This window comes from Pristiophorus japonicus, chromosome 22, assembly GCF_044704955.1.
Source record: "Pristiophorus japonicus isolate sPriJap1 chromosome 22, sPriJap1.hap1, whole genome shotgun sequence".
Classification (NCBI taxonomy): Eukaryota; Metazoa; Chordata; class Chondrichthyes; family Pristiophoridae; genus Pristiophorus; species Pristiophorus japonicus.
In genome coordinates this window covers 69,887,480-70,031,658 of record NC_091998.1, presented here as the reverse complement: position 1 = coordinate 70,031,658, position 144,179 = coordinate 69,887,480, and the positions used below count along the sequence as shown (strand labels likewise).

General features: G+C 52.5%; 1 protein-coding gene and 1 long non-coding RNA gene across 3 annotated transcripts; both read right to left on the bottom strand.

Moving 5' to 3' along the window:
- Window positions 1-73,339: 73,339 nt before the first annotated feature.
- Window positions 73,340-114,795, bottom strand: LOC139235142 (uncharacterized). The gene is made up of 3 exons (XR_011588423.1): window positions 114,632-114,795; window positions 106,352-106,417; window positions 73,340-73,565 (listed from the first exon to the last, which is right to left on the bottom strand). It is a non-coding gene; the product is annotated as an uncharacterized lncRNA (long non-coding RNA).
- Window positions 114,796-130,761: 15,966 nt separating this feature from the next.
- LOC139235140 (serine/threonine-protein phosphatase 2B catalytic subunit gamma isoform-like) lies at window positions 130,762-142,590 on the bottom strand. Of its 2 annotated transcripts, XM_070866358.1 has the most exons (7): window positions 142,501-142,590; window positions 142,194-142,319; window positions 141,855-141,920; window positions 138,042-138,123; window positions 135,782-135,879; window positions 132,995-133,024; window positions 130,762-132,227 (listed from the first exon to the last, which is right to left on the bottom strand). In XM_070866358.1, exons 1-7 carry the CDS (start codon window positions 142,586-142,588, stop codon window positions 131,764-131,766), a joined length of 954 nt encoding a protein of 317 aa, XP_070722459.1. In that variant the 5' UTR covers window positions 142,589-142,590; the 3' UTR covers window positions 130,762-131,763. The 2 variants fall into 2 exon arrangements, with proteins under 2 accessions (XP_070722459.1, XP_070722460.1); XM_070866359.1 differs by lacking the exon at window positions 132,995-133,024.
- Window positions 142,591-144,179: the final 1,589 nt, after the last annotated feature.

Below are 144,179 nucleotides of genomic sequence, written 5' to 3'. Positions count from 1 at the left end.
GTGACAGACCTGTACCCACCAGTACTGTATCCCAGTGTTATGCAGTGACAGACCTGTACCCACCAGTACTGTACCCCAGTGTTATACACTGACAGACCTATACCCACCAGTACTGTACCACAGTGTTATACAGTGACAGACCTGTACCCACCAGGACTGTGCCGTAATGCTATAGTGACTGACCTGTACCCACCAGTACTGTACCCCAGTGTTGCACAGTGACAGACCTGTACCCACCAGTACTGTGCCCCAGTGTTACACAGCGACAGACCTGTACCCACCAGTACTGTACCCCGGTGTTATACAATGACAGACCTGTACCCACCAGTACTGTACCCCAGTGTCATACAGTGACAGACCTGTACCCACCAGTACTGTGCCCTTATGCTATACAGTGACTGACCTGTACCCACCAGTACTGTACCCCAGTGTTATACAGTGACTGACCTGTACCCACCAGTACTGTACCCCAGTGTTGCACAGTGACAGACCTGTACCCACCAGGACTGTGCCGTAATGCTATAGTGACTGACCTGTACCCACCAGTACTGTACCCCAGTGTTGCACAGTGATAGAACTGTGCCCCAGTGTTACACAGCGACAGACCTGTACCCACCAGTACTGTACCCCAGTGTTATACAATGACAGACCTGTACACACCAGTACTGTACCCCAGTGTTATACAGTGACAGACCTGTACCCACCAGAACTGTACCCAGTGTTATACTGTGACAGACCTGTACCCACCAGTACTGTACCCCAGTGTTATACAGTGACAGACCTGTACCCACCAGTACTGTGCCCTTATGCTATACAGTGACTGACCTGTACACACCAGTACTGTACCCCAGTGTTATACAGTGACTGACCTGTACCCACCAGTACTGTACCCCAATGTTGCACAGTGACAGACCTGTACCCACCAGGACTGTACCCCAGTGTTACACAGCGACAGACCTGTACCCCCAGTACTGTACCCCAGTGTTATACAGTAACAGACCTGCACCCACCAGTACTGTACCCCAGTTTTATACAGTGACAGACCTGCACCCACCAGTACTGTACCCCAAGGTTATACAGTGACAGACCTGTCCCCACCAGTACTGCACCCGAGTGTTACACAGTGAAAGCTCTGCACCCACCAGTACTGTACCCCAGTGTTGTACAGTGACAGATCTGTACCCAGCAGTACTGTACCCCAGTGTTATACAGTGACAGACCTCTACCCACCAGTACTGTACCCCATTGTTATACAGTGACAGACCTGTACCCACCAGTACTGTACCCCAGTGTTATATAGTGACAGACCTATACCCACCAGTACTGTACCCCATTGTAATACAATGACAGACGTGTACCCACCAGTACTGTACCCCATTGTTATACAATGACAGACCTGTACCCAGCAGTGCTGTACCCAGTGTTATACAGTGACAGACCTGCACACATCAGTAGTGTATCCCAGTGTTATACAGTGACAGCTCTGCACCCACCAGTACTGTACCCCATTGTTATACAGTGACAGACCTGTACCCACGAGTACTGTACCCCAGTGTTATATAGTGACAGACCTGTACCCACCAGTACTGTACCCCATTGTTATACAATGACAGACCTGTACCCACCAGCACTGTGCCCCAGTGTTATACAGTGACAGCCCTGTACCCACCAGTACTGTCCCCCAGTGTTATACAGCGACAGACCTGGACGCACCAGCACTGTGCCCCAGTGTTATACAGTGACAGACCTGTACCCAGCAGTACTGTACCCCAGTTTTATACAGTGACAGACCTGTACCCACCAGTACTGTACCCGTGTTATACAGTGACAGACCTGTACCCATCAGAACTGTACCCCAGTGTTATACAGTGACATACCTGTACTCACCAGTGCTGCACCCAGTGTTATGCAGTGACAGACCTGCACCCATCAGTAGTGTATCCCAGTGTTGTACAGTGACAGACCTGTACCCACCAGTAGTGTACCCCAGTGTTATACAGTGACAGACCTGTACCCATCAGAACTGTACCCCAGTGTTATACAGTGACAGACCTGTATCCACCAGTACTGTACCCCAGTGTTATACAGGGACAGACCTGTACCCACCAGTACTGTACCCCAGTGTTATACAGTGACAGACCTGTACCCACCAGTACTGTATCCCAGTGTTATACATTGACAGACCTGTACCCACCAGTACTGTACCCCAGTGTTATACAGGGACAGACCTGTACCCACCTGTAGTGTACCCCAGTGTTATACAGTGGCAGACCTGTACCCACCAGTACTGTACCCCGGTGTTATACAGTAACAGACCTGTACCCACCAGTACTGTACCCAAGTGTTATACAGTGACAGACCTGTACCCACCAGTAGTGCACCCGAGTGTTACACAGTGACAGCTCTGCACCCACCAGTACTGTACCCCAGTGTTATACAGTGACAGACCTCTACCCACCAGTACTGTACCCCAGTGTTATACAGTGACAGACCTGCACCCACCAGTACTGTACCCCAGTGTTATACAGTGACAGACCTGTACCCACCAGTACTGCACCCGAGTGTTACACAGTGACAGCTCTGCACCCACCAGTACTGTACCCCAGTGTTATACAGTGACAGATCTGTACCCACCAGTACTGTACCCCACTGTTATACAGTGACAGAGCTGTACCCACCAGGACTGTACCCCAGTGTTATACAGCGACAGACCTGTACCCACCAGTACTGTACCCCAGTGTTATACAGAGTCAGACCTGTACCCACCAGTACTGTACCCCAGTGTTATATAGTGACAGACCTGTACCCACCAGCCCTGTACATCAGTCTTATACAGTGACAGACCTGTACCCACCAGTACTGTATCCCAGTGTTATGCAGTGACAGACCTGTACCCACCAGTACTGTACCCCAGTGTTATACAGTGACAGACCTGTACCCACCAGTACTGTGCTCTTGTGCAAAACAGTGACTGACCTGTACCCACCAGTACTGTGCACTAATGCTATACAGTGACTGACCTGTACCCACCAGTACTGTACCCCAGTGTTATACAGTGACAGACCTGTACCCACCAGTACTGTGCCCTTATGCTATACAGTGACTGACCTGTACCCACCAGTACTGTACCCCAGTGTTATACAGTGACTGACCTGTACCCACCAGTACTGTACCCCAGTGTTGCACAGTGACAGACCTGTACCCACCAGTACTGTACCCCAGTGTTACACAGCGACAGACCTGTACCCACCAGTACTGTACCCCAGTGTTATACAGTGACAGACCTGTACCCACCAATACTGTACCCAGTGGTATACAGTGACAGACCTGTACCCACTAGTACTGTACCCCAGTCTTATACAGTGACAGACCTGTACCCACCAGTACTGTACCCCAGTGTTATACAGCGACAGACCTGTACCCACCAGTACTGTACCCCAGTGTTAGACAGGGACAGACCTGTACCCACCTGTAGTGTACCCCAGTGTTATACAGTGGCAGACCTGTACCCACCAGTACTGTACCCCGGTGTTATACAGTAACAGATCTGTACCCACCAGTACTGTACCCCAGTGTTATACAGTGACAGACCTGCACCCACCAGTACTGTACCCCAGTGTTATACAGTGACAGACCTGTACCCACCAGTACTGCACCCGAGTGTTACACAGTGACAGCTCTGCACCCACCTGTACTGTACCCCAGTGTTATACAGTGACAGATCTGTACCCACCAGTACTGTACCCCAATGTTATACAGTGACATACCTGTACCCACAAGTACTGTGCCCTTATGCTATACAGTGACAGACCTGTACCCACCAGTACTGTACCCAGTGTTATACAGTGACAGACTTGTACCCACCAGCACTGTACATCAGTCTTATACAGTGACAGACCTGTACCCACCAGTACTGTATCCCAGTGTTATGCAGTGACAGACCTGTACCCACCAGTACTGTACCCGAGTGTTATACAGTGACAGACCTCTACCGACCAGTACTGTACCCCAGTGTTATACAGTGACAGACCTGTACACACCAGTACTGTGCCCTAATGTATACAATGACAGACCTGTACCCACCAGTACTGTGCTCTTATGCAAAACAGTGACAGACCTGTACCCACCAGGACTGTGCCCTAATGCTATAGTGACTGACCTGTACCCACCAGTACTGTACCCCAGTGTTGCACAGTGACAGACCTGTACCCACCAGTACTGTGCCCCAGTGTTACACAGCGACAGACCTGCACCCACCAGTACTGTACCCCAGTGTTATACAGTGACAGACCTGTACCCACCAGAACTGTACCCAGTGTTATACAGTGACAGACCTGTACCCACCAGTACTGGACCCCAGTGTTATACAGTGACTGACCTGTACCCACCAGTACTGTGCCCTTATGCTATACAGTGACTGACCTGTACCCACCAGTACTGTACCCCAGTGTTATACAGTGACAGACCTGTACCCACCAGTACTGTGCCCTAATGTATACAGTGACTGACCTGTACCCACCAGTACTGTACCCCAGTGTTGCACAGTGACAGACCTGTACCCACCAATACTGTGCCCAAGTGTTACACAGCGACAGACCTGTACCCACCAGTACTGTACCCCAGTGTTATACAATGACAGACCTGTACCCACCAGTACTGTACCCCAGTGTTATACAGTGACAGACCTGTACCCATCAGAACTGTACCCAGTGTTGTACAGTGACAGACCTGTACCCACCAGTACTGTACCCCAGTGTTATTCAGTGACAGACCTGTACCCAACAGTACTGTGCCCTTATGCTATACAGTGACTGACCTGTACCCACCAGTACTGTACCCCAGTGTTATACAGTGACAGACCTGTACCCACCAGTACTGTGCCCTTATGCTATACAGTGACTGACCTGTACCCACCAGTACTGTACCCCAGTGTTATAAAGTGACAGACCTGTACCCACCAGTACTGTGTCCCAGTGTTATGCAGTGACAGACCTGTACCCACCAGTACTGTACCCCAGTGTTATACAGTGACAGATCTATACCCACCAGTACTGTACCCCAGTGTTATACAGTGACAGACCTGTACCCACCAGTACTGTGCTCTTATGCAAAACAGTGACTGACCTGTACCCACCAGTACTGTACCCCAGTGTTATACAGTGACAGACCTGCACCCACCAGGACTGTGCCCTAATGCTATAGTGACAGACCTGTACCCACCAGTACTGTACCCCAGTGTTGCACAGTGACAGACCTGTACCCACCAGTACTGTGCCCCAGTGTTACACAGCGACAGACCTGCACCCACCAGTACTGTACCCCAGTGTTATACAATGACAGACCTGTACACACCAGTACTGTACCCCAGTGTTATACAGTGACAGACCTGTACCCACCAGAACTGTACCCAGTGTTATACAGTGACAGACCTGTACCCACCAGTACTGTACCCCAGTGTCATACAGTGACTGACCTGTACCCACCAGTACTGTGCCCTTATGCTATACAGTGACTGACCTGTACCCACCAGTACTGTACCCCAGTGTTATACAGTGACTGACCTGTACCCACCAGTACTGTACCCCAGTGTTGCACAGTGACAGACATGTACCCACCAGTACAGTACCCCAGTGTTACACAGCGACAGACCTGTACCCACCAGTACTGTACCCCAGTGTTATACAGTGACAGACCTGTACCCACCAGTACTGTACCCAGTGGTATACAGTGACAGACCTGTACCCACTAGTACTGTACCCGTCTTTTACAGTGACAGACCTGTACCCACCAGTACTGTACCCCAGTGTTATACAGCGACAGACCTGTACCCACCAGTACTGTACCCCAGTGTTAGACAGTGACAGACCTGTACGCACCAGGACTGTACCCCAGTGTTATACAGTGACAGACCTGCACCCATCAGTACTGTACCCCAGTGTTATACAGTGACAGACCTGTACCCACCTGTAGTGTACCCCAGTGTTATACAGTGGCAGACCTGTACCCACCAGTACTGTACCCCGGTGTTATACAGTAACAGACCTGTTCCCACCAGTACTGTACCCCAGTGTTATACAGTGATAGACCTGCACCCACCAGTACTGTACCCCAGTGTTATACAGTGACAGACCTGTACCCACCAGTACTGCACCCGAGTGTTACACAGTGACAGCTCTGCACCCACCAGTACTGTACCCCAGTGTTGTACAGTGACAGATCTGTACCCAGCAGTACTGTACCCCAGTGTTATACAGTGACAGACCTCTACCCACCAGTACTGTACCCCATTGTTATGCAGTGACAGACCTGTACCCACCAGTACTGTACCCCAGTGTTATACAGTGACAGACCTGTACCCACCAGTACTGTACCCCATTGTTATACAATGACAGACGTGTACCCACCAGTACTGTACCCCATTGTTATACAGTGACAGACCTGTACCCACCAGTACTGTACCCCAGTGTTATACAGTGACAGACCTGTACCCACCAGTACTGTACCCCATTGTTATACAATGACAGACGTGTACCCACCAGTACTGTACCCCATTGTTATACAGTGACAGACCTGTACCCACGGGTACTGTACCCCAGTGTTATATAGTGCCACACCTGTACCCACCAGTACTGTACCCCATTGTGATACAATGACAGACCTGTACCCACCAGCACTGTGCCCCAGTGTTATACAGTGACAGCCCTGTACCCACCAGTACTGTACCCCAGTGTTATACAGCGACAGACCTGGACGCACCAGTACTGTACCCCAGTGTTATACAGTGACAGCCCTGTACCCAGCAGTACTGTACCCCAGCTTTATACAGTGACAGACCTGTACCCACCAGTACTGTACCCCTGTGTTATACAGTGACCGACCTGTACCCATCAGAACTGTACCCCAGTGTTATACAGTGACATACCTGTACTCACCAGTGCTGCACCCAGTGTTATACAGTGACAGACCTGCACCCATCAGTAGTGTTTCCAGTGTTATACAGTGAAAGACCTGTACCCACCAGTAGTGAACCCCAGTGTTATATAGTGACAGACCTGTACGCACCAGTACTGTACCCTTGTGTTATACAGTGACAGACCTGTACTCACCAGTGCTGTACCCCAGTGTTATACAGGGACAGACCTGTACCCACCTGTAGTGTACCCCAGTGTTATACAGTGGCAGACCTGTACCCACCAGTACTGTACCCCGGTGTTATACAGTAACAGACCTGTACCCACCAGCACTGTACCCCAGTGTTATACAGTGACAGACCTGCACCCACCAGTACTGTACCCCAGTGTTATGCAGTGACAGACCTGCACCCACCAGTACTGTACCCCAGGTTTATACAGTGACATACCTGTACCCACCAGTACTGTGCCCTTATGCTATACATGACAGACCTGTACCCACCAGTACTGTACCCAGTGTTATACAGTTACAGACTTGTACCCACCAGTACTCTACCCACTGTTATACAGCGACAGAGCTGTACCCACCAGGACTGTACCCCAGTGTTATACAGCGACAGACCTGTACCCACCAGTACAGCTCCCAATGTTATATAGTGACAGACCTGTACCCACCAGTACTGTACACCGGTGTTATACAGTGGCAGACCTGTACCCACCAGCACTGTACATCAGTCTTATACAGTGACAGACCTGTACCCACCAGTACTGTATCCCAGTGTGTTATGCAGTGACAGACCTGTACCCACCAGTACTGTACCCCAGTGTTATACAGTGACAGACCTGTACCCACCAGTACTGTACCCCGGTGTTATACAGTAACAGACCTGTACCCACCAGTACTGTACCCAAGTGTTATACAGTGACAGACCTGTACCCACCAGTAGTGCACCCGAGTGTTACACAGTGACAGCTCTGCACCCACCAGTACTGTACCCCAGTGTTATACAGTGACAGACCTCTACCCACCAGTACTGTACCCCAGTGTTATACAGTGACAGACCTGCACCCACCAGTACTGTACCCCAGTGTTATACAGTGACAGACCTGTACCCACCAGTACTGCACCCGAGTGTTACACAGTGACAGCTCTGCACCCACCAGTACTGTACCCCAGTGTTATACAGTGACAGATCTGTACCCACCAGTACTGTACCCCACTGTTATACAGTGACAGAGCTGTACCCACCAGGACTGTACCCCAGTGTTATACAGCGACAGACCTGTACCCACCAGTACTGTACCCCAGTGTTATACAGAGTCAGACCTGTACCCACCAGTACTGTACCCCAGTGTTATATAGTGACAGACCTGTACCCACCAGCCCTGTACATCAGTCTTATACAGTGACAGACCTGTACCCACCAGTACTGTATCCCAGTGTTATGCAGTGACAGACCTGTACCCACCAGTACTGTACCCCAGTGTTATACAGTGACAGACCTGTACCCACCAGTACTGTGCTCTTGTGCAAAACAGTGACTGACCTGTACCCACCAGTACTGTGCACTAATGCTATACAGTGACTGACCTGTACCCACCAGTACTGTACCCCAGTGTTATACAGTGACAGACCTGTACCCACCAGTACTGTGCCCTTATGCTATACAGTGACTGACCTGTACCCACCAGTACTGTACCCCAGTGTTATACAGTGACTGACCTGTACCCACCAGTACTGTACCCCAGTGTTGCACAGTGACAGACCTGTACCCACCAGTACTGTACCCCAGTGTTACACAGCGACAGACCTGTACCCACCAGTACTGTACCCCAGTGTTATACAGTGACAGACCTGTACCCACCAATACTGTACCCAGTGGTATACAGTGACAGACCTGTACCCACTAGTACTGTACCCCAGTCTTATACAGTGACAGACCTGTACCCACCAGTACTGTACCCCAGTGTTATACAGCGACAGACCTGTACCCACCAGTACTGTACCCCAGTGTTAGACAGGGACAGACCTGTACCCACCTGTAGTGTACCCCAGTGTTATACAGTGGCAGACCTGTACCCACCAGTACTGTACCCCGGTGTTATACAGTAACAGATCTGTACCCACCAGTACTGTACCCCAGTGTTATACAGTGACAGACCTGCACCCACCAGTACTGTACCCCAGTGTTATACAGTGACAGACCTGTACCCACCAGTACTGCACCCGAGTGTTACACAGTGACAGCTCTGCACCCACCTGTACTGTACCCCAGTGTTATACAGTGACAGATCTGTACCCACCAGTACTGTACCCCAATGTTATACAGTGACATACCTGTACCCACAAGTACTGTGCCCTTATGCTATACAGTGACAGACCTGTACCCACCAGTACTGTACCCAGTGTTATACAGTGACAGACTTGTACCCACCAGCACTGTACATCAGTCTTATACAGTGACAGACCTGTACCCACCAGTACTGTATCCCAGTGTTATGCAGTGACAGACCTGTACCCACCAGTACTGTACCCGAGTGTTATACAGTGACAGACCTCTACCGACCAGTACTGTACCCCAGTGTTATACAGTGACAGACCTGTACACACCAGTACTGTGCCCTAATGTATACAATGACAGACCTGTACCCACCAGTACTGTGCTCTTATGCAAAACAGTGACAGACCTGTACCCACCAGGACTGTGCCCTAATGCTATAGTGACTGACCTGTACCCACCAGTACTGTACCCCAGTGTTGCACAGTGACAGACCTGTACCCACCAGTACTGTGCCCCAGTGTTACACAGCGACAGACCTGCACCCACCAGTACTGTACCCCAGTGTTATACAGTGACAGACCTGTACCCACCAGAACTGTACCCAGTGTTATACAGTGACAGACCTGTACCCACCAGTACTGGACCCCAGTGTTATACAGTGACTGACCTGTACCCACCAGTACTGTGCCCTTATGCTATACAGTGACTGACCTGTACCCACCAGTACTGTACCCCAGTGTTATACAGTGACAGACCTGTACCCACCAGTACTGTGCCCTAATGTATACAGTGACTGACCTGTACCCACCAGTACTGTACCCCAGTGTTGCACAGTGACAGACCTGTACCCACCAATACTGTGCCCAAGTGTTACACAGCGACAGACCTGTACCCACCAGTACTGTACCCCAGTGTTATACAATGACAGACCTGTACCCACCAGTACTGTACCCCAGTGTTATACAGTGACAGACCTGTACCCATCAGAACTGTACCCAGTGTTGTACAGTGACAGACCTGTACCCACCAGTACTGTACCCCAGTGTTATTCAGTGACAGACCTGTACCCAACAGTACTGTGCCCTTATGCTATACAGTGACTGACCTGTACCCACCAGTACTGTACCCCAGTGTTATACAGTGACAGACCTGTACCCACCAGTACTGTGCCCTTATGCTATACAGTGACTGACCTGTACCCACCAGTACTGTACCCCAGTGTTATAAAGTGACAGACCTGTACCCACCAGTACTGTGTCCCAGTGTTATGCAGTGACAGACCTGTACCCACCAGTACTGTACCCCAGTGTTATACAGTGACAGATCTATACCCACCAGTACTGTACCCCAGTGTTATACAGTGACAGACCTGTACCCACCAGTACTGTGCTCTTATGCAAAACAGTGACTGACCTGTACCCACCAGTACTGTACCCCAGTGTTATACAGTGACAGACCTGCACCCACCAGGACTGTGCCCTAATGCTATAGTGACAGACCTGTACCCACCAGTACTGTACCCCAGTGTTGCACAGTGACAGACCTGTACCCACCAGTACTGTGCCCCAGTGTTACACAGCGACAGACCTGCACCCACCAGAACTGTACCCAGTGTTATACAGTGACAGACCTGTACCCACCAGTACTGTACCCCAGTGTCATACAGTGACTGACCTGTACCCACCAGTACTGTGCCCTTATGCTATACAGTGACTGACCTGTACCCACCAGTACTGTACCCCAGTGTTATACAGTGACTGACCTGTACCCACCAGTACTGTACCCCAGTGTTGCACAGTGACAGACATGTACCCACCAGTACAGTACCCCAGTGTTACACAGCGACAGACCTGTACCCACCAGTACTGTACCCCAGTGTTATACAGTGACAGACCTGTACCCACCAGTACTGTACCCAGTGGTATACAGTGACAGACCTGTACCCACTAGTACTGTACCCCAGTCTTTTACAGTGACAGACCTGTACCCACCAGTACTGTACCCCAGTGTTATACAGCGACAGACCTGTACCCACCAGTACTGTACCCCAGTGTTAGACAGTGACAGACCTGTACGCACCAGGACTGTACCCCAGTGTTATACAGTGACAGACCTGCACCCATCAGTACTGTACCCCAGTGTTATACAGTGACAGACCTGTACCCACCTGTAGTGTACCCCAGTGTTATACAGTGGCAGACCTGTACCCACCAGTACTGTACCCCGGTGTTATACAGTAACAGACCTGTTCCCACCAGTACTGTACCCCAGTGTTATACAGTGATAGACCTGCACCCACCAGTACTGTACCCCAGTGTTATACAGTGACAGACCTGTACCCACCAGTACTGCACCCGAGTGTTACACAGTGACAGCTCTGCACCCACCAGTACTGTACCCCAGTGTTGTACAGTGACAGATCTGTACCCAGCAGTACTGTACCCCAGTGTTATACAGTGACAGACCTCTACCCACCAGTACTGTACCCCATTGTTATGCAGTGACAGACCTGTACCCACCAGTACTGTACCCCAGTGTTATACAGTGACAGACCTGTACCCACCAGTACTGTACCCCATTGTTATACAATGACAGACGTGTACCCACCAGTACTGTACCCCATTGTTATACAGTGACAGACCTGTACCCACCAGTACTGTACCCCAGTGTTATACAGTGACAGACCTGTACCCACCAGTACTGTACCCCATTGTTATACAATGACAGACGTGTACCCACCAGTACTGTACCCCATTGTTATACAGTGACAGACCTGTACCCACGGGTACTGTACCCCAGTGTTATATAGTGCCACACCTGTACCCACCAGTACTGTACCCCATTGTGATACAATGACAGACCTGTACCCACCAGCACTGTGCCCCAGTGTTATACAGTGACAGCCCTGTACCCACCAGTACTGTACCCCAGTGTTATACAGCGACAGACCTGGACGCACCAGTACTGTACCCCAGTGTTATACAGTGACAGCCCTGTACCCAGCAGTACTGTACCCCAGTTTTATACAGTGACAGACCTGTACCCACCAGTACTGTACCCCTGTGTTATACAGTGACCGACCTGTACCCATCAGAACTGTACCCCAGTGTTATACAGTGACATACCTGTACTCACCAGTGCTGCACCCAGTGTTATACAGTGACAGACCTGCACCCATCAGTAGTGTTTCCAGTGTTATACAGTGAAAGACCTGTACCCACCAGTAGTGAACCCCAGTGTTATATAGTGACAGACCTGTACGCACCAGTACTGTACCCTTGTGTTATACAGTGACAGACCTGTACTCACCAGTGCTGTACCCCAGTGTTATACAGGGACAGACCTGTACCCACCTGTAGTGTACCCCAGTGTTATACAGTGGCAGACCTGTACCCACCAGTACTGTACCCCGGTGTTATACAGTAACAGACCTGTACCCACCAGCACTGTACCCCAGTGTTATACAGTGACAGACCTGCACCCACCAGTACTGTACCCCAGTGTTATGCAGTGACAGACCTGCACCCACCAGTACTGTACCCCAGGTTTATACAGTGACATACCTGTACCCACCAGTACTGTGCCCTTATGCTATACATGACAGACCTGTACCCACCAGTACTGTACCCAGTGTTATACAGTTACAGACTTGTACCCACCAGTACTCTACCCACTGTTATACAGCGACAGAGCTGTACCCACCAGGACTGTACCCCAGTGTTATACAGCGACAGACCTGTACCCACCAGTACAGCTCCCAATGTTATATAGTGACAGACCTGTACCCACCAGTACTGTACACCGGTGTTATACAGTGGCAGACCTGTACCCACCAGCACTGTACATCAGTCTTATACAGTGACAGACCTGTACCCACCAGTACTGTATCCCAGTGTGTTATGCAGTGACAGACCTGTACCCACCAGTACTGTACCCCAGTGTTATACAGTGACAGACCTATACCCACCAGTACTGTACCCCAGTGTTATACAGTGACAGACCTGTACCCACCAGTACTGTGCTCTTGTGCAAAACAGTGACTGACCTGTACCCACCAGTACTGTACCCCAGTGTTATACAGTGACAGACCTGTACCCACCAGTACTGTGCCCTAATGCTATACAGTGACTGACCTGTACCCACCAGTACTGTACCCCAGTGTTGCACAGTGTCAGACCTGTACCCACCAATACTGTGCCCCAGTGTTACACAGCGACAGACCTGTACCCACCAGTACTGTACCCCAGTGTTATACAATGACAGACCTATACCCACCAGTACTGTACCCCAGTGTTATACAGTGACAGACCTGTACCCATCAGAACTGTACCCAGTGTTGTACAGTGACAGACCTGTACCCACCAGTACTGTACCCCAGTGTTATACAGTAACAGACCTGTACCCAACAGTACTGCGCCCTTATGCTATACAGTGACTGACCTGTACCCACCAGTACTGTACCCCAGTGTTATACAGTGACAGACCTGTACCCACCAGTACTGTGCCCTTATGCTATACCGTGACTGACCTGTACCCACCAGTACTGTACCCCAGTGTTATACAGTGACTGACCTGTACCCACCAGTACTGTACCCCAGTGTTGCACAGTGGCAGACCTGGACCAACCAGTACTGTATCCCAGTGTTACACAGCGACAGACCTGTACCCACCAGTACTGTGCCCTTATGATATACAGTGACAGACCTGTACCCACCAGGACTGTACCCCAGTGTTACACAGCGACAGACCTGTACCCCCAGTACTGTACCCCAGTGTTATACAGTAACAGACCTGCACCCACCAGTACTGTACCCCAGTTTTATACAGTGACAGACCTGCACCCACCAGTACTGTACCCCAAGGTTATACAGTGACAGACCTGTCCCCACCAGTACTGCACCCGAGTGTTACACAGTGAAAGCTCTGCACCCACCAGTACTGTACCCCAGTGTTGTACAGTGACAGATCTGTACCCAGCAGTACTGTACCCCAGTGTTATACAGTGACAGACCTCTACCCACCAGTACTGTACCCCATTGTTATACAGTGACAGACCTGTACCCACCAGTACTGTACCCCAGTGTTATATAGTGACAGACCTATACCCACCAGTACTGTACCCCATTGTAATACAATGACAGACGTGTACCCACCAGTACTGTACCCCATTGTTATACAATGACAGACCTGTACCCAGCAGTGCTGTACCCAGTGTTATACAGTGACAGACCTGCACACATCAGTAGTGTATCCCAGTGTTATACAGTGACAGCTCTGCACCCACCAGTACTGTACCCCATTGTTATACAGTGACAGACCTGTACCCACGAGTACTGTACCCCAGTGTTATATAGTGACAGACCTGTACCCACCAGTACTGTACCCCATTGTTATACAATGACAGACCTGTACCCACCAGCACTGTGCCCCAGTGTTATACAGTGACAGCCCTGTACCCACCAGTACTGTCCCCCAGTGTTATACAGCGACAGACCTGGACGCACCAGCACTGTGCCCCAGTGTTATACAGTGACAGACCTGTACCCAGCAGTACTGTACCCCAGTTTTATACAGTGACAGACCTGTACCCACCAGTACTGTACCCGTGTTATACAGTGACAGACCTGTACCCATCAGAACTGTACCCCAGTGTTATACAGTGACATACCTGTACTCACCAGTGCTGCACCCAGTGTTATGCAGTGACAGACCTGCACCCATCAGTAGTGTATCCCAGTGTTGTACAGTGACAGACCTGTACCCACCAGTAGTGTACCCCAGTGTTATACAGTGACAGACCTGTACCCATCAGAACTGTACCCCAGTGTTATACAGTGACAGACCTGTATCCACCAGTACTGTACCCCAGTGTTATACAGGGACAGACCTGTACCCACCAGTACTGTACCCCAGTGTTATACAGTGACAGACCTGTACCCACCAGTACTGTATCCCAGTGTTATACATTGACAGACCTGTACCCACCAGTACTGTACCCCAGTGTTATACAGGGACAGACCTGTACCCACCTGTAGTGTACCCCAGTGTTATACAGTGGCAGACCTGTACCCACCAGTACTGTACCCCGGTGTTATACAGTAACAGACCTGTACCCACCAGTACTGTACCCAAGTGTTATACAGTGACAGACCTGTACCCACCAGTAGTGCACCCGAGTGTTACACAGTGACAGCTCTGCACCCACCAGTACTGTACCCCAGTGTTATACAGTGACAGACCTCTACCCACCAGTACTGTACCCCAGTGTTATACAGTGACAGACCTGCACCCACCAGTACTGTACCCCAGTGTTATACAGTGACAGACCTGTACCCACCAGTACTGCACCCGAGTGTTACACAGTGACAGCTCTGCACCCACCAGTACTGTACCCCAGTGTTATACAGTGACAGATCTGTACCCACCAGTACTGTACCCCACTGTTATACAGTGACAGAGCTGTACCCACCAGGACTGTACCCCAGTGTTATACAGCGACAGACCTGTACCCACCAGTACTGTACCCCAGTGTTATACAGAGTCAGACCTGTACCCACCAGTACTGTACCCCAGTGTTATATAGTGACAGACCTGTACCCACCAGCCCTGTACATCAGTCTTATACAGTGACAGACCTGTACCCACCAGTACTGTATCCCAGTGTTATGCAGTGACAGACCTGTACCCACCAGTACTGTACCCCAGTGTTATACAGTGACAGACCTGTACCCACCAGTACTGTGCTCTTGTGCAAAACAGTGACTGACCTGTACCCACCAGTACTGTGCACTAATGCTATACAGTGACTGACCTGTACCCACCAGTACTGTACCCCAGTGTTATACAGTGACAGACCTGTACCCACCAGTACTGTGCCCTTATGCTATACAGTGACTGACCTGTACCCACCAGTACTGTACCCCAGTGTTATACAGTGACTGACCTGTACCCACCAGTACTGTACCCCAGTGTTGCACAGTGACAGACCTGTACCCACCAGTACTGTACCCCAGTGTTACACAGCGACAGACCTGTACCCACCAGTACTGTACCCCAGTGTTATACAGTGACAGACCTGTACCCACCAATACTGTACCCAGTGGTATACAGTGACAGACCTGTACCCACTAGTACTGTACCCCAGTCTTATACAGTGACAGACCTGTACCCACCAGTACTGTACCCCAGTGTTATACAGCGACAGACCTGTACCCACCAGTACTGTACCCCAGTGTTAGACAGGGACAGACCTGTACCCACCTGTAGTGTACCCCAGTGTTATACAGTGGCAGACCTGTACCCACCAGTACTGTACCCCGGTGTTATACAGTAACAGATCTGTACCCACCAGTACTGTACCCCAGTGTTATACAGTGACAGACCTGCACCCACCAGTACTGTACCCCAGTGTTATACAGTGACAGACCTGTACCCACCAGTACTGCACCCGAGTGTTACACAGTGACAGCTCTGCACCCACCTGTACTGTACCCCAGTGTTATACAGTGACAGATCTGTACCCACCAGTACTGTACCCCAATGTTATACAGTGACATACCTGTACCCACAAGTACTGTGCCCTTATGCTATACAGTGACAGACCTGTACCCACCAGTACTGTACCCAGTGTTATACAGTGACAGACTTGTACCCACCAGCACTGTACATCAGTCTTATACAGTGACAGACCTGTACCCACCAGTACTGTATCCCAGTGTTATGCAGTGACAGACCTGTACCCACCAGTACTGTACCCGAGTGTTATACAGTGACAGACCTCTACCGACCAGTACTGTACCCCAGTGTTATACAGTGACAGACCTGTACACACCAGTACTGTGCCCTAATGTATACAATGACAGACCTGTACCCACCAGTACTGTGCTCTTATGCAAAACAGTGACAGACCTGTACCCACCAGGACTGTGCCCTAATGCTATAGTGACTGACCTGTACCCACCAGTACTGTACCCCAGTGTTGCACAGTGACAGACCTGTACCCACCAGTACTGTGCCCCAGTGTTACACAGCGACAGACCTGCACCCACCAGTACTGTACCCCAGTGTTATACAGTGACAGACCTGTACCCACCAGAACTGTACCCAGTGTTATACAGTGACAGACCTGTACCCACCAGTACTGGACCCCAGTGTTATACAGTGACTGACCTGTACCCACCAGTACTGTGCCCTTATGCTATACAGTGACTGACCTGTACCCACCAGTACTGTACCCCAGTGTTATACAGTGACAGACCTGTACCCACCAGTACTGTGCCCTAATGTATACAGTGACTGACCTGTACCCACCAGTACTGTACCCCAGTGTTGCACAGTGACAGACCTGTACCCACCAATACTGTGCCCAAGTGTTACACAGCGACAGACCTGTACCCACCAGTACTGTACCCCAGTGTTATACAATGACAGACCTGTACCCACCAGTACTGTACCCCAGTGTTATACAGTGACAGACCTGTACCCATCAGAACTGTACCCAGTGTTGTACAGTGACAGACCTGTACCCACCAGTACTGTACCCCAGTGTTATTCAGTGACAGACCTGTACCCAACAGTACTGTGCCCTTATGCTATACAGTGACTGACCTGTACCCACCAGTACTGTACCCCAGTGTTATACAGTGACAGACCTGTACCCACCAGTACTGTGCCCTTATGCTATACAGTGACTGACCTGTACCCACCAGTACTGTACCCCAGTGTTATAAAGTGACAGACCTGTACCCACCAGTACTGTGTCCCAGTGTTATGCAGTGACAGACCTGTACCCACCAGTACTGTACCCCAGTGTTATACAGTGACAGATCTATACCCACCAGTACTGTACCCCAGTGTTATACAGTGACAGACCTGTACCCACCAGTACTGTGCTCTTATGCAAAACAGTGACTGACCTGTACCCACCAGTACTGTACCCCAGTGTTATACAGTGACAGACCTGCACCCACCAGGACTGTGCCCTAATGCTATAGTGACAGACCTGTACCCACCAGTACTGTACCCCAGTGTTGCACAGTGACAGACCTGTACCCACCAGTACTGTGCCCCAGTGTTACACAGCGACAGACCTGCACCCACCAGTACTGTACCCCAGTGTTATACAATGACAGACCTGTACACACCAGTACTGTACCCCAGTGTTATACAGTGACAGACCTGTACCCACCAGAACTGTACCCAGTGTTATACAGTGACAGACCTGTACCCACCAGTACTGTACCCCAGTGTCATACAGTGACTGACCTGTACCCACCAGTACTGTGCCCTTATGCTATACAGTGACTGACCTGTACCCACCAGTACTGTACCCCAGTGTTATACAGTGACTGACCTGTACCCACCAGTACTGTACCCCAGTGTTGCACAGTGACAGACATGTACCCACCAGTACAGTACCCCAGTGTTACACAGCGACAGACCTGTACCCACCAGTACTGTACCCCAGTGTTATACAGTGACAGACCTGTACCCACCAGTACTGTACCCAGTGGTATACAGTGACAGACCTGTACCCACTAGTACTGTACCCGTCTTTTACAGTGACAGACCTGTACCCACCAGTACTGTACCCCAGTGTTATACAGCGACAGACCTGTACCCACCAGTACTGTACCCCAGTGTTAGACAGTGACAGACCTGTACGCACCAGGACTGTACCCCAGTGTTATACAGTGACAGACCTGCACCCATCAGTACTGTACCCCAGTGTTATACAGTGACAGACCTGTACCCACCTGTAGTGTACCCCAGTGTTATACAGTGGCAGACCTGTACCCACCAGTACTGTACCCCGGTGTTATACAGTAACAGACCTGTTCCCACCAGTACTGTACCCCAGTGTTATACAGTGATAGACCTGCACCCACCAGTACTGTACCCCAGTGTTATACAGTGACAGACCTGTACCCACCAGTACTGCACCCGAGTGTTACACAGTGACAGCTCTGCACCCACCAGTACTGTACCCCAGTGTTGTACAGTGACAGATCTGTACCCAGCAGTACTGTACCCCAGTGTTATACAGTGACAGACCTCTACCCACCAGTACTGTACCCCATTGTTATGCAGTGACAGACCTGTACCCACCAGTACTGTACCCCAGTGTTATACAGTGACAGACCTGTACCCACCAGTACTGTACCCCATTGTTATACAATGACAGACGTGTACCCACCAGTACTGTACCCCATTGTTATACAGTGACAGACCTGTACCCACCAGTACTGTACCCCAGTGTTATACAGTGACAGACCTGTACCCACCAGTACTGTACCCCATTGTTATACAATGACAGACGTGTACCCACCAGTACTGTACCCCATTGTTATACAGTGACAGACCTGTACCCACGGGTACTGTACCCCAGTGTTATATAGTGCCACACCTGTACCCACCAGTACTGTACCCCATTGTGATACAATGACAGACCTGTACCCACCAGCACTGTGCCCCAGTGTTATACAGTGACAGCCCTGTACCCACCAGTACTGTACCCCAGTGTTATACAGCGACAGACCTGGACGCACCAGTACTGTACCCCAGTGTTATACAGTGACAGCCCTGTACCCAGCAGTACTGTACCCCAGCTTTATACAGTGACAGACCTGTACCCACCAGTACTGTACCCCTGTGTTATACAGTGACCGACCTGTACCCATCAGAACTGTACCCCAGTGTTATACAGTGACATACCTGTACTCACCAGTGCTGCACCCAGTGTTATACAGTGACAGACCTGCACCCATCAGTAGTGTTTCCAGTGTTATACAGTGAAAGACCTGTACCCACCAGTAGTGAACCCCAGTGTTATATAGTGACAGACCTGTACGCACCAGTACTGTACCCTTGTGTTATACAGTGACAGACCTGTACTCACCAGTGCTGTACCCCAGTGTTATACAGGGACAGACCTGTACCCACCTGTAGTGTACCCCAGTGTTATACAGTGGCAGACCTGTACCCACCAGTACTGTACCCCGGTGTTATACAGTAACAGACCTGTACCCACCAGCACTGTACCCCAGTGTTATACAGTGACAGACCTGCACCCACCAGTACTGTACCCCAGTGTTATGCAGTGACAGACCTGCACCCACCAGTACTGTACCCCAGGTTTATACAGTGACATACCTGTACCCACCAGTACTGTGCCCTTATGCTATACATGACAGACCTGTACCCACCAGTACTGTACCCAGTGTTATACAGTTACAGACTTGTACCCACCAGTACTCTACCCACTGTTATACAGCGACAGAGCTGTACCCACCAGGACTGTACCCCAGTGTTATACAGCGACAGACCTGTACCCACCAGTACAGCTCCCAATGTTATATAGTGACAGACCTGTACCCACCAGTACTGTACACCGGTGTTATACAGTGGCAGACCTGTACCCACCAGCACTGTACATCAGTCTTATACAGTGACAGACCTGTACCCACCAGTACTGTATCCCAGTGTGTTATGCAGTGACAGACCTGTACCCACCAGTACTGTACCCCAGTGTTATACAGTGACAGACCTGTACCCACCAGTACTGTACCCCGGTGTTATACAGTAACAGACCTGTACCCACCAGTACTGTACCCAAGTGTTATACAGTGACAGACCTGTACCCACCAGTAGTGCACCCGAGTGTTACACAGTGACAGCTCTGCACCCACCAGTACTGTACCCCAGTGTTATACAGTGACAGACCTCTACCCACCAGTACTGTACCCCAGTGTTATACAGTGACAGACCTGCACCCACCAGTACTGTACCCCAGTGTTATACAGTGACAGACCTGTACCCACCAGTACTGCACCCGAGTGTTACACAGTGACAGCTCTGCACCCACCAGTACTGTACCCCAGTGTTATACAGTGACAGATCTGTACCCACCAGTACTGTACCCCACTGTTATACAGTGACAGAGCTGTACCCACCAGGACTGTACCCCAGTGTTATACAGCGACAGACCTGTACCCACCAGTACTGTACCCCAGTGTTATACAGAGTCAGACCTGTACCCACCAGTACTGTACCCCAGTGTTATATAGTGACAGACCTGTACCCACCAGCCCTGTACATCAGTCTTATACAGTGACAGACCTGTACCCACCAGTACTGTATCCCAGTGTTATGCAGTGACAGACCTGTACCCACCAGTACTGTACCCCAGTGTTATACAGTGACAGACCTGTACCCACCAGTACTGTGCTCTTGTGCAAAACAGTGACTGACCTGTACCCACCAGTACTGTGCACTAATGCTATACAGTGACTGACCTGTACCCACCAGTACTGTACCCCAGTGTTATACAGTGACAGACCTGTACCCACCAGTACTGTGCCCTTATGCTATACAGTGACTGACCTGTACCCACCAGTACTGTACCCCAGTGTTATACAGTGACTGACCTGTACCCACCAGTACTGTACCCCAGTGTTGCACAGTGACAGACCTGTACCCACCAGTACTGTACCCCAGTGTTACACAGCGACAGACCTGTACCCACCAGTACTGTACCCCAGTGTTATACAGTGACAGACCTGTACCCACCAATACTGTACCCAGTGGTATACAGTGACAGACCTGTACCCACTAGTACTGTACCCCAGTCTTATACAGTGACAGACCTGTACCCACCAGTACTGTACCCCAGTGTTATACAGCGACAGACCTGTACCCACCAGTACTGTACCCCAGTGTTAGACAGGGACAGACCTGTACCCACCTGTAGTGTACCCCAGTGTTATACAGTGGCAGACCTGTACCCACCAGTACTGTACCCCGGTGTTATACAGTAACAGATCTGTACCCACCAGTACTGTACCCCAGTGTTATACAGTGACAGACCTGCACCCACCAGTACTGTACCCCAGTGTTATACAGTGACAGACCTGTACCCACCAGTACTGCACCCGAGTGTTACACAGTGACAGCTCTGCACCCACCTGTACTGTACCCCAGTGTTATACAGTGACAGATCTGTACCCACCAGTACTGTACCCCAATGTTATACAGTGACATACCTGTACCCACAAGTACTGTGCCCTTATGCTATACAGTGACAGACCTGTACCCACCAGTACTGTACCCAGTGTTATACAGTGACAGACTTGTACCCACCAGCACTGTACATCAGTCTTATACAGTGACAGACCTGTACCCACCAGTACTGTATCCCAGTGTTATGCAGTGACAGACCTGTACCCACCAGTACTGTACCCGAGTGTTATACAGTGACAGACCTCTACCGACCAGTACTGTACCCCAGTGTTATACAGTGACAGACCTGTACACACCAGTACTGTGCCCTAATGTATACAATGACAGACCTGTACCCACCAGTACTGTGCTCTTATGCAAAACAGTGACAGACCTGTACCCACCAGGACTGTGCCCTAATGCTATAGTGACTGACCTGTACCCACCAGTACTGTACCCCAGTGTTGCACAGTGACAGACCTGTACCCACCAGTACTGTGCCCCAGTGTTACACAGCGACAGACCTGCACCCACCAGTACTGTACCCCAGTGTTATACAGTGACAGACCTGTACCCACCAGAACTGTACCCAGTGTTATACAGTGACAGACCTGTACCCACCAGTACTGGACCCCAGTGTTATACAGTGACTGACCTGTACCCACCAGTACTGTGCCCTTATGCTATACAGTGACTGACCTGTACCCACCAGTACTGTACCCCAGTGTTATACAGTGACAGACCTGTACCCACCAGTACTGTGCCCTAATGTATACAGTGACTGACCTGTACCCACCAGTACTGTACCCCAGTGTTGCACAGTGACAGACCTGTACCCACCAATACTGTGCCCAAGTGTTACACAGCGACAGACCTGTACCCACCAGTACTGTACCCCAGTGTTATACAATGACAGACCTGTACCCACCAGTACTGTACCCCAGTGTTATACAGTGACAGACCTGTACCCATCAGAACTGTACCCAGTGTTGTACAGTGACAGACCTGTACCCACCAGTACTGTACCCCAGTGTTATTCAGTGACAGACCTGTACCCAACAGTACTGTGCCCTTATGCTATACAGTGACTGACCTGTACCCACCAGTACTGTACCCCAGTGTTATACAGTGACAGACCTGTACCCACCAGTACTGTGCCCTTATGCTATACAGTGACTGACCTGTACCCACCAGTACTGTACCCCAGTGTTATAAAGTGACAGACCTGTACCCACCAGTACTGTGTCCCAGTGTTATGCAGTGACAGACCTGTACCCACCAGTACTGTACCCCAGTGTTATACAGTGACAGATCTATACCCACCAGTACTGTACCCCAGTGTTATACAGTGACAGACCTGTACCCACCAGTACTGTGCTCTTATGCAAAACAGTGACTGACCTGTACCCACCAGTACTGTACCCCAGTGTTATACAGTGACAGACCTGCACCCACCAGGACTGTGCCCTAATGCTATAGTGACAGACCTGTACCCACCAGTACTGTACCCCAGTGTTGCACAGTGACAGACCTGTACCCACCAGTACTGTGCCCCAGTGTTACACAGCGACAGACCTGCACCCACCAGAACTGTACCCAGTGTTATACAGTGACAGACCTGTACCCACCAGTACTGTACCCCAGTGTCATACAGTGACTGACCTGTACCCACCAGTACTGTGCCCTTATGCTATACAGTGACTGACCTGTACCCACCAGTACTGTACCCCAGTGTTATACAGTGACTGACCTGTACCCACCAGTACTGTACCCCAGTGTTGCACAGTGACAGACATGTACCCACCAGTACAGTACCCCAGTGTTACACAGCGACAGACCTGTACCCACCAGTACTGTACCCCAGTGTTATACAGTGACAGACCTGTACCCACCAGTACTGTACCCAGTGGTATACAGTGACAGACCTGTACCCACTAGTACTGTACCCCAGTCTTTTACAGTGACAGACCTGTACCCACCAGTACTGTACCCCAGTGTTATACAGCGACAGACCTGTACCCACCAGTACTGTACCCCAGTGTTAGACAGTGACAGACCTGTACGCACCAGGACTGTACCCCAGTGTTATACAGTGACAGACCTGCACCCATCAGTACTGTACCCCAGTGTTATACAGTGACAGACCTGTACCCACCTGTAGTGTACCCCAGTGTTATACAGTGGCAGACCTGTACCCACCAGTACTGTACCCCGGTGTTATACAGTAACAGACCTGTTCCCACCAGTACTGTACCCCAGTGTTATACAGTGATAGACCTGCACCCACCAGTACTGTACCCCAGTGTTATACAGTGACAGACCTGTACCCACCAGTACTGCACCCGAGTGTTACACAGTGACAGCTCTGCACCCACCAGTACTGTACCCCAGTGTTGTACAGTGACAGATCTGTACCCAGCAGTACTGTACCCCAGTGTTATACAGTGACAGACCTCTACCCACCAGTACTGTACCCCATTGTTATGCAGTGACAGACCTGTACCCACCAGTACTGTACCCCAGTGTTATACAGTGACAGACCTGTACCCACCAGTACTGTACCCCATTGTTATACAATGACAGACGTGTACCCACCAGTACTGTACCCCATTGTTATACAGTGACAGACCTGTACCCACCAGTACTGTACCCCAGTGTTATACAGTGACAGACCTGTACCCACCAGTACTGTACCCCATTGTTATACAATGACAGACGTGTACCCACCAGTACTGTACCCCATTGTTATACAGTGACAGACCTGTACCCACGGGTACTGTACCCCAGTGTTATATAGTGCCACACCTGTACCCACCAGTACTGTACCCCATTGTGATACAATGACAGACCTGTACCCACCAGCACTGTGCCCCAGTGTTATACAGTGACAGCCCTGTACCCACCAGTACTGTACCCCAGTGTTATACAGCGACAGACCTGGACGCACCAGTACTGTACCCCAGTGTTATACAGTGACAGCCCTGTACCCAGCAGTACTGTACCCCAGTTTTATACAGTGACAGACCTGTACCCACCAGTACTGTACCCCTGTGTTATACAGTGACCGACCTGTACCCATCAGAACTGTACCCCAGTGTTATACAGTGACATACCTGTACTCACCAGTGCTGCACCCAGTGTTATACAGTGACAGACCTGCACCCATCAGTAGTGTTTCCAGTGTTATACAGTGAAAGACCTGTACCCACCAGTAGTGAACCCCAGTGTTATATAGTGACAGACCTGTACGCACCAGTACTGTACCCTTGTGTTATACAGTGACAGACCTGTACTCACCAGTGCTGTACCCCAGTGTTATACAGGGACAGACCTGTACCCACCTGTAGTGTACCCCAGTGTTATACAGTGGCAGACCTGTACCCACCAGTACTGTACCCCGGTGTTATACAGTAACAGACCTGTACCCACCAGCACTGTACCCCAGTGTTATACAGTGACAGACCTGCACCCACCAGTACTGTACCCCAGTGTTATGCAGTGACAGACCTGCACCCACCAGTACTGTACCCCAGGTTTATACAGTGACATACCTGTACCCACCAGTACTGTGCCCTTATGCTATACATGACAGACCTGTACCCACCAGTACTGTACCCAGTGTTATACAGTTACAGACTTGTACCCACCAGTACTCTACCCACTGTTATACAGCGACAGAGCTGTACCCACCAGGACTGTACCCCAGTGTTATACAGCGACAGACCTGTACCCACCAGTACAGCTCCCAATGTTATATAGTGACAGACCTGTACCCACCAGTACTGTACACCGGTGTTATACAGTGGCAGACCTGTACCCACCAGCACTGTACATCAGTCTTATACAGTGACAGACCTGTACCCACCAGTACTGTATCCCAGTGTGTTATGCAGTGACAGACCTGTACCCACCAGTACTGTACCCCAGTGTTATACAGTGACAGACCTATACCCACCAGTACTGTACCCCAGTGTTATACAGTGACAGACCTGTACCCACCAGTACTGTGCTCTTGTGCAAAACAGTGACTGACCTGTACCCACCAGTACTGTACCCCAGTGTTATACAGTGACAGACCTGTACCCACCAGTACTGTGCCCTAATGCTATACAGTGACTGACCTGTACCCACCAGTACTGTACCCCAGTGTTGCACAGTGTCAGACCTGTACCCACCAATACTGTGCCCCAGTGTTACACAGCGACAGACCTGTACCCACCAGTACTGTACCCCAGTGTTATACAATGACAGACCTATACCCACCAGTACTGTACCCCAGTGTTATACAGTGACAGACCTGTACCCATCAGAACTGTACCCAGTGTTGTACAGTGACAGACCTGTACCCACCAGTACTGTACCCCAGTGTTATACAGTAACAGACCTGTACCCAACAGTACTGCGCCCTTATGCTATACAGTGACTGACCTGTACCCACCAGTACTGTACCCCAGTGTTATACAGTGACAGACCTGTACCCACCAGTACTGTGCCCTTATGCTATACCGTGACTGACCTGTACCCACCAGTACTGTACCCCAGTGTTATACAGTGACTGACCTGTACCCACCAGTACTGTACCCCAGTGTTGCACAGTGGCAGACCTGGACCAACCAGTACTGTATCCCAGTGTTACACAGCGACAGACCTGTACCCACCAGTACTGTGCCCTTATGATATACAGTGACAGACCTGTACCCACCAGTACTGTACCCAGTGTTATACAGTGACAGACTTGTACCCACCAGTACTGTACCCCACTGTTATACAGCGACAGAGCTGTACCCACCAGTACTGCACCCCAGTGTTATACAGCGACAGACCTGTACCCACCAGTACTGTACCCCAGTGTTATACAGCGACAGACCTGTACCCACCAGTACTACACCCCAGTGTTATATAGTGACAGACCTGTACCCACCAGTACTGTACCCCAGTGTTATACAGTGACAGACCTGCACCCACCAGTACTGTACCCCAGTGTTGTACAGTGACAGACCTGTACCCACCAGTACTGCACCCGAGTGTTACACAGTGACAGCTCTGCACCCACCAGTACTGTACCCCAGTGTTGCACAGTGTCAGACCTGTACCCACCAATACTGTGCCCCAGTGTTACACAGCGACAGACCTGTACCCACCAGTACTGTACCCCAGTGTTATACAATGACAGACCTGTACCCACCAGTACTGTACCCCAGTGTTACACAGTGACAGACCTGTACCCATCAGAACTGTACCCAGTGTTGTACAGTGACAGACCTGTACCCACCAGTACTGTACCCCAGTGTTATACAGTAACAGACCTGTACCCAACAGTACTGCGCCCTTATGCTATACAGTGACTGACCTGTACCCACCAGTACTGTACCCCAGTGTTATAGTGACAGACCTGTACCCACCAGTACTGTGCCCTTATGCTATACCGTGAATGACCTGTACCCACCAGTACTGTACCCCAGTGTTATACAGTGACTGACCTGTACCCACCAGTACTGTACCCCAGTGTTGTACAGTGACAGATCTGAACCCAGCAGTACTGTACCCCAGTGTTATACAGTGACAGACCTCTACCCACCAGTACTGTACCCCATTGTTATACAGTGACAGACCTGTACCCACGAGTACTGTACCCCAGTGTTATATAGTGACAGACCTGTACCCACCAGTACTGTACCCCATTGTTATACAATGACAGACCTGTACCCACCAGCACTGTGCCCCAGTGTTATACAGTGACAGCCCTGTACCCACCAGTACTGTCCCCCAGTGTTATACAGCGACAGACCTGGACGCACCAGCACTGTGCCCCAGTGTTATACAGTGACAGACCTGTACCCAGCAGTACTGTACCCCAGTTTTATACAGTGACAGACCTGTACCCACCAGTACTGTACCCAGTGGTATACAGTGACAGACCTGTACCCACTAGTACTGTACCCCAGTCTTTTACAGTGACAGATCTATACCCACCAGTACTGTACCCCAGTGTTATACAGTGACAGGCCTGTACCCACCAGTACTGTGCTCTTATGCAAAACAGTGACAGACCTGTACCCACCAGTACTGTACCCCAGTGTCATACAGTGACTGACCTGTACCCACCAGTACTGTACCCCAGTGTTATACAGTGACTGACCTGTACCCACCAGTACTGTACCCCAGTGTTATAAAGTGACAGACCTGTACCCACTAGTACTGTGTCCCAGTGTTATGCAGTGACAGACCTGTACCCACCAGTACTGTACCCCAGTGTTATACAGTGACAGATCTATACCCACCAGTACTGTACCCCAGTGTTATACAGTGACAGACCTGTACCCACCAGTACTGTGCTCTTATGCAAAACAGTGACTGACCTGTACCCACCAGTACTGTACCCCAGTGTTATACAGTGACAGACCTGTACCCACCAGGACTGTGCCCTAATGCTATAGTGACAGACCTGTACCCACCAGTACTGTACCCCAGTGTTGCACAGTGACAGACCTGTACCCACCAGTACTGTGCCCCAGTGTTACACAGCGACAGACCTGCACCCACCAGTACTGTACCCCAGTGTTATACAATGACAGACCTGTACACACCAGTACTGTACCCCAGTGTTATACAGTGACAGATCTGTACCCACCAGAACTGTACCCAGTGTTATACAGTGACAGACCTGTACCCACCAGTACTGTACCCCAGTGTCATACAGTGACTGACCTGTACCCACCAGTACTGTGCCCTTATGCTATACAGTGACTGACCTGTACCCACCAGTACTGTACCCCAGTGTTATACAGTGACTGACCTGTACCCACCAGTACTGTACCCCAGTGTTGCACAGTGACAGACATGTACCCACCAGTACAGTACCCCAGTGTTACACAGCGAGAGACCTGTACCCACCAGTACTGTACCCCAGTGTTATACAGTGACAGACCTGTACCCACCAGTACTGTACCCAGTGGTATACAGTGACAGACCTGTACCCACTAGTACTGTACCCCAGTCTTTTACAGTGACAGACCTGTACCCACCAGTACTGTACCCCAGTGTTATACAGCGACAGACCTGTACCCACCAGTACTGTACCCCAGTGTTAGACAGTGACAGACCTGTACGCACCAGGACTGTACCTCAGTGTTATACAGTGACAGACCTGCACCCATCAGTACTGTACCCCAGTGTTATACAGTGACAGACCTGTACCCACCTGTAGTGTACCCCAGTGTTATACAGTGGCAGACCTGTACCCACCAGTACTGTACCCCGGTGTTATACAGTAACAGACCTGTTCCCACCAGTACTGTACCCCAGTGTTATACAGTGATAGACCTGCACCCACCAGTACTGTACCCCAGTGTTATACAGTGACAGACCTGTACCCACCAGTACTGCACCCGAGTGTTACACAGTGACAGCTCTGCACCCACCAGTACTGTACCCCAGTGTTGTAGTGACAGATCTGTACCCAGCAGTACTGTACCCCAGTGTTATACAGTGACAGACCTCTACCCACCAGTACTGTACCCCATTGTTATACAGTGACAGACCTGTACCCACCAGTACTGTACCCCAGTGTTATACAGTGACAGACCTGTACCCACCAGTACTGTACCTCATTGTTATACAATGACAGACGTGTACCCACCAGTACTGTACCCCATTGTTATACAGTGACAGACCTGTACCCACCAGTACTGTACCCCAGTGTTATACAGTGACAGACCTGTACCCACCAGTACTGTACCCCATTGTTATACAATGACAGACGTGTACCCACCAGTACTGTACCCCATTGTTATACAGTGACAGACCTGTACCCACGGGTACTGTACCCCAGTGTTATATAGTGCCACACCTGTACCCACCAGTACTGTACCCCATTGTGATACAATGACAGACCTGTACCCACCAGCACTGTGCCCCAGTGTTATACAGTGACAGCCCTGTACCCACCAGTACTGTACCCCAGTGTTATACAGCGACAGACCTGGACGCACCAGTACTGTACCCCAGTGTTATACAGTGACAGCCCTGTACCCAGCAGTACTGTACCCCAGTTTTATACAGTGACATACCTGTACCCACCAGTACTGTACCCCTGTGTTATACAGTGACCGACCTGTACCCATCAGAACTGTACCCCAGTGTTATACAGTGACATACCTGTACTCACCAGTGCTGCACCCAGTGTTATACAGTGACAGACCTGCACCCATCAGTAGTGTTTCCAGTGTTATACAGTGAAAGACCTGTACCCACCAGTAGTGAACCCCAGTGTTATATAGTGACAGACCTGTACGCACCAGTACTGTACCCTTGTGTTATACAGTGACAGACCTGTACTCACCAGTGCTGTACCCCAGTGTTATACAGGGACAGACCTGTACCCACCTGTAGTGTACCCCAGTGTTATACAGTGGCAGACCTGTACCCACCAGTACTGTACCCCGGTGTTATACAGTAACAGACCTGTACCCACCAGCACTGTACCCCAGTGTTATACAGTGACAGACCTGCACCCACCAGTACTGTACCCCAGTGTTATACAGTGACAGACCTGTACCCACCAGTACTGTACCCCAGGTTTATACAGTGACATACCTGTACCCACCAGAACTGTGCCCTTATGCTATACATGACAGACTTGTACCCACCAGTACTGTACCCAGTGTTATACAGTGACAGACTTGTACCCACCAGTACTGTACCCACTGTTATACAGCGACAGAGCTGTACCCACCAGGACTGTACCCCAGTGTTATACAGCGACAGACCTGTACCCACCAGTACTGTACCCCATTATTATACAGCGACAGACCTGTACCCACCAGTACAGCTCCCAATGTTATATAGTGACAGACCTGTACCCACCAGTACTGTACACCGGTGTTATACAGTGGCAGACCTGTACCCACCAGCACTGTACATCAGTCTTATACAGTGACAGACCTGTACCCACCAGTACTGTATCCCAGTGTGTTATGCAGTGACAGACCTGTACCCACCAGTACTGTACCCCAGTGTTATACAGTGACAGACCTATACCCACCAGTACTGTACCCCAGTGTTATACAGTGACAGACCTGTACCCACCAGTACTGTGCTCTTGTGCAAAACAGTGACTGACCTGTACCCACCAGTACTGTACCCCAGTGTTATACAGTGACAGACCTGTACCCACCAGTACTGTGCCCTAATGCTATACAGTGACTGACCTGTACCCACCAGTACTGTACCCCAGTGTTGCACAGTGTCAGACCTGTACCCACCAATACTGTGCCCCAGTGTTACACAGCGACAGACCTGTACCCACCAGTACTGTACCCCAGTGTTATACAATGACAGACCTGTACCCACCAGTACTGTACCCCAGTGTTATACAGTGACAGACCTGTACCCATCAGAACTGTACCCAGTGTTGTACAGTGACAGACCTGTACCCACCAGTACTGTAATCCCAGTGTTATACAGTAACAGACCTGTACCCAACAGTACTGCGCCCTTATGCTATACAGTGACTGACCTGTACCCACCAGTACTGTACCCCAGTGTTATACAGTGACAGACCTGTACCCACCAGTACTGTGCCCTTATGCTATACCGTGACTGACCTGTACCCACCAGTACTGTACCCCAGTGTTATACAGTGACTGACCTGTACCCACCAGTACTGTACCCCAGTGTTGCACAGTGGCAGACCTGGACCAACCAGTACTGTACCCCAGTGTTACACAGCGACAGACCTGTACCCACCAGTACTGTGCCCTTATGATATACAGTGACAGACCTGTACCCACCAGTACTGTACCCAGTGTTATACAGTGACAGACTTGTACCCACCAGTACTGTACCCCACTGTTATACAGCGACAGAGCTGTACCCACCAGTACTGCACCGCAGTGTTATACAGCGACAGAACTGTACCCACCAGTACTGTACCCCAGTGTTATACAGCGACAGACCTGTACCCACCAGTACTGCACCCCAGTGTTATATAGTGACAGACCTGTACCCACCAGTACTGTACCCCAGTGTTATACAGTGACAGATCTGCACCCACCAGTACTGTACCCCAGTGTTGTACAGTGACAGACCTGTACCCACCAGTACTGCACCCGAGTGTTACACAGTGACAGCTCTGCACCCACCAGTACTGTACCCCAGTGTTATACAGTGACAGATCTGTACCCACCAGTACTGTACCCCAGTGTTATACAGTGACAGACCTCTACCCACCAGTACTGTACCCCAGTGTTATACAGTGACAGACCTGCACCCACCAGTACTGTACCCCAGTGTTATACAGTGACAGACCTGTACCCACCAGTACTGCACCCGAGTGTTACACAGTGACAGCTCTGCACCCACCAGTACTGGATCCCAGTGTTATACAGTGACAGATCTGTACCCACCAGTACTGTACCCCACTGTTATACAGTGACAGACCTCTACCCACCAGTACTGTACCCCAGTGTTATACAGTGACAGACCTGTACCCACCAGTACTGCACCCGAGTGTTACACAGTGACAGCTCTGCACCCACCAGTACTGGACCCCAGTGTTATACAGTGACTGACCTGTACCCACCAGTACTGTGCCCTTATGCTATACCGTGACTGACCTGTACCCACCAGTACTGTACCCCAGTGTTATACAGTGACAGACCTGTACCCACCAGTACTGTGCCCTAATGTATACAGTGACTGACCTGTACCCACCAGTACTGTACCCCAGTGTTGCACAGTGACAGACCTGTACCCACCAATACTGTGCCCAAGTGTTACACAGCGACAGACCTGTACCCACCAGTACTGTACCCCAGTCTTATACAATGACAGACCTGTACCCACCAGTACCGTACCCCAGTGTTATACAGTGACAGACCTGTACCCATCAGAACTGTACCCAGTGTTGTACAGTGACAGACCTGTACCCACCAGTACTGTACCCCAGTGTTATTCAGTGACAGACCTGTACCCAACAGTACTGTGCCCTTATGCTATACAGTGACTGACCTGTACCCACCAGTACTGTACCCCAGTGTTATACAGTGACAGACCTGTACCCACCAGTACTGTGCCCTTATGCTATACAGTGACTGACCTGTACCCACCAGTACTGTACCCCAGTGTTATAAAGTGACAGACCTGTACCCACCAGTACTGTGTCCCAGTGTTATGCAGTGACAGACCTGTACCCACCAGTACTGTACCCCAGTGTTATACAGTGACAGATCTATACCCACCAGTACTGTATCCCAGTGTTATACAGTGACAGACCTGTACCCACCAGTACTGTGCTCTTATGCAAAACAGTGACTGACCTGTACCCACCAGTACTGTACCCCAGTGTTATACAGTGACAGACTTGTACCCACCAGGACTGTGCCCTAATGCTATAGTGACAGACCTGTACCCACCAGTACTGTACCCCAGTGTTGCACAGTGACAGACCTGTACCCACCAGTACTGTGCCCCAGTGTTACACAGCGACAGACCTGCACCCACCAGTACTGTACCCCAGTGTTATACAATGACAGACCTGTACACACCAGTACTGTACCCCAGTGTTATACAGTGACAGACCTGTACCCACCAGAACTGTACCCAGTGTTATACAGTGACAGACCTGTACCCACCAGTACTGTACCCCAGTCTTATACAATGACAGACCTGTACCCACCAGTACCGTACCCCAGTGTTATACAGTGACAGACCTGTACCCATCAGAACTGTACCCAGTGTTGTACAGTGACAGACCTGTACCCACCAGTACTGTACCCCAGTGTTATTCAGTGACAGACCTGTACCCAACAGTACTGTGCCCTTATGCTATACAGTGACTGACCTGTACCCACCAGTACTGTACCCCAGTGTTATACAGTGACAGACCTGTACCCACCAGTACTGTGCCCTTATGCTATACAGTGACTGACCTGTACCCACCAGTACTGTACCCCAGTGTTATAAAGTGACAGACCTGTACCCACCAGTACTGTGTCCCAGTGTTATGCAGTGACAGACCTGTACCCACCAGTACTGTACCCCAGTGTTATACAGTGACAGATCTATACCCACCAGTACTGTATCCCAGTGTTATACAGTGACAGACCTGTACCCACCAGTACTGTGCTCTTATGCAAAACAGTGACTGACCTGTACCCACCAGTACTGTACCCCAGTGTTATACAGTGACAGACTTGTACCCACCAGGACTGTGCCCTAATGCTATAGTGACAGACCTGTACCCACCAGTACTGTACCCCAGTGTTGCACAGTGACAGACCTGTACCCACCAGTACTGTGCCCCAGTGTTACACAGCGACAGACCTGCACCCACCAGTACTGTACCCCAGTGTTATACAATGACAGACCTGTACACACCAGTACTGTACCCCAGTGTTATACAGTGACAGACCTGTACCCACCAGAACTGTACCCAGTGTTATACAGTGACAGACCTGTACCCACCAGTACTGTACCCCAGTGTTATACAGTGACTGACCTGTACCCACCAGTACTGTGCCCTTATGCTATACAGTGACTGACCTGTACCCACCAGTACTGTACCCCTGTGTTATACAGTGACTGACCTGTACCCACCAGTACTGTACCCCAGTGTTGCACAGTGACAGACATGTACCCACCAGTACAGTACCCCAGTGTTACACAGCGACAGACCTGTACCCACCAGTACTGTACCCCAGTGTTATACAGTGACAGACCTGGACCCACAGTACTGTACCCCAGTGTTATACAGTGACAGACCTGTACCCAGCAGTACTGCACCCCAGTTTTATACAGTGACAGACCTGTACCCACCAGTACTGTACCCCAGTGTTATATAGTGACACACCTGTACCCACCAGTACTGTACCCCATTGTTATACAATGACAGACCTGTACCCACCAGCACTGTGCCCCAGTGTTATACAGTGACAGCCCTGTACCCACCAGTACTGTACCCCAGTGTTATACAGCGACAGACCTGGACGCACCAGTACTGTACCCCAGTGTTATACAGTGACAGACCTGTACCCAGCAGTACTGTACCCCAGTTTTATACAGTGACAGACCTGTACCCACCAGTACTGTACCCCTGTGTTATACAGTGACAGACCTGTACCCATCAGAACTGTACCCCAGTGTTATACAGTGACATACCTGTACTCACCAGTGCTGCACCCAGTGTTATACAGTGACAGACCTGCACCCATCAGTAGTGTTTCCAGTGTTATACAGTGAAAGTCCTGTACCCACCAGTAGTGAACCCCAGTGTTATATAGTGACAGACCTGTACGCACCAGTACTGTACCCTTGTGTTATACAGTGACAGACCTGTACTCACCAGTGCTGTACCCCAGTGTTATACAGTGACAGACCTGTACCCACCAGTACTGTACCCCATTGTTATACAATGACAGACGTGTACCCACCAGTACTGTACCCCATTGTTATACAATGACAGACCTGCACCCAGCAGTGCTGTACCCAGTGTTATACAGTGACAGACCTGCACACATCTGTAGTGTATCCCAGTGTTATACAGTGACAGCTCTGCACCCACCAGTACTGTATCCCATTGTTATACAGTGACAGACCTGTACCCACGAGTACTGTACCCCAGTGTTATATAGTGACAGACCTGTACCCACCAGTACTGTACCCCATTGTTATACAATGACAGACCTGTACCCACCAGCACTGTGCCCCAGTGTTATACAGTGACAGCCCTGTACCCACCAGTACTGTACCCCAGTGTTATACAGCGACAGACCTGGACGCACCAGTACTGTACCCCAGTGTTATACAGTGACAGACCTGTACCCAGCAGTACTGTACCCCAGTTTTATACAGTGACAGACCTGTACCCACCAGTACTGTACCCCTGTGTTATACAGTGACAGACCTGTACCCATCAGAACTGTACCCCAGTGTTATACAGTGACATACCTGTACTCACCAGTGCTGCACCCAGTGTTATACAGTGACAGACCTGCACCCATCAGTAGTGTTTCCAGTGTTATACAGTGAAAGACCTGTACCCACCAGTAGTGAACCCCAGTGTTATATAGTGACAGACCTGTACGCACCAGTACTGTACCCTTGTGTTATACAGTGACAGACCTGTACTCACCAGTGCTGTACCCCAGTGTTATACAGGGACAGACCTGTACCCACCTGTAGTGAACCCCAGTGTTATACAGTGACAGACCTGTACTCACCAGTGTTGTACCCCAGTGTTATACAGGGACAGACCTGTACCCACCTGTAGTGTACCCCAGTGTTATACAGTGGCAGACCTGTACCCACCAGTACTGTACCCCGGTGTTATACAGTAACAGACCTGTACCCACCAGCACTGTACCCCAGTGTTATACAGTGACAGACCTGCACCCACCAGTACTGTACCCCAGTGTTATACAGTGACAGACCTGTACCCACCAGTACTGTACCCCAGGTTTATACAGTGACATACCTGCACCCACCAGTACTGTGCCCTTATGCTATACATGACAGACCTGTACCCACCAGTACTGTACCCACTGTTATACAGCGACAGAGCTGTACCCACCAGGACTGTACCCCAGTGTTATACAGCGACAGACCTGTACCCACCAGTACTGTACCCCATTATTATACAGCGACAGACCTGTACCCACCAGTACAGCTCCCAATGTTATATAGTGACAGACCTGTACCTACCAGTACTGTACACCGGTGTTATACAGTGGCAGACCTGTACCCACCAGCACTGTACATCAGTCTTATACAGTGACAGACCTGTACCCACCAGTACTGTATCCCAGTGTGTTATGCAGTGACAGACCTGTACCCACCAGTACTGTACCCCAGTGTTATACAGTGACAGACCTATACCCACCAGTACTGTACCCCAGTGTTATACAGTGACAGACCTGTACCCACCAGTACTGTGCCCTAATGCTATACAGTGACTGACCTGTACCCACCATTACTGTACCCCAGTGTTGCACAGTGACAGACCTGTACCCACCAATACTGTGCCCCAGTGTTACACAGCGACAGACCTGTACCCACCAGTACTGTACCCCAGTGTTATACAATGACAGACCTGTACCCACCAGTACTGTACCCCAGTGTTATACAGTGACAGACCTGTACCCATCAGAACTGTACCCAGTGTTGTACAGTGACAGACCTGTACCCACCAGTACTGTACCCCAGTGTTATACAGTAACAGACCTGTACCCAACAGTACTGCGCCCTTATGCTATACAGTGACTGACCTGTACCCACCAGTACTGTACCCCAGTGTTATACAGTGACAGACCTGTACCCACCAGTACTGTGCCCTTATGCTATACAGTGACTGACCTGTACCCACCAGTATTGTACCCCAGTGTTATACAGTGACTGACCTGTACCCACCAGTACTGTACCCCAGTGTTGCACAGTGGCAGACCTGGACCAACCAGTACTGTACCCCAGTGTTACACAGCGACAGACCTGTACCCACCAGTACTGTGCCCTTATGCTATACAGTGACAGACCTGTACCCACCAGTACTGTACCCAGTGTTATACAGTGACAGACTTGTACCCACCAGTACTGTACCCCACTGTTATACAGCGACAGAGCTGTACCCACCAGTACTGCACCCCAGTGTTATACAGCGACAGACCTGTACCCACCAGTACTGTACCCCAGTGTTATACAGCGACAAACCTGTACCCACCAGTACTGCACCCCAGTGTTATATAGTGACAGACCTGTACCCACCAGTACTGTACCCCAGTGTTATACAGTGACAGACCTGCACCCACCAGTACTGTACCCCAGTGTTGTACAGTGACAGACCTGTACCCACCAGTACTGCACCCGAGTGTTACACAGTGACAGCTCTGCACCCATAGTACTGTACCCCAGTGTTATACAGTGACAGATCTGTACCCACCAGTACTGTACCCCAGTGTTATACAGTGACAGACCTCTACCCACCAGTACTGTCCCCCAGTGTTATACAGTGACAGACCTGCACCCACCAGTACTGTACCCCTGTGTTATACAGTGACAGACCTGTACCCACCAGTACTGCACCCGAGTGTTACACAGTGACAGCTCTGCACCCACCAGTACTGGACCCCAGTGTTATACAGTGACAGATCTGTACCCACCAGTACTGTACCCCACTGTTATACAGTGACAGACCTCTACCCACCAGTACTGTACCCCAGTGTTATACAGTGACAGACCTGTACCCACCAGTACTGTGCTCTTATGCAAAACAGTGACTGACCTGTACCCACCAGTACTGTACCCCACTGTTATACAGTGACAGACCTGTACTCACCAGTACTGTGCCCTAATGCTATACAGTGACAGACCTGTACCCACCAGTACTGTACCCCAGTGTTGCACAGTGACAGACCTGTACCCACCAATACTGTGCCCCAGTGTTACACAGCGACAGACCTGTACCCACCAGTACTGTACCCCAGTGTTATACAATGACAGACCTGTACCCACCAGTAGTGTACCCCAGTGTTATACAGCGACAGACCTGGACCCACAGTACTGTACCCCAGTGTTATACAGTGACAGACCTGTACCCAGCAGTACTGCACCCCAGTTTTATACAGTGACAGACCTGTACCCACCAGTACTGTACCCATGTTATACAGTGACAGACCTGTACCCATCAGAACTGTACCCCAGTGTTATACAGTGACAGACCTGTACCCACCTGTAGTGTACCCCAGTGTTATACAGTGGCAGACCTGTACCCACCAGTACTGTACCCCGGTGTTATACAGTAACAGACCTGTACCCACCAGCACTGTACCCCAGTGTTATACAGTGACAGACCTGCACCCACCAGTACTGTACCCCAGTGTTACACAGTGACAGATCTGTACCCACCAGTACTGTACCCCAGTGTTATACAGTGACATACCTGTACCCACCAGTACTGTGCCCTTATGCTATACATGACAGACCTGTACCCACCAGTACTGTACCCAGTGTTATACAGTGACAGACCTGTACCCACCAGTACTGTACCCACTGTTATACAGCGACAGAGCTGTACCCACCAGGACTGTACCCCAGTGTTATACAGCGACAGACCTGTACCCACCAGTACTGTACCCCAGTGTTATACAGCGACAGACCTGCACACACCAGTACAGCTCCCAATGTTATAGAGTGACAGACCTGTACCCACCAGTACTGTACACCGGTGTTATACAGTGGCAGATGTACCCACCAGCACTGTACATCAGTCTTATACAGTAACAGACCTGTACCCACCAGTACTGTATCCCAGTGTTATGCAGTGACAGACCTGTACCCACCAGTACTGTACCCCAGTGTTATACAGTGACTGACCTGTACCCACCAGTACTGTACCCCAGTGTTGCACAGTGACAGACATGTACCCACCAGTACAGTACCCCAGTGTTACACAGCGACAGACCTGTACCCACCAGTACTGTACCCCAGTGTTATACAGTGACAGACCTGTACCCACCAGTACTGTACCCAGTGGTATACAGTGACAGACCTGTACCCACTAGTACTGTACCCCAGTCTTTTACAGTGACAGACCTGTACCCACCAGTACTGTACCCCAGTGTTATACAGCGACAGACCTGTACCCACCAGTACTGTACCCCAGTGTTAGACAGTGACAGACCTGTACCCACCAGGACTGTACCTCAGTGTTATACAGTGACAGACCTGCACCCATCAGTACTGTACCCCAGTGTTATACAGTGACAGACCTGTACCCACCTGTAGTGTACCCCAGTGTTATACAGTGGCAGACCTGTACCCACCAGTACTGTACCCCGGTGTTATACAGTAACAGACCTGTACCCACCAGTACTGTACCCCAGTGTTATACAGTGATAGACCTGCACCCACCAGTACTGTACCCCAGTGTTATACAGTGACAGACCTGTACCCACCAGTACTGTACCCCATTGTTATACAATGACAGACGTGTACCCACCAGTACTGTACCCCATTGTTATACAATGACAGACCTGCACCCAGCAGTGCTGTACCCAGTGTTATACAGTGACAGACCTGCACACATCTGTAGTGTATCCCAGTGTTATACAGTGACAGCTCAGCACCCACCAGTACTGTATCCCATTGTTATACAGTGACAGACCTGTACCCACGAGTACTGTACCCCAGTGTTATATAGTGACACACCTGTACCCACCAGTACTGTACCCCATTGTTATACAATGACAGACCTGTACCCACCAGCACTGTGCCCCAGTGTTATACAGTGACAGCCCTGTACCCACCAGTACTGTACCCCAGTGTTATACAGCGACAGACCTGGACGCACCAGTACTGTACCCCAGTGTTATACAGTGACAGACCTGTACCCAGCAGTACTGTACCCCAGTTTTATACAGTGACAGACCTGTACCCACCAGTACTGTACCCCTGTGTTATACAGTGACAGACCTGTACCCATCAGAACTGTACCCCAGTGTTATACAGTGACATACCTGTACTCACCAGTGCTGCACCCAGTGTTATACAGTGACAGACCTGCACCCATCAGTAGTGTTTCCAGTGTTATACAGTGAAAGACCTGTACCCACCAGTAGTGAACCCCAGTGTTATATAGTGACAGACCTGTACGCACCAGTACTGTACCCTTGTGTTATACAGTGACAGACCTGTACTCACCAGTGCTGTACCCCAGTGTTATACAGGGACAGACCTGTACCCACCTGTAGTGAACCCCAGTGTTATACAGTGACAGACCTGTACTCACCAGTGTTGTACCCCAGTGTTATACAGGGACAGACCTGTACCCACCTGTAGTGTACCCCAGTGTTATACAGTGGCAGACCTGTACCCACCAGTACTGTACCCCGGTGTTATACAGTAACAGACCTGTACCCACCAGCACTGTACCCCAGTGTTATACAGTGACAGACCTGCACCCACCAGTACTGTACCCCAGTGTTATACAGTGACAGACCTGTACCCACCAGTACTGTACCCCAGGTTTATACAGTGACATACCTGCACCCACCAGTACTGTGCCCTTATGCTATACATGACAGACCTGTACCCACCAGTACTGTACCCAGTGTTATACAGTGACAGACTTGTACCCACCAGTACTGTACCCACTGTTATACAGCGACAGAGCTGTACCCACCAGGACTGTACCCCAGTGTTATACAGCGACAGACCTGTACTCACCAGTACTGTACCCCATTATTATACAGCGACAGACCTGTACCCACCAGTACAGCTCCCAATGTTATATAGTGACAGACCTGTACCCACCAATACTGTGCCCCAGTGTTGCACAGCGACAGACCTGTACCCAACAGTACTGCGCCCTTATGCTATACAGTGACTGACCTGTACCCACCAGTACTGTACCCCAGTGTTATACAGTGACAGACCTGTACCCACCAGTACTGTGCCCTTATGCTATACAGTGACTGACCTGTACCCACCAGTATTGTACCCCAGTGTTATACAGTGACTGACCTGTACCCACCAGTACTGTACCCCAGTGTTGCACAGTGGCAGACCTGGACCAACCAGTACTGTACCCCAGTGTTACACAGCGACAGACCTGTGCCCACCAGTACTGTGCCCTTATGCTATACAGTGACAGACCTGTACCCACCAGTACTGTACCCAGTGTTATACAGTGACAGACTTGTACCCACCAGTACTGTACCCCACTGTTATACAGCGACAGAGCTGTACCCACCAGTACTGCACCCCAGTGTTATACAGCGACAGACCTGTACCCACCAGTACTGTACCCCAGTGTTATACAGCGACAAACCTGTACCCACCAGTACTGCACCCCAGTGTTATATAGTGACAGACCTGTACCCACCAGTTCTGTACCCCAGTGTTATACAGTGACAGACCTGCACTCACCAGTACTGTACCCCAGTGTTGTACAGTGACAGACCTGTACCCACCAGTACTGCACCCGAGTGTTACACAGTGACAGCTCTGCACCCATAGTACTGTACCCCAGTGTTATACAGTGACAGATCTGTACCCACCAGTACTGTACCCCAGTGTTATACAGTGACAGACCTCTACCCACCAGTACTGTCCCCCAGTGTTATACAGTGACAGACCTGCACCCACCAGTACTGTACCCCAGTGTTATACAGTGACAGACCTGTACCCACCAGTACTGCACCCGAGTGTTACACAGTGACAGCTCTGCACCCACCAGTACTGGACCCCAGTGTTATACAGTGACAGATCTGTACCCACCAGTACTGTACCCCACTGTTATACAGTGACAGACCTCTACCCACCAGTACTGTACCCCAGTGTTATACAGTGACAGACCTGTACCCACCAGTACTGTGCTCTTATGCAAAACAGTGACTGACCTGTACCCACCAGTACTGTACCCCACTGTTATACAGTGACAGACCTGTACTCACCAGTACTGTGCCCTAATGCTATACAGTGACAGACCTGTACCCACCAGTACTGTACCCCAGTGTTGCACAGTGACAGACCTGTACCCACCAATACTGTGCCCCAGTGTTACACAGCGACAGACCTGTACCCACCAGTACTGTACCCCAGTGTTATACAATGACAGACCTGTACCCACCAGTAGTGTACCCCAGTGTTATACAGCGACAGACCTGGACCCACAGTACTGTACCCCAGTGTTATACAGTGACAGACCTGTACCCACCAGTACTGTACCCAGTGGTATACAGTGACAGACCTGTACCCACTAGTACTGTACCCCAGTCTTTTACAGTGACAGACCTGTACCCACCAGTACTGTACCCCAGTGTTATACAGCGACAGACCTGTACCCACCAGTACTGTACCCCAGTGTTAGACAGTGACAGACCTGTACCCACCAGGACTGTACCCCAGTGTTATACAGTGACAGACCTGCACCCATCAGTACTGTACCCCAGTGTTATACAGTGACAGACCTGTACCCACCTGTAGTGTACCCCAGTGTTATACAGTGGCAGACCTGTACCCACCAGTACTGTACCCCGGTGTTATACAGTAACAGACCTGTACCCACCAGTACTGTACCCCAGTGTTATACAGTGATAGACCTGCACCCACCAGTACTGTACCCCAGTGTTATACAGTGACAGACCTGTACCCACCAGTACTGTACCCCATTGTTATACAATGACAGACGTGTACCCACCAGTACTGTACCCCATTGTTATACAATGACAGACCTGCACCCAGCAGTGCTGTACCCAGTGTTATACAGTGACAGACCTGCACACATCTGTAGTGTATCCCAGTGTTATACAGTGACAGCTCTGCACCCACCAGTACTGTATCCCATTGTTATACAGTGACAGACCTGTACCCACGAGTACTGTACCCCAGTGTTATACAGCGACAGACCTGGACGCACCAGTACTGTACCCCAGTGTTATACAGTGACAGACCTGTACCCAGCAGTACTGTACCCCAGTTTTATACAGTGAAAGACCTGTACCCACCAGTACTGTACCCCTGTGTTATACAGTGACAGACCTGTACCCATCAGAACTGTACCCCAGTGTTATACAGTGACATACCTGTACTCACCAGTGCTGCACCCAGTGTTATACAGTGACAGACCTGCACCCATCAGTAGTGTTTCCAGTGTTATACAGTGAAAGACCTGTACCCACCAGTAGTGAACCCCAGTGTTATATAGTGACAGACCTGTACGCACCAGTACTGTACCCTTGTGTTATACAGTGACAGACCTGTACTCACCAGTGCTGTACCCCAGTGTTATACAGGGACAGACCTGTACCCACCTGTAGTGAACCCCAGTGTTATACAGTGACAGACCTGTACTCACCAGTGTTGTACCCCAGTGTTATACAGGGACAGACCTGTACCCACCTGTAGTGTACCCCAGTGTTATACAGTGGCAGACCTGTACCCACCAGTACTGTACCCCGGTGTTATACAGTAACAGACCTGTACCCACCAGCACTGTACCCCAGTGTTATACAGTGACAGACCTGCACCCACCAGTACTGTACCCCAGTGTTATACAGTGACAGACCTGTACCCACCAGTACTGTACCCCAGGTTTATACAGTGACATACCTGCACCCACCAGTACTGTGCCCTTATGCTATACATGACAGACCTGTACCCACCAGTACTGTACCCAGTGTTATACAGTGACAGACTTGTACCCACCAGTACTGTACCCACTGTTATACAGCGACAGAGCTGTACCCACCAGGACTGTACCCCAGTGTTATACAGCGACAGACCTGTACCCACCAGTACTGTACCCCATTATTATACAGCGACAGACCTGTACCCACCAGTACAGCTCCCAATGTTATATAGTGACAGACCTGTACCCACCAGTACTGTACACCGGTGTTATACAGTGGCAGACCTGTACCCACCAGCACTGTACATCAGTCTTATACAGTGACAGACCTGTACCCACCAGTACTGTATCCCAGTGTGTTATGCAGTGACAGACCTGTACCCACCAGTACTGTACCCCAGTGTTATACAGTGACAGACCTATACCCACCAGTACTGTACCCCAGTGTTATACAGTGACAGACCTGTACCCACCAGTACTGTGCCCTAATGCTATACAGTGACTGACCTGTACCCACCAGTACTGTACCCCAGTGTTGCACAGTGACAGACCTGTACCCACCAATACTGTGCCCCAGTGTTACACAGCGACAGACCTGTACCCACCATTACTGTACCCCAGTGTTATACAATGACAGACCTGTACCCACCAGTACTGTACCCCAGTGTTATACAGTGACAGACCTGTACCCATCAGAACTGTACCCAGTGTTGTACAGTGACAGACCTGTACCCACCAGTACTGTACCCCAGTGTTATACAGTAACAGACCTGTACCCAACAGTACTGCGCCCTTATGCTATACAGTGACTGACCTGTACCCACCAGTACTGTACCCCAGTGTTATACAGTGACAGACCTGTACCCACCAGTACTGTGCCCTTATGCTATACAGTGACTGACCTGTACCCACCAGTATTGTACCCCAGTGTTATACAGTGACTGACCTGTACCCACCAGTACTGTACCCCAGTGTTGCACAGTGGCAGACCTGGACCAACCAGTACTGTACCCCAGTGTTACACAGCGACAGACCTGTACCCACCAGTACTGTGCCCTTATGCTATACAGTGACAGACCTGTACCCACCAGTACTGTACCCAGTGTTATACAGTGACAGACTTGTACCCACCAGTACTGTACCCCACTGTTATACAGCGACAGAGCTGTACCCACCAGTACTGCACCCCAGTGTTATACAGCGACAGACCTGTACCCACCAGTACTGTACCCCAGTGTTATACAGCGACAAACCTGTACCCACCAGTACTGCACCCCAGTGTTATATAGTGACAGACCTGTACCCACCAGTACTGTACCCCAGTGTTGTACAGTGACAGACCTGTACCCACCAGTACTGCACCCGAGTGTTACACAGTGACAGCTCTGCACCCATAGTACTGTACCCCAGTGTTATACAGTGACAGATCTGTACCCACCAGTACTGTACCCCAGTGTTATACAGTGACAGACCTCTACCCACCAGTACTGTCCCCCAGTGTTATACAGTGACAGACCTGCACCCACCAGTACTGTACCCCAGTGTTATACAGTGACAGACCTGTACCCACCAGTACTGCACCCGAGTGTTACACAGTGACAGCTCTGCACCCACCAGTACTGGACCCCAGTGTTATACAGTGACAGATCTGTACCCACCAGTACTGTACCCCACTGTTATACAGTGACAGACCTCTACCCACCAGTACTGTACCCCAGTGTTATACAGTGACAGACCTGTACCCACCAGTACTGTGCTCTTATGCAAAACAGTGACTGACCTGTACCCACCAGTACTGTACCCCACTGTTATACAGTGACAGACCTGTACTCACCAGTACTGTGCCCTAATGCTATACAGTGACAGACCTGTACCCACCAGTACTGTACCCCAGTGTTGCACAGTGACAGACCTGTACCCACCAATACTGTGCCCCAGTGTTATACAGCGACAGACCTGGACCCACAGTACTGTACCCCAGTGTTATACAGTGACAGACCTGTACCCACCAGTACTGCACCCGAGTGTTACACAGTGACAGCTTTGCACCCACCAGTACTGGACCCCAGTGTTATACAGTGACAGATCTGTACCCACCAGTACTGTACCCCACTGTTATACAGTGACAGACCTCTACCCACCAGTACTGTACCCCAGTGTTATACAGTGACAGACCTGTACCCACCAGTACTGTGCTCTTATGCAAAACAGTGACTGACCTGTACCCACCAGTACTGTACCCCACTGTTATACAGTGACAGACCTGTACTCACCAGTACTGTGCCCTAATGCTATACAGTGACAGACCTGTACCCACCAGTACTGTACCCCAGTGTTGCACAGTGACAGACCTGTACCCACCAATACTGTGCCCCAGTGTTACACAGCGACAGACCTGTACCCACCAGTACTGTACCCCAGTGTTATACAATGACAGACCTGTACCCACCAGTAGTGTACCCCAGTGTTATACAGCGACAGACCTGGACCCACAGTACTGTACCCCAGTGTTATACAGTGACAGACCTGTAACCACCAGTACTGTACCCAGTGGTATACAGTGACAGACCTGTACCCACTAGTACTGTACCCCAGTCTTTTACAGTGACAGACCTGTACCCACCAGTACTGTACCCCAGTGTTATACAGCGACAGACCTGTACCCACCAGTACTGTACCCCAGTGTTAGACAGTGACAGACCTGTACCCACCAGGACTGTACCCCAGTGTTATACAGTGACAGACCTGCACCCATCAGTACTGTACCCCAGTGTTATACAGTGACAGACCTGTACCCACCTGTAGTGTACCCCAGTGTTGCACAGTGGCAGACCTGGACCAACCAGTACTGTACCCCAGTGTTACACAGCGACAGACCTGTACCCACCAGTACTGTGCCCTTATGCTATACAGTGACAGACCTGTACCCACCAGTACTGTACCCAGTGTTATACAGTGACAGACTTGTACCCACCAGTACTGTACCCCACTGTTATACAGCGACAGAGCTGTACCCACCAGTACTGCACCCCAGTGTTATACAGCGACAGACCTGTACCCACCAGTACTGTACCCCAGTGTTATACAGCGACAAACCTGTACCCACCAGTACTGCACCCCAGTGTTATATAGTGACAGACCTGTACCCACCAGTACTGTACCCCAGTGTTATACAGTGACAGACCTGCACCCACCAGTACTGTACCCCAGTGTTGTACAGTGACAGACCTGTACCCACCAGTACTGCACCCGAGTGTTACACAGTGACAGCTCTGCACCCATAGTACTGTACCCCAGTGTTATACAGTGACAGATCTGTACCCACCAGTACTGTACCCCAGTGTTATACAGTGACAGACCTCTACCCACCAGTACTGTCCCCCAGTGTTATACAGTGACAGACCTGCACCCACCAGTACTGTACCCCAGTGTTATACAGTGACAGACCTGTACCCACCAGTACTGCACCCGAGTGTTACACAGTGACAGCTCTGCACCCACCAGTACTGGACCCCAGTGTTATACAGTGACAGATCTGTACCCACCAGTACTGTACCCCACTGTTATACAGTGACAGACCTCTACCCACCAGTACTGTACCCCAGTGTTATACAGTGACAGACCTGTACCCACCAGTACTGTGCTCTTATGCAAAACAGTGACTGACCTGTACCCACCAGTACTGTACCCCACTGTTATACAGTGACAGACCTGTACTCACCAGTACTGTGCCCTAATGCTATACAGTGACAGACCTGTACCCACCAGTACTGTACCCCAGTGTTGCACAGTGACAGACCTGTACCCACCAATACTGTGCCCCAGTGTTACACAGCGACAGACCTGTACCCACCAGTACTGTACCCCAGTGTTATACAATGACAGACCTGTACCCACCAGTAGTGTACCCCAGTGTTATACAGCGACAGACCTGGACCCACAGTACTGTACCCCAGTGTTATACAGTGACAGACCTGTACCCACCAGTACTGTACCCAGTGGTATACAGTGACAGACCTGTACCCACTAGTACTGTACCCCAGTCTTTTACAGTGACAGACCTGTACCCACCAGTACTGTACCCCAGTGTTATACAGCGACAGACCTGTACCCACCAGTACTGTACCCCAGTGTTAGACAGTGACAGACCTGTACCCACCAGGACTGTACCCCAGTGTTATACAGTGACAGACCTGCACCCATCAGTACTGTACCCCAGTGTTATACAGTGACAGACCTGTACCCACCTGTAGTGTACCCCAGTGTTATACAGTGGCAGACCTGTACCCACCAGTACTGTACCCCGGTGTTATACAGTAACAGACCTGTACCCACCAGTACTGTACCCCAGTGTTATACAGTGATAGACCTGCACCCACCAGTACTGTACCCCAGTGTTATACAGTGACAGACCTGTACCCACCAGTACTGTACCCCATTGTTATACAATGACAGACGTGTACCCACCAGTACTGTACCCCATTGTTATACAATGACAGACCTGCACCCAGCAGTGCTGTACCCAGTGTTATACAGTGACAGACCTGCACACATCTGTAGTGTATCCCAGTGTTATACAGTGACAGCTCTGCACCCACCAGTACTGTATCCCATTGTTATACAGTGACAGACCTGTACCCACGAGTACTGTACCCCAGTGTTATACAGCGACAGACCTGGACGCACCAGTACTGTACCCCAGTGTTATACAGTGACAGACCTGTACCCAGCAGTACTGTACCCCAGTTTTATACAGTGAAAGACCTGTACCCACCAGTACTGTACCCCTGTGTTATACAGTGACAGACCTGTACCCATCAGAACTGTACCCCAGTGTTATACAGTGACATACCTGTACTCACCAGTGCTGCACCCAGTGTTATACAGTGACAGACCTGCACCCATCAGTAGTGTTTCCAGTGTTATACAGTGAAAGACCTGTACCCACCAGTAGTGAACCCCAGTGTTATATAGTGACAGACCTGTACGCACCAGTACTGTACCCTTGTGTTATACAGTGACAGACCTGTACTCACCAGTGCTGTACCCCAGTGTTATACAGGGACAGACCTGTACCCACCTGTAGTGAACCCCAGTGTTATACAGTGACAGACCTGTACTCACCAGTGTTGTACCCCAGTGTTATACAGGGACAGACCTGTACCCACCTGTAGTGTACCCCAGTGTTATACAGTGGCAGACCTGTACCCACCAGTACTGTACCCCGGTGTTATACAGTAACAGACCTGTACCCACCAGCACTGTACCCCAGTGTTATACAGTGACAGACCTGCACCCACCAGTACTGTACCCCAGTGTTATACAGTGACAGACCTGTACCCACCAGTACTGTACCCCAGGTTTATACAGTGACATACCTGCACCCACCAGTACTGTGCCCTTATGCTATACATGACAGACCTGTACCCACCAGTACTGTACCCAGTGTTATACAGTGACAGACTTGTACCCACCAGTACTGTACCCACTGTTATACAGCGACAGAGCTGTACCCACCAGGACTGTACCCCAGTGTTATACAGCGACAGACCTGTACCCACCAGTACTGTACCCCATTATTATACAGCGACAGACCTGTACCCACCAGTACAGCTCCCAATGTTATATAGTGACAGACCTGTACCCACCAGTACTGTACACCGGTGTTATACAGTGGCAGACCTGTACCCACCAGCACTGTACATCAGTCTTATACAGTGACAGACCTGTACCCACCAGTACTGTATCCCAGTGTGTTATGCAGTGACAGACCTGTACCCACCAGTACTGTACCCCAGTGTTATACAGTGACACACCTATACCCACCAGTACTGTACCCCAGTGTTATACAGTGACAGACCTGTACCCACCAGTACTGTGCCCTAATGCTATACAGTGACTGACCTGTACCCACCAGTACTGTACCCCAGTGTTGCACAGTGACAGACCTGTACCCACCAATACTGTGCCCCAGTGTTACACAGCGACAGACCTGTACCCACCATTACTGTACCCCAGTGTTATACAATGACAGACCTGTACCCACCAGTACTGTACCCCAGTGTTATACAGTGACAGACCTGTACCCATCAGAACTGTACCCAGTGTTGTACAGTGACAGACCTGTACCCACCAGTACTGTACCCCAGTGTTATACAGTAACAGACCTGTACCCAACAGTACTGCGCCCTTATGCTATACAGTGACTGACCTGTACCCACCAGTACTGTACCCCAGTGTTATACAGTGACAGACCTGTACCCACCAGTACTGTGCCCTTATGCTATACAGTGACTGACCTGTACCCACCAGTATTGTACCCCAGTGTTATACAGTGACTGACCTGTACCCACCAGTACTGTACCCCAGTGTTGCACAGTGGCAGACCTGGACCAACCAGTACTGTACCCCAGTGTTACACAGCGACAGACCTGTACCCACCAGTACTGTGCCCTTATGCTATACAGTGACAGACCTGTACCCACCAGTACTGTACCCAGTGTTATACAGTGACAGACTTGTACCCACCAGTACTGTACCCCACTGTTATACAGCGACAGAGCTGTACCCACCAGTACTGCACCCCAGTGTTATACAGCGACAGACCTGTACCCACCAGTACTGTACCCCAGTGTTATACAGCGACAAACCTGTACCCACCAGTACTGCACCCCAGTGTTATATAGTGACAGACCTGTACCCACCAGTACTGTACCCCAGTGTTATACAGTGACAGACCTGCACCCACCAGTACTGTACCCCAGTGTTGTACAGTGACAGACCTGTACCCACCAGTACTGCACCCGAGTGTTACACAGTGACAGCTCTGCACCCATAGTACTGTACCCCAGTGTTATACAGTGACAGATCTGTACCCACCAGTACTGTACCCCAGTGTTATACAGTGACAGACCTCTACCCACCAGTACTGTCCCCCAGTGTTATACAGTGACAGACCTGCACCCACCAGTACTGTACCCCAGTGTTATACAGTGACAGACCTGTACCCACCAGTACTGCACCCGAGTGTTACACAGTGACAGCTCTGCACCCACCAGTACTGGACCCCAGTGTTATACAGTGACAGATCTGTACCCACCAGTACTGTACCCCACTGTTATACAGTGACAGACCTCTACCCACCAGTACTGTACCCCAGTGTTATACAGTGACAGACCTGTACCCACCAGTACTGTGCTCTTATGCAAAACAGTGACTGACCTGTACCCACCAGTACTGTACCCCACTGTTATACAGTGACAGACCTGTACTCACCAGTACTGTGCCCTAATGCTATACAGTGACAGACCTGTACCCACCAGTACTGTACCCCAGTGTTGCACAGTGACAGACCTGTACCCACCAATACTGTGCCCCAGTGTTATACAGCGACAGACCTGGACCCACAGTACTGTACCCCAGTGTTATACAGTGACAGACCTGTACCCACCAGTACTGCACCCGAGTGTTACACAGTGACAGCTCTGCACCCACCAGTACTGGACCCCAGTGTTATACAGTGACAGATCTGTACCCACCAGTACTGTACCCCACTGTTATACAGTGACAGACCTCTACCCACCAGTACTGTACCCCAGTGTTATACAGTGACAGACCTGTACCCACCAGTACTGTGCTCTTATGCAAAACAGTGACTGACCTGTACCCACCAGTACTGTACCCCACTGTTATACAGTGACAGACCTGTACTCACCAGTACTGTGCCCTAATGCTATACAGTGACAGACCTGTACCCACCAGTACTGTACCCCAGTGTTGCACAGTGACAGACCTGTACCCACCAATACTGTGCCCCAGTGTTACACAGCGACAGACCTGTACCCACCAGTACTGTACCCCAGTGTTATACAATGACAGACCTGTACCCACCAGTAGTGTACCCCAGTGTTATACAGCGACAGACCTGGACCCACAGTACTGTACCCCAGTGTTATACAGTGACAGACCTGTAACCACCAGTACTGTACCCAGTGGTATACAGTGACAGACCTGTACCCACTAGTACTGTACCCCAGTCTTTTACAGTGACAGACCTGTACCCACCAGTACTGTACCCCAGTGTTATACAGCGACAGACCTGTACCCACCAGTACTGTACCCCAGTGTTAGACAGTGACAGACCTGTACCCACCAGGACTGTACCCCAGTGTTATACAGTGACAGACCTGCACCCATCAGTACTGTACCCCAGTGTTATACAGTGACAGACCTGTACCCACCTGTAGTGTACCCCAGTGTTATACAGTGGCAGACCTGTACCCACCAGTACTGTACCCCGGTGTTATACAGTAACAGACCTGTACCCACCAGTACTGTACCCCAGTGTTATACAGTGATAGACCTGCACCCACCAGTACTGTACCCCAGTGTTATACAGTGACAGACCTGTACCCACCAGTACTGTACCCCATTGTTATACAATGACAGACGTGTACCCACCAGTACTGTACCCCATTGTTATACAATGACAGACCTGCACCCAGCAGTGCTGTACCCAGTGTTATACAGTGACAGACCTGCACACATCTGTAGTGTATCCCAGTGTTATACAGTGACAGCTCTGCACCCACCAGTACTGTATCCCATTGTTATACAGTGACAGACCTGTACCCACGAGTACTGTACCCCAGTGTTATACAGCGACAGACCTGGACGCACCAGTACTGTACCCCAGTGTTATACAGTGACAGACCTGTACCCAGCAGTACTGTACCCCAGTTTTATACAGTGAAAGACCTGTACCCACCAGTACTGTACCCCTGTGTTATACAGTGACAGACCTGTACCCATCAGAACTGTACCCCAGTGTTATACAGTGACATACCTGTACTCACCAGTGCTGCACCCAGTGTTATACAGTGACAGACCTGCACCCATCAGTAGTGTTTCCAGTGTTATACAGTGAAAGACCTGTACCCACCAGTAGTGAACCCCAGTGTTATATAGTGACAGACCTGTACGCACCAGTACTGTACCCTTGTGTTATACAGTGACAGACCTGTACTCACCAGTGCTGTACCCCAGTGTTATACAGGGACAGACCTGTACCCACCTGTAGTGAACCCCAGTGTTATACAGTGACAGACCTGTACTCACCAGTGTTGTACCCCAGTGTTATACAGGGACAGACCTGTACCCACCTGTAGTGTACCCCAGTGTTATACAGTGGCAGACCTGTACCCACCAGTACTGTACCCCGGTGTTATACAGTAACAGACCTGTACCCACCAGCACTGTACCCCAGTGTTATACAGTGACAGACCTGCACCCACCAGTACTGTACCCCAGTGTTATACAGTGACAGACCTGTACCCACCAGTACTGTACCCCAGGTTTATACAGTGACATACCTGCACCCACCAGTACTGTGCCCTTATGCTATACATGACAGACCTGTACCCACCAGTACTGTACCCAGTGTTATACAGTGACAGACTTGTACCCACCAGTACTGTACCCACTGTTATACAGCGACAGAGCTGTACCCACCAGGACTGTACCCCAGTGTTATACAGCGACAGACCTGTACCCACCAGTACTGTACCCCATTATTATACAGCGACAGACCTGTACCCACCAGTACAGCTCCCAATGTTATATAGTGACAGACCTGTACCCACCAGTACTGTACACCGGTGTTATACAGTGGCAGACCTGTACCCACCAGCACTGTACATCAGTCTTATACAGTGACAGACCTGTACCCACCAGTACTGTATCCCAGTGTGTTATGCAGTGACAGACCTGTACCCACCAGTACTGTACCCCAGTGTTATACAGTGACAGACCTATACCCACCAGTACTGTACCCCAGTGTTATACAGTGACAGACCTGTACCCACCAGTACTGTGCCCTAATGCTATACAGTGACTGACCTGTACCCACCAGTACTGTACCCCAGTGTTGCACAGTGACAGACCTGTACCCACCAATACTGTGCCCCAGTGTTACACAGCGACAGACCTGTACCCACCATTACTGTACCCCAGTGTTATACAATGACAGACCTGTACCCACCAGTACTGTACCCCAGTGTTATACAGTGACAGACCTGTACCCATCAGAACTGTACCCAGTGTTGTACAGTGACAGACCTGTACCCACCAGTACTGTACCCCAGTGTTATACAGTAACAGACCTGTACCCAACAGTACTGCGCCCTTATGCTATACAGTGACTGACCTGTACCCACCAGTACTGTACCCCAGTGTTATACAGTGACAGACCTGTACCCACCAGTACTGTGCCCTTATGCTATACAGTGACTGACCTGTACCCACCAGTATTGTACCCCAGTGTTATACAGTGACTGACCTGTACCCACCAGTACTGTACCCCAGTGTTGCACAGTGGCAGACCTGGACCAACCAGTACTGTACCCCAGTGTTACACAGCGACAGACCTGTACCCACCAGTACTGTGCCCTTATGCTATACAGTGACAGACCTGTACCCACCAGTACTGTACCCAGTGTTATACAGTGACAGACTTGTACCCACCAGTACTGTACCCCACTGTTATACAGCGACAGAGCTGTACCCACCAGTACTGCACCCCAGTGTTATACAGCGACAGACCTGTACCCACCAGTACTGTACCCCAGTGTTATACAGCGACAAACCTGTACCCACCAGTACTGCACCCCAGTGTTATATAGTGACAGACCTGTACCCACCAGTACTGTACCCCAGTGTTATACAGTGACAGACCTGCACCCACCAGTACTGTACCCCAGTGTTGTACAGTGACAGACCTGTACCCACCAGTACTGCACCCGAGTGTTACACAGTGACAGCTCTGCACCCATAGTACTGTACCCCAGTGTTATACAGTGACAGATCTGTACCCACCAGTACTGTACCCCAGTGTTATACAGTGACAGACCTCTACCCACCAGTACTGTCCCCCAGTGTTATACAGTGACAGACCTGCACCCACCAGTACTGTACCCCAGTGTTATACAGTGACAGACCTGTACCCACCAGTACTGCACCCGAGTGTTACACAGTGACAGCTCTGCACCCACCAGTACTGGACCCCAGTGTTATACAGTGACAGATCTGTACCCACCAGTACTGTACCCCACTGTTATACAGTGACAGACCTCTACCCACCAGTACTGTACCCCAGTGTTATACAGTGACAGACCTGTACCCACCAGTACTGTGCTCTTATGCAAAACAGTCACTGACCTGTACCCACCAGTACTGTACCCCACTGTTATACAGTGACAGACCTGTACTCACCAGTACTGTGCCCTAATGCTATACAGTGACAGACCTGTACCCACCAGTACTGTACCCCAGTGTTGCACAGTGACAGACCTGTACCCACCAATACTGTGCCCCAGTGTTATACAGCGACAGACCTGGACCCACAGTACTGTACCCCAGTGTTATACAGTGACAGACCTGTACTCACCAGTGCTGTACCCCAGTGTTATACAGGGACAGACCTGTACCCACCTGTAGTGAACCCCAGTGTTATACAGTGACAGACCTGTACTCACCAGTGTTGTACCCCAGTGTTATACAGGGACAGACCTGTACCCACCTGTAGTGTACCCCAGTGTTATACAGTGGCAGACCTGTACCCACCAGTACTGTACCCCGGTGTTATACAGTAACAGACCTGTACCCACCAGCACTGTACCCCAGTGTTATACAGTGACAGACCTGCACCCACCAGTACTGTACCCCAGTGTTATACAGTGACAGACCTGTACCCACCAGTACTGTACCCCAGGTTTATACAGTGACATACCTGCACCCACCAGTACTGTGCCCTTATGCTATACATGACAGACCTGTACCCACCAGTACTGTACCCAGTGTTATACAGTGACAGACTTGTACCCACCAGTACTGTACCCACTGTTATACAGCGACAGAGCTGTACCCACCAGGACTGTACCCCAGTGTTATACAGCGACAGACCTGTACCCACCAGTACTGTACCCCATTATTATACAGCGACAGACCTGTACCCACCAGTACAGCTCCCAATGTTATATAGTGACAGACCTGTACCCACCAGTACTGTACACCGGTGTTATACAGTGGCAGACCTGTACCCACCAGCACTGTACATCAGTCTTATACAGTGACAGACCTGTACCCACCAGTACTGTATCCCAGTGTGTTATGCAGTGACAGACCTGTACCCACCAGTACTGTACCCCAGTGTTATACAGTGACACACCTATACCCACCAGTACTGTACCCCAGTGTTATACAGTGACAGACCTGTACCCACCAGTACTGTGCCCTAATGCTATACAGTGACTGACCTGTACCCACCAGTACTGTACCCCAGTGTTGCACAGTGACAGACCTGTACCCACCAATACTGTGCCCCAGTGTTACACAGCGACAGACCTGTACCCACCATTACTGTACCCCAGTGTTATACAATGACAGACCTGTACCCACCAGTACTGTACCCCAGTGTTATACAGTGACAGACCTGTACCCATCAGAACTGTACCCAGTGTTGTACAGTGACAGACCTGTACCCACCAGTACTGTACCCCAGTGTTATACAGTAACAGACCTGTACCCAACAGTACTGCGCCCTTATGCTATACAGTGACTGACCTGTACCCACCAGTACTGTACCCCAGTGTTATACAGTGACAGACCTGTACCCACCAGTACTGTGCCCTTATGCTATACAGTGACTGACCTGTACCCACCAGTATTGTACCCCAGTGTTATACAGTGACTGACCTGTACCCACCAGTACTGTACCCCAGTGTTGCACAGTGGCAGACCTGGACCAACCAGTACTGTACCCCAGTGTTACACAGCGACAGACCTGTACCCACCAGTACTGTGCCCTTATGCTATACAGTGACAGACCTGTACCCACCAGTACTGTACCCAGTGTTATACAGTGACAGACTTGTACCCACCAGTACTGTACCCCACTGTTATACAGCGACAGAGCTGTACCCACCAGTACTGCACCCCAGTGTTATACAGCGACAGACCTGTACCCACCAGTACTGTACCCCAGTGTTATACAGCGACAAACCTGTACCCACCAGTACTGCACCCCAGTGTTATATAGTGACAGACCTGTACCCACCAGTACTGTACCCCAGTGTTATACAGTGACAGACCTGCACCCACCAGTACTGTACCCCAGTGTTGTACAGTGACAGACCTGTACCCACCAGTACTGCACCCGAGTGTTACACAGTGACAGCTCTGCACCCATAGTACTGTACCCCAGTGTTATACAGTGACAGATCTGTACCCACCAGTACTGTACCCCAGTGTTATACAGTGACAGACCTCTACCCACCAGTACTGTCCCCCAGTGTTATACAGTGACAGACCTGCACCCACCAGTACTGTACCCCAGTGTTATACAGTGACAGACCTGTACCCACCAGTACTGCACCCGAGTGTTACACAGTGACAGCTCTGCACCCACCAGTACTGGACCCCAGTGTTATACAGTGACAGATCTGTACCCACCAGTACTGTACCCCACTGTTATACAGTGACAGACCTCTACCCACCAGTACTGTACCCCAGTGTTATACAGTGACAGACCTGTACCCACCAGTACTGTGCTCTTATGCAAAACAGTCACTGACCTGTACCCACCAGTACTGTACCCCACTGTTATACAGTGACAGACCTGTACTCACCAGTACTGTGCCCTAATGCTATACAGTGACAGACCTGTACCCACCAGTACTGTACCCCAGTGTTGCACAGTGACAGACCTGTACCCACCAATACTGTGCCCCAGTGTTATACAGCGACAGACCTGGACCCACAGTACAGTACCCCAGTGTTATACAGTGACAGACCTGTACCCAGCAGTACTGCACCCCAGTTTTATACAGTGACAGACCTGTACCCACCAGTACTGTACCCGTGTTATACAGTGACAGACCTGTACCCATCAGAACTGTACCCCAGTGTTATACAGTGACAGACCTGTACCCACCTGTAGTGTACCCCAGTGTTATACAGTGGCAGACCTGTACCCACCAGTACTGTACCCCGGTGTTATACAGTAACAGACCTGTACCCACCAGCACTGTACCCCAGTGTTATACAGTGACAGACCTGCACCCACCAGTACTGTACCCCAGTGTTATACAGTGACAGATCTGTACCCACCAGTACTGTACCCCAGTGTTATACAGTGACATACCTGTACCCACCAGTACTGTGCCCTTATGCTATACATGACAGACCTGTACCCACCAGTACTGTACCCAGTGTTATACAGTGACAGACTTGTACCCACCAGTACTGTACCCACTGTTATACAGCGACAGAGCTGTACCCACCAGGACTGTACCCCAGTGTTATACAGCGACAGACCTGTACCCACCAGTACTGTACCCCAGTGTTATACAGCGACAGACCTGCACACACCAGTACAGCTCCCAATGTTATATAGTGACAGACCTGTACCCACCAGTACTGTACACCGGTGTTATACAGTGGCAGACCTGTACCCACCAGCACTGTACATCAGTCTTATACAGTAACAGACCTGTACCCACCAGTACTGTATCCCAGTGTTATGCAGTGACAGACCTGTACCCACCAGTACTGTACCCCAGTGTTATACAGTGACAGACCTATACCCACCAGTACTGTACCCCAGTGTTATACAGTGACAGACCTGTACCCACCAGTACTGTGCTCTTATGCAAAACAGTGACTGACCTGTACCCACCAGTACTGTACCCCAGTGTTATACAGTGACAGACCTGTACCCACCAGTACTGTGCCCTAATGCTATACAGTGACTGACCTGTACCCACCAGTACTGTACCCCAGTGTTGCACAGTGACAGACCTGTACCCACCAATACTGTGCCCCAGTGTTACACAGCGACAGACCTGTACCCACCAGTACTGTACCCCAGTGTTATACAATGACAGACCTGTACCCACCAGTACTGTACCCCAGTGTTATACAGTGACAGACCTGTACCCATCAGAACTGTACCCAGTGTTGTACAGTGACAGACCTGTACCCACCAGTACTGTACCCCAGTGTTATACAGTAACAGACCTGTACCCAACAGTACTGCGCCCTTATGCTATGCAGTGACTGACCTGTACCCACCAGTACTGTACGCCAGTGTTATACAGTGACAGACCTGTACCCACCAGTACTGTGCCCTTATGCTATACAGTGACTGACCTGTACCCACCAGTACTGTACCCCAGTGTTATACAGTGACTGACCTGTACCCACCAGTACTGTACCCCAGTGTTGCTCAGTGACAGACCTGTACCCACCAGTACTGTACCCCAGTGTTACACAGCGACAGACCTGTACCCACCAGTACAGTGCCCTTATGCTATACAGTGACAGACCTGTACCCACCAGTACTGTACCCCACTGTTATACAGCGACAGAGCTGTACCCACCAGTACTGCACCCCAGTGTTATACAGCGACAGACCTGTACCCACCAGTACTGTACCCCAGTGTTATACAGCGACAGACCTGTACCCACCAGTACTGTACCCAGTGTGAAATAGTGACAGACCTGTATCCACCAGTACTGTACCCCAGTGTTACAGTGACAGACCTGCACCCACCACTACTGTACCCCAGTGTTATACAGTGACAGACCTGTACCCACCAGTACTGTATCCCAGTGTTATACATTGACAGACCTGTACCCACCAGTACTGTACCCCAGTGTTATACAGGGACAGACCTGTACCCACCTGTAGTGTACCCCAGTGTTATACAGTGGCAGACCTGTACACACCAGTACTGTACCCCGGTGTTATACAGTAACAGACCTGTAGCCACCAGTACTGTACCCCAGTGTTATACAGTGACAGACCTGCACCCACCAGTACTGTACCCCAGTGTTGTACAGTGACAGACCTGTACCCACCAGTACTGCACCAGAGTGTTACACAGTGACAGCTCTGCACCCACCAGTACTGTACCACAGTGTTATACAGTGACAGATCTGTACCCACCAGTACTGTACGCCAGTGTTATACAGTGACAGACCTCTACCCACCAGTACTGTACCCCAGTGTTATACAGTGACAGACCTGCACCCACCAGTACTGTACCCCAGTGTTATACAGTGACAGACCTGTACACACCAGTACTGCACCCGAGTGTTACACAGTGACAGCTCTGCACCCACCAGTACTGGACCCCAGTGTTATACAGTGTCAGATCTGTACCCACCAGTACTGTACCCCACTGTTATACAGCGACAGAGCTGTACCCACCAGTACTGTACCCCAGTGTTAAATAGTGACAGACCTGTACCCACCAGTACTGTACACCGGTGTTATACAGTGGCAGACCTGTACTCACCAGCACTGTACATCAGTCTTATACAGTGACAGACCTGTCCCCACCAGTACTGTACCCCAGTGTTATACAGTGACAGACCTGTACCCACCAGTACTGTGCCCTAATGCTATACAGTGACTGACCTGTACCCACCAGTACTGTACCCCAGTGTTGCACAGTGACAGACCTGTACCCACCAATACTGTGCCCCAGTGTTACACAGCGACAGACCTGTACCCACCAGTACTGTACCCCAGTGTTATACAATGACAGACCTGTACCCACCAGTACTGTACCACAGTGTTATACAGTAACAGACCTGTACCCATCAGAACTGTACCCAGTGTTGTACAGTGACAGACCTATACCCATCAGTACTGTACCCCAGTGGTATACAGTGACAGACCTGTACCCACCAGTACTGTGCCCTCATACTATACAGTGACTGACCTGTACCCACCAGTACTGTACCCCAGTGTTATACAGTGACTAACCTGTACCCACCAGTACTGTACCCCAGTGTTGCACAGTGACAGACCTGTACCCACCAGTACTGTACCCCAGTGTTACACAGCGACAGACCTGTACCCACTGGTACTGTACCCCAGTGTTACACAGTGACAGACCTGTACCCACCAGTACTGTACCCAGTGGTATACAGTGACAGACCTGTACCCACTAGTACTGTACCCCAGTCTTATACAGTGACAGACCTGTACCCATCAGTACTGTACCCCAGTGTTATACAGCGACAGACCTGCACCCACCAGTACTGTACCCCAGTGTTAGACAGTGACAGACCTGTACCCACCAGGACTGTATCCCAGTGTTATACATTGACAGACCTGTACCCACCAGTACTGTACCCCAGTGTTATACAGGGACAGACCTGTACCCACCTGTAGTGTACCCCAGTGTTATACAGTGGCAGACCTGTACCCACCAGTACTGTACCCCGGTGTTATACAGTGACAGACCTGTACCCACCAGTACTGTACCCGTGTTATACAGTGACTGACCTGTACCCATCAGAACTGTACCCCAGTGTTATACAGTGACATATCTGTACTCACCAGTGCTGCACCCAGTGTTATACAGTGACAGACCTGCACCCATCAGTAGTGTATCCCAGTGTTATACAGGGACAGACCTGTACCCACCAGTACTGTGCTCTTATGCAAAACAGTGACTGACCTGTACCCACCAGTACTGTACCCCAGTGTTATACAGTGACAGACCTGTACCCACCAGTAATGTGCCCTAATGCTATACAGTGACTGACCTGTACCCACCAGTACTGCACCCGAGTGTTACACAGTGACAGCTCTGCACCCACCAGTACTGTACCCCAGTGTTATACAGTGACAGATCTGTACCCACCAGTACAGTACCCCAGTGTTATACAGTGACAGACCTCTACCCACCAGTACTGTACCCCAGTGTTATACAGTGACAGACCTGCACCCACCAGTACTGTACCCCAGTGCTTTACAGTGACAGACCTGTACCCACCAGTACTGCACCCGAGTGTTACACAGTGACAGCTCTGCACCCACCAGTACTGTACCCCAGTGTTATACAGTGACAGATCTGTACCCACCAGTACTGTACCCCACTGTTATACAGCGACAGACCTGTACCCACCAGTACTGCACCCCAGTGTTATACAGCGACAGACCTGTACCCACCAGTACTGTACCCCAGTGTTATACAGTGGCAGACCTGTACCCACCAGCACTGTATCCGTGTTATGCAGTGACAGACCTGTACCCACGAGTACTGTACCCCAGTGTTATACAGTGACAGACCTATACCCACCAGTACTGTACCCCAGTGTTATACAGTGACAGACCTGTACCCACCAGTACTGTGCTCTTACGCAAAACAGTGACTGACCTGTACCCACCAGTACTGTACCCCAGTATTTTACAGTGACAGACCTGTACCCACCAGTACTGTGCCCTAATGCTATACAGTGACTGACCTGTACCCACCAGTACTGTACCCCAGTGTTGCACAGTGACAGACCTGTACCCACCAATACTGTGCCCCAGTGTTACACAGCGACAGACCTGTACCCGCCAGTACTGTACCCCAGTGTTATATAGTGACCGACCTGTACCCACCAGTGCTGTACCCCATTGTTATACAATGACAGACGTGTACCCACCAGTACTGTACCCCATTGTTATAAAATGACAGACCTGTACCCAGCAGTGCTGTACCCAGTGTTATACAGTGACAGACCTGCACACATCAGTAGTGTATCCCAGTGTTATACAGTGACAGCTCTGCACCCACCAGTACTGTACCCCATTGTTATACAGTGACAGACCTGTACCCACGAGTACTGTACCCCAGTGTTATATAGTGACAGACCTGTACCCACCAGTACTATACCCCATTGTTATACAATGACAGACCTGTACCCACCAGCACTGTGCCCCAGTGTTATACAGTGACAGACCTGTACCCACCAGTACTATACCCCAGTGTTATACAGCGACAGACCTGGACGCACCAGTACTGTACCCCAGTGTTATACAGTGACATACCTGTACCCAGCAGTCCTGTACCCCAGTTTTATACAGTGACAGACCTGTACCCACCTGTAGTGTACCCCAGTGTTATACAGTGGCAGACCTGTACCCACCAGTACTGTACCCCAGTGTTATACAGTGACAGACCTGATCCCACCAGTACTGTACCCCAGTGTTATACAGTGACAGACCTGTACCCACCAGTACTGTACCCCAGTGTTATATAGTGACATACCTGTACTCACCAGTGCTGCACACAGTGTTATACAGTGACAAACCTGCACCCAACAGTAGTGTATCCCAGTGTTATACAGTGACAAACCTGTACCCACCAGTAGTGTACCCCAGTGTTATATAGTGACAGACCTGTACCCACCAGTACTGTACCCTTGTGTTATACAGTGACAGACCTGTACCCACCAGTAGTGTACCCCTGTGTTATACAGTGACAGACCTGTACCCATCAGAAATGTACCCCAGTGTTATACAGTGACAGACCTGTACCCACCAGTAATGTACACCGGTGTTATACAGTGGCAGACCTGTACCCACCAGTACTGTACCCCAGTGTTGCACAGTGACAGACCTGTACCCACCAGTACTGTGCCCCAGTGTTACACAGCGACAGACCTGTACCCGCCAGTACTGTACCCCAGTGTTATATAGTGACAGACCTGTACCCACCAGTGCTGTACCCCATTGTTATACAATGACAGACGTGTACCCACCAGTACTGTACCCCATTGTTATAAAATGACAGACCTGTACCCAGCAGTGCTGTACCCAGTGTTATACAGTGACAGACCTGCACACATCAGTAGTGTATCCCAGTGTTATACAGTGACAGCTCTGCACCCACCAGTACTGTACCCCATTGTTATACAGTGACAGACCTGTACCCACGAGTACTGTACCCCAGTGTTATATAGTGACAGACCTGTACCCACCAGTACTATACCCCATTGTTATACAATGACAGACCTGTACCCACCAGCACTGTGCCCCAGTGTTATACAGTGACAGACCTGTACCCACCAGTACTATACCCCAGTGTTATACAGCGACAGACCTGGACGCACCAGTACTGTACCCCAGTGTTATACAGTGACAGACCTGTACCCAGCAGTCCTGTACCCCAGTTTTATACAGTGACAGACCTGTACCCACCTGTAGTGTACCCCAGTGTTATACAGTGGCAGACCTGTACCCACCAGTACTGTACCCCAGTGTTATACAGTGACAGACCTGATCCCACCAGTACTGTACCCCAGTGTTATACAGTGACAGACCTGTACCCACCAGTACTGTACCCCAGTGTTATATAGTGACATACCTGTACTCACCAGTGCTGCACCCAGTGTTATACAGTGACAAACCTGCACCCAACAGTAGTGTATCCCAGTGTTATACAGTGACAGACCTGTACCCATCAGAAATGTACCCCAGTGTTATACAGTGACAGACCTGTACCCACCAGTAATGTACACCGGTGTTATACAGTGGCAGACCTGTACCCACCAGCACTGTACATCAGTCTTATACAGTGACAGACCTCTACCCACCAGTACTGTATCCCAGTGTTATGCAGTGACAGACCTGTACCCACCAGTACTATACCCCAGTGTTATACAGTGACAGACCTGTACCCACCAGTACTGTACCCCAGTGTTATACAGTGACAGACCTGTACCCACCAGTACTGTACCCCATTGTTATACAATAACAGACCTGTACCCACCAGCACTGTGCCCCAGTTTTATACAGTGACAGCCCTGTACCCACCAGTACTGTACCCCAGTGTTATACAGCGACAGACCTGTACCCACCAGTACTGTACCCCTGTGTTATACAGTGACAGACCTGTACCCATCAGAACTGTTACCCAGTGTTATACAGTGACATACCTGTACTCACTAGTGCTGCACCCAGTGTTATACAGTGACAGACCTGCACCCATCAGTAGTGTATCCCAGTGTTATACAGTGACAGACCTGTACCCACCAGTAGTGTACCCCAGTGTTGTATAGTGACAGACCTGTATCCACCAGTACTGTACCCTTGTGTTATACAGTGACAGACCTGTACCCACCAGTACTGTACCCCTGTGTTATACAGTGACAGACCTATACCCATCAGAACTGTACCACAGTGTTATACAGTGACAGACCTGTATCCACCAGTACTGTACCCCAGTGTTATACAGGGACAGACCTGTACCCACCAGTACTGTACCCCAGTGTTATACAGTGACAGACCTGTACCCACCAGTACTGTACCCCAGTGTTATATAGTGACAAACCTGTACCCACCAGCACTGTGCCCCAGTGTTAGACAGTGACAGCCCTGTACCCACCAGTACTGTACCCCAGTGTTTTTTCTGCGACAGACCTGGACCCACCAGTACTGTACCCCAGTCTTATACAGTGACAGACCTGTACTCACCAGTGCTGTACCCAGTGTTATACAGTGACAGACCTGCACCCATCAGTAGTGTATCCCAGTGTTATACAGTGACAGACCTGTACCCACCAGTAGTGTACCCCAGTGTTATATAGTGACAGACCTGTACCCACCAGTACTGTACCCTTGTGTTATACAGTGACAGACCTGTACCCACCAGTACTCTACTCCAGTGTTATACAGTGACAGCCTGTACCCACCAGTACTGTACCTTTGTGTTATACAGTGACAGACCTGTACCCACTAGTACTGTACTCCAGTGTTATACAGTGACAGACCTGTACCCACCAGTACTGTGCCCCAATGTTATACGGTGACAGACCTGCACACAGCAGTACTGTACCCCTGTGTTATACAGTGACAGACCTGTACCCACCAGTACTGTGCCCCAGTGTTATACAGTGACAGACCTGTACTCACTAGTACTTTACCCCAATGTTATAGTGACAGACCTTTACCCACCAGTACTGTACCACATTATTATACAATGACAGACCTGTACCCACCAGTACTGTGCCCCAGTGTTATACAGTGACAGACCTGTACCCACCAGTACTGTACCCCAGTGTTATACAGTGACAGACCTGTACCTACCAGTACTGTACCCCAGTATTATACAGTGACAGACCTGTACCCACCAGTACTGTACCCCAATGCTATACAGTGACAGGCCTGTACCCACCAGTTCTGTACCCTTGTGTTATACCGTGACAGACCTGTACCCACCAGTACTGTACCCCAGTGTTATACAGTGACAGACCTGTACCCACCAGTACTGTACCCAGTGTTATACAGTGACAGACCTGTACCCACGAGCACTGTACCCCAATCTTATACAGTGACAGACCTGTACCCACCAGTACTGTACCCCAGTGTTATACAGCGACAGACCTGTACCCACCAGTACTGTACCGCAGTGTTAGACAGTGACAGACCTGTACCCACCAGGACTGTATCACAGTGTTATACAGTGACAGACCTGTACCCACCAGTACTGTACCCCAGTGTTATACAGTGACAGACCTGCACCCACCAGTGCTGTACCCAGTGTTATATAGTGACAGACCTGTATCCACCAGTACTGTACCCCAGTTTTACAGTGACAGACCTGCACCCACCAGTACTGTACTCCAGTGTTATACAGTGACAGATCTGTACCCACCAGTACTGTACCCCAGTGTTATACAGTGACAGAACTGTACCCACCAGTACTGTACCCCATTGTTATACAATGACAGACCTGTACCCAGCAGTGCTGTACCCAGTGTTATTCAGTGACAGATCTGCACCCATCAGTAGTGTATCCCAGTGTTATACAGTGACAGACCTGTACCCATCAGAACTGTACCCCAGTGTTATAGTGACAGACCTGTACTCACCAGTGCTGTACCCAATGTTATACAGTGACAGACCTGCAAGCATAAGTAGTGTATCCCAGTGTTATACAGTGACAGCTCTGCACCCACCAGTACTGTACCCCATTGTAATACAGTGACAGACCTGTACCCACGAGTACTGTACCCCAGTGTTATATAGTGACAGACCTGTACCCACCAGTACTGTACCCCATTGTTATACAATGACAGACCTGTACCCACCAGCACTGTGCCCCAGTGTAATACAGTGACAGCCCTGCACCCACCAGTACTGTACCCCAGTGTTATACAGTGACAGACCTGGACCCACCAGTACTGTACCCCAGTGTTATGCAGTGACAGACCTGTACCCAGCAGTACTGTACCCCAGTTTTATACAGTCACAGACCTGTACCCACCAGTACTGTACCCCTGTGTTATACAGTGACAGACCTGTACCCATCAGAACTGTACCCCAGTGTTATACAGTGACAGACCTGTACTCACCAGTGCTGTACCCAGTGTTATACAGTGACAGACCTGCACCCATCAGTAGTGTATCCCAGTGTTATACAGTGACAGACCTGTATCCACCAGTACTGTACCCCAGTGTTCTACAGGGACAGACCTGTACCCACCAGTACTGTACCCCAGTGTTATACAGTGACAGACCTGTACCCACCAGTAGTGTACCCCAGTGTTATATCGTGACAGACCTGTACCCACCAGTACTCTACTCCAGTGTTATACAGTGACAGCCTGTACCCACCAGTACTGTACCTTTGTGTTATACAGTGACAGACCTGTACCCACTAGTACTGTATTCCAGTGTTATACAGTGACAGACCTGTACCCACCAGTACTGTGCCCCAGTGTTATACACTGACAGACCTGTACCCAGCAGTACTGTACCCCAAAGTGATACATTGACAGACCTGTACCCACCAGTACTGTACCCCAGTGTTATACAGTGACAGACCTGTACACAGCAGTACTTTACCCCAATGTTATAGTGACAGACCTGTACCCACCAGTACTGTACCCCATTGTTATACAATGACAGACCTGTACCAACCAGTACTGTGCCCCAGTGTTATACAGTGACAGCCCTGTACCCACCAGTACTGTACCCCAGTGTTATACAGTGACAGACCTGTACCTACCAGTACTCTACCCCAGTGTTATACAGTGACAGATCTGTACCCACCAGTACTGTACCCCAGTGTTATACAGTGACAGACCTGTACCCACCAGTACTGTACCCTTGTGTTATACAGTGGCAGACCTGTACCCACCAGTACTGTACTCCAGTGTTATACAGTGACAGACCTGTACCCACCAGAACTGCACCTTTGTGTTATACAGTGACAGACCTGTACCCACCAGTTCTGTACCCTTGTGTTATACCGTGACAGATCTGTACCCACCAGTACTGTACCCCAGTGTTGTAAAGTGACAGCCCTGTACCCACCAGTACTGTACTCCCGTGTTATACAGTGACAGCCCTGTACCCACCAGTATTGTACGCCAGTATTATACAGTAACAGACCTGTATCCACCAGTACTATACCCCAGAGTTATACAGTGACAGACCTGTACCCATCAGTACTGTACCCCAGTGTTATCCAGTGACAGACCTCTACCCACCAGTACTGTACCCCAGTGTTATACAGTGACAGACCTGTACCCACCAGTACTGTACCCCAGTGTTATATAGTGACAGACCTGTACCCACCAGTACTGTACCCCATTGTTATACAATGACAGACGTGTACCCACCAGTACTGTACCCCATTGTTATACAATGACAGACCTGTACCCAGCAGTGCTGTACCCAGTGTTATACAGTGACAGATCTGCACCCATCAGTAGTGTATCCCAGTGTTATACAGTGACAGATCTGTACCCACCAGTACTGTACCCCAGTGTTATACAGTGACAGACCTCTAGCCACCAGTACTGTACCCCATTGTTATACAGTGACACACCTGTACCCACCAGTACTGTACCCCAGTGTTATATAGTGACAGACCTGTACCCACCAGTACTGTACCCTTGTGTTATACAAATGACAGACATGTACCCACCAGTACTGTACCCACTGTTATACAGTGACAGACCTGTACCCACCAGCAGAGTAATCCAGTGTAATACACTGACAGAACTGTACCCACCAGACTGTACCCCAGTGTTACACAGTGACAGACCTGTCCCCACCAGTACTGTACCCCAGTGTTATATAGTGACAGACCTGTAAACACCAATACTGTACCCCATTGTTATACAGTGACAGACCTGTACCCACCAGTACTGTACTCCCGTGTTATACAGTGACAGCCCTGTACCCACCAGTATTGTACGCCAGTATTATACAGTAACAGACCTGTACCCACCAGTACTATACCCCAGAGTTATACAGTGACAGACCTGTACCCATCAGTACTGTACCCCAGTGTTATCCAGTGACAGACCTCTACCCACCAGTACTGTACCCCAGTGTTATACAGTGACAGACCTGTACCCACCAGTACTGTACCCCAGTGTTATATAGTGACAGACCTGTACCCACCAGTACTGTACCCCATTGTTATACAATGACAGACGTGTACCCACCAGTACTGTACCCCATTGTTATACAATGACAGACCTGTACCCAGCAGTGCTGTACCCAGTGTTATACAGTGACAGATCTGCACCCATCAGTAGTGTATCCCAGTGTTATACAGTGACAGATCTGTACCCACCAGTACTGTACCCCAGTGTTATACAGTGACAGACCTCTAGCCACCAGTACTGTACCCCATTGTTATACAGTGACACACCTGTACCCACCAGTACTGTACCCCAGTGTTATATAGTGACAGACCTGTACCCACCAGTACTGTACCCTTGTGTTATACAGTGACAGACATGTACTCACCAGTACTGTACCCACTGTTATACAGTGACAGACCTGTACCCACCAGCAGAGTAATCCAGTGTAATACAGTGACAGAACTGTACCCACCAGACTGTACCCCAGTGTTACACCGTGACAGACCTGTCCCCACCAGTACTGTACCCCAGTGTTATATAGTGACAGACCTGTAAACACCAATACTGTACCCCATTGTTATACAATGACAGATGTGTACCCACCAGTACTGTACCCCATTGTTATAGAATGACAGACCTGTACCCAGCAGTGCATTACCCAGTGTTATACAGTGACAGATCTGCACCCATCAGTAGTGTATCACAGTGTAATACAGTGACAGACCTGTACCCATCAGAACTGTACCCCAGTGTAATACAGTGACAGACCTGTACCTACCAGTACTGTACCCCAGTGTTATACAGTGACAGACCTGTACCCACCAGTACTGTATCCCAGTGTTATACAGTGACAGACCTCTACCCACCAATACTGTACCCTTGTGTTATACAGTGACAGACCTGTACCCACCAGTACTGTAGCCCAAAATCATACAGTGACAGACCTGTACGCACCAGTACTGTACCCCAGAGTTATACAGTGACAGACCTGTACCCACCAGTACTGTGCCACAGTGTTATACAGTTACAGCCCTGTACCCAGCAGTATTGTACCCCAGTGTTATACAGTGACAGACCTGTACCCACCAGTACTGTACAACAGTGTTATACAGTGACAGACCTGTAACCACCAGTACTGTACCCCAGTGTTATAAAGTGACAGACCTGTACCCACCAGTACTGTACCCCAGTGTTATACAGTGACAGACCTGCACCCACCAGTACTGTACCCCAGTGTTATACAGTGACAGACCTGTACCCACCAGTACTGTACCCCAATGTTATATAGTGACACACCTGTACGCACCAGTATTATACACCAGTTTTATTCAGTGACAGACCTGTACCCACCAGTACTGTGCCCCAGTGTTATACAGTGACAGACCTGTGCCCACCAGTACTGTACCCCAGTGTTTACAGTGACAGACCTGTACCCACCACTACCATACCCAGTGTTATACTGTGACAGACCTGTACCCACCAGTAGTGTTCCCCAGTGTTATACAGTGACAGACCTGTACCCACCAGTACTATACCCCAGTGTTATACAGTGACAAACCTGTACCCACCAGTACTGTACCCCAGTGTTGTACAGTGACAGACCTGTACCCATCAGTCCTGTACGCCAGTGTTATACAGTGACAGACCTGTACCCACCAGTACTGTACCCAGTGTTATACAGTGACAGACCTGTACCCACCAGTACTGTACCCTTGTGTTATACAGTGACAGACCTGTACCCACCAGTACTGTACCCAGTGTTATACAGTGACAGACCTGTACCCACCAGTACTGTACCCCAGTGTTATACAGTGACAGACCTGTACCCACCAGTACCGTGCCCCAGTGTTATACAGTGACAGACCTGTACACACCAGTACTGTACCCCAGTGTTATACAGTGACAGACCTGTACCCACCAGTACTGTACCCCAGTGTTATACAGTGACAGACCTGTACCCACCAGTACTGTACCCCAGTGTTATACAGTGACAGACCTGTACCCACCAGTACCGTGCCCCAGTGTTATACAGTGACAGACCTGTACACACCAGTACTGTACCCCAGTGTTATACAGTGACAGACCTGTACCCACCAGCACTGTGCCCCAGTGTAATACAGTGACAGACCTGTACCCATCAGAACTGTACCCCAGTGTAATACAGTGACAGACCTGTACCTACCAGTACTGTACCCCAGTGTTATACAGTGACAGACCTGTACCCACCAGTACTGTACCACAGTGTTATACAGTGACAGACCTGTACACACCAGTACTGTACCCTTGTGTTATACAGTGACAGACCTGTACCCACCAGTAGAGTATCCCAGTGTAATACACTGACAGACCTGTACCCACGAGTACTGTACCCCAGTGTTATACAGTGACAGACCTTTACCCACCAGTACTGTATCCCAGTGTTATACAGTGACAGACCTCTACCCACCAATACTGTACCCTTGTGTTATACAGTGACAGACCTGTACCCACCAGTACTGTAGCCCAAAATCATACAGTGACAGACCTGTACGCACCAGTACTGTACCCCAGAGTTATACAGTGACAGACCTGTACCCACCAGTACTGTGCCACAGTGTTATACAGTTACAGCCCTGTACCCAGCAGTATTGTACCCCAGTGTTATACAGTGACAGACCTGTAACCACCAGTACTGTGCCACAGTGTTATACAGTTACAGCCCTGTACCCACCAGTACTGTACAACAGTGTTATACAGTGACAGACCTGTAACCACCAGTACTGTACCCCAGTGTTATAAAGTGACAGACCTGTACCCACCAGTACTGTACCCCAGTGTTATACAGTGACAGACCTGCACCCACCAGTACTGTACCCCAGTGTTATACAGTGACAGACCTGTACCCACCAGTACTGTACCCCAATGTTATATAGTGACACACCTGTACGCACCAGTATTATACACCAGTTTTATTCAGTGACAGACCTGTACCCACCAGTACTGTGCCCCAGTGTTATACAGTGACAGACCTGTGCCCACCAGTACTGTACCCCAGTGTTTACAGTGACAGACCTGTACCCACCACTACTATACCCAGTGTTATACTGTGACAGACCTGTACCCACCAGTAGTGTTCCCCAGTGTTATACAGTGACAGACCTGTACCCACCAGTACTATACCCCAGTGTTATACAGTGACAAACCTGTACCCACCAGTACTGTACCCCAGTGTTGTACAGTGACAGACCTGTACCCATCAGTCCTGTACGCCAGTGTTATACAGTGACAGACCTGTACCCACCAGTACTGTACCCAGTGTTATACAGTGACAGACCTGTACCCACCAGTACTGTACCCTTGTGTTATACAGTGACAGACCTGTACCCACCAGTACTGTACCCAGTGTTATACAGTGACAGACCTGTACCCACCAGTACTGTACCCCAGTGTTATACAGTGACAGACCTGTACCCACCAGTACCGTGCCCCAGTGTTATACAGTGACAGACCTGTACACACCAGTACTGTACCCCAGTGTTATACAGTGACAGACCTGTACCCACCAGTACTGTACCCCAGTGTTATACAGTGACAGACCTGTACCCACCAGTACTGTACCCCAGTGTTATACAGTGACAGACCTGTACCCACCAGTACTGTACCCCAGTGTTATACTGTGACAGACCTGTACCCACCAGTACTGTACCCCAGTGTTATACAGTGACAGACCTGTACCCACCAGTACTGTACCCCAGTGTTATACAGTGACAGACCTGTACCCACCAGTACTACTCCTTGTTTACCTACCACAGGCTCGAATGATTTGTTCTGTGCATGGCGGGCTTTTACCGGGGTTCCCTGCAGCTCAGTGTCCTGCTCCTTCTGAAGGTGAGGAGGGATGAAGTCATCGAGTGTGGGAGCGGCCATGGTGTCGGAGTAGGGTGCTGTGACTGGAGGAGTTTGCTTCCAGATGGTTCCATTTGCTTGTTCCTCCAGCTGGACACATGTGTGCTTGGAAACCAGGAACATTTTGGGCTGGAACGTGGGGCCATCCTGGGGAAGTTACAGAATTAGAGGCATCTCGGCAGTATGTACATGAACATACTGTCTGCAATTCGGTCGCCCGTTCAGAGGGGAGAGACAGACCACCGTGGGGGAGGCTCACTGGGGTTCACAGACCTCCCACAATTTGCTGGAGTCTCCAGGAATGAAAGATTACACTCAAGCCCATAATCCAGTCCCATACTTCCAGTGCAGTACCGAGGGAGTGCCGCACTGTCGGAGGGGCAGTACGGAGGGAGTGCCGCACTGTCGGAGGGGCAGTAGTGAGGGAGCGCCGCACTGTCGGAGGGGCAGTACTGAGGGAGTGCCGCACTGTCGGAGGGGCAGTACTGAGGGAGTGCCGCACTGTCGGAGGGGCAGTACTGAGGGAGTGCCGCACTGTCGGAGGGGCAGTACTGAGGGAGCGATGCACTGTCGGAGGGGCAATGCTGAGGGAGCGCCGCACTGTCGGAGGGGCAGTACCGAGAGAGTGCCGCACTGTCGGAGGGGCAGTACTGAGGGAGCGTCGCACTGTCGGAGGGGCAGTACTGAGGGAGTGCCGCACTGTCGGAGGTGCAATACTGAGGGAGCGCTGCACTGTCGGAGGGGCAGTACTGAGGGAGCGCCGCACTGTCAGAGAGGCAGTACTGAGGGAGCGCCGCACTGTCGGAGGGGCAGTACTGAGGGAGTGCCACATTGTCGAAGGGGTAGTACTGAGGGAGTGCCGCACTGTCGGAGGGGCAGTACTGAGGGAGCGCTGCACTGTCGGAGGGGCAGTACTGAGGGAGCGCCGCACTGTTGGAGGGGCAGTACTGAGGGAGCACCGCTCTTTCGGAGGGGCAGTACTGAGGGAGCGCTGCACTGTCGGAGGGACAGTACTGAGGGAGCACCGCACTGTCGGAGGGGCAGTACTGAGGGAACACCGCACTGTCGGAGGGGCAGTGCTGAGGGAGCGCTGCACTGTCGGAGGGGCAGTACTGAGGGAGCGCCGCTCTGTCAGAGGTGCAGTACTGAGGGAGCACCGCACTGGATGAGACGTTAAACCAAGCCCCTGTCTGTTCTCTCAGGTGGATGTAAAAATCCTATGCCCATTATTTTGATGTCGAGTGGGGGAGTTCTCCGCGGTGTCCTGAACAATATTTGATTTGAGGGTATGAGTGGCCGAGGCTGTCCGCTCCCTCGGACACTGCCTCCTTTCCGCTCAGGTATCGCTATGAAACTCAGAGGCCCAGGCCGAGCGGTCCTTGGTTCATCCCCCGACACCATGTGTTTGCAAATTGTCAGCAATGAATCATGACTGAGTCGAGCAGCGAGGGGCTGGAAGGCCCAGGAACCTCCAGCGGGACACAGCCCAGGGCATGGAATGCCAGCAAATGTGCTCAGACCAGTGCTCTCATAGCTCAGACTTAAATCGCAAAACCGGCCATGTATGTATGCTTGGACTTACTAGCCACCAGGTGGCGCCACTGTCAGAGGTCATTGGGCTGTACGCACGTGTGTGCGGCCCAGGTATAAAAGACCAGCCATCTTGTAATGTAATCAATTTGGGCCCGAATAAAGCAGAGCCAGGTTTGTACCTGTTCGGAGTTTACAGTATTCAATCTATCGAGTTATTGCATACACAACATTTATATCCCCCTTTAAGATATTAGTAACAGTCTTTTTACAAATTGAGATGGTCCGGGGCTTTCCGCTCCCGAGTTGATCGTCTCAGTTTAACTCCAGCCTTGGGTGAGTGTTCTGAGTCTGTTATGACTGGGGGCTGGGGCCGATCTGATGGGAGTGGCAATGACCATGTCAGTGATTGAAAGTCCAGATTTATTGATGACAGCGGAGTCCTCTGATGACTGAGGGGAGGTTGGTTGGTCACTGATTGTGTCTTCCTCAGACTGTTCCGGTTCATCCGTGTGCCACAGCTTTATCTGATCGACTTTTTTCCTGCATGTCTGCCCATTCTGGAGCTTGACGATAAACACTCTGTTACCCTCCTTGGCCGTAACAGTACCGGCGATCCACTTGGGACCTTGACCATAATTCAGTCCATACACAGGATCACTGATAGAAATATCGCGTGACACAGCAGCGCGATCATGATCCCTTGCTGACTTTGACGTCTGTATTTGACACAATTATTCAAGTCAGGATGGACAAGAGAGAGCCTGGTCTTGAGATCTCTCTTCATCAATAGTTCAGCAGGGGAGACCCCGGTAAGCATGTGGGGTCTTGTCCTGTAACTAAGCAATATGCGTGACAAGCGAGTCTGCAGTGAACCTTGAGTTACACATTTCATATTCTGCGTGATGGTTTGGACCGCACGCTCTGCTTGTCCATTGGATGTCGGTTTGAATGGTGCTGACCTCACATGTTTGATACCATTGAGTTTCATGAACTCTTGAAACTCCATACTGGTGAAGCAAGATTCGTTGTCGCTTACAACGATGTTGGGCAGACTATGTGTAGCAAACATGACATGAAGGCTCTCAATGGTAGCTGTGGATGTGCATGATTGTACACTGTATCTATTATATATGTAAACTTGTAAATACCTTGTTTAACCACCAGAGGGCTCATCCCCTGGAGTCCCAAGGGATCCCACAATCCCTTGGGAGCACAGGTACTTCAGGAGGCCTCACAGGCTGGAGAGGGACTCTGGAGACCTGCAATAAAAGACTATGGTCACACTTTACTTTGAGCTCACAGTACACAACAACTGGCAACGAGATACAGGTGACGAACCCCACTGCAATGATGCAGAGAACTGTGGGCATCCTGGAGAAATTTTCGGAGGGAGATGATTGGGAAACCTTTGTGGAGCGACTCGACCAATACTTCGTGGCCAACAAGCTGGAAGGAGAAGCGAACGCTACCAAATGAAGGGCGATTCTCCTCACCGTCTGTGGGGCACCAACGTACTGCCTCATGAAAAATCTGCTCGCTCCAGCGAAACCCACAGAGAAATTGTATGATGATTGTGCACACTGGTCTGGGAGCATCTGAACCCGAAGGAAAGCGTTCTGATGGCGAGGTACCGGTTCTACACGTACAAGAGGTCTGAAGGCCAGGGAGTGGCGAGCTACGTTGCCGAGCTAAGACGCCTTGCAGGACATTGCGAATTTGGAGCACATGCTCAGGAACTTCTTTGTACTTGGCAATGGCCATGAAGTAATAAAGTAATACTTCGCAAACTCTTGACTGTAGAAACCGCAACCTTGAGTAAAGCCATAGCGATAGCCCAGGCGTTCATTGTCACCAGTGACAATACTAAGCAAATCTCTCAGCACACGAGTGCTGCTACAAGTACTGTGAACAATGTGATGTTGTTTTTGAATCGTAGCGTACAGAGCAGGTCACACATATCTGCAGCTGCACATCCACAGATTACTCAGAGTCCACCATCAAGGGTGATGAATGCAAGGCTATTAACACCTTGTTGGTGCTGAAGGGGTCCTCAAGGGAGATGGCACCATCAGAATCTGTGGTGATTACAAAGTAACTATCAATCGTTTCTCCCTGTAGGATCAATACCCACTACCAAAGGCAGATGACCTTTTTGCGATGCTGGCGGGAGGAAAGACGTTCATGAAGCTGGACTTGACCTCGGCCTACATGATGCAGGAGCTGGAGGAATCATTGAAAGGTCTCACCTGCATCAACACGCACAAAGGTCTTTTCATTTACAACAGATGCCCGTTCGGAATTCGATCAGCCGTGGTGATATTCCAGAGGAACATGGAAAGCTTTACTGAAGTCGGTCCCGCGCACCATGGTCTTCCAGGATGCCATCTTGGTTACAGGTCAGGACACCGTCGAGCATCTTAGTCGAGGAGGTTCTTAGTCGACTCAATCACGTGGGGCTCTGGTTAAAACGCTCAAAGTGCGTTTTTCTGGCGCCTGAAGTGGAGTTCCTGGGGAGAAGAATTGCAGCAGATGGCATCAGGCCCACCGATTCGAAGACGGAGGCAATCGAGAATGCACCGAGACCACAGAACGTGACGGAGCTGCGGTCGTTTCTAGGACTCCTGAACTACTTTGGGAACTACTTACCGGGTCTCCGCACACTGTTAGAACCACTGCACACTTAATTGCATAAAGGAGACGAATGGGTATGGGGTAAAAGCCAAGGAAATGCCTTTGTAAAAGCTCGAAAACTGTAATGCTCAAACAAATTGCTTGTGTTGTATGATCCATGTAAGCGTTAGGTACTAGCATGTGAGGCGTCATCATACAGTGTCGGGTGTGTATTGCAACAAGCTAATGAGTCTGGAAAATTGCAACCGGTTGCTTATGCATCCAGAAGTCTGTCTAAGGCTGAGAGAACCTACAGCATGATTGATAAAGAAGCGTTAGCGTTTGTTTATGGGGTGAAGAAAATGCATCAATATCTATTTGGGCTCAAATTTGAATTGGAAACTGACCATAAGTCACTGATATCCCTCTTTTCGGAAAGCAGGGGGATAAATACGAATGCATCGGCCAGTATCTAGAGATGGGCGCTCACATTGTCCGCATACAACTACGCCATCCGCCACAGGCCAGGCACAGAAAACTGCGCCGATGCTCTCAGTAGGCTGCCATTGCCCACCACGGGGGTGGAAATGGCACAGCCAGCAGATCTAGCCATGGTTATGGAAGCATTCGAGAATGAGCAATCACCTGTCACAGCCCGACAGATCAAAACCTGGACAAGCCAGGAACCCTTACTGTCCCTAGTAAAAAAAACGCGTGCTTCACGGGAGCTGGTCCAGTGTCCCAATAGAAATGCAGGAAGAAATAAAGCCGTACCAGTGACGCAAAGATGAAATGTGTTTACAGGCAGACTGCCTTCTGTGGGGTAATCGGGTCGTGGTACCCAAAAAAGGGCAGGGACACTTTCATTAGTGATCTCCACAGCACCCACCCAGGCATTGTAATGATGAAAGCGATAGCCAGATCTCACGTGTGGTGGCCCGGTATCGATGCGGACTTGGAGTCCTGCGTGCACAAATGTAACACATGCTCACAGTTAAGCAATGCACCCAGCCACTAAGTTTATGGTCGTGGCCCTCCAAACTGCGGTCTAGGGTCCATGTCGACTATGCAGGCCCGCTCTTGGGTAAAATGTTCCTAGTGGTTGTAGATGCGTACTCCAAATGGATTGAATGTGAGATAATATCAGCAAGCACGTCCGCTGCCACCACTAAAAGCCTGCGGGCCATGTTTGCCACGCACGGCCTGCCTGATGTCCTTGTGAGTGACAACGGGCCATGTTTCACCAGTGCTGAGTTCAAAGAGTTCATGACCCGCAATGGGATCAAACATGTCACATCTGCCCCGTTCAAACCAGCATCCAATGGTCAGGCAGAGAGAGCAGTGCAAACAATCAAGCAGAGCTTGAAGAGGGTAACTGAAGGCTCACTGCAGACTCGCCTATCCTGAGTCCTGCTTAGCTACCGCTCGAGACCCCACTCACTCACTGGGATTCCACCCGCTGAACTGCTTATGAAAAGGGCACTTAAGACAAGGCTCTCGTTAGTTCACCCGATCTACACTATCAGGTTGAGAGCAGGCGGCTTCAACAAAGTACATATCATGATAGCGCAAATGTGTCACGCGAAATTGAGATCAATAATCCTGTATTTGTGTTGAACTATGGGCAAGGTCCCAAGTGGCTTCCCGGCACTGTCGTGGCCAAAGAGGGGAGCAGGGTGTTTCGGGTCAAACTTTCAAATGGACTCATCTACAGGAAACACTTGGACCAAATCAAACTCAGATTCACGGACTATCTTGAACAACCCACCTTGGACCCTACCTTTCTTGATCCCCCAACATACACACCAGTGGCAACCGGCACCACAATTGACCACGAAGCAGAACCCATCATCCACAGCAGCCCAGCAAGACTCACCACACCAGGCATCCCAGCAAGGCCAGCTGCACAGCAGCCCAGTGAGGGCCCAACAAACGACTCACCAAAACCAGCATTTGCACCGAGACGATCAACTAGGTTCTACTATTGACTTTGGGGGCGGAGGGGGGGGGGGTGGGGGGGAAAGAGAGAATGTTGTTATATATATAAACCTGTAAATACCTTGTTTAACCACCAGAGGGCTCATCCCCTGGAGTCCCAAGGGATTCCACAATCCCTTGGGAGCACAGGTATTTAAGGAGGCCTCACAGGCTCGAGAGACTCTCTGGAGATCTGCAATAAAAGATTAAGGTCACACTTTACTTTGAGCTCACAGTGTCTGGTCAGATTCTTTATTCATACACTACACTATCTGTTATGTATTGAGAAAGAGTCAGACTGAACACTGTGAGCTCAAAGTAAAGTGTGATCTTAGTCTTTTATTGCAGGTCTCCAGAGTGCCTCGCCAACCTGTGAGGCCTCCTTAAATACCTGGGCACACGAAGTGTCGTCAGCGGACGAGAGCACTCGGACGTCGTCCCAGTTCCAGCGTATCTTTCCCAGCCAGCTCCTGCCGAGCAGTGTGGGGCCATCGTCCGGTACCACCTAGAGTAATAGCTTGTGCACCGCTCCATCGTAGGAGACCTTTATAGTAGCACTGCCGATTACGGGAATCAGTTCCTTTGTGTAGGTTCTTAGTTTCATGTGAATGGGAGTTAAGACTGGTCTTGAGGCTTTGCTGCACCACAATTTTTCGAGTCTTTTTGCTCATGATGGACTGGCTCGCACCTGTGTCCAGCTCCATTGACACAGGGAGTCCATTTAGTTCAACATTCAGCATTATCGGGGGACACTTTGTGGTAAATGTGTGCACCCCATGTACCTCTGCCTCCTCGGTCTAAGGCTCTGGTTCGTCGTGATCCGCCATGGATCTGTCCTCCTCTGCAACAAGTGGTTTGCAGGATTAACAGGATTTACAGCTCGCCTGCACATACTTTGGAGGTGTCCCATTGTTCCACAGCCCTTGCAAACGTACCCTTTGAATCGGCATGAATGAAAATGATGATCACCCCCGCAGTGCCAACAAGGTGTTACTGGCCTTGCATTCATCACCCTTGATGGTGGATTCTGAGTCATCTGCGGACGTGCAGCTGCAGGCATGTGTGACCTGCCCTGTACGTTACGATTCGAAAACAACATCACTTTGTTCACAGTACTTGTAGCAGCACTCGTGTGCTGAGGGATTTGCTTAGTATTGTCACTGGCGGCAATGAACCCCTGGGCGATCGCTATGTCCTTACTCAAGGTTGGGGTCTCTACCGTCAAAAGTTTGCGAAGTATTGTTTCGTGGCCAATGCCAAGTACGAAAAAGTCTCTGAGCATGTGCTCGAAATGTCCTTCAAATTCGCAATGTCCTGCAAGGCGTCTTAGCGCGGCAATATAACTTGCCATTCCCTGGCCTTCAGACCGTTTGTAGGTGTAGAACCGATACCTCACCATCAGAACGCTTTCCTTCAGGTTCAAATGCTCCCGGACCAGTGTGCACAAATCATTGTATGATCTCTCTGTGGGTTTCGCTGGAGCAGATTTTTCATGAGGCCATATGTTGGTACCCCACAGACGGTGAGGATAATCTCCCTTCGTTTGGTACCATTCTCTTCTCCTTCCAGCTCGTTCGCTGCGAAGTATTGGTCGAGTCGCTCCACAAAGGTTTCCCAATCATCTCCCTCCGAGAATTTCTCCAGAATGTCCACTGTTCTCTGCATCATTGGGTTCATTATCTGTATCTCGTCGCCAGTTGTTGTGCATGAAACATAGAAATTAGGTGCCGGTGCAGGCCATTCGGCCTTTTGAGCCTGCACTGCCATTCAATATGATCATGGCTGATCATTCAAACTCAGTACCCCTTTCCTTCTTTCTCTCCATACCCCTTGATCCCTTTGACCGTAAGGGCCATATCCAACTCCCTTTTGAATATATCTAACAAACTGGCCTCAACAACTTTCTGCGATAGAGAATTCCACAGGTTAACCACTCTCTGAAGAAATTTCTCCTCATCTCAGTCTGAAATGGCTTACCCTTTATTCTTAGACTGTGACCCCTGGTTCTGGAACTCCCAAGGAATGGGAACATTGTTCCTGCCTCTAACCTGTCCAATCCCGTCAGAATTTTATATGTTTCTATGAGATCCCCTCTCATTCTTCTAAACTCCAGTGGATACAAGCCCAGTTGATCCAGTCTCTCCTCATATGTCAGTCCTGCCATCCCCGGAATCAATCTGGTGAACCTTCGCTGTACTCTCCCAATAACAAGAACGTCCTTCCTCAGATTAGGGGACCAAAATTGAACACAATATTCCCGGTGTGGCCTCACCAAGGCCCTGTACAACTGCAATAAGACCTCCCTGCTCCTATACTCAAATCCTCCAGCTATGAAGGCCAACATGCCATTTGCCTTCTTCACCGCCTGCTGTACCTGCATGCCAAACTTCAATGACTGATGAATCATGACACCCAGGTCTCGTTGCACCTCCCCTTTTCCTAATCTGTCACCATTCAGATAATATTTTGTCTTCCTGTTTTTGCCACCAAAGTGGATAACCTCACATTTATACACATTATACTGCATCTGCCATGCATTTGCCCACTCACCGAACCCGTCCAAGTCACCCTGCAGCCTCTTAGCATCCTCCTCACAGCTCACACCGCTACCCAGTTTAGTGTCATCTGCAAACTTGGAGATATTACATTCAATTCCTTCATCTAAATCATTGATGTATATTGTAAATAGCTGGGGTCCCAGCACTGAACCTTGCGGCAACCCATTGGTCACTGCCTGCCATTCTGAAAAGGACCTGTTTATTCCAACTCTCTGTTTCCTGTCTGCCAAGCAGTTCTCTATCCATGTCAATACATTACCCCTAATACCATGTGCTTTAATTTTGCACACTAACCTCTTGTGTGGGAGCTTGTCAAAAGCCTTTTAAAAGTCTAAATAAACCACATCCACTGGTTCTCCCTTGTCCACTCTACTAGTTACATCCTCAAAAAATTCTAGAAGATTTGTCAAGCATGATTTCCCTTTCATAAATCCATGCTGACTTGGACCAATCCTGTCACTGCTTTCCAAATGCGCTGCTATTACATCCTTAATGATTGATTCCAACATTTTCCCCACCACCGATGTCAGGCTAACCGGTCTATAATTCCCCGTTTTCTCTCTCCCTCCTTTTTTAAAAAGTGTATTACATTAGCTACCCTCCAGTCCATAGGAACTAATCCAGAGTCAATAGAATGTTGGAAAATGACCACCAATGCATCCACTATTTCTAGGACCACTTCCTTAAGTACTCTGGGATGCAGACTATCAGGCCCTGGGGATTTATCAGCCTTCAATCCCATCAATTTCCCTAACACAATTTCCTGACTAATAAGGATTTCCCTCAGTTCCTCCTTCTCGCTAGACCCTCGGTCCCCTAGTATTTCCGGAAGGTTATTTGTGTCTTCCTTAGTGAAGACAGATCCAAAGCATTTGTTCAATTGGTCTGCCATTTCTTTGTTCCCCGTTATAAATTCACCTGATTCTGACTGCAAGGGACCTACGTTGGTCTTCACTAATCTTTTTCTCTTCACATATCTATAGAAGCTTTTGCAGTCAGTTTTTATGTTCCCTGCAAGATTCCTCTCATACTCTATTTTCCCCCTCCTAATTAAACCCTTTGTCCTCTGCTGAATTCTAAATTTCTCCCAGTCCTCAGGTTTTCTGCTTTTTCTGGCCAATTTATATGCCTCTTCCTTGGATTTAACACTATCCCTAATTCCCCTTGTTAGCCAAGGTTGAGCCACCTTCCCCGTTTTATTTTTAGTCCAGACAGGGATGTACAATTGTTGAAGTTCATCCGTATGATCTATAAATGTTTGCCATTGCCTATTCACTGTCAACCCTTTAAGTATCATTCGCCAGTCTATTCTAGCCAATTCACGTCTCATACCATCGAAGTTACCTTTCCTTAAGTTCAGGACCCTAGTCTCTGAATTAACACTGGAATTCTCCACCTTAATAAAGAATTCTACCATATTATGGTCACTCTTCCCCAGGCGGCTTCGCACAACAAGATTGCTAATTAGTCCTCTCTTATTACACAATACCCGGTCCAGGATGGCCAGCTCTCGAGTTGGTTCCTCGACATATTGGTCTAGAAAGCCATCCCGAATACACTCCAGGAAACCCTCTTCCACCACATTACTACCAACTTGAAGAACGAGTCTGACTGAATACTGTGAGCTCAAAGTAAAGTGTGACAGTCTTTTATTGCAGGTCTCCAGAATGTCTCTCCAACCTGTGAGGCCTCCTTAAGTACCTGTGCTCCCAAGGGATTATGGGATCCCTTGGGGCTCCAGGGGATGAGCCCTCTGGTGGCTGTAAGGAGTGTATACAAGTTTACATATATAACAACATCCACTTGGAATAAGCATCCACCAGAACTAAGAACATTTTCCCAGGAAGGGACCTGCAAAGTCGATGTGGATCCTGGACCATGGTTTAGATGGCCACGATCACAGACTCAGCGGCGATTCCGCTGGTGCTTTACTAAGCTGCATGCAAGTGTTGCACTAATACACACATGATTCCAGATCGGAGTCAATTCCAGGCCACCATACCTGAGACCTGGCAATGGCTTTCATCATGACAATACCGGGATGCGTGCTATGTAGATCATGCACAAATTTCTCTCTGCCTTTCTTGGGCATAACAACATGATTACCCCACAGTATACAATCTGATTGAATGGATAGTGCGTCTTTGCGACGGATGTAAGATTTGATCTCCTCACACATTTGCTTGGGTATGGCAGACCAATCACCACTAATGATACAACGTTTCGCAACCGATAATATCGGGTCCTGGCTGATCCAGGTCTTAACTTGTTGGGCCGTGACAGAGGTTCCTTCACTTTCAAAAGCATCCATGACTAACAGTAGGTCCGTCGGTTGTGGCGTTTCCAACTCCAGTGTGGGCAATGGCAGATGGCTCAATGCATCGGCACAATTGTTAGTGCCAGGTCTATGGCGAATGACATAATCATAGGCAGATAATGTCAGCGCCCACCTCTGGATGCAGGACGATGCATTGGTATTGATACCTTTGTTTTCCGAAAACAATGAAACGAGTGGCTTGTGATCTGTTTCCAGTTCAAACCAAAGACCAAACATGTATTGATGCATCTTTTTACACACAGGCTAGTGCTTCTTTCTCTACCATGCTGTAGGCTCTTTCCGCCTTTGACAAACTTTTTGAAGCATATGCAACAGGTTGTAATTTGCCCGACTCATTAGCTTGTTGGAGCACGCAACCAACTCCATATGATGAAGCATCACAGACCAATACTAGATGCTTACACGGATCATAATGTACCAGCAGCTTGTTAGAGCAAAGCAGATTAGTAGCTTTCTCAAAAGCTCTATCCTGAGATGCACCCGAAATCCAGTTGTCGCCTTTTCTTTGCAGTATATGCAGTGGCTCTAATAAGGTGCTCAATCTAGGTAAGAAATTACCGAAGTAGTTGAGTAGACCCAGGAACAAACGCAGCTCCGTCACATTCTGAGGCCTGGGTGCATTTTTGATGGCCTTGGTTTTCGAGTCCGTGGGCCTGATGCCGTCAGCAGCAATTTTCCTCCCCAGGAATTCGACTTTCGGTGCAATGAAGACACACTTCGAGCGTTTCAGTCTGAATCCCACTTTGTCCAGATGATGTAGAACCTCTTCCAGGTTGTTCAGATATTCGGCGGAGTCAAGACCGGTGACCAGGATGTCATCTTGGAACACGACAGATTTGGGGACAGACTTCAGTTGACTCTCCATGTTCCTCTGAAATATGGCTGCAGCCTAGCGAATTCCAAAAGAGGACCTGTTGTACATAAACAGTCCTTTATGAGTGTTGATGCACTCTTCGACGTGTAGACCAGCTCCTGTGTCACTCCAGCGGCAGTCGGTGAGTCGGAGAGTCAGAGAGGCAGTCGGTGAGTGGGAGAGGCGGTCGGTGAGTGGGAGAGGCGGTCGGTGAGTCGGAGAGGCAGTCGGTGAGTCGGAGAGTCAGAGAGGCAGTCGGTGAGTGGGAGAGGTGGTCGGTGAGTTGGAGAGGCAGTCAGTGAGTCGGTGAGTCGGTGAGTGGGAGAGGCAGTCGGTGAGTGGGAGAGGCAGTCGGTGAGTGGGAGAGGCAGTCGGTGAGTGGGAGAGGCAGTCGGTGAGTGGGAGAGGCAGTCGGTGAGTGGGAGAGGCAGTCGGTGAGTGGGAGAGGCAGTCGGTGAGTCAGAGAGACAGTCGGAGAGAGGGAGAGGCAGTCGGTAAGTGGGAGAGGCAGTCGGAGAGTGGGAGAGGCAGTCGGAGAGTCGGAGAGACAGTCGATGAGTGGGAGAGGCAGTCGGTGAGTCGGAGAGGCAGTCGGAGAGGCAGTCGGTGAGTCGGGGAGGCAGTCGGTGAGTCGGAGAGGCGGTCGGTGAGTGGGAGAGACAGTCGGTGAGTGGGAGAGGCGGTCGGAGAGTCGGAGAGGCGGTCGGTGAATCGGAGAGGCGGTCGGTGAATCGGAGAGGCGGTCGGTGAGTCAGAGAGGCAGTCGGTGAGTGGGAGAGGCGGTCGGAGAGTCGGAGAGGCAGTCGGAGAGTCGGAGAGACAGTCGGTGAGTGGGAGAGGCGGTCGGAGAGTCGGAGAGGCGGTCGGTGAATCGGAGAGGCGGTCGGTGAGTCAGAGAGGCGGTCGGTGAGTCGGAGAGGCGGTCGGTGAGTCGGAGAGACGGTCGGTGAGTCGGAGAGGCGGTCGGTGAGTCGGAGAGACGGTCGGTGAGTCGGAGAGGCGGTCGGTGAGTGGGAGAGGTGGTCGGTGAGTGGGAGAGGCAGTCGGTGAGTCGGAGAGACAGTCGGTGAGTGGGAGAGACAGTCGGTGAGTGGGAGAGGCAGTCGGTGAGTCGGAGAGGCAGTCGGAGAGTCGGAGAGACAGTCGGTGAGTGGGAGAGGCAGTCGGAGAGTCGGAGAGACGGTCGGTGAGTGGGAGAGGCGGTCGGTGAGTCGGAGAGGCGGTCGGAGAGTCGGAGAGGCAGTCGGTGAGTGGGAGAGGCAGTTGGATAGTCGGAGAGGCAGTCAGTGAGTCGGGGAGGCAGTCGGTGAGTCGGAGAGGCAGTCGGAGAGTCGGAGAGGCAGGCGGTGAGTCGGGGAGGCGGTCGGTGAGTCGGAGAGGCTGTCGGTGAGTCGGAGAGGCTGTCGGTGAGTCGGAGAGGCGGTCGGTGAGTCGGAGAGGCGGTCGGTGAGTGGGAGAGGCGGTCGGTGAGTGGGAGAGGCGGTCGGTGAGTCGGAGAGGCGGTCGGTGAGTCGGAGAGGCGGTCGGTGAGTCGGAGAGACAGACGGTGAGTGGGAGAGAAGTCGGTGCGTCGGAGAGACAGTCGGTGAGTCGGTGAGTCGGAGAGGCGGTCGGTGAGTCGGAGAGGCGGTCGGTGAGTGGGAGAGGCGGTCGGTGAGTGGGAGAGGCGGTCGGTGAGTCGGAGAGGCGGTCGGTGAGTCGGAGAGGCGGTCGGTGAGTCAGAGAGACAGACGGTGAGTGGGAGAGAAGTCGGTGCGTCGGAGAGACAGTCGGTGAGTCGGTGAGTCGGAGAGGCGGTCGATGAGTCGGTGAGTCGGAGAGGCAGAGAGGCGGTCGGTGAGTCGGAGAGGCAGAGAGGCGGTCGATGAGTCGGAGAGGCGGTCGGTGAGTGGGAGAGGCAGTCGGAGAGTCGGAGAGGCAGTCGGTGAGTCGGGGAGGCAGTCGGTGAGTCGGGGAGGCAGTCGGTGAGTCGGAGAGGCAGTCGGAGAGTCGGAGAGGCAGTCGGAGAGTGGGAGAGGCAGTCGGAGATTCGGAGAGGCAGGCGGTGAGTCGGGGAGGCGGTCGGTGAGTCGGAGAGGTGGTCGGTGTGTCGGAGAGGCGGTCGGTGAGTGGGAGAGGCTGTCGGTGATTCGGAGAGGCAGTCGGTGAGTCGGGGAGGCAGTTGGTGTGTCGGAGAGGCGGTCGGTGAGTGGGAGAGGCTGTCGGTGAGTCGGAGAGGCGGTCGGTGAGTCGGAGAGGCGGTCGGTGAGTCGGAGAGACGGACGGTGAGTGGGAGAGAAGTCGGTGCGTCGGAGACAGTCGGTGAGTCGGTGAGTCGGAGAGGCGGTCGATGAGTCGGTGAGTCGGAGAGGCGGAGAGGCGGTCGGTGAGTCGGGGAGGCAGTCGGTGAGTCGGAGAGGCAGTCGGAGAGTCGGAGAGGCAGTCGGTGAGTGGGAGAGGCAGTCGGAGAGTCGGAGAGGCGGTCGGTGAGTGGGAGAGGCTGTCGGTGAGTCGGAGAGGCGGTCGATGAGTGGGAGAGACAGTCGGTGAGTGGGAGAGACAGTCGGTGAGTCGGAGAGACAGTCGGTGAGTGGGAGAGACAGTCGGTGAGTGGGAGAGACAGTCGGTGAGTGGGAGAGACAGTCGGTGAGTCGGTGAGACGGTCGGTGAGTCGGAGAGACGGTCGGTGAGTCGGAGAGACGGTCGGTGAGTCGGAGAGGCGGTCGGTGAGTCGGAGAGGCGGTCGGTGAGTGGGAGAGGCGGTCGGTGAGTCGGAGAGTCGGTGAGTGGAGAGGCAGTGGGTGAGTCGGTGAGTCGGTGAGGCGGTGAGTCGGTGAGTCGATGAGTCGGTGAGTGGAGAGGCGGGCGGTGAGTGGAGAGGCGGTCGGTGAGTCGGTGAGTGGAGAGGCGGTCGGTGAGGCGGTGAGTCGGTGAGTGGAGAGGCGGTCGGTGAGTCGGTGAGGCGGTGAGTGGAGAGGCGGTCGGTGAGGCGGTGAGTTGGTGAGGTGGTGAGTGTAGAGGCGGTCGGTGAGTCGGTGAGTCGGTGAGTGGAGAGGCGGTCGGTGAGGCGGTGAGTCGGTGAGGCGGTGAGTGGAGAGGCGGTCGGTGAGGCGGTGAGTCGGTGAGGCGGTGAGTGGAGAGGCGGTCGGTGAGTCGGTGAGTGGAGAGGCAGTCGGTGAGGCGGTGAGTGGAGAGGCGGTCGGTGAGGTGGTGAGTGTAGAGGCTGTCGGTGAGGCGGTGAGTCGGTGAGTGGAGAGCTGGTCGGTGAGGCAGTTGGTGAGGCGGTGAGTCGGTGAGTGGAGAGTCGGTCGGTGAGTCGGTGAGTGGAGAGGTGGTCGGTGAGGCAGTCGGTGAGGCGGTGAGTCGGTCGGTGAGGCGGTGAGTGGAGAGGTGGTCGGTAAGGCGGTGAGGCGGTGAGTCGGTCGGTGAGGCGATGAGTGGAGAGGTGGTCGGTGAGGCAGTCGGTGAGGCGGTGAGTCGGTGAGTGGAGAGTCGGTCGGTGAGGCAGTCGGTGAGGCGGTGAGGCGGTGAGGTGGTCGGTGAGGCGGCGAGTCGGTGATTGGAGAGGCGGTCGGCGAGGCAGTGAGTCGGTCAGTGAGTCGGTGAGACGGTGAGTGGAGAGGCAGTCGGTGAGGCTGAGAGTCGGTGAGTCGGTCGGTGAGGCGGTGAGTCGGTCGGTGAGGCGGTGAGGCGGTGAGTTGGTCGCTGAGGCGGTGAGGCGGTCGGTGAGGCGGTGAGTCGGTGAGGCAGTCGGTGAGTCGGTGAGTCGGCCGGTGAGTCGGTCGGTGAGGCGGTGAGTCGGTTGGTGAGGCGGTGAGTCGGTCGGTGAGGCGGTGAGTCGGTCGGTGAGGCGGTGAGGCGGTGAGTCGGTCGGTGAGGCGGTGAGTCGGTCGGTGAGGCGGTGAGTCGGTAGGTGAGGCGGTGAGTCGGTTGGTGAGGCGGTGAGTCGGTCGGTGAGGATTTGAGTCGGTGAGTCGGTCGGTGAGGCGATGAGTGGAGAGGTGGTCGGTGAGGCAGTCGGTGAGGCGGTGAGTCGGTGAGGCGGTGAGTCGGTCGGTGAGGCGGTCGGTGAGGTGGTGAGGCGGTGAGTCGGTCGGTGAGGCGGTGAGTCGGTGAGTCGGTAGGTGAGGCGGTGAGTCGGTTAATGAGGCGGTGAATCGGTCGGTGAGGATTTGAGTCGGTGAGTCGGTCGGTGAGGCGATGAGTGGAGAGGCGGTCGGTGAGGCAGTCGGTGAGGCGGTGAGTCGGTGAGTGGAGAGTCGGTCAGTGAGGCAGTGAGTCGGTCGGTGAGGCGGTGAGTCGGTCGGTGAGGCGGTGAGGCGGTGAGTCGGTCGGTGAGGCGGTGAGTCGGTAGGTGAGGCGGTGAGTCGGTTGGTGAGGCGGTGAGTCGGTCGGTGAGGATTTGAGTCGGTGAGTCGGTCGGTGAGGCGATGAGTGGAGAGGCGGTCGGTGAGGCAGTCGGTGAGGCGGTGAGTCGGTGAGTGGAGAGTCGGTCGGTGAGGCGGTGAGTCGGTGATTGGAGAGGCGGTCGGTGAGGCAGTGAGTCGGTCAGTGAGTCGGTGAGACGGTGAGTGGAGAGGCAGTCGGTGAGGCGGTGAGTCGGTGAGTCGGTCGGGCAGTCGGTGAGTCGGTGAGTCGGTCGGTGAGTCGGTCGGTGAGGCGATGAGTCGGTCGGTGAGTCGGTGAGACGGTGAGTGGAGAGGCGGTCGGTGAGGCCGGTCAGGCAGTCGGTGAGTCGGTAGGTGAGGCGGTGAGTCGGTTGGTGAGGCGGTGAGTCGGTCGGTGAGGCGGTGAGTCGGTGAGTCGGTCGGTGAGGCGATGAGTGGAGAGACGGTCGGTGAGGCAGTCGGTGAGGCGGTGAGTCGGTGAGTGGAGAGTCGGTCGGTGAGGCAGTCGGTGAGGCGGTGAGTCGGTGATTGGAGAGGCGGTCGGTGAGGCAGTGTCGGTCAGTCAGTGAGTCGGTGAGACGGTGAGTGGAGAGGCAGTCGGTGAGACGGTGAGTGGAGAGGCAGTCGGTGAGGCGGTGAGTCGGTGAGTCGGTCTGTGAGGCGGTGAGTCGGTCGGTGAGGTCGGTCAGGCAGTCGGTGAGTCGGTCGTTGAGGCGGTAAGGCGGTCGGTGAGGCGGTGAGTCGGTCGGTGAGGCGGTGAGCCGGTCGGTGAGTCGGTGAGTGGAGAGGCTGTCGGTGAGGCGGTGAGTCGGTGAGTCGGTCGATCGGTCGGTGAGGCGGTCGGTGAGTCGGTCGGTGAGGCGGTGAGTCGGTCGGTGAGGCGGTGAGTCAGTCGTTGAGGCGGTGAGTCGGTCGGTGAGGCGGTGAGTCGGTCAGTGAGGCGGTGAATCGGTCGGTGAGGCGGTGAGTCGGTCAGTGAGGCGGTGAGTCGGTCGGTGAGGCGGTGAGTCGGTCAGTGAGGCGGTGAATCGGTCGGTGAGGCGGTGACTCGGTCGGTGAGGCGGTGATTCGGTCGGTGAGGCGGTGAGTCGGTCGGTGAGGCGGTGAGTCGGTGAGGCAGTCGGTGAGTCGGTCAGTGAGGCGGTGAGTCGGTGAGGCGGTCTGTGAGGCGGTGAGTCGGTCGGTGAGGCGCTGAGTCGGTCGGTGAGGCACTGAGTCGGTCGGTGAGGCGCTGAGTCGGTTGGTGAGGCAGTCGGTGAGGCGGTGAGTCGGTCGGTGAGGCGGTGAGTCGGTGAGGCAGTCGGTGAGGCGGTGAGTCGGTCGGTGAGGCGCTGAGTCGGTCGGTGAGGCAGTCGGTGAGGCGGTGAGTCGGTCGGTGAGGCGCTGAGTCGGTCGGTGAGGCACTGAGTCGGTCGGTGAGGCGCTGAGTCGGTTGGTGAGGCAGTCGGTGAGGCGGTGAGTCGGTCGGTGAGGCGGTGAGTCGGTGAGGCAGTCGGTGAGGCGGTGAGTCGGTCGGTGAGGCGCTGAGTCGGTCGGTGAGGCGGTGGGTCGGTGAGGCAGTCGGTGAGGCGGTGAGGCGGTGAGGCGGTCGGTGAGGCGCTGAGTCGGTCGGTGAGGCGGTGGGTCGGTGAGGCAGTCGGTGAGGCGGTGAGGCGGTGAGGCGGTCGGTGAGTCGGAGAGGCAGTCGGTGAGTCGGAGAGCAGTCGGAGAGTCGGAGAGGCAGTCGGAGAGTCAGAGAGGCGGTCGGTGAGTGGGAGAGGCGGTCGGTGAGTCAGAGAGGCAGTTGGTGAGTGGAAGAGGCGGTCGGAGAGTCGGAGAGGCAGTCGGTGAGTCGGAGAGACAGTCAGTGAGTGGGAGAGGCAGTCGGAGAGTCGGAGAGGCAGTCGGTGAATCTGAGAGGCGGTCGGTGAGTCAGAGAGGCGGTCGGTGAGTCGGAGAGACAGTTGGTGAGTGGGAGAGGCGGTCGGTGAGTCGGAGAGGCAGTCGTTGAGTCGGAGAGGCAGTCGGTGAGTGGGAGAGGCAGTCGGAGAGTCGGAGAGGCAGTCGGAGAGTCGGAGAGGCAGTCGGTGAGTTGGTGAGTCGGAGAGGCGGAGAGGCGGTCGGTGAGTCGGAGAGACAGTCGGTGAGTGGGAGAGACAGTCGGTGAGTGGGAGAGACAGTCGGTGAGTCGGAGAGACGGTCGGTGAGTCGGAGAGGCGGTCGGTGAGTCGGAGAGGCGGTGAGTGGAGAGGCAGTGGGTGAGTCAGTGAGTCGGTGAGGTGGTGAGGCGGTGAGTTGGTGAGTCGATGAGTCGGTGAGTGGAGAGGCGGTCGGTGAGTGGAGAGGCGGTCGGTGAGTCGGCGAGTGGAGAGGCGGTCGGTGAGGCGGTGAGTCGGTGAGTGGAGAGGCGGTCGGTGAGGCGGTGAGTCGGTGAGTGGAGAGGCGGTCGGTGAGTCGGTGAGTGGAGAGGCGGTCGGTGAGGCGGTGAGTGGAGAGCCGGTCGGTGAGGCGGTGAGTCGGTGAGTGGAGAGCCGGTCGGTGAGGCAGTCGGTGAGGCGGTGGGTGAGGCGGTGAGTGGAGAGGCGGTCGGTAAGGCGGTGAGGCGGTGAGGCGGTCGGTGAGTCGGGGAGGCAGTCGGAGAGTCGGAGAGGCAGTCGGAGAGTCGGAGAGACAGTCAGTGAGTGGGAGAGGCAGTCGGAGAGTCGAAGAGGCAGTCGGTGAATCTGAGAGGCGGTCGGTGAGTCAGAGAGGCAGTCGGTGAGTCGGAGAGACAGTTGGTGAGTGGGAGAGGTGGTCGGTGAGTCGGAGAGGCAGTTGGTGAGTGGGAGAGGTGGTCGGTGAGTGGGAGAGGCAGTCGGAGAGTCGGAGAGGCAGTCGGAGAGTCGGGGAGGCAGTCGTTGAGTCGGAGAGGCAGTCGGTGAGTGGGAGAGGCAGTCGGAGAGTCGGAGAGGCAGTCGGAGAGTCGGGGAGGCAGTCGGTGAGTCGGAGAGGCAGTCGGAGAGTCGGAGAGGCAGTCGGTGAGTTGGTGAGTCGGAGAGGCGGAGAGGCAGTCGGTGAGTCGGAGAGACAGTCGGTGAGTGGGAGAGACAGTCGGTGAGTGGGAGAGACAGTCGGTGAGTCGGAGAGACGGTCGGTGAGTCGGAGAGGCGGTCGGTGAGTCGGAGAGGCGGTGAGTGGAGAGGCAGTGGGTGAGTCGGTGAGTCGGTGAGGTGGTGAGGCGGTGAGTTGGTGAGTCGATGAGTCGGTGAGTGGAGAGGCGGTCGGTGAGTGGAGAGGCGGTCGGTGAGTCGGCGAGTGGAGAGGCGGTCGGTGAGGCGGTGAGTCGGTGAGTGGAGAGGCGGTCGGTGAGGCGGTGAGTCGGTGAGTGGAGAGGCAGTCGGTGAGTCGGTGAGTGGAGAGGCGGTCGGTGAGGCGGTGAGGCGGTGAGTGGAGAGGCGGTCGGTGAGGCGGTGAGGCGGTGAGTGGAGAGGCGGTCGGTGAGGCGGTGAGGCGGTGAGTGGAGAGCCGGTCGGTGAGGCGGTGAGTCGGTGAGTGGAGAGCCGGTCGGTGAGGCAGTCGGTGAGGCGGTGGGTGAGGCGGTGAGTGGAGAGGCGGTCGGTAAGGCGGTGAGGCGGTGAGTCGGTCGGTGAGGCGATGACTGGAGAGGTGGTCGGTGAGGCAGTCGGTGAGGCGGTGAGTCGGTGAGTGGAGAGTCGGTCGGTGAGGCAGTCGGTGAGGCGGTGAGTCGATCGGTGAGGCGGTGATTGGAGAGGCGGTCGATGAGGCAGTCGGTAAGGCGGTGAGGCAGTGAGTTGGTCGGTGAGGCGATGAGTGGAGAGGCGGTCGGTGAGGCAGTCGGTGAGGCGGTGAGGCGGTGAGTGGAGAGTCGGTCGGTGAGGCAGTCGGCGAGGCAGTGAGGCGGTCGGTGAGTCGGTGATTGGAGAGGCGGTCGGTGAGGCAGTGAGTCGGTCAGTGAGTCGGTGAGACGGTGAGGGGAGAGGCAGTCAGTGAGGCGGTGAGTCGGTGAGTCGGTCGGTGAGGCGGTGAGTCGGTCGGTGAGGCGGTGAGTCGGTGAGTCGGTAGGTGAGGCGGTGAGTCGGTTGGTGAGGCGGTGAATCGGTCGGTGAGGATTTGAGTCGGTGAGTCGGTCGGTGAGGCGATGAGTGGAGAGGCGGTCGGTGAGGCAGTCGGTGAGGCGGTGAGTCGGTGAGTGGAGAGTCGGTCGGTGAGGCGGTGAGGCGGTGAGTCGGTCGGTGAGGCGGTGAGTCGGTAGGTGAGGCGGTGAGTCGGTTGGTGAGGCGGTGAGTCGGTCGGTGAGGATTTGAGTCGGTGAGTCGGTCGGTGAGGCGATGAGTGGAGAGGCGGTCGGTGAGGCAGTCGGTGAGGCGGTGAGTCGGTGAGTGGAGAGTAGGTCGGTGAGGCGGTGAGTCGGTGATTGGAGAGGCGGTCGGTGAGGCAGTGAGTCGGTCAGTGAGTCGGTGAGACGGTGAGTCGGTCGGTGAGGTCGGTCAGGCAGTCGGTGAGTCGGTGAATCGGTCGGTGAGGCGGTGAGTCGGTCGGTGAGTCGGTGAGACGGTGAGTGGAGAGGCAGTCGGTGAGGCGGTGAGTCGGTTGGTGAGGCGGTGAATCGGTCGGTGAGGATTTGAGTCGGTGAGTCGGTCGGTGAGGCGATGAGTGGAGAGGCGGTCGGTGAGGCAGTCGGTGAGGCGGTGAGTCGGTGAGTGGAGAGTCGGTCGGTGAGGCGGTGAGGTGGTGAGTCGGTCGGTGAGGCGGTGAGTCGGTAGGTGAGGCGGTGAGTCGGTTGGTGAGGCGGTGAGTCGGTCGGTGAGGATTTGAGTCGGTGAGTCGGTCGGTGAGGCGATGAGTGGAGAGGCGGTCGGTGAGGCAGTCGGTGAGGCGGTGAGTCGGTGAGTGGAGAGTAGGTCGGTGAGGCGGTGAGTCGGTGATTGGAGAGGCGGTCGGTGAGGCAGTGAGTCGGTCAGTGAGTCGGTGAGACGGTGAGTCGGTCGGTGAGGTCGGTCAGGCAGTCGGTGAGTCGGTGAATCGGTCGGTGAGGCGGTGAGTCGGTCGGTGAGTCGGTGAGACGGTGAGTGGAGAGGCAGTCGGTGAGGCGGTGAGTCGGTCGGTGAGGCCGGTCAGGCAGTCGGTGAGTCGGTCGGTGAGGCGGTGAGTCGGTCGGTGAGGCGGTGAGGCGGTCGGTGAGGCGGTGAATCGGTCGGTGAGGCGGTGAGTCGGTGAGGCAGTCGGTGAGTTGGTAGGTGAGGCGGTGAGTCGATTGGTGAGGCGGTGAGTCGGTCGGTGAGTCGGTGAGTCGGTCGGTGAGGCGATGAGTGGAGAGACGGTCGGTGAGGCAGTCGGTGAGGCGGTGAGTCGGTGAGTGGAGAGTCGGTCGGTGAGGCAGTCGGTGAGGCGGTGAGTCGGTGATTGGAGAGGCGGTCGGTGAGGCAGTGAGTCGGTCAGTGAGACGGTGAGTGGAGAGGCAGTCGGTGAGACGGTGAGTGGAGAGGCAGTCGGTGAGGCGGTGAGTCGGTGAGGCGGTGAGTCGGTCGGTGAGGTCGGTCAGGCAGTCGGTGAGTCGGTCGTTGAGGCGGTGAGTCGGTCGGTGAGGCGGTGAGTCGGTCGGTGAGGCGGTGAGCCGGTCGGTGAGTCGGTGAGACGGTGAGTGGAGAGGCTGTCGGTGAGGCGGTGAGTCGGCCGATCGGTCGGTGAGGCGGTCGGTGAGGCGGTGAGTCGGTTGGTGAGGCGGTGAGTCGGTCGTTGAGGCGGTGAGTCGGTCGGTGAGGCGGTGAGTCGGTCGGTGAGGCGGTGATTCGGTCGGTGAGGCGGTGAGTCGGTCGGTGAGTGAGGCAGTCGGTGAGTCGGTCGGTGAGGCGGTGAGTCGGTGAGACAGTCGGTGAGGCGGTGAGTCGGTCGGTGAGGCGCTGAGTCGGTCGGTGAGGCGCTGAGTCGGTCGGTGAGGCGGTGAGGCGGTTGGTGAGGCAGTCGGTGAGGCGGTGAGTCGGTCGGTGAGGCGGTGAGTCGGTGAGGCAGTCGGTGAGGCGGTGAGTCGGTCGGTGAGGCGCTGAGTCGGTCGGTGAGGCGGTGGGTCGGTGAGGCAGTCGGTGAGGCGGTGAGGCGGTCGGTGAGTCGGGGAGGCAGTCGGAGAGTCGGAGATGCAGTCGGTGAGTCGGGGAGGCAGTCGGTGAGTGGGAGAGGCAGTCGGAGAGTCGGAGAGGCAGTCGGTGAGTCGGGGAGGCAGTCGGTGAGTCGGAGAGGCAGTCGGAGAGTCGGAGAGGCAGTCGGTGAGTCGGTGAGTCGGAGAGGCGGAGAGGCGGTCGGTGAGTCGGAGAGACAGTCGGTGAGTGGGAGAGACAGTCGGTGAGTGGGAGAGACAGTCGGTGAGTCGGAGAGGCGGTCGGTGAGTCGGAGAGGCGGTCGGTGAGTCGGAGAGGCGGTCGGTGAGGCGGTGAGTCGGTGAGTGGAGAGGCGGTCGGTGAGGCGGTGAGTCGGTGAGGCGGTGAGTGGAGAGGCGGTCGGTGAGGCGGTGAGGCGGTGAGTGGAGAGGCGGTCGGTGAGTCGGTGAGTGGAGAGGCGGTCGGTGAGGCGGTGAGGCGGTGAGTGGAGAGGCGGTCGGTGAGGAGGTGAGGCGGTGAGTGTAGAGGCGGTCGGTGAGGCGGTGAGTCGGTGAGTGGAGAGCCGGTCGGTGAGGCAGTGAGTCGGTCGGTGAGGCGGTGAGTGGAGAGGCGGTCGGTAAGGCGGTGAGGCGGTGAGTCGGTCGGTGAGGCGATGAGTGGAGAGGTGGTCGGTGAGGCAGTCGGTGAGGCGGTGAGTGGAGAGTCGGTCGGTGAGGCAGTCGGTGAGGCGGTGAGTCGATCGGTGAGGCGGCGAGTGGAGAGGCGGTCGATGAGGCAGTCGGTAAGACGGTGAGTCGGTCGGTGAGGCGATGAGTGGAGAGGCGGTCGGTGAGGCAGTCGGTGAGGCGGTGAGTCGGTGAGTGGAGAGTCAGTCGGTGAGGCAGTCGGCGAGGCAGTGAGGCGGTCGGTGAGTCGGTGATTGGAGAGGCGGTCGGTGAGGCAGTGAGTCGGTCAGACGGTGAGGGGAGAGGCAGTCAGTGAGGCGGTGAGTCGGTGAGTCGGTCGGTGAGGCGGTCGGTGAGGCGGTGAGTCGGTCGGTGAGGCGGTGAAGCGGTGAGTTGGTCGGTGAGGCGGTGAGGCGGTCGGTGAGGCGGTGAGTCGGAGAGGCGGTCGGTGAGTCGGAGAGGCGGTCGGTGAGTCGGAGAGACAGTCGGTGAGTAGGAGAGACAGTCGGTGAGTAGGAGAGACAGTCGGTGAGTCGGAGAGGCAGTCGGTGAGTCGAAGAGGCAGTCGGTGAGTCGAAGAGGCAGTCGGTGAGTCGGAGAGGCAGTCGGTGAGTCGGAGAGACAGTCGGTGAGTGGGAGAGGCGGTCGGTGAGTGGGAGAGGCAGTCGGAGAGTCGGAGAGGCAGTCGATGAGTGGGAGAGGCAGTCGGAGAGTTGGAGAGGCAGTCGGTGAGTCGGGGAGGCAGTCGGTGAGTCGGAGAGGCAGTCGGAGAGTCGGAGAGGCAGTCGGTGAGTCGGAGAGCCAGTCGGTGAGTCGGGGAAGCAGTCGGTGAGTCGGAGAGGCGGTCGGTGTGTCGGAGAGGTGGTCGGTGAGTGGGAGAGGCTGTTGGTGAGTGGGAAAGGCAGTCGGTGAGTCGGAGAGGCGGAGAGGCGGTTGGTGAGTCGGTGAGACAGTCGGTGAGTGGGAGAGACAGTCGGTGAGTTGGAGAGAGGGTCGGTGAGTCGGAGAAGCGGTCGGTGAGTGGGAGAGGCGGTCGGTGAGTGGGAGAGGCGGTCGGTGAGTCGGAGAGGCGGAGAGGCGGTTGGTGAGTCGGTGAGACAGTCGGTGAGTGGGAGAGACAGTCGGTGAGTGGGAGAGACAGTCGGTGAGTTGGAGAGAGGGTCGGTGAGTCGGAGAAGCGGTCGGTGAGTGGGAGAGGCGGTCGGTGAGTGGGAGAGGCGGTCGGTGAGTGGGAAAGGCAGTCGGTGAGTGGGAGAGGCGGAGAGGCGGTTGGTGAGTCGCTAAGACAGTCGGTGAGTGGGAGAGACAGTCGGTGAGTGGGAGAGACAGTCGGTGAGTTGGAGAGAGGGTCGGTGAGTCGGAGAAGCGGTCGGTGAGTGGGAGAGGCGGTCGGTGAGTGGGAGAGGCAGTCGGTGAGTGGGAAAGGCAGTCGGTAAGTCGGAGAGACGGAGAGGCGGTTGGTGAGTCGGTGAGACAGTCGGTGAGTGGGAGAGACAGTCGGTGAGTGGGAGAGACAGTCGGTGAGTTGGAGAGAGGGTCGGTGAGTCGGAGAAGCGGTCGGTGAGTGGGAGAGGCGGTCGGTGAGTGGGAGAGGCGGTCGGTGAGTCGGAGAGTCGGTGAGTGGAGAGGCAGTGGGTGAGTCGGTGAGTCGGTGAGTCGGTGAGTGGAGAGGCGGTCGGTGAGTGGAGAGGCGGTCGGTGAGTCGGTGAGTGGAGAGGCGGTCGGTGAGGCGGTGAGTCGGTGAGTGGAGAGGCGGTCGGTGAGGCGGTGAGGCGGTGAGTGTAGAGGCGGTCAGTGAGGCGGTGAGTCGGTGAGGCGGTGAGTGGAGAGGCGGTCGGTGAGGAGGTGAGTGAAGAGGCGGTCGGTGAGGCGGTCGGTGAGGCGGTGAGTCGGTGAGGCGGTGAGTGGAGAGGCGGTCGGTGAGGAGGTGAGGCGGTGAGTGTAGAGGCGGTCGGTGAGTCGGTGAGTGGAGAGCCGGTCGATGAGGCAGTCGGTGAGACGGTGAGTCGGTGATTGGAGAGTCGGTCGGTGAGTCGGTGAGTGGAGAGGCGGTCGGTGAGGCAGTCGGTGAGGCGGTGAGGCGGTCGGTGAGGCGGTGAGTGGAGAGGCGGTCGGTGAGGCGGTGAGTTGGTCGGTGAGGCGGTGAGGCGGTCGGTGAGGCGGTGAGTCGGTCGGTGAGGCGGTGAGTCGGTCGGTGAGGCAGTGAGTCGGTCGGTGAGGCGGTGAGTCGGTCGGTGAGGCGATGAGTGGAGAGGCGGTCGGTGAGGCAGTCGGTGAGGCGGTGAGTCGGTGAGTGGAGAGTCGGTCGGTGAGGCAGTCGGTGAGGCGGTGAGTCGGTCGGTGAGGCGGTGAGTCGGTCGGTGAGGCGGTGAGGCGGTCGGTGAGGCGATGAGTGGAGAGGCGGTCGGTGAGGCAGTCGGTGAGGCGGTGAGTGGAGAGTCGGTCGGTGAGGCAGTCGGTGAGGCGGTGAGGTGGTCGGTGAGGCGGTGAGTCGGTGATTGGAGAGGCGGTCGGTGAGGCAGTGAGTCGGTCAGTGAGTCGGTGAGACGGTGAGTGGAGAGGCAGTCGGTGAGGCGGTGAGTCGGTGAGTCGGACGGTGAGGCGGTGAGTCGGTCGGTGAGGTCGGTCAGGCAGTCGGTGAGTCGGTGAGTCGATCGGTGAGGCGGTGAGTCGGTCGGTGAGGCTGTGAGTCGGTCGGTGAGGCGGTGAGCCGGTCGGTGAGACGGTGAGTGGAGAGGCAGTCGGTGAGGCGGTGAGTCGGTGAGTCGGTTGGTGAGTCGGTGAGTCGGTCGGTGAGGCGGTGAGTCGGTTGGTGAGGTCGGTCAGGCAGTCGGTGAGTCGGTCGGTGAGGCGGTGAGTCAGTCGTTGAGTCAGTGAGGCGGTGAGTCGGTCGGTGAGGCGGTGAGTCGGTGAGGCAGTCGGCGATTCGGTCGGTGAGGCGGTGAGTCGGTGAGGCAGTCGGTGAGGCGGTGAGTCGGTCGGTGAGTCGGTGAGTCGGTCGGTGTGGCGGTGAGTCGGTCGGTGAGTCGGTGAGTCGGTCGGTGTGGCGGTGAGGCGGTCGGTGAGGCGGTGAGTCGGTCGGTGAGGCGGTGAGTCGGTCGGTGAGGCGGTGAGGCGGTGAGGCGGTCGGTGAGGCGGTGAGTCGGTCGGTGAGGCGGTGAGTCGGTCGGTGAGGCGGTGAGTCGGTCGGTGAGGCGGTGAGTCGGTCGGTGAGGCGGTGAGTCGGTGAGGCGGTCGGTGAGTCGATGAGTCAGTCGGTGAGGCGGTGAGTCGGTCGGTGAGGCGGTGAGTCGGTCGGTGAGGCGGTGAGTCGGTCGGTGAGGCGGTGAGTCAGTGAGGCAGTCGGTGAGTCGGTCGGTGAGTCGGTCGGTGAGGCGGTGAGTCGGTCGGTGAGGCGGTGAGTCGGTCGGTGAGGCGGTGAGTCGGTCGGTGAGGCGGTCGGTGAGGCGGTCGATGAGGCGGTGAGTCGGTGAGGCAGTCGGTGAGTCGGTGAGTCGGTCGGTGAGGCGGTGAGTCGGTTGGTGAGGCGGTGAGTCGGTCGGTGAGGCGGTGAGGCGGTCGGTGAGGCGGTGCGGCGTGGCCGGTGCTGGTGCAGCAGGGGCAGAAGGCAAAAAAGAAGTAGAAAGAAATTGAAAGGTGACGTCACAGCCAAGGGGGTAAGTGATTGGTTGGTGATTGGTGAGTAGTTTTTCAATTTCTTTCTTTATCAGTAAGTAACCTTTTAACATTGTTGTTGCCCAATCAAGTTAATCTAAGGGTTAAGTCATGGCAGGAGAGCTCGGACACGTGATATGCTCCTCCTGTACCATGTGGGAACTCATGAACACTTCCGGTGTCCCTGACGACTACGTGTGTGAGAAGTGTATCCGCCTCCAGCTCCTGACGGACCACTTGCGGCCCTGGAGCTGAGGGTGGATTCACTCTGGAGCATCCACGATGCTGAGAATGACGTGAATAGCACGTTTAGTGAGTTGGTCTTACCGCAGGAGAAGGGTCCAAAGCCAGATAGTAAATGGGTGACCAACAGGAAGAACAGTGCAAGGAAAGTAGTGCAGTGGTCCCCTGCGGTCATTCCCCTGCAAAACAGATACACTGCTTTGGGTACTGTTGGGGGGGATGACTCTTCAGCGGAAGACAGCAGCAGCCAAGTTCATGGCACTGTGGCTGGCTCTGCTGCACAGGAGGGCAGGAAAAAGAGTGGGAGAGCGATAGTGATAGGGGATTCGATTGTAAGGGGAATAGATAGGTGTTTTTGCGGCTGCAACCGAGACTCCAGGATGGTATGTTGCCTCCCTGGTGCAAGGGTCAACGATGTCTCAGAGCGGGTACAGGACATTCTGAAAAGGGACGGTGAACAGCCAGTTGTCGTGGTGCATTTAGGTGCCAACGATATAGGTAAAAAACATGATGAGGTCCTATGAGAAGAATTTAGGGAGCTTGAAGCCAAATTAAAAAGTAGGACCTCAAAAGTAGTAATCTCAGGATTGCTACCAGTGCCACGTGCTAGTCAGAGTAGGAATCGCAGGATAGCTCAGATGAATACGTGGCTTGAGCAGTGGTGCAGAAGGGAGGAATTCAAATTCCTGGGACATTTGAACCGGTTCTGGGAGAGGTGGGACCAGTACAAACCGAACGGTCTGCACCTGGGCAGGATCGGAACCAATGTCCGAGGGGGAGTGTTTGCTAGTGCTGTTGGGGAGGAGTTAAACTAACATGGCAGGGGGATGGGAACCTATGCAGGGAGACAGAGGGAAATAAAAGGGAGACAGAGGCAAAAGATAGAAAGGAGAATAGTAAAAGTGGAGGGCAGAGAAACCCAAGGCAACAAATAAAAAGGGCCACATTACAACAAAATTCTAAAGGGGCAAAGTGTGTTAAAAAGACAAGGCTGAAGGCTCTGTGCCTCAATGCGAGGAGTATTCGGAATAAGGTGGATGAATTAACTGCACAGATAGTGGTTATGGATATGATGTAACTGGCTCCAGGGTGACCAAGGCTGGGAACTCAACATCCAGGGGTCGTCAACATTCAGGAAGGATAGACAGAAAGGAAAAGAGGCGGGGTGGCGTTGCTGGTTAAGGAGGAAATTAATGCAATAGTAAGGAAGGACATTGTCTTGGATGATGTGGAATCGGTATGGGTGCAGCTACGGAATACCAAAGGGCAGAAAACGCTGGTGGGAGTTGTGTACAGACCACCAAACAGTAGTAGTGAGGTTGGGGACAGCATCAAACAAGAAATAAGGGATATGTGCAATAAAGGTACAGCAGTTATCATGGGCGAATTTAATCTACATATAGATTGGGCTAACCAAACTGGTAGCAATGCGGTGGAGGAGGATTTCCTGGAGTGTATTAGGGATGGTTTTCTTGACAAAAAAATCGAGGAACCAACTAGAGAGCTGGCCATCCTAGACTGGGTGATGTATACTGAGAAGGGACTAATTAGCAATCTTGTTGTGCGAGACCCCTTGGGGAAGAGTGACCATAATATGGTAGAATTCTTTATTAAGATGGAGAGTGACACAGTTAATTCAGAAACTAGGGTCCTGAACTTAAGGAAAGCTAACTTCGATGGTATGAGGCATGAATTGGCTAGAATAGACTGGCAAATGATACTTAAAGGGTTGACGGTGGATAGGCAATGGCAAACATTTATAGATCACATGGATGAACTTCAACAATTGTACATCCCTGTCTGGAGTAAAAATAAAACAGGTAAGATGGCTCAACCATGGCTAACAAGGGAAATTAAGGATAGTGCTAAATCCAAGGAAGAGGCATATAAATTGGCCAGAAATAGCAGCAAACCTGAGAACTGGAAGAAATTTAGAATTCAGCAGAGGAGGACAAAGGGTTTGATTAGGAATAGTGGATGAATTGGTGATCATTTTCCAATAGTCTATCAACTCTGGATCAGTTCCTATGGACTGGAGGGTAGCTAATGTAACACCACTTTTTAAAAAAGGAGGAAGAGAGAAAACGGGTAATTATAGACCGGTTTAGCCTGATATCAGTAGTGGGAAAATGTTGGAATCAATTATTAACAATTAAATAGCAGCACATTTGAAAAGTAGTGACAGGATCGGTCCAAGTCAGCATGGATTTATGAAGGGGAAATCATGCTTGACAAATCTTCTGGAATTTTTTGAGGATATAACTAGTAGAGTGGACAAGGGAGAACCAGTGGATGAGGTGTATTTGGACTTTTTAAAGGCCTTTGACAAGGTCAAACATAAGAGATTGGTGTACAAAATCAAAGCACATTGTATTGGGGGTAATGTACTGGCGTGGATAGAGAATTGGTTGGCAGACTGGAAGCAGGGAGTCGGGATAAACAGGTCCTTTTCGGAATGGGAGGCAGTGACTAGTAGGGTATCGCAAGGTTCAGTGCTGGGACCCCAGCTCTTTACAATATACATTAATGATCTGGATGAAGGAATAGAGTGTAATATCTCCAAGTTTGCAGATGACACTAAACTGGGTGGCGGTGTGAGCTGTGAGGAGGATGCTAAGAGGCAACAGGGTGATTTGGACAGGTTAGGTGAGTGAGAAAATGCATGGCAGATGCAGTATAACGGGATTAATGTGAGGTTATCCACTTTGGAGGCAATAACACGAAGGCAGAATATTATCTGAATGGCGGCAGATTAGGAAAAGGGGAGGTGCAACGAGACCTGGGTGTCATGGTTCATCAGTCATTGAAAGTTGACATGCAGGTACAGCAGGCGGTGAAGAAGGCAAATGGCATGTTGGCCTTCATAGCTAGGGGATTTGAGTATAGGAGCAGGGAGGTCTTACTGCAATTCTACAGGGCCTTGGTGAGGCCTCACCTGGAATATTGTGTTCAGTTTTGGTCTCCTAATCTGAGGAAGGACATTCTTGCTATTGAGGGAGTGCAGCGAAGGTTCACCAGACTGATTCCCGGGATGGCTGGACTGACGTATGAGGAGAGACTGGATCAACTGGGCCTTTATACAGTGGAGTTCAGAAGGATGAGAGAGGATGTCATAGAAACGTATAAGATTCTGATGGGTCGGGACAGGTTAGATGTGGTAAGAATGTTCCCGATGTTGGGGAAGTCCAGAACCAGGGCACACAATCTTAGGACAAGAGGTAGGCCATTTAGGACTGAGATGAGGAGAAACTTCTTCACTCAGAGAATTGTTAACCTGTGGAATTCCCTACCGCAGAGAGTTGTTGATGCCAGTTCATTGGATATATTCAAGAGGGAGTTAGATGTGGCCCTTACGGCTGAAGGGATCAAGGGGTATGGAGAGAAAGCGGGAAAGTGGTACTGAGGGAATGATCAGCCATGATCTTATTGAATGGTGGTGCAGGTTCAAAGGGCCGAATGACCTACTCCTGCACCTATTTTTTATGTTTCTATGTAGGCCGACATCAGATCCAGTTTTGCGAATGACTGTCCCCCGGCTAGCGTTGCAAACAGGTCATCAACCTTCGGTAATGGGTATTGATCCTGTTTTGAAACTCGGTTGATAGTAACCTTGTACTCTCCACAAATCCTGACAGTGCCATCACTTTTCAACACGGGAACAATGGGGCTGGCCCATTCGTTAAATTCGACCGGTGATATGATCCCTTCACATTGGTGTCTGTCCAGTTCGATTTTTGACCTTCTCCCTCATCATGTACTGAACCACCCGAGCTTTATGATGGACGGGTCTTGCATCCAAGTCCACGTGGATCTGCACCTTGGCTCCCGTGAAATTGCCAATACCTGGTTCAAACAGCGAGGGGAACTTGCTCAGCACTTGAGCACATGGAGTAGCCTCCTCCGACGATTACGCTTTGATCTCGTTCCAGTTCCATTTGATTTTTTTCTAAGCAGTTCCTGCTGAACAGTGTTGGACCATTGCCTGGAACAATCCATAACGGTAAATTGTGAACCACACCATCATACAACACCTTGATTACTGCACTGCCAATCACCGTTATGAGTTCTTTAGTGTATATGCAACTTGGCATTGACTGGTCTCAGCTTAGGCCTCACAGCCTTATTATCCCACAGCCTGTCGAATGTCCTCTGGCTCATTTTTGATTGATTCGCACCCGTGTCCAATTCCATTGATATCGGCACACCATTAAGTTTTACATTAATCATTATCTGTTGGCTCTTTGTTAGGAACGAATATAGTCCATACACTTCTTCCTCTGGTATGTCGATTGCATCTCCGGATCCGCGCTAGACTGGTCATCATTCTCCACATGGTATGTCGCAGCACGCTTGCTCAGTTGCGGACACATGCGCTGGAGATGCCCCACTCTTGAATAGCCTTTACAAATATATTGTTTAAACCGACACTGATGAGGCCGATGATTTCCCCCACAATGCCAACATGGTGATATCGGATTCATTCCCGTTGGCGGACTTTGAGCAGCCACAGATTTTGCGTACGCAGTCGGGTAGGCCCTGCCATATGCAGCTCTACCAAATGACGATAACAGTATTTGCCGAGTTCCGATTTTTCAATGATACCTGCTTTAAGCTTTTGTTCGTCGTCATGCATGATTGGGCAATCGCGATGGCCTTGCTCAAATCTAACGTCTCCACTGCCAGTAGCTTACCCAGGATCACCACATGGTTGATGCCGATGATAAAGAAGTCCCGCAGCATGTTTGCCAACGCAGTTTCGAACTTACACGGTCCAGCTAGATGTCTTAGGTCGGCAACGAATTCCAATACATCCTGGCCCTCAGAATGAACGTGCGTATAGAATCGATATCTTGAGATGATGCTTTCATGTGGTTTGAGATGGTCACGTACCAGAGCTCACAATGTTTCATAGTCCTTGTCCGTTGGACTTCAGGGCGAGAGGAGATTCTTTGAGTCCATAGATTTTCGGACCGCAAACCGTGTGGAGGACCGCCTGGCGTTGAACTGCGTCGGCCTCTTCCTCCATTTTGTTGGCCACGAAGTACTGGTTCAAGCGGGCTACAAAATCTGCCCAAACTTCTCCCTCCACAAATCGCTCCAGAATTCCAATTGTGCTCATTTTTACATGCGAAGGTTCTTGTTACCTTGTTGCCAAATGTTGTGTATGCAATAACTCGATAGACTGAATACTGTAAACTCCAAACAGGTACAAGCCTGGCTCTACTTTATTAGGGCCCAAAGTGAGTACATTACAAGATGGCTGGCCTTTTATACCTGGGCCGCACACACAGCCCAATGACCTCCGACAGTGGCGCCACCTGGTGGCTAGTAAACCCAAGCATGCATACATGGCAAAACCAGCAGGAACAAGGTCATCCCCAGCAGGAACGGGGCCACCTCCAGCGGGAACGGGGCCACCTCCAGCGGGAACGGGGCCACCTCCAGCGGGAACGGGGCCACCTCCAGCGGGAACGGGGCCACCTCCAGCGGGAACGGGGCCACCTCCAGCGGGAACGGGGCCACCTCCAGCGGGAACGGGGCCATCTCCAGCGGGAACGGGGCCATCTCCAGCGGGAACGGGGCCATCTCCAGCGGGAACGGGGCCATCCCCAGCGGGAACGGGGCCATCCCCAGCGGGAACGGGGCCACCTCCAGCGGGAACGGGGCCATCCCCAGCGGGAACGGGGCCACCTCCAGCGGGAACGGGGCCACCTCCAGCGGGAACGGGGCCACCTCCAGCGGGAACGGGGCCACCTCCAGCAGGAACAGGGCCATCCCCAGCGGGAACAGGGCCACCTCCAGCGGGAACAGGGCCACCTCCAGCGGGAACAGGGCCATCCCCAGCGGGAACGGGGCCATCCCCAGCGGGAACGGGGCCATCCCCAGCGGGAACGGGGCCATCCCCAGCGGGAACGCCCCACCCCAGCGGGAGTGGGGCCACCTCCAGCAGGAACCGACAGCATTCACTGCAATAACTGCACCAAGCTCAGGAAAGGGCAGCACAAACCTCTGTCTGTGGGGGTTGGAGACTGCTGGCTGCCCTCGTGGAGGGGGGATCACTTACCTCTGGCTGCATGTTGTGGGCTGTAGGGAGTTTCTCCAGTCCCAGACCCTGGGCTCCGTCACAGTCCTGTGCAGAGGGGCATCAAGGGTAAATGTGAGAGCGTGCCTCAGAATCCTGATCCCCCCTCTGACCGCACCCCCACCCCCCACCCAGCGAAGGACAAATGAGACACGATAAGGGAAGCAAATAGGAGAAATACAAACCCCTCAAGGCCCAGCCTTCCCTGGGTGTGAACCAGGGACGGAGCTCACGCCATCCGTTACCCCCAACTCACTGCCCGCTGCCCTCTCCCCTGTCACAACAACATACCAGTGGTGCACTTGTAGCTTTGTGTTCAATGTGAATGTGCTCACATATACAGACGCTGCTTCAACACACAGACTTGTACACACAGATACCAGTGTGCGCACAGATACCTAGAAATGTGCACACACAGCTGTGAGTGCTGGCACACACCCACATCGGGGTCAACATCCACTCCCTTCGCCTGCCGATGGAACTGAAGAGGCAACTGACACACTCACTGACACACTCACTCACTCACGACTCACTCACACACACACACACTCACTCACTCACTGACTCACACTCACTCACGCATACACACTGACACACTCACTCATTCACACATTCCTGCTCCTATTTCTTATGAAAGGGCACAGGACATGGGGTCTTAATAGATTGCAATCATTTCAAACTCGGTCAGTGCAGTGCTGGGTTTCATTAATGACTGACCATCCAGCAGGAACTGACGTGGCCATTTACGGCAGAGGAGATGACGTGTGCTGATTAAGAGGGTTGGAAAAACCAGGACTGAGATGCTATTTTTACTTCATTCCACTGAAAGGGTTTTATAATTAAATTACTGGCTTGGTGTAATTATTGACTTAGTGACAGATTGAAGATAATAATTACTGACTGAACTCAGTAATGAATTACGTTTCTGATTCAATTTAATTATTAAACTTTCCAATTTCTTTGCAATGAAAAGTTGAAAAATCCATTTATTGAAAGGTAGAAATGGTTCGGTGCATTGAATGAGAATAAAGTGCCTCGGATGATAAATGAATAAACTGAGCTGATAAAACACCACCATAATTACACAGCCCAAGTTATCCTACATCGGCAAAACCCACAGGAAACCAGCTTAGTCTTAACCAAGGTCCCGTCATAGTCCCCTGGACCAAAGGAAGGAGTGAGTGCAGTAAGCAGGAGCCTGCTCCAACCAGAATGTGCACAACTTTCTAACATCCACCTGTCAGTGCCAAACTCCTGATATATCACACCATCTGTCCCCAGGACCACCCCAGGCTGACCCACATCACAGTCCACTGTCCCGAGTCCCAACTCGCACCAAGTCCCCTTCACCCTTCACCCCCTCTGTGTTCGCTGTGGGACCTGTGGCTCCCATCCGGCAACGCCTCAAACTTACTGTTTGCAAATCCCTCCACAGCCTCGCCCCTCCCTATCTCTGTAACCTCCTCCAGTCCCTACACCCCTCCCTATCTCTGTAACCTCCTCCAGTCCCTACACCCCTCCCTATCTCTGTAACCTCCTCCAGCCCCTACACTATCTCTGTAACCCCCTCCAGCCCCTACACCCCTCCCTATCTCTGTAACCTCCTCCAGCCCCTACACCCCTCACTATCTCTGTAACCTCCTCCAGCCCCTACACCCCTCCCTATCTCGGTAACCCCCTCCAGCCCCTACACCCCTCCCTATCTCTGTAACCTCCTCCAGCCCCTACACCCCTCACTATCTCTGTAACCCCCTCCAGCCCCTACACCCCTCCCTATCTCTGTAACCTCCTCCAGCCCATACACCCCTCACTATCTCTGTAACCCCCTCCAGCCCCTACACCCCTCCCTATCTCTGTAACCTCCTCCAGCCCCTACACCCCTCACTATCTCTGTAATCCCCTCCAGCCCCTACACCCCTCCCTATCTCTGTAACCTCCTCCAGCCCCTACACCCCTCACTATCTCTGTAACCCCCTCCGTCCCCTACACCCCTCCCCATCTCTGTAACCTCCTCCAGCCCCTACACCCCTCCCTATCTCTGTAACCCCCTCCAGCCCCTACAGCCCTCCCTATCTCTGTAACCCCCTCCAGCCCCTACCACCCTCCGAGATCTCCGCTCGCCTCCAATGTTGCCCTCTTGTTTCTCCCCTGATTTCCATTGCACCCATTGGCGGCCGTGCCTTCAGCCGGCGAGGGCCCCGAGCTCTGGAATTCCCTCCCTGTTTCACTTCAAGAGGAATTGCTGGTTTGCGAAGTGGACTCCGGACTTTCCAGCTCGACATATCTCAGCGTTTCACTGCTGCACTGGCTGCTCCTGGCCAGCTCCCATTTAACCCGGGATCTGAACTGGCAAACTGAGCCTCGTGCAGTTAATTAACATCCCTCAGTGTCTCACTCCCTCACACAGTCTCACTCCCTCAGTGTCTCACTCCCTCACACAGTCTCACTCCCTCGGTGTCTCACTCCCTCACAATCTCACTCCCTCACAGTCTCACTCCCTCAGCGTCTCACTCCCTCACAGTCTCACTCCCTCAGTGTCTCACTCCCTCACAGCGTCTCACTCCCTCCACAGTCTCACTCCTTCAGCGTCTCACTCCCTCACAGTGACTCACTCCCTCACACAGTCTCACTCCCTCACAGTCTCACTCCCTCACAGTCTCACTCCCTCACAGCATCTCACTCCCTCAGTGTCTCACTCCCTCACAGTCTCACTCCTTCAGCGTCTCACTCCCTCATAGTGATTCACTCCCTCACGCAGTCTCACTCCTTCACAGTGACTCACTCCCTCACACAGTCTCACTCCCTCACACAGCATCTCACTCCCTCACACAGCATCTCACTCCCTCACAGTGTCACTCTCTCATACTGACTCACTCCCTCATACAGTCTCACTCCCTCACACAGTGACTCACTCCCTCACAGTGACTCACTCCCTCACATAGTCTCACTCCCTCACACAGTGACTCACTCACTCACACAGTGACTCACTCACTCACAGTCTCACTCCCTCACACAGTCTCCTCGATGAAGAGTCCAGGAGGGCATGCAGCATCCTCAGGGATCGGCACAGACGTTTTAGACTGCCCGCTAACCAGGAGAAGGGAATTACCAGGAAGTGGCGGATGAAAGGATTAACCAGTTGCCATTGTGTATTACAGCGTCTGTCCATGCTAGAGACGTTCAGGGTTAATGACTATTGCAGGGTTAATCGCGCAGTACAGGGTCATTCATTGTATATTACAGGATTCATGATTTATATTACAGGGTTATTATTACAGGGGTAACTGTGAATATTGCGGGGGTTAATCCCATATATTACAGGGTTAATCCTGTATATTGTGGGGTGCGTATATTGCGGTGTGTATATCGCGGGGTGTCCCGTGCAGTCAGCGAGTGTGTGCGTCGCTCTGCCCATCATGTTGTCGGGCAGATGTTGTCAGGCAGATGTTGTGGCCTCTGTTTGTTTCGGAATCTCACTCGTTCCCTCGAGCTGCCACTGCTGGGATCCGGCAATTGTGAGCAGCTTTCCAAAAGACCAATATTACTCATTCCTTCCCACAGCATCGAGCCAAACCGCTCTAAAACTTGTTGCTAAGGGGCTTTGCTATCTTGGAAAGCGGCTCTGGGATGTCTGAGGGGGGAGGGGAGAGTGGATGTATAACTGAGTTTCACTATATCCCCAGTTCTCACTCCAGATAGGCCGTGGGTGCATGGATAGAAAGAAGGAAAGAAGGAAGGAAAGAAATAAAAAGCTTTACAGCCAACGAAATACTATTCTGGAGTGTAGTCACTGTTGTATTGTGGGAAACGCGGCAGCCAATTTACACACAGCAAGCTCCCACACACAGCAATGTGATAATGACCAGATAATCTGTTTTAGGGATGTTGGTTGAGGGATAAATATTGGCCCCAGGACACCGGGGAGAACTCCCCCTGCTACGAAATAGTGCCCTGGGATCTTTTACATCCACCTGAGAGGGCAGACGGAGCCTCGGTTTAAGGTCCGGGCTCCGCACAAGACAGGGCCCTTCCGGTTTGGGGTTTGAGGAGGCTGCACATGCATGGGCCGGAGGGGAGGGGGCACAGTCCAGGCGGTCGTGTGCAGAAGGACACACAAAAACTGTTGCAAGTAATCACTCCGTCAGTTTAATGTCTTATCCAAAAAGTGGCCCCTTCGACAATGCGGCACTCCCTCAGTACTGCCCCTCCGACAGTGCGGCGCTCCCTCAGTACTGTCCCTCCGACAGTGCGGCGCTCCCTCAGTACTGTCCCTCCGACAGTGCGGCACTCCCTCAGTACTGCCCCTCCGACAGTGCGGCACTCCCTCAGTACTGTCCCTCCGACAGTGCGGCACTCCCTCAGTACTGCCCCACCGACAGTGCGGCGCTCCCTCAGTACTGCCCCTCCGACAGTGCGGCGCTCCCTCAGTACTGCCCCTCCGACAGTGCGGCGCTCCCTCAGTAATGCCTCTCCGACAGTGCGGCACTCCCTCAGTACTGCCCCTTCGACAGTGCGGCACTCCCTCAGTACTGCCCCTTCGACAGTGCGGCGCTCCCTCAGTACTGCCTCTCCGACAGTGCGGCGCTCCCTCAGTACTGCCCCTCCGACAGTGCGGCGCTCCCTCAGTACTGCCTCTCCGACAGTGCGGCGCTCCCTCAGTACTGCCCCTCCGACAGTGCGGCGCTCCCTCAGTACTGCCCCTCCGACAGTGCGGCGCTCCCTCAGTACTGCCCCTCCGACAGTGCGGCGCTCCCTCAGTACTGCCCCTCCGACAGTGCGGCGCTCCCTCAGTACTGCCCCTCCGACAATGTGGCGCTCCCTCAGTACTCCCCCTCCGACAGTGCGGCGCTCCCTCAGTACTCCCCCTCCGACAGTCTGGCGCTCCCTCAGTATTGTAACGGAGTGTCTGCCTAGATTATGGGGTGAGTCTCTGGAGTGGGACTATGAATGATGTTGGGGCGAGGACAGGATTGGTGTTGGTCATGATGCCTGATATAGTTGAATAGTTGCGGATTGTGTACACCCAGAAAGCCATGTGGGAGGTACATTAACCAGCGCGTGCGTTGCCACACTTGGTTGATCTGCTGGACTTTGATGAATTCTTGACACAAGCACTAATTTGATTATTAAATCGGGTCTGGTTAACAAAGCCAGAAAAACAACATCACGGATCGTAAACTAGGTAACTAGTTAACCAATTAACTTATCACCACATCCTTGCCCAGTTAACGGCAAATCTCTCGATTCGTGTCCAGCCTGTAACTCCCTCCCAGACTCTCTCTCTCTCTGTACTCCTGTTGTTGAAGAGTTAAAGGCGTGGCTGCCAGTTCCGTGGGCTGTTTGCCGCTCGATGTTGTGGGACCAGTGACTCACTCGCTCAGTTCCTGTGCCCTCTGTGTTGCTCCTGGCACCGACTGCAGCTAAACTTCACAAACACTAAGTTCACCCCGTGAAGCAGGGATTGGGGCCGAGGGTGGGGCTGGCCAGGTGGCAGTGGCCCCTCAGTCCCTGGCAGCCAGTGAGGGGGTTGTGGGGGAGTGGAGGGGGGGTGCGGAGGGCAGGGATGTAATTCAGGAAAAGTTGGTGCTGTTTAATTGGGTTTATTGTTTGGTGGTTACTCGGCTTAATATTCACACAGCCCTGGCTGCACTGAGTGGGTACATGACCCTGGGCAGAGTGCGATAGGTAGCACCGAGGGGAGTGGGAGGGGGGGGAGGGGGGCAGGAAGGGAAGTGTGGCGGGTGGGGGGAAGGGGCAGGGATGGGGGCGGGGGAGAGGTGCGGGGGTGGGGGGACAGGGATGGGGGCGGGGGGTGGGCAACGAACGATTTCTCCTGCTCCTGATCACAGCGGGTGAGGACAGGGTTGAGCGCTGCTCTGGTGCCTCCCCCCAAGGTTGAATATCGGTTAAAGTGTGCCTGTGGAATGGCCGTTTGAGCGAGGGATGGTGAGCACCTGATGGAGCACAATGGTCGGAGGCAAGAAAATCCTTTTAAGGAACGAGCTGAATGAAGCAGTTGCTCGCTTGCTTGCTCTCTCCTCCTCCGACCCGCGTCGTGGTGTCAGCTGGGGCTCAGTGGGCAGCACGCTCGCCTCTGAGTCAGAAGGGCATGGAGTTAACGCCCACTCCAGGGACTTGAGCACAAAAATCTCCCAGTGCAGTACTGAGGGAGTGCTGCACTGTCGGAGGGGCAGTACTGAGGGAGAGCTGCACTGTTGGAGGGGCAGTACTGAGGGAGTGCCGCACTGTTGGAGGGGCAGTACTGAGGGAGAGCCGCACTGTCGGAGGGGCAGTACTGAGGGAGTGCTGCTCTGTCGGAGGGGCAGTACTGAGGGAGTGCTGCTCTGTCGGAGGGGCAGTACTGAGGGAGTGCCGCACTGTCGGAGGGGCAGTACTGAGGGAGTGCTGCACTGTCGGAGGGGCAGTACTCAGGCAGACGTAAAAGATCCCATTGCGCTATTGAAAGAAGAGCTGGGGAGTTCTCCCCACTGTCCTGGGGCCAACATCATTAAAACAGATTATCTGCTCAGTATTACACTTCTGTGTGTGGGAGCTTGCTGTGCACAAATTGACTGTCATGTTCCCTACGTTGCAACAATGATTACACTTCAAAAGTACTTCAGTAGTTGTAATTTGCTTTGGAGGCCATTCGGCCCCTCAAGCGTTTTCCGCCATTCAGTGGGCTCATGTCTGATCTGTGACCCAACTCCTTTGCCTTACATCCCTCAATACCCACGGTTAGCAGAATGCTATCAATCTCCGATTTACAATTAACAATTGATGGAGTATCAATCGGCGTTTGCTGAAGGAGTGTTCCAAGCTTCTACCGCCCTTTCACTCCTCAACGGTCAAACGTCCTGAGGTGGTGAAAGGCGTGCACACTCACTCACACACTCTCACTCACTCTCACTCACTCACTCACACACTCTCACTCACTCTCACACACTCACTCACACACTCACACTCACACACTCACACACACTCTCACACACACTCTCACACACACTCTCACACACACTCTCACACACACTCTCACACACACTCTCACTCACACTCTCACTCACACACTCACTCACTCACTCACACTTACTCACACACACTCACTCACTCACACACTCTCACTCACACACACACTCTCTCACACTCACACTCACACTCTCACACACTCACACTCACACTCACACTCTCACACACTCACACTCACACTCACACACTCACACACTCACACACTCACACTCACTCACACACTCACACACTCACACACACTCTCACTCACTCACACACTCTCACTCACACACACACTCTCTCACACTCACACTCACACACACTCTCACTCACTCACACACTCTCACTCACTCACACACTCACTCACTCACACACACACTCACATTCACAATCACACACTCACACACACTCACACTGTCACACTCACACTCACACACACTCACTCTCTCTCACACACTCTCACTCACATACACACACACACTCACACTCACATACACACACACACTCTCACTCACACACACACTCTCACGCACACACACACACACACTCACTCACACACAATCACACACACTCTCTCATACACACACTCACACTACACTCTCACTCAGACACACATACACACACACTCTCTCACACACACTGATAGTGAGACACACACTGTCTCACACACACATTCACACTATCTCACACACACACACTCACACTGATACTGAGACACACACAGTTTCACACTCACACACACTCTCTCACACACACACTGACACAGTCACTGTCACACACACACTGTCTCTCTCACACACATACACTCACACACTCTCACACACACTCTCACACTCTCTCACTCCCACTCACACACACACACTCTCACTCACACACACACACACACTTTCACTCACACACACACTCTCACTCACACACTCTCACACTCAAACACTCTCACTCACACACACTCACTCACACTCACACTCTCTCACACAAACACACACTGATAGTGAGACACACACTGTTTCGCACACACTCCCACACACACACACTGACACACTGTCACTGTCACACACACACTGTCTCTCTCACACACACACACACTCACACACACAGTCACAGTGCAGCTTGATATTGGATCAGACACGATTTGTTCACAAGACACTCACAGCCGCTGGAAGCGACTCCTGCCAAACACATTCTGTCCCAAACCCGCAGTGGAAACTATAAAGACATTTCCTTTGAGCCAAGAATTCAGTATTAAAATGGACTTACAGTTCTGCTGCTGTGCCTCAGAGAAGTTGATCTGTCAGTGCCTGTCTCTCTCTGCCCTCAGCGCCTGCCTCGCTGCTCGGGCTAAAGTCCTCTTCTGAAGTTCAGGTGTTGACTGGAGTTGACTGGTGAAGGTCAGTGAGAGAAAGTGTGTGTGTGTGTGTGTGTGTGTGTGTAAAACTCTTCGCACCCTCAGCACTGAGCTGGAGCAGACACAGAAACTGGGAAGTGTTATTAAATACTGGCCCGAGCTCGGGCAATGATCTGGACATTAACTCACTCCATGCCTCCCGGGGACCGGCTAACTTGGGCTGTTCCTGCCCATTCTCCACCCCTGCTGGAGGCACTGATTCCCAGCAGTGTTAGGGTGCAGACAGTTCTCTCCACCTACCAGGTCTGCATTCTCTGCGGGAGCCTCCCTACCCCAGAGTCAACATCAGTAGGCTATTCCACCAAGAAGGGCATCAGCTCCCTGGGAGAGTGAATGTCCTGAGCTAGCTTACCGAGGAGTGGAAGATTGCTGCAATTCAAAGGACTAACCAGGTCCGCCTCTCCACCCGCCATTGACAACTCCACAAACAGGACTGAGCGGTGCTCCCCGGGGCTCAGTCCCACACCGTCCCCCTCCCTCTCCCCGGGGCTCAGTCCCACACCCTCCCCGGGGCTCAGTCCCACACCCTCCCCCTCCCCGGGGCTCAGTCCCACACCCTCCCCCTCCCCGGGGCTCAGTCCCACACCGTCCCCCTCCCCCTCCCCGGGGCTCAGTCCCACACCGTCCCCCTCCCCCTCCCCCTCCCCGGGGCTCAGTCCCACACCCTCCCCCTCCCCGGGGCTCAGTCCCACACCCTCCCCCTCCCCGGGGCTCAGTCCCACACCCTTGCCCTCCCTGGAGCTCAGTCCCACACCCTCCCCCTCCCTGGAGCTCAGTCCCACACCCTCCCCCTCCCCGGGGCTCAATCCCACACCCTCCCCCTCCCTGGGGCTCAGTCCCACACCACTATCCCATTACTCAGACACGTTGCTGCTACCCCGTTTGTTCAGGAAACAGTTAAATACAAAGACATAAACCACCCTTAATTCAAACAAGACCTGTTCCTTCTGACAGGGCCGATTGTAAATTGAAGCCAGACAGGTGAATGTGGATCCAGGGCTGACGTGTAAACCAGATATCACTGCGATAGAAACGGTGAGAGCTCTGTCAGCGCGACACCCCACTCGAACCAGGAGTGGGGACATACACCGTGTAATGGTTTTATGAAGAGAAATCATGTTTGACAAATTTGCTGGAGTTCTTTGAGGATGTAACGAGCAGGGTGGATAAGGGGGAACCAGTGGATGTGGTGTATTTGGATTTCCAGAAGGCATTTGATAAGGTGCCACATAAAAGGTTACTGTACAAGATAAAAGTTCACGCGGTTGGGGGTAATATATTAGCATGGATAGAGGATTGGTTAACGAATAGAAAACAGAGAGTCGGGATAAATGGGTCATTTTCCGGTTGCCAAACAGTAACTAGTGGGGTGCCGCAGGGATCAGTGCTGGGGCCTCAACTATTTACTATCTATATTAATGACTTGGATGAAGTAACCGAGTGTAATGGAGCCAAGTTTGCTGATGATACGAAGATGGGTGGGAAAGCAAATTGTGAAGAGGACACAAATAATCTGCAAAGGGATATAGACAGACTCAGTGATTGGACAAAAATTTGGCAGATGGAGTATAATGTGGGAAAATGTGAGGTTATCCACTTTGGCAGAAATAATAGAAAAGCAAATTATAATTTAAATGGAGAAGAATTGCAAAGTGCTGCAGTACAGAGGGACCTGGGGGTCCTTGTGTACAAAGTTAGTATGCAGGTACAGCAAGTGATCAGGAAGGGAGTATAAAAGCAGAGAAATCCTGCTACAACTGTAGTATATTGGTGAGGCCACATCTCAGGGTCAAATATGACACCAAGGTTGCGAACAGTCTGGTTCAGGCTCAGACAAGAGTTGGGAGAGGGATGGAGTCGTTGATTAGGGAACGGAGTTTGTGGCAGGGACCGAAAACAATGGCTTCGGTCTGCCCAATACTTAATTGGAGGAGATTTCTGCTCATCCAGGACTGGATGTCGGGCAAGCAGTCTGACAAATGAGAGACGGTGAAAGGTTGGAGAGCGGTGTGGTGAGTAATGCTCCCCTGAATTGTTTTTGGGACGCGCGGCCCATCCAAAGCTTCGCACATGTGCGGAACCCCCACCATGAGAAGCTGATCACGGACTGCGTGGCTTCACGGTGATTCGTGGGAACAGTGCCGGAGAGGTGGAGCTGGGGTCGACAGTGTTTATGTGGAAAGTGACGCAGTGTTTCTGGATGATGTCGCCAAGGGGCAGCATATAGATGAGAAATCGGAGGGACCCCAAGGACAGATCCTGGGGGGACACCAGGGATAACGATGTGGGACGGGAAGAGAAGCCGTTGCAGGTGATTCTCAGGCTATGATTCGATGGATGAGGATGGAAGCAGGCGAGTGCAGTCCCACCCAGCCGGACGATGGTGGAGAGGAGGAGGGAGTGGTCTATACAGAGGGACCAATATCCCTGCAGCAGAGTTTGAACTAACATGCCAGGGAGATGGGAAAAATAGGGGGATTTGGAAGGAGATGGAGCTTCAGTTGGATCGGGGATAAATAAAAACTAGACAATGAATGGAAATAAAGAAGCATGACATGACAGACAGAAATGGCCATCCAAGGGAAGCAGAACTAAACAACGAGAGTGTGGGGACGTGCGCCATCGCTTAAAATAGAAAGTGGTGTCATCACACCACTGTGGCCCGAGCTGGAGAATGATCGGCAAGAGCTGTAAAACTGTGAGGAGGGAACAAAGGGAGGAGTCGAGATATCAAAACACAATCATCGTGACTCACTAATTAAAGGTTCAGTGGGCAGCACTCTCACCTCGGAGTCAGCTCACAGGTTCAACTCTCACTCCCCAAGGCCAACACTCCAGCAGTACTGAGGGAGTACCACACTGTCGGAGGGGCAGTACCGAGGGAGTACCGCACTGTCGGAGGGGCAGTACTGAGGGAGTACCGCACTGTCGGAGGGGCAGTATTGAGGGAGTATCGCCCTGTCGGAAGGGCAGTACTGAGGGAGTACCGCGCTGTCGGAGGGGCAGTACTGAGAGAGTACCGCACTGTCGGAGGGGCAGTACTGAGGGAGTACCGCACTGTCGGAGGGGCAGTACTGAGAGAGTACCGCACTGTCGGAGGGGCAGTACTGAGGGAGTACCGCACTGTCGGAGGGGCAGTACTGAGGGAGTACCTCACTGTCGGAGGGGCAGTACTGAGGGAGTACCGCACTGTCGGAGGGGCAGTACTGAGGGAGTACCGCACTGTCGGAGGGGCAGTACTGAGGGAGTGCTGCACTGTCGGAGGGGCAGTACTGAGGGAGTGTCGCCTCTGACGGAGGGGCAGTACTGAGGGAGTGTCGCCTCTGACGGAGGGGCAGTACTGAGGGAGTGCCCGGGTCAAGGGTTATGGCGGCTTGCGAATGCCCTGAATCCGCCACAACGCCGCTCGCTCGTCTCCCGCCTCAGGCTTTGGGCCGCAGAGGCGTTAGAGACGGATAAAAAAGAACTGAGCATCAGGAGAAAAAAAATCACACAAGGGCTTTCTTTGGGTGGTCCCAAATTTTAGCTTTGGTTACCAGATGTTGGCACAGGGCCAAGATGTTGGCACAGGGCCCAGATGATCCATCTTGAAATCCCATCTACCATTTCCAAGTGTTTGGACATTTTGCTTCTGTGTTGCCAGAGTCCGATTTACCATTCAGAAACTGCACGGCCTGTAATATGGAGGGAGTAAGGGAGCGTTACACAGTGTAATGTAAAAGACTGGGGCTCCGGTACAACACTGCAAGCTCTCACAAACATTAATGTGACAATAACCAGATCATTGATTTTAGTGATGTTGAGGGATAAATATTGGTGCCAGGACTACCCTGCTCTTCTCCGAAACAGCGCCTTGAGATCTTTTACATCCACCTTGTTGCACTCATAATAAATGGTCAGACTGAGTACTGTGTACAATGAGCAAGTGTGACCTTAGCTCCTTTATTAAGACTCCAGAGTGCAGGTACCTTGTGGGTGGCCTGCTTATATACTGTGCTCCCAAGGAATGCTGGGATCCCTTGGGACTCCAACAGGTAGGCCCTCTGGTGGTCAGGTGTGATGGAGGCTACAAAGCGTTAAATACATAACATCACTCCCCCGTGAAGTCAACAGTACACTTATTTACAAGGTGAGACGGTCTGGGGCTTCGCGCTCCCTTGTCGATCGTCTCGGTACAAATGCGGGTGTGGGTAAGTTGGTCAGTTCTTCACTGGGCTGTTGGGTAGCTGGCCTTGCCGGGTTGCTGGGGATGATGAGTTTGGTTTCGTGGTCAACTGTGATGTCAGTTGCCACTTGTGTGTGTGTTGGAGGGTTAAAGGTGGTGGGGTCCTCTTCAGTTTGTTCGTAGCTGTTGGTGAACCGCAACATGATTTGGTCCAAGTATTTTCTGTGCGTTTGTCCATTGGTCAGTTTGACCTGAAACACCCTCCTCCCCTCTTCGGCTGTGACTGTCCCAGCGAGCCATTTGGGACCATGTCCATAATTGAGCACAAACACAGGATCATTGATTTCAATATCGCGTGACAAATTTGCGCGGTCATGGTACACACTTTGTTGATGCCGCTTGCCCTCCACGTGATCATGGAGATCAGGATGGACAAGAGAGCCTTGTTTTTAGCACCCTTTTCATGAGCAGCTCGGCTGAGGGAATCCCAGTGAGAGTGGGGTCTGGTGCAGTAGCTGAGCAGTACTCGGGACAACCGGGTCTGCAGGGAGCCTCCGACACGAGTTTCAAGCTTTGCTTGATGGTCTGAACTGCCCGTTCTGCCTGGCCGTTGGATGTGGGCTTGAACGAGGCAGATGTGACATGTTTGATCCTGTTGCAGGTCATGAATTCCTTGAATTCAGCACTGGTGAAGCACGGCCCATTGTCGCTGACTAGGACATCAGGCAGGCCGTGCGTGGAAAACATAGCTTGTAGACTTTCAATGGTGGCCATGGATGTGCTTTCAGACATTATTGCACATTCAATCCATTTTGAGTAAGCGTCCACGACAACCAAAAACATTTTGCCTCGGAATGGGCCTGCATAGTCTACATGGATCCTCAACCACGGTTTGGATGGCAAGGACCACAAACTTAGCGGTGCCTCTCTGGGTGCATTGCTCAACTGAGAGCAAGTGCTGCAATGGTGCACACATGACTCTAAATCTGAGTCGATGACAGGCCACCACATGTGGGATCTGGCTGTGGCTTTCATCATCACGATGCCTGGGTGGGTGTTGTGCAATTCACAAATAAATGTGTCTCTGCCTTTCTTGGGCAAGACTACGCAATTGTCCCACAAAACACAGTCCGCCTGCAGGGACAGCTCGTCTTTGCGTCTGTGGAACGGCTTAATCGCTTCCTGCATCTCCACTGGGACGCTGGACCAGCTCCCATGGAGGACACAGTTTTTCTTACCAAGGACACTAATCGTTTACATGGATTATACAGGACAAGCAGTTTGTTAGAACACAGTAAGTTTCTGGCTTTCTTAAAGGCAGCCTCTTGCGAATTCCCCCATACCCAGTCGTCTCCCTTGCGCAGTAGTGCTTGTAGGGGTTCTAGCAGGGTGCTTAACCCAGGTAGGAAATTACCAAAATAGTTAAGGAGCCCCAGGAACAACTGCAGCTCCGTCACGTTCTGTGGTCGCGGCGCGTTCTTGATGGCCTCCATCTTGGTGTCGGTGGGTCTGATGCGATTCTCCTTCCTAAGAATTTGACGTCCTGTGCCAGGAAAACACACTTTGAGCGTTTCAACCTCAGCTCCACGAGATCCAACCGACTAAGAACCTCTTCCAGGTTCTTCAAGCGCTCCATGGTGTCCCGACCTGTAACCAATATGTCATCCTGGAAGACCACTGCATAAGGAACCAACTTTAGCAGGCTCTCCATGATCCGCTGGAAGATTGCTGCAGCCGACCAAATCTCAAATGGGCACTAGTTATAGATAAACAGACCTTTGTGCGTGTTGATGCAGGTGAGGCCTTTCGAAGACTCCTCCAGCTCCTGCGTCATTTAGGCCGAGGTCAGGTCTAGCTTGGTGAACATCTTTCCTCCAGCCAGGGTCGCGAATAGGTCGTCTGCCTTGGGTAGCGGGTACTGGTCCTGCAGCGAAAAAGTTAATCGTTATTTTCTAGTCCCCGAAAATTCTAACTGTACCGTCCTCCTTGAGTACCGGGACAATCTCGGACTGGCCCAGTCGTTGAATTCCACCGCGCGATAACGCCTTCACATTGCAGTCTGTCCAGCTCAATTTCCACTTTTTCACGCATCATATACGGTACCGCCCGAGCCTTGTGGTGGATGGGTCACATACTAGGAACCAAATGGATCTGCACTTTCGCCCCCGAAAAGCTTCTAATGCCTGGCTCAAATAATGAAGGGAACTTGCTTAGAACCTGGGTCCATGTGGTGTCGTCGACGGATGAAAGCACTCGGATGTCGTCCCAGTTCCAGTGGATTTTTCCCAGCCAGCTTCTGCCAAACAACGATCCACAGCGGGAGTTCGTGTACTGCTCCATCATAGGAGACTTTGACTTCTGCACTGCCAATTACAGGGATTAGTTCCTTGGTGTAAATCCTTAGTTTAGTGTGAATGGGTCTGAGCTTGGGCCTGTGTGCCTTCTTTCCCCACAGCCTGTCAAAGGCCATTTTACTCATTATGGACTGACTTGCCCCCGTGTCCAGCTCCATAGTCACTGGAATACCGTTCAGTTCAACTTTCAACATTATTGGTGGGCATTTCGTCATGAAAGTGTGTACCCCGTACACCTCTGCCTCCTCCGTACGAGTTTCCAATTCCGTCTGATCCAATGTGGACCGATCTTCCTCTGCAACGTGGTGGTTTGCAGGGTTTGCAGCTCGCCTGCACATTCGTTGGAGGTGTCCCATTGCACGCTTAAAGCTGCATTGATGGGGCTGATGATCACCCCCGCAGCACCAACAAGGTGTTAACTGTTTCACGTTAACAGATGATGGCGGACTCTGGGTCAATTGAGGTTGGGCCACGGCGTGTACGTTCTATCCTGTACATTTCTGCTCAAAACCGACGTTACTTTATGCACAGTACTGGCCAAAATTTCTTTGCTCTGTGAAATCTGCTTGGTGTTGTCGCTGGTGGATATAAATGCCTGTGCTATCGTTTGGCAGCATTCTTGTCCTCTTCCAGCGGTTGGCCCCGAAGTATTGGTCGAGTCTCTCTACAAAGGTCTCCCAATCGTCCCCTCTGAGAACTTCTCCAGGATGCTACTGTTCTTTGCATTTTCGCACCATTGTTCATTACCTCGTCGCCAATTGTTACACACAATACTCAGTCTGACCATTTATTATGAGTGTGATGAGCAAATATGACCTTAGCTCCTTTATTATATTTCCAGAGTGCAGGTACCTTGTGGGTGGCCTACTTATATACTGTGCTCCCAACGGATGCTGGGACGCCAACAAGTAGGCCCTCTGGTGTTCAGGTGTCATGCAGGCTACAAGGGGTTAAATATATAACACACCTGAACAGGCAGAAGGGGCCTTGGTTTAACATCTTATTAAAAGACCGATAAGTGGAGCAGTCTCATGAAATCGATGCGTGGAGCAGAGGGATTCTGAGCTGTACCGGTTACTGAAAGACAATGAGCACTGGGCTCGGCATCAACCTGCACATGTCGGGGCAGTTCCATAGTTTGTGGCTGCAACATGTGGGCCGTGGAACAGAACCAATTTGAGGCTGGCTTTATTTTGGTGACGGAAGGGATCGCTGGATATGTGGGGCAACAGCGCGCTCCGCTGGCCAACAGCACAGCGCAATCTCCGCGCACTCTGCCTCACTGCATTCCCCACCTCACGGCGCAGGGCTCGGTTCTCACTGCACACAGGGCTGGCAAGCGGAGACCGCAACTCCGGCCTGACATCCAGCGGGACCCTCCCGTCCGGTGAGAGGCGCGGGTGTGTGTGTGTGTGTGGGGGGGGGGGGGGGGCGGGGGTGTGTGTGTGTGGGGAGGTGGGGGTGTGTGTGGGGAGGTGGGGCTGTGTGTGGGGAGGTGGGGCTGTGTGTGGGGAGGTGGGGCTGTGTGTGGGGAGGTGGGGCTGTGTGTGGGGAGGTGGGGCTGTGTGTGGGGAGGTGGGGGTGTGTGTGGGGAGGTGGGGGTGTGTGTGGGGAGGTGGGGGTGTGTGTGGGGAGGTGGGGGTGTGTGTGTGGGGAGGTGGGGGTGTGTGTGGGGAAGTGGGGGTGTGTGTGGGGAAGTGGGGGTGTGTGTGGGGAAGTGGGGGTGTTTGTGCGTGTGTGGGGAGGTGGTGTGGTGTGTGGGTGTGGGGGGGGGGGTGTGTGGGTGTGGGGGGGGGGTTTGTGTGTGGGGGGGGAGTGTGTGTGTGGGGAGGTGGGGGTGTGTGGTGGTGGGGGTGTGTGTGCGTGGGGTGGGGGTGTGCGTGGGGTGGGGGTGTGCGTGGGGTGGGGGTGTGCGTGGGGTGGGGGTGTGCGTGGGGTGGGGGTGTGCGTGGGGTGGGGGTGTGCGTGGGGTGGGGGTGTGCGTGGGGTGGGGGTGTGCGTGGGGTGGGGGTGTGCGTGGGGTGGGGGTGTGCGTGGGGTGGGGGTGTGCGTGGGGTGGGGGTGTGCGTGGGGTGGGGGTGTGCGTGGGGTGGGGGTGTGCGTGGGGTGGGGGTGTGCGTGGGGTGGGGGTGTGCGTGGGGTGGGGGTGTGCGTGGGGTGGGGGTGTGCGTGGGGTGGGGGTGTGCGTGGGGTGGGGGTGTGCGTGGGGTGGGGGTGTGCGTGGGGTGGGGGTGTGCGTGGGGTGGGGGTGTGCGTGGGGTGGGGGTGTGCGTGGGGTGGGGGTGTGCGTGGGGTGGGGGTGTGCGTGGGGTGGGGGTGTGCGTGGGGTGGGGGTGTGCGTGGGGTGGGGGTGTGCGTGGGGTGGGGGTGTGCGTGGAGTGTGTGTGGGGGGTGTGTGTGGGGGGTGTGTGTGGTGGGTGTGTGTGGGGTGTGTGTGGGGTGTGTGTGGGGTGTGTGTGGGGTGGGGGTGTGTGTGGGGTGGGGGTGTGTGTGGGGTGGGGGTGTGTGTGGGGTGGGGGTGTGTGTGGGGTGGGGGTGTGTGTGGGGTGGGGGTGTGTGTGGGGTGGGGGTGTGTGTGGGGTGGGGGTGTGTGTGGGGTGGGGGTGTGTGTGGGGTGGGGGTGTGTGTGGGGTGGGGGGTGTGTGTGGGGTGGGGGGTGTGTGTGGGGTGGGGGGTGTGTGTGGGGTGGGGGGTGTGTGTGGGGTGGGGGGTGTGTGTGGGGTGGGGGTGTGTTTGGGGTGGGGGTGTGTTTGGGGTGGGGGTGTGTTTGGGGTGGGGGTGTGTTTGGGGTGGGGGTGTGTTTGGGGTGGGGGTGTGTTTGGGGTGGGGGTGTGTTTGGGGTGGGGGTGTGTTTGGGGTGGGGGTGTGTTTGGGGTGGGGGTGTGTTTGGGGTGGGGGTGTGTTTGGGGTGGGGGTGTGTTTGGGGTGGGGGTGTGTTTGGGGTGGGGGTGTGTTTGGGGTGGGGGTGTGTTTGGGGTGGGGGTGTGTTTGGGGTGGGGGTGTGTTTGGGGTGGGGGTGTGTTTGGGGTGGGGGTGTGTTTGGGGTGGGGGTGTGTTTGGGGTGGGGGTGTGTTTGGGGTGGGGGTGTGTTTGGGGTGGGGGTGTGTTTGGGGTGGGGGTGTGTTTGGGGTGGGGGTGTGTTTGGGGTGGGGGTGTGTTTGGGGTGGGGGTGTGTTTGGGGTGGGGGTGTGTTTGGGGTGGGGGTGTGTTTGGGGTGGGGGTGTGTTTGGGGTGGGGGTGTGTTTGGGGTGGGGGTGTGTTTGGGGTGGAGGTGTGTTTGGGGTGGGGTGTGTGTGTGTGGGTGGGGTGTGTGTGTGGGGGGGAGGTGTGGGTGTGTGGGGGGGGGGGTGTGGGGTGTGTGTGGGGTGTGTGTGTGGGGGGGGGAGGTGTGGGTGTGTGGGGGGGGTGTGGGGTGTGTGTGTGTGTGGGGGGGGTGTGGTGTGTGTGTGTGTGTGGGGGGTGGGTGTGTGTATGTGGGAGCGGGGGTAGGGGTGTGTGTGTGTGGGGAGGTGGGGCTGTGTGTGTGTGTGTGTGTGTGTGTGTGTGTGGGGGTATGCGTGTGTGGGGTGTTGGTGTGGGGGGGGGGTGTGTGTATGTGGGGGGGGGTTAGGGGTGTGTGTGTGTGGGGAGGTGGGTGTGTGTGTGTGTGTGGGGAGGGGTGTGTGTGTGGGGGGGGGTGTTGGTGTGTGGGGGGTGTGTGTGTGTGTGTGTGTGTGTGTGTGTGTGTGTGCGTGCGTGTGTGGGGGGGGGGTGGGGTGTGTGTGTGGGGGGGGGGGGGTGTGTGTGTGTATGTGTGGGGAGGTGGGTGTGTGTGTGTGAGGGTGTGCGTGTGCCTGTGTGGGGTGTGTGTGTGGGGGGGCTGTACTGGATTGACCCCCTCACTGCCTCCGAGCCTGTGAATCCCTCCACTGCTCCCCAAGGGAAGTGGAGAAAGGCACAAAACACTTTCCCTTTCTTTATATTTAGTTTATATGACCAACATGATCCTGACCAACGTTCCCACTAAGCTGCGCGGCCGGGCAGTAATCGGGAAGGTCCCGCCCAGGCTGCTCACCGGCTTTTACTGTAAATACTGTGCATGCGCAGAAATCTAAAGGGACATTAAAGGAAACAAGCCACAAAGAACAAAGCGCAGCTTACAGTGAACAGTGATCGGGAGTCTAATGATATTTAGTGTGCAAATAACTCAATACAACTGGTGCACAACACAACTGGTGTACAAATATCATTTTGAATGTGTTTGGACCTGGGTATTAAAATTGCCCAGTGATGTCGTGACTTTTTCTGCAGTGCTGTTTGTGTGTGTGGACTGTTTTAGTCCCAATGCATCTCACAGTAGACAATTACTGAACACTGGTCATTGCCGTAATTATCAAAAACACTCCCCCTCCCCAACTCAAAACCATCGCCAGTTGGTACTTTCCATTGAGGCAGTGATAAAAGAATTGTGAATGGACAGCTCCAATTTAGCCAACCAATTGTGGGAAGCCCTCAGAGACCATGCTCCACCATACCAGAGTCCAATTCCAACCTCCCGACCTACCGCCCACCAGTTTGCAAAGCCAAATCCCATTGTGCCTGGTGTTTAGGGGGATTCATATCCCGCAATTTCATTTTCCATGGAAACTGCAAACAAGCAGGAAACCTCTCCTCCAAGTTGGAGCAGGGCACCACTAATCATTGCAGTGAGATTGCCTGCCTGATCCGAGATGGTTAAAAATCTCTGCGGGGCGCTCATTTCCTGCGCACAAACCTTACTTCCTGTTGTCACAATTTTTGTTAATATTTTCTGTCAACATTTACAGTGAATTACTACACCAACATTTCTCATTCAATTTTGCTGTCAACTGTCACAATGTAATTGCAGACCCTGGCCACTAGGTGGCATGGTGGAATGGGTTTCAAGTCTATTTCCTAATTCATAGAAACATAGAAAATAGGAGCAGTAGTAGGCCATTCAGCCCCTCGAGCCTGCACCGCCATTCAATATGATCATGGCTGATCCTCTATCTCGACACCATATTCCCGCTCTCTTCCCATACCCCTTGATACCCTTTGTGTCTCGAAATCTATCTATCGCCCTCTTAATATATTCAGTGACTTGGCCTCAACAATCTTCTGTGGTAGAGAATTCCACAGATTCACCACCCTCGGAGTGAAAACATTTCTCATCTCGGTCCTAAATTTCCTACCCCATATCCTGAAACTGTGATCCCTTGTTCTAGACTTCCCAGCCCCGGGAAACATCCTCCCCGCATCCAGTCTGTCCAACCCAGTCAGAATTTTATACGTTTCAATGAGATCCCCTCATTCTTCTAAACTCTAGTGAATACAGGCCTAGTCGACCCAATCTTTCCTCATAGGACAGTCCTGCCATCCCAGGAATCAGTCTGGTGAACCTTTGCTGCACTCCCTCTACGGCAAGTCTATCCTTCCTTAGGTAAGGAGACCAAAACTGCACACAATACTCCAGGTGCGGTCTCATCAAGGCCCTGTATAACTGGTGTAAGACATCCTTGCTCCTGTACTCAAATCCTCTTGCAATGAAGGCCAACATACCATTTGCCTTCCTAACTGCTTGCTGCACCTGCATGTTTGCTTTCAATGACTGGTGTACAAGGACACCCAGGTCCCTCTGTACATCAACACTTCCCAAGCCATCACCATTTAAATAATACTTTGTCCTTATGTTTTTCCTACCAAAGTGGATAACTTCACATTTATCCACGTTATACTGCATCTGCCATGTGTTTGCCCACTCACTCAACCGATCTAAATCGCCTTGCAGCGTCTTTGCATCCTCCTCACAACTCACAATCCCACCTAGTTTTGTGTCATCAGCAAACTTGGAAATATTACATTTGGTTCCCTCATCCCCAATCACCTCTCTCAGCGAAGAATGTATCACGAGCAGATAGCCAGCCTCCTGCAGCGGCAATGGTACCACAGGCTGGACAAGGACAAGAGCCTGGGGCTACTGGTCCAAGTATCTTCCACTGTGACGGAGTGGTACGGTGGTGTAATGGTTATGTTACTGGACTAGTATTCCACAGATCCCACTTTTGTAGTTTAAGAATGTGAATTCAGTTTTTAAAATCTGCTCTCAGTAAAAGTGACAACGCTATCAGATGGTCATAAAAACACAACTGGTTCACGGATATCCTTCAGGGAAGGAATCCCGCTGTCCTTATCCCGTCCGGCCTACACGTGACTCCAGTCCCAGTCTGTCATGGCCTAGCTAGATACTCAGTTGTATTATACTTAGGGATGCCGGCCTTGCCAGAATCGGCCACATCCCGAGAACGAATGAAAGATGCTCATCTTCAGAGGCCTGTTGGAGGGAGGCTGGGGGCCTGAGTTACTGAGCCCAGCGGAACAAAACACGGGGTACTTGGCAACAGAAGCTCGAACGCACTGGAAGCAGGCTGACTGCCCAAACTATGGGAGCACGAGTGGTCCATCATCTGGGCTGGTCAAGTGTGGATCCTGCTCTGCGATGAGAACACTTCACAAACTGCAGACCAGGAACACACATCCAGAGCACCTTGTAATGAAACCAAACTTGTATTTTTAATGCAAATTTTGTTACAAGAAAAGTTTGCTATCGTCTTACCGCTGTGCTAAATTAGAAACCATTACAGTTTTCTTGGTGCACTTACAAAAGACACAAGTTAATGAAATTTTTGTTTAACGAACAGTATCAATGCAGAATGGTTCTCCTGAGGGGAGTCAGCTTTTTTTAAAAAAAAAATCAAGAATGATTACAGCACACGCTTAAAGATTCTGCAAACAGTCGAACTCTTCCTTTAAAAAAAGACTCCAAAAATTGATCACATTCCTATTGAATTGGAAACCAGCCAAGTGGTTAAAGTAGGGAGGGGCCCAATATCACCAGTATAATTTAAACCCGAGGAGCTTCCACATTTCGGCAGAGGATCCCTGACTAACGAGTGTGACTGCGTAAATTCGCCAGGGTGGGCCAGAAGCCTATTTTAGACACCAAGGTTTAAGTTTTGGAGGGGGGAAAATTTAGTGACAGTAGCGGTGGTGGGTCAGCGGTCAGTTTCCAGGCAATCGGAAGGCCCAGAGACCGAGCCAAGTGCTCCAAGGCCCATGACTGGACATGGCTGCTTTGAAGGGACGAACAAAATGAGAACTAAACTCTCCTGCTATCGGTTTAGAGCTCTCTCCTTCCCTCAAAAGCCAACAAGCATCAAACAGGCAGCGTTTGAGTGAACTGGTTGACCGAGCAACTCGGCAACATATCAGTTTGGATAGTTGCTGGCCTTGGGATTGAGCCGCTGCAGCCAGACACAGCGGCTCTTTAAAAGCAGCTTAGACGGCCTGATGCACCTTCTCATCATAAAATACGGAGCGAGCAAGGAGTTGACAGTCCCAAACTCGGAACCCCAACTTCACTGGGTTAGGCAATCAAAACAGCTCATCAGAAAATGATGAAGGTACAGTTGCTCCTACCCGCTACCCACACCCAGAGGAAAACCCCGCTATCATCTGAAAAGCCATGGGTGCGTACAGGTGTACAGGCGTACAGCACTTGTGCAAGAGCAGAGACACGAGTGATAGTCTGTCCAATAAACACGACCACAACAACCCGACTCTCTGGGTGATCTTTCCGAGTGCCCGCTGTACCAGTCTCGCCACAGCCTACACCAGTGGCTCTTAGCTCCCTGCTGCCCCTTCTGCTCCACAACCCAAAGGCAAGCGTTTTCCAACAGCAGCCTCCTGGGGATGCATCATGAGCACATGCTTCACATGGGGTTGATACAGGGCCTGACCATGTCTGCTCTCGCGACATTCATGTGTACGATTCTTCCGATGCTGGCAGCTGCTGGACATCGGTCACATTGGAGAGGACCGATTCTCGGGTCGGGAGGGACTCACATATTCAACAGCCGCAACAAACCCAACGCTGAGGTCAGAGGTCAGCAACCTATTAGAAATGCACCACTGGCTCGAGAGTGGAAGTGCAAAGGGTTCAGCCTGGGTTAATACTTGGGCTCATGTGATTTTTGTCCAAATAAAAATAAAGAAGAACTGTAAACGGAAGGGGAGCATGTCTGAAAACAGACTCCTGTAAACGGAGGTTACAGCACTGTGTGTGAAGAGGGCAGGAAACAGACCAGAGTGTGCAGTGGGCTGCAGTCCCACTGTCTGATCAATCGTACCACGAGTGGCCGGGCTCGTGAGAATGACAGGCTCAAAGTGCCGGTGGGTAGCCTGGGACCCTGCACTAACGGCCAAACTCCAGGAATGCTGTTATCCGAAGGCAGGGAGTGGAGGATGAGCTGGAGGACATAGCCTTAAGCTAATCCAAGGTGGGGGGGGGGGTGCGTCAAACCGACACTTGTGCAGAGGAAAGACGCAGGCTATCTCGGGCAGCGCGCTCTCCTGGATTACTTTCCATCGTGTAAGATTGCAGAGGAATTTTCAACTTTTTTTGCCCTAATTGGGTTTTTAGCCTCTCCCGGGAGATCACATGGTTTGTGAGGAGCGTGTGATCGCCAGGCACATGGCGTCACAACTGTGCCAGGAAATTTAAATGGACCAGTCGGTCTTTGCAGTCCGACATCTTCATGTGTTGCGGAAGTGTAACCCTCAACAAGTTTGACTACGGTTAATTTTCCATCAAATAGCCAGAAAATGAAGGGGAAACAGGCGAGATATAATGGTGAACCTGCTCTTTACCAACTGACCTCCTGCAGCTTTCCAAATCTCGGCTTCATTACTGAAATGGGAATAATTTTACAGGGATAGGTGGGAGTGAACTCTGCAGAAGAGAGTCTACAAAACCCTGCACAGATATCCCAGTCCACATCACAGGAGCTGGAAATAAATGTACAAACAGGAAGGGGGAGAAATATTTCGCTATTTCAATCACCCTCCTTCACCGACATCACCCCATAGAGATTTGTCCCGAGACAGCATCAGAACTACCCCACCCCGCCCCCACCCCCAGACCCCCTCCCCGCTCCGGCCCTGCTCCCAGACCCCCCGCTCTGGCCCAAGAACCCCCCCGCACCGCCCCCACCCGCAGACCCCCCCGCTCCGGCCCCGTCCCCAGACCCCCTGCTCCGCCCCCAGACCCCCCCGCTCTGGCCCCAGACCCCCCTGCTCCGCCACCACCCCCAGACCCCCCGCTCCGCCCCCACCCCCACCCCAGACCCCCCCCGCTCCGGCCCAGCCCCCAGACCCCCTGCTCCGGCCCCAGACCCCCCCCCGCTCCGCTCCCAGACCCCCCCCGTTCCGCCCCCAGCCCCCCCGCTCCGGCCCCAGACCCACCCCCCCCCTCCGGCCCAGCCCCCAGACTCCCTGCTCCGCCCCCAGACCCTCCCCCTCCGCCCCCAGACCCCCCCCGCTCCGCCCCCAGACCCCCTGCTCTGGCCCCGCCCCCAGTCCCCCCGCTCCGGCCCCACCCCCAGACTCCCCTGCTCCGCACCCCCCCCCCAGATTCACCCACCAGCAGAGCTTCCCAATTCAAAAGGACCTGGGGATCAAAAAGATGAAACGGGTTCACTCATGTCGAAATGAAGGTGCAGGAATGAAGCTGGGACTCGGACCACGTGCCGTGTAACACAGACTTGTTTTTTTTTATCGTATTATTTGAGAAAAACCCAGAATGAAACAAGTTTGTTTTTACATTTTCTTTTCTCAAAATGCTTTACACAATTTCTCAGTTTGACCCTCTTGGTTTTAAACAATTGGGGGCAGAATTAGAAACAATGTGGTAGGTGGCATGTCGGGAGCCGGGCATCCCGATTTCGGGCGTAGAACCACGGCAGAGCCCGGCAGCGTAGTGGGGACGCACTCAGCCTCGCCAGCGGTGAAGCTTTGAGTCATTCTTTGGAAGGAGCCAAAGATTTGGGATGGGGAGCCAGGGGGGAGGGGGTGTGGGAGGGGGGAGAAGGCAGCGGAGCAGGAAGGAGGACAGGCAAGCGTCCCTGGCCTGCGACACAGTACCGGCTCCCTACGGTGCGAGCGACAATGCAGGGCTGCCAGCTCACCAAGGCCTGGCTGCTCTGCAACGCTTCACAAGTGAAGATTCCACACCATCCACCCCCGACACCTTTACCCCGAGGGAGAGGGGACAGAAGCAGCAGCGCAGTGGGAGGAGCTGGGGGTCACGGTGGGTATCTGGATGACACACACCCCATTCTCTGGGGAAGGGCATTTCACACAGGACAACAGGAAGTAACGCTGCCCGTCCTCAGTGAGCTACTTTAGTCCGAGCGCTCCCCCAGTCGCTACATTTCAGTCCAACAGAGAGGCTGGCTTCTGAGGTGAAAGGGCGGCATTTGCTCGAGGTACCAGACAAACTGACACTGATTGCTGCTGACCCAGGGGGTGAGAGGGGCATGGGAGGGGGGGATTCCGAGATAATCCCATCTCGCAAGCATTTACAATAAATAAATAGGACCTCGTTGCACCTGTGAGACGGGGCGAGCCGTTAGTGCGCCATCTTATCCTTTGATTTGATTCCCTCGGTGTTCTTGGCAACTGGCGCCGCAGGCTGCGTTGGCCCAGGGCGCGGCTTCTGTTCGGCGCGCTGGGAGTTTGGTTGCGGCCGGCGGTCGGGCTGATATGAGTTGGCGGCGTTCTGGGTGCGTCCCTGCGGCTGTGGGGCGGGAGCTTGCTGCGGCGACGGCTGCTGCTGACGAGGGGCGTTTCCTTGGTAACCCTGGGAGGGCCGCTTCGCCCGAGCCTGGACCTGGGCCTGGGCCTGGGCCTGAGCCCGAACCTGGGCCTGGGCCTGGGCCTGGGCCTGGGCCCGAACCTGGGCTTGAGTCAGAGGTTGGGTCGGTGATGCGTCCGAGGTCTCGCTCGACTGTATCTTGCGCGGAGGCATCCTCTCATTGATCCTGTCCAGACCCCTCGCCTGTTCGAAGCTGATCTTCCGCGCAAGGCCGTGCTCTTGGAGACAGACAGAGAGATAAAGCAACATGTAAGGCACGGGGTTGGGACTCTCACTGCCAATACTGCGAGATAAGGGTTTGTCGATAACCCTTCAGCACTAAATTAACGCATCTTACAAGAGAGTCACGTAAGGGCGGTCAGTTCCTTATCACTGTTCACACAGTTAAATGATATTTGCAGCTGTACAGAGACTTGGTCAACCCCTATTGGGAGCAACGGCATTGGGTTCCGGCTCCCGCCCCCTCAGGAAGGAGATATTGGCCTCAGAGGGGAGCAACGCAGATTCACCAGCGTGTTACCGGGGCTGAAAGGATTAAATGATGAGGATAAGTTGCACAGACTGGGCGTGTGTTCCCTTGAGTTTAGAAGATTAAAGGGTGATCGAATTGAGATGTTTAAGACGATTGAAGCACTTGATAGGGTAGATAGAGAGTAACTATTCCCTCTGGGCAGTCTCAGACCCATGCAATGTTCAAGCAGAATGGAAATTTGGGGTTGGTGCAGCCAGGAAAGGAAGCGTCACTCTCACCCAGATTTAAACTAAAGATCCCAGAAGGATAACTCGCTGGTCTGTGGACGAGCGGAACATTCCTTTAACTTTTAGCATGTTGTTCAGGAGCCAGAGGCCAGCACGAACACACATACTCCTCCTCTCAGGCATTGATCACGGGTGGGTGGCGAGCTTCGGCTCCAGAATATGAGGCTGGGATCTGGGCAAGAACATGAGGGTCAACAAGACACAATTATGCACCTTATATACATACCTTGTCCAGGCTTTGTTGCATCAACCATGGCTGTCGAGGTGAATGTCGGCATGAGGGAAGGAATGAGAGAGAGTCAGTAATGTTAGCCACCAATAAACCCTGATTACCCAAGTCACCAGCTCAGTTCGAAGGTCCTGGGAAAGAATGCTCAGCCAAGTACAGTGCACTCGGGTTTGTTGCCCACTAACTCACCAAAGATTTCCAGTCACGAGCCAGACTCTGATCAGCCAAGCTCATCCATTTGATGCAGCATTTGGTGGCTGATCAAAGAGCGTGACCCCGGCTCACTCGAGTTCAAACTCTGGTTTGTTCCGACCTGCGACCCACGTGAACACCTGGGCCCTCCCCCGAGACACTGCGAATGTCACAACCCCCAGCCAACCTCCCAAGGGGTTCACTCGAGGTGCAAAGGCAATGCCCGTGAGCTTCTTGTCTGGGTTCAGTACTCAGCTTCCTTTCTTGATGGGCAGGCGATGGGCCAAACACTGCATTTAGGGTTAGGGTTAGGGTTAGCCCACACCCGACGGCCAGGGAGGCAGCCCACACCCCAAGTGATATAAATCGTGCCGGCTTGGTCTACAAGGCCATTTCCCAGGAGTGTGAAACAAGAGGTGTCAGGAGTACCTGCTCCACAAAGTTAGGACAGCCGGGAATAGCACAAAGATCAAAATATTCCAGTGATTATGCACAAAGTAATGCTGTCGGAAATCAGCATCGCTGCCGCAAACTGCATGTCTGCCCGATTGCAGAATTGGTCTCAATAAACACTTGGGACATCGCTGCTTCTGGCTCCAACCGATTGATTGAATGTTCCAATTTCCCACTAACCCAATGGTGGGAGCTGTAGTGCAATCCCACACCGGCCTGCGAGGCAGAGGAAACCCTTCTTGTTTTGGTCCGTCTGGGGAGGGGGAAATGGCTATGTTGGAGGTCGAGAACTCTTCTTCTGGGGAAAAGGCCCCATTTAGAGGCATTGTGCATAGAAACATAGAAAATAGGTGCAGGAGTAGGCCATTCGGCCCTTCGAGCCTGCACCGCCATTCAATAAGATCATGGCTGATCATTCCCTCAGAACCCCTTTGCTGCTTTCTCTCCATACCTCTTGATCCCTTTAGTCGGAAGGGCCATATCTAACTCCCACTTGAATATATCCAATGAACTGGTATCAACAACTTTCTGCGGTAGAGAATTCCACAGGTTTACAACTCTCTGAATGAAGAAGTTTCTCCTCATCTCAGTCCTAAATGGTTTAGCCCTTATCCTTAGACTGTGACTGGACTTCCCCAACATCGGGAACATTCTTCCTGCCTCTAACTTGTCCAATCCTGTCAGAATTTGATATGCTTCTATGAGATCCCCTCTCATTCTTCTAAATTCCAGTGAATACAAGCCCAGTCGATCCAGTCTTTGTCAGTCCTGCCATCCCAGGAATCTGTCTGGTGAACCTTCGCTGCACTCCCTCAATAGCAAGAATGTACTTCCTCAGATTAGGAGACCAAAACTGAACACAATATTCCAGGTGAGGCCTCACCAAGGCCCTGTACAACTGCAGTAAGACCTCCCTGCTCCTATACTCAAATCCCCTAGCTATGAAGGCCAACATGCCATTTGCCTTCTTCACCGCCTGCTGTACCTGCATGCCAACTTTCAATGACTGATGTACCATGACACCCAGGTCTCGTTGCACCTCCCCTTTTCCTAATCTGTCACCATTCAGATAATATTCTGCCTTCCTGTTTTTGCCACTAAAGTGGATAACCTCACATTTATCCACATTATACTGCATCTACCATGCATTTGCCCACTCACCCTGCAGCCTCTTAGCATCCTCCTCACAGCTCACACTGCCACCCAGCTTAGTGCCAAATGAAAATTTGGAGCTATTACACTCAATTCCTTCATCTAAATCATTGATGTATATTGTAAATAGCTGGGGACCCAGCACTGAGCCCTGCAGCACCCCACTAGTCCCTGCCATTCTGAAAAGGACCCGTTTATCCCGACTCTCTGCTTCCTGTCTGCCAACCAGTTCTCTATCCACGTCAATACATTACCCCCAATACCATGTGCTTTAATTTTGCACACTAATCTCTTGTGTGGGGCCTTGTCAAAAGTCCAAATACACCACATCCACTGGTTCTCCCTTGTCCACTCTACTAGTTACATCCTCAAAAAATTCTAGAAGATTTGTCAAGCATGATTTCCCTTTCATAAATCCATGCTGACTTGGACCGATCCTGTCACTGCTTTCCAAATGCGCTGCTATTTCATCCTTAATAATTGATTCCAACATTTTCCCCACGACTGATGTCAGGCTAACCGGTCTATAATTACCCGTTTTCAAAAAGTGGTGTTACATTAGCTATCCTCCAATCTATAGGAATGGATCCAGAGTGTATAGAATATTGGAAAATGACCACCAATGCATCCACTATTTCTAGGGCCACTTCAAGTACTCTGGGATGCAGAATATCAGGCCCTGGGGATTTATCGGCCTTCAATCCCATCAATTTCCCTAACACAATTTCCTGACGAATAAAGATTTCCTTCAGTTCCTCCTTCTCGCTGGACCCCTCAGTCTCCTAGTATTTCCGGGAGGTTTTTTGTGTCTTCCTTTGTGAAGACAGAACCAAAGTATTTGTTCAATTGGTCTGCACATGAAATGTCACTCTGCTGGCCCTGCTCTCTGAGACGAGATGTTGAGTGTGAACAGGAAGCCATTAGAGCTGCCCCTGAGGAGGAGTACGGAGGGTGGGAGCCAGTGGGTCTCGCTGCAGCTTTGCTAACCTTTCTGCAGAGCTATTTTTCCCCCTGCCAGGGCTCCGACAGGCAGATTGCCGCTTGGGGTCAAGCCTTTTAACATCAGCACGTTCTCATGCTCCTCTCTGTGAAGAGAACAAAGCAAGGAAAGAGTTAACTCCGCGTAGTCGGCAAAGCCCCCCCGACCAAAACAGTCACAGTGCCCCTCGCTAACGGTCACAGTGCCCCTCGCTATCGGTCACAGCGCCCCTCGCTATCGGTCACAGCGCCCCTCCGCCCCTCGCTAACGGTCACAGCGCCCCTCCGCCCCTCGCTAACGGTCACAGCGCCCCTCCGCCCCTCGCTAACGGTCACAGCGCCCCTCGCTATTGGTCACAGCGCCCCTCGCTAACGGTCACAGCGCCCCTCGCTATCGGTCACAGCGCCCCTCCGCCCCTCGCTAACGGTCACAGCGCCCCTCCGCCCCTCGCTACCGGTCACAGCGCCCCTCGCTATTGGTCACAGCGCCCCTCGCTAACGGTCACAGCGCCCCTCGCTAACGGTCACAGCGCCCCTCCGCCCCTCGCTAACGGTCACAGCGCCCCTCCGCCCCTCGCTAACGGTCACAGCGCCCCTCCGCCCCTCGCTAACGGTCACAGCGCCCCTCGCTATTGGTCACAGCGCCCCTCGCTATCGGTCACAGCGCCCCTCCGCCCTCGCTAACGGTCACAGCGCCCCTCCGCCCTCGCTAACGGTCACAGCGCCCCTCCGCCCTCGCTAACGGTCACAGCGCCCCTCCGCCCCTCGCTAACGGTCACAGCGCCCCTCCGCCCCTCGCTAACGGTCACAGCGCCCTTCCGCCCCTCGCTAATGGTCACAGCGCCCCTCGCTATCGGTCACAGCGCCCCTCGCTAACGGTCACAGAGCCCCTCCGCCCCTCGCTAACGGTCACAGCGCCCCTCCGCCCCTCGCTAACGGTCACAGCGCCCCTCGCTATCGGTCACAGCGCCCCTCGCTATCGGTCACAGCGCCCCTCGCTATCGGTCACAGCGCCCCTCCGCCCCTCGCTATCGGTCACAGCGCCCCTCGCTATCGGTCACAGCGCCCCTCGCTATCGGTCACAGCGCCCCTCGCTATCGGTCACAGCGCCCCTCCGCCCCTCGCTAACGGTCACAGCGCCCCTCCGCCCCTCGCTAACGGTCACAGCGCCCCTCGCTATCGGTCACAGCACCCCTCGCTATCGGTCACAGCACCCCTCGCTATCGGTCACAGCGCCCCTCGCTATCGGTCACAGCACCCCTCGCTATCGGTCACAGCACCCCTCGCTAACGGTCACAGCGCCCCTCGCTATCGGTCACAGCACCCCTCGCTATCGGTCACAGCGCCCCTCGCTAACGGTCACAGCGCCCCTTGCTAACGGTCACAGCGCCCCTTGCTATCGGTCACAGCACCCCTCGCTATCGGTCACAGCGTCCCTCGCTATCGGTCACAGCACCCCTCGCTAACGGTCACAGCGCCCCTCGCTATCGGTCACAGCACCCCTCGCTAACGGTCACAGCGCCCCTCGCTATCGGTCACAGCGTCCCTCGCTATCGGTCACAGCGCCCCTCGCCCCTCGCTATCGGTCACAGCGCCCCTCGCTAACGGTCACAGCACCCCTCGCTATCGGTCACAGCGCCCCTCGCTATCGGTCACAGCGCCCCTCGCTATTGGTCACAGCGCCCCTCGCTATCGGTCACAGCGCCCCTCCGCCCCTCGCTATCGGTCACAGCACCCCTCGCTATTGGTCACAGCGCCCCTCCGCCCCTCGCTATCGGTCACAGCGCCCCTCCGCCCCTCGCTATCGGTCACAGCACCCCTCGCTATCGGTCACAGCGCCCCTCGCTATTAGTCACAGCGCCCCTCGCTATCGGTCACAGCGCCCCTCCGCCCCTCGCTATCGGTCACAGCGCCCCTCGCTATTGGTCACAGCGCCCCTCCGCCCCTCGCTATCGGTCACAGCGCCCCTCCGCCCCTCGCTATCGGTCACAGCACCCCTCGCTGTTGGTCACAGCACCCCTCGCTGTTGGTCACAGCACCCCTCGCTATCGGTCACAGCGCCCCTCGCTATTGGTCACAGCGCCCCTCGCTATCGGTCACAGTGCCCCTCGCTAACGGTCACAGCACCCCTCGCTATCGGTCACAGCACCCCTCGCTATTGGTCACAGCGCCCCTCGCTATTGGTCACAGCGCCCCTCGCTAATGGTCACACAGCAAACAGGACGACGCCATTCCATCCGCGGGAGAATATTGAACATCCATTTCCTACCTGAGTACCGCGAAGGCCCTGGCCATCTTGCCGATTGCACGGATCTTGTTCTTGATGACTTCCTTGCGATCGCGCTGAGCAGCTGAGGAGGGGAAGTGCAGAAAGGCATCAACAGGGCACAGAGCACCAACCGCGTCACGCAGCAGCCCCGAGGGTCGCGGCGGCGAGAGATACGCTGGGGCCGCAGCGAGAGGGGCGCCGGCGTGAGATGCCAGGGACAAGACGTAACTCCCAGCGAATGCGCACCCATTTCAACAGATTCATCTGTCAAGATCCTTCTCTCTCTCTCATGGGGTTGGGGGTAATATATTAGCATAGATAAAGGATTGGCTAACTAACAGAAAACAGAGAGTCGGGATAAATGGGGCATTTTTCCGGTTGGCAAACTAGTGGGGTGTCGCAGGGATCGGTGCTGGGGCCTCAACTATTTACAATTTATATTTATGACTTGGATGAAGGGACCGAGTGTAATGTAGCCAAGTTTGCTGATAGAAACATAGAAAATAGGTGCAGGAGTAGGCCATTCGACCCTTTGAGCCTGCACCACCATTCAATAAGATCATGGCTGATCATTCCCTCAGTACCCCTTTCCTGCTTTCTCTCCATACCCCTTGATCCCTTTAGCCATAAGAGCCACATCTAACTCCCTTTTGAATATATCCAACAAACTGGCCTCAACAACTTTCTGTGGTAGAGAATTCCACCGGTTCACAATTCTCTGAGTGAAGAGGTTTCTCCTCATCTCGGCCCTAAATGGCTTACCCCTTACCCTAAGACTATGGCCCCTGGTTCTGGACTTCCTCAACATCGGGACATTCTTCCTGCATCTAACCTGTCCAATCCCGTCCTGTTTCTAGGAGATCCCCTCTCATTTTTCTAAATTCCAATGAATATAAGCCTAGTCAATCCAGTCTTTTTTCATATGTCAGTCCTGCCATCCCGGGAATCAGTCTAGTGAACCTTCGCTGCACTCCAGCAATAGCAAGAATGTCCTTCCTCAGATTAGGAGACCAAAACTGCACACAATATTCCAGGTGAGGTCTCACCAAGGCCCTGTACAATTGCAGTAAGACCTCCCTGCTCCTAGACTCAAATCCTCTTGCTATGAAGGCCAACATGCCATTTGCCTCTTCACCGCCTGCTGTACCTGCATGCCAAGTTTCAAAGACTGATGTACCATGACACCCAGGTCTTGTTGCACCTCCCCTTTTCCTAATCTGTCACCATTCAGATAATATTCTGCCTTCCCGATTTTACCACCAAAGTGGATAACCTCCCATTTATCTACATTATACTGCATGTGCCATGCATTTGCCCACTTACCTAACCTGTCCAACTCACCCTGCAGCCTCTTAGCCCCCTCACAGCTCACATTGCCACCCAGCTTAGTGTCATCTGCAAACTTGGAGGTATTACATTCAATTCCTTAGTCCAAATCATTAACGTATATTGTAAATAGCTGGGGTCCCAGAACTGAACCTTGCGGTACCCCACTAGTCACTGCCTGCCATTCTGTAAAGGACCCATTTATTCCGACTCTCTGCTTCCTGTCTGCCAACCAGTTCTCTATCCATGTCAATACATTACCCCCAATACCATGTGCTTTAATTTTGCACACTAATCTCTTGTGTGGAACCTTGTCAAAAGCCTTTTGAAAGTCCAAATACACCACATCCACTGGTTCTCCCTTGTCCACTCTACTAGTTACATCCTCAAAAAGTTCCAGAAGATTTGTCAAGCATGATTTCCCCTTCATAAATCCATGCTGACTTGGACCGATCCTGTCACTGCTTTCCAAATGCGCTATTACATATTTAATAATTGATTCCAGCATTTTCCCCACTACCTAACAGGCTAACTGGTCTATAATTCCCTGTTTTCTCTCTCCCTCCTTTTTTTAAAAAAAAAAGTAGAGTTACATTAGCTACCCTCCAATCCATAGGAACTGATCCAGAGTCTGTAGAATGTTGGAAAATGACCACCAATGCATCCACTATTTCTAGGGCCACTTCCTTAAGTACTCTGGGATGCAGACTATCAGGCCCCGGGGATTTATCGGCCTTCAATCCCATCAACTTCCCTAACACAATTCCTGACTAATAAGGATTTCCTTCAGTTCCTCCTTCTCGCTAGACTGTCGGTCCCCTAGTATTTCCAGAAGGTTATTTGTGTCTTCCTGAGTGAAGACAGAACCAAAGTATTTGTTCAATTGGTCTGCCATTTCTATGTTCCCCATTATAAATTCACCTGATTCTGACTGCAAGGGACCTATATTTGTTTTCACTAATCATTTTCTCTTCATATATCTATAGAAGCCTTTGCAGTCAGTTTTTATGTTCCCTGCAAGCTTACTCTCATACTCTATTTCCCCCTTCCTAATTAAACCCTTTGTTCTTCTCTGCTGAATTCTAAATTTCTCCCAGTCCTCAGGCTTGCTGTTTTTTCTGACCAATTTATTGGCCTCTTCTTTGGATTTAACACTATCCCTAATTTCCCTGGTTAGCCACGGTTGAGCCACCTTCCCCGTTTTATTTTTATGCCAGACAGGGATGTACAATTGTTGAATTTCATCCATGTAATCTTTAAATGTCTGCCATTGCCGATCCACCATTAACCCTTTAAGTATCATTTGCCAGTCTATCCTAGCCAATTCACGTCTCATACCATCGAAGTTACTTTTTTTAAGTTCAGGACCCTAGTCTCCATCTTAATGAAGAATTCTACCATATTATGGTCACTCTTCCCCAAGGGGTCTCGCACAACAAGATTGCTAATTAGTCCTCTCTCATTACACATCACCCAGTCGAGGATGGCCAGCTCTCTAGTTAGTTCCTCGACATATTGGTCGAGAAAACCATCCCTAATACACTCCAGGAAATCCTCCTCCACCGTATTGCTACCAGTTTGGTTAGCCCAATCTATATGTAGATTAAAGTCACCCATGATAACTGCTGTACCTTTATTGCACGCATCCCTAATTTCCTGTTTGATGCCATCCCCAACCTCACTACTACTGTTGGTGGGGATGCAGAAATGATATTTCCACTCATAGAGAAAACTAAAACTAGGGGACATAGTCTCAGAATAAGGGGCTGCCCATTTAACACTGAGATGATGTGGAATTTCTTCTGAGGGTTGTAAATCTGTGGAATTCTCTGCCCCAGAGAGTTGTGGGGGCTGGGTCATTGAATATATTTAAAGCGGAGATAGACAGATTTTTGAGCGATAAGGGATTACGGGGTTATGGGGAGTGGACAGGGAAGTGGAGCTGAGTCCATGATCAGATCAGCCATGATCGTATTATATGGCAGAGCAGGCTTGAGGGGCCGAATGGCCGACTTCTGCTCCTATTTCTTATGTTCTTGTGTTTCTCACACTGTGCAAATGAAGAATACAGTGGCTGCAAGCTACCCATACGCAATTTCCTGAAAATTCAATCACCAAAATAAAGTAACTGTTTGTGGCAGCTTGCTGTGCGTAAATCAGCTGCCGCGTTTCCTGCCTCACATCAGGGACTACACGGCAAAACAACATCAGTGGCTGGACAGCACTTTCGGATGTCCCGAGGTCAGGAGAGGCGCTGTGGAAATGCAAGTTTGTTTTTCACTCACTGCTGTCCGTCTGTAACCATCCAACAGGTGACGAGAAAGCTCTGTAAAGACCGACCCACCTCCGGCTATTCCAGCAGCTGACCAGTGAGCGGTAATGCTGGCAGCCTCCCACTGTCCCGCAATGTGCACACGTCCAAAGCTGCTGGAATATCCCACAAGTGCCGCACACCAATACTGGGTGTTATGTTCAACACACACTTACCGTCATCGTCATCCATCAGTTCGTCATCGGAGCAGATGTTGAGGATGCTGACCAACATATCTGTAACTGAGAGATCGGACACAATTCAGTCCAGCAATGTCGTCACACGGTGTACGCCACTCGCCTGCCACATGGCCATGCCCCCACACGCACGCCCCCACACCTCCGCCCCATGGACACGCCCCCCTCCAGTCCCACCACACCCCCCACACACCTACCCCCGCCCCAAAGCCACCCCAACACGCTTGCCCCACGTCCCTGCCCCCCATGTCCGCCCCACGGTGCCCCATGTTCTCCTGCATTAAACCGAACCAATTTAAAACCTGACACCTCACTTGCCTTTTTCGCCAACAAACGGCAGAGACCAGGAGAAGACATCCATGAAGTTCGGGAGCCAGTAGGGGTGCGGGGAGCAGTTAAATTGCCTAATATTCATTACATTATTTTCATATTTCAATACCGCAGCTGTGGAACGAAGGTTGAAAGAGCCCATCAATAACTGAGCACAGATCGAACACTGCATCCAAAGCTCATCATCTATTATGGCAATGAGGTCACATGGCCACCTCCTAAGGTCGTTGCGTTACTATGGTAGTACGATGATGAATGAAGCAAGTTTTCTTTTTTAAAAAACAAAGTTGCTCACCTTTGTTATTATAGACATCGAGATAATTTGGTGCGGAGAATATTGTTATTAGTGAAGGGAATCCTGTTGCCTGGTTTTTCCTGTACATTCGGTATCTGTCAACATGGAGATCAAAGGTCAGAGCCAACACCCTCACCTCAAATAATTGCAAACACTCCACAGTCAATGGCACATAGACCTAGGCAGAGGAGTGGAGGGTTGCTCCTGGACTGGGGCGAGGGGGGGAATGGATTGTTCCTGTACTGGGGCAAGGGGGAGGGGGAGGGGGGGGGGGGGGGGGGGAATGGATTGCTCCTGTACTGGGGAAAGGAGGGAATGGATTGTTCCTGTACTGGGGAAAGGGGGGTGAATGGATTGTTCCTGTACTGGGGCCGGGGGGGGGGGGGGGGTGCGAATGGATTGTTCCTGTACTGGGGAAAGGGGGGTGAATGGTTTGTTCCTGTACTGAGGAAAGGGGGGAATGGATTGTTCCAGTACTGGGAAAGAGGGGAATGGATTGTTCCAGTACTGGGAAAGGGGGTAATGGATTGTTCCAGTACTGGGAAAGGGGGGGCGAATGGATTGTTCCTGTACTGGGGCGGGGCGGGGGTAGGAATGGATTATTCCAGTACTGGGGCGAGGGGGAAATGGATTGTTCCAGTACTGGGGAAAGGGGGGAATGGATTGTTCCTGTACTGGGGAAAGGGGGGAATGGATTGTTCCAGTACTGGGGCGGAGGGGGGGGGGAATGGATTGTTCCAGTACTGGGGCGAGGGGGAGGAATGGATTGTTCCAGTACTGGGGCGAGGGGGGGGGGGGGGGATGGATTGTTCCAGTACTGGGGAAACGGGGGGATTGGATTGTTCCTGTACTGGGGCGAGGGGGGAATGGATTGTTCCTGTACTGGGGCAAGGGGGGAATGGATTGTTCCAGTACTGGGCCGAGGGAGGAATGGATTGTTCCAGTACTGGGGCGAGGGGGGAATGGATTGTTCCTGTACTGGGGCGAGGGGGGAATGGATTGTTCCTGTACTGGGGCGAGAGGGGAATGGATTGTTCCTGTACTGGGGCGAGGGGGGAATGGATTATTCCTGTACTAGGGCGAGGGGGGAATGCATTGTTCCTGTACTAGGGTGAGGGGGGAATGGATTGTTCCTGTACTGGGGTGAGGAGGGAATGGATTGTTCCTGTACTGGGGCGAGGGGGGAATGGATTGTTCCTGTACTGGGGTGAGGGGGGAATGCATTGTTCCTGTGCTGGGGCGAGGGGGGAATTGATTGTTCCTGTACTGGGGTGAGGGGGGAATGGATTGTTCTTGTACTGGGGTGAGGGGGGAATGGATTGTTCCTATACTGGGGTGAGGGGGGGAATGGATTGATCCTGTACTGAGGCGAGGGGGTCAGAGGGTTTGGTAAGAAGGAGGAACAGAGGGAAATCCTTATTAGTCGGGAAATTGTGTTGGGGAAATTGATGGGACTGAAGGCCGATAAATCTCCAGGGTCTGATGGTCTGCAGCCCAGAGTACTTAAGGAGGTGGCCTTAGAAATAGCGGATGCATTGACAGTCATTTTCCAACATTCCATAGACTCTGGATCAGTTCCTATGGAGTGAAGGGTAGCCAATGTAACCCCACTCTTTAAAAAAGGAGGGAGAGAGAAAACGGGTAATTATAGACCGGTCAGCCTGACATTGGTAGTGGGT

Excerpts from the sequence above, each read along its gene's own strand:
- LOC139235140 (XM_070866358.1), bottom strand. The coding sequence starts at position 142,588 with ATGTACAGGAAAAACCAGGCAACAGGATTCCCTTCACTAATAACAATA. Across the intron at positions 142,320-142,500 it reads CGATGTCTATAATAACAAAG|CTGCGGTATTGAAATATGAA; the intron begins GTGAGCAACTTT and ends TTCGTTCCACAG. Across the intron at positions 133,025-135,781 it reads AAAAATAGCTCTGCAGAAAG|CCATGGTTGATGCAACAAAG; the intron begins GTTAGCAAAGCT and ends TCACCTCGACAG.